General features: G+C 44.8%; 7 protein-coding genes across 12 annotated transcripts in view; 3 read left to right on the top strand and 4 right to left on the bottom strand.

Moving 5' to 3' along the window:
* Positions 1-9,934, top strand: part of map7d2b (MAP7 domain containing 2b) — a 29,800-nt gene extending 19,866 nt beyond the window's left edge. For 2 of the 4 annotated variants that reach the window (XM_036943773.1, XM_036943772.1), the window contains 11 exons: positions 1,657-1,746; positions 1,864-1,958; positions 2,045-2,166; positions 2,278-2,474; positions 2,770-2,908; positions 5,458-5,659; positions 6,483-6,587; positions 6,694-6,751; positions 6,931-7,075; positions 7,163-7,452; positions 7,553-9,934. In XM_036943773.1, coding sequence (XP_036799668.1) covers positions 1,657-1,746; positions 1,864-1,958; positions 2,045-2,166; positions 2,278-2,474; positions 2,770-2,908; positions 5,458-5,659; positions 6,483-6,587; positions 6,694-6,751; positions 6,931-7,075; positions 7,163-7,445 — 1,436 coding nt within the window. In that variant the 3' untranslated portion in view covers positions 7,446-7,452; positions 7,553-9,934. The remainder of the gene's footprint in view (positions 1-1,656; positions 1,747-1,863; positions 1,959-2,044; positions 2,167-2,277; positions 2,475-2,769; positions 2,909-5,457; positions 5,660-6,482; positions 6,588-6,693; positions 6,752-6,930; positions 7,076-7,162; positions 7,453-7,552) is intronic. The other 2 variants (XR_005036047.1, XR_005036048.1) reach the window with 2 other exon arrangements.
* Positions 9,935-12,266: 2,332 nt separating this feature from the next.
* Positions 12,267-21,810, top strand: LOC110490922 (pre-mRNA 3' end processing protein WDR33). Its single transcript, XM_036945609.1, has 11 exons — positions 12,267-12,307; positions 12,452-13,090; positions 13,623-13,974; positions 14,347-15,014; positions 18,952-19,121; positions 19,309-19,420; positions 19,527-19,593; positions 19,699-19,832; positions 20,025-20,127; positions 20,268-20,391; positions 20,893-21,810. Exons 1-11 carry the CDS (start codon positions 12,267-12,269, stop codon positions 20,904-20,906), a joined length of 2,424 nt encoding a protein of 807 aa, XP_036801504.1. The 3' UTR covers positions 20,907-21,810.
* A 2,401-nt stretch (positions 21,811-24,211) lies between these two features.
* Positions 24,212-35,620, bottom strand: LOC110490921 (lipase member H). The gene is made up of 11 exons (XM_036945573.1): positions 35,488-35,620; positions 27,903-28,008; positions 27,522-27,804; positions 27,229-27,337; positions 27,043-27,144; positions 26,871-26,960; positions 26,637-26,804; positions 26,402-26,491; positions 25,319-25,427; positions 25,060-25,233; positions 24,212-24,953 (listed from the first exon to the last, which is right to left on the bottom strand). The coding sequence occupies exons 1-11, from the start codon at positions 35,537-35,539 to the stop codon at positions 24,869-24,871; spliced, it is 1,368 nt and encodes a 455-aa protein (XP_036801468.1). The 5' UTR covers positions 35,540-35,620; the 3' UTR covers positions 24,212-24,868.
* Positions 35,621-38,174: 2,554 nt separating this feature from the next.
* Positions 38,175-61,152, top strand: cip2a (cellular inhibitor of PP2A). 2 transcript variants are annotated; one of them, XM_036943770.1, is made up of 23 exons: positions 38,175-38,514; positions 49,206-49,308; positions 49,677-49,779; positions 50,764-50,911; positions 51,043-51,155; positions 52,795-52,889; positions 52,988-53,084; positions 53,786-53,908; positions 55,447-55,592; positions 55,696-56,011; positions 56,150-56,312; positions 56,388-56,535; positions 56,609-56,708; positions 56,781-56,899; positions 57,405-57,588; positions 58,208-58,282; positions 59,397-59,507; positions 59,591-59,647; positions 59,743-59,882; positions 59,976-60,089; positions 60,165-60,247; positions 60,395-60,534; positions 60,775-61,152. In XM_036943770.1, the coding sequence occupies exons 3-23, from the start codon at positions 49,678-49,680 to the stop codon at positions 60,919-60,921; spliced, it is 2,721 nt and encodes a 906-aa protein (XP_036799665.1). In that variant the 5' UTR covers positions 38,175-38,514; positions 49,206-49,308; position 49,677; the 3' UTR covers positions 60,922-61,152. The 2 variants fall into 2 exon arrangements, with proteins under 2 accessions (XP_036799665.1, XP_036799666.1); XM_036943771.1 differs by lacking the exon at positions 38,175-38,514 and having other exon boundaries at positions 49,154-49,308; positions 58,214-58,282.
* A 2,272-nt stretch (positions 61,153-63,424) lies between these two features.
* On the bottom strand, positions 63,425-64,934 carry LOC118938945 (V-set domain-containing T-cell activation inhibitor 1-like). Its single transcript, XM_036945608.1, has 5 exons — positions 64,917-64,934; positions 64,423-64,765; positions 64,133-64,348; positions 63,613-63,927; positions 63,425-63,522 (listed from the first exon to the last, which is right to left on the bottom strand). The coding sequence occupies exons 1-5, from the start codon at positions 64,932-64,934 to the stop codon at positions 63,425-63,427; spliced, it is 990 nt and encodes a 329-aa protein (XP_036801503.1).
* A 10,712-nt stretch (positions 64,935-75,646) lies between these two features.
* LOC110489622 (V-set domain-containing T-cell activation inhibitor 1-like) lies at positions 75,647-92,312 on the bottom strand. Its single transcript, XM_036943769.1, has 7 exons — positions 92,082-92,312; positions 77,682-77,999; positions 77,335-77,607; positions 76,870-77,190; positions 76,693-76,779; positions 76,485-76,548; positions 75,647-76,372 (listed from the first exon to the last, which is right to left on the bottom strand). The coding sequence occupies exons 1-6, from the start codon at positions 92,167-92,169 to the stop codon at positions 76,511-76,513; spliced, it is 1,125 nt and encodes a 374-aa protein (XP_036799664.1). The 5' UTR covers positions 92,170-92,312; the 3' UTR covers positions 75,647-76,372; positions 76,485-76,510.
* An 18,460-nt stretch (positions 92,313-110,772) lies between these two features.
* LOC110489621 (HERV-H LTR-associating protein 2) lies at positions 110,773-142,315 on the bottom strand. 2 transcript variants are annotated; one of them, XM_036943768.1, is made up of 8 exons: positions 141,902-142,315; positions 140,633-140,923; positions 140,471-140,558; positions 113,671-113,855; positions 113,204-113,524; positions 113,027-113,113; positions 111,216-111,299; positions 110,853-111,103 (listed from the first exon to the last, which is right to left on the bottom strand). In XM_036943768.1, the coding sequence occupies exons 1-8, from the start codon at positions 141,993-141,995 to the stop codon at positions 110,964-110,966; spliced, it is 1,290 nt and encodes a 429-aa protein (XP_036799663.1). In that variant the 5' UTR covers positions 141,996-142,315; the 3' UTR covers positions 110,853-110,963. The 2 variants fall into 2 exon arrangements, with proteins under 2 accessions (XP_021418031.2, XP_036799663.1); XM_021562356.2 differs by lacking the exons at positions 140,471-140,558; positions 140,633-140,923; positions 141,902-142,315 and adding exons at positions 114,018-114,335; positions 115,282-115,556 and having other exon boundaries at positions 110,773-111,103; positions 113,671-113,943.
* Positions 142,316-143,235: the final 920 nt, after the last annotated feature.

Below are 143,235 nucleotides of genomic sequence, written 5' to 3'. Positions count from 1 at the left end.
TGTGTCGAGGCAAAGATCTGGGGAAGGGTACCAAAATATTTCTACAGCATTGAAGGTCCCCAAAATCACAGTGGCCTCCATCATTCTTAAATGGAAGACATTTAGAACCACCAAGACTCTTCCTACAGCTGGCCGCCAGGCCAAACTGAGCAATCAGGGGAGAAGGGCCTTGGTCAGGGAGGTGACCAAGAACCCGATGGTCAATCTGACAGAGCTCCAGAGTTCCCGTGATTGGAGATAGAAGAACCTTCCAGAAGGATAACCATCTCTGCAGCACTCCACCAATCAGGCCATTATGGTAGAGTGGCCAGATGGAAGCCACTCCTCAGTAAAAGGCCAAAAGGCACCTAAAGGACTCTCAGACCATGAGAAACAAGATTCACTAGTCTTATGAAACCAATATTGAACTCTTTGGCCTGAATACCAAGCATCACGTTTGGAGGAAACCTGGCACCATCCCTACGGTAAAGCATGGTGGTGGCAGCATCATGCTGTGGGGATGTTTTTCAGCAGTATGGACTGGGAGACTAGTCAGGATCGAGGGAAAGATGAAAGGAGCAAAGTACAGAGAGATCCTTGATGAAAACCTCCTCCAGAGCACTCAGAACCTCAGACTGGGGCAAGGGTTCACCTTACAACAGGACAACAACCCTAAGCACGCATCCAAGACAATGTAGGAGTGGCTTCAGGACAAGTCTCTGAATGTCCTTGAGTGGACCAGCCAGAGCCCGTACTTGAACCCGATCGAACATCTCTGGAGAGACCTGAAAATAGCTGTGCAGCAACGCTTCCCATCCAACCTGACAGAGCTTGAGAGGATCTGCAGAGAACTATGGGCTATTGAGTATAGATTGATGAGGGGGAAAAAACTATTGAATCCATTTTAGAATAAGGCTGTAACGTAACAAAATGTGGAAAAAGTCAAGGACTCTGAAAACTTTCCAAATGCACTGTAGATGGAACATACATTAGTCTCTTACTATACAACACGGAAGTCAAACTGAAGCACAATCAGTGTGTCAGATGTTTTGGTGAATTTGTGGCATAGTTGTTCACTAACTATGGTAGGCCGTTATTGTTGGTAGGCCGTCAATTGCAAATAAGAATGTGTTCATAACTGACTTGACTTGTTAAATAAATAAATAAATAAATATATTTAAAAAAGAATAACTACAGAGTAATGTTCTAGTATTGTGTCTCCTACATGTGTGTATTGTGATTTGTGTATAATGTAATTTGTGTGTATTGTAATTTGTGTGTATTGTAATTTGTGTGTAATGTGATTTGTGTGTATTGTAATTTGTGTGTAATGTGATTTGTGTGTAATGTGATGTGTCTCTGTTGCTCCAGGTACAAGTTGCCCCTAACCACAGACAGACATATCTGACCTTACCTGTTTTCTTTACCCTCCTCCCTAAAGTGTGCACTCATCCCTCTCTCTCTCATTGATGTGAAGATTGTTATAAGCATATGCATATATGAGTTCCCACCATATTTCAGTCCATTCCAAACCCTCCCCATTAGGGGAAGTGAACGAGTGTACACTTCAGGGAAGGTAGAGAAAATATGAATGTAGTATTAGTATTCGTGGGTTAAGAAGACTCCTACCTCTTCCTGTCCCTCTGGGGTGACTCTTTCTCATGCATCTCTCTGCAGTGTGTGACTTCCTGACACCACCCTCCCCGGACCAGCCAATCACTAAACGCCTCTCCAACTCTTCAGCCTCCCTGCATTCACCAGAAAGAGGTGTGTGTGTTGCCAAGCAACAGTATCTAATATGACTCTCTCTTGTGTGTTTCTCTGTATTGTCTGTCACTCTGCCCTATTATGACAATGCAGTGTGTGGTGTGTCCCCTCGTTTAGCATCCCCCAGCCCCCAGCGACCGGCCTACAAATGTTCCCCCTCCAGGAAGGCAAGCAATGGACCCCCGGAAGACAAGACCCCCAGAACACCCACAGTCAGTACAATAGATGTGTGTACATGCATTTATATTACTACATTATTATTCTGAGCACACGTTCACTCCTTCTTTTGTGTTTTTAGACAGAGAGAGGCCCCGCCTCCTGTCTGACTGACTCTTCAATGAGACGCCTAGAATCTCCGACCACTCCCACCCGAAGCTCCTCCCCCAGAGCCCATAGCAAAGCAATGGGCACGCCCAAAAGGTTTCTTGGTTTTCCTGTTTTTTATTTTGTATTATAATATATACTTATTGTAAAGAAGCTTTACCTACTACGTAGTATAAAAGATACAAGTAAGGTGAATTGTTATTACAGGGTGAGGTCGACTAAGAGTCGTGCCCAATCCCCCTGCTCCCCGGGACAGTACCCTCCCTCCCCCCTCCGCCAGCGACCCCCAGTAACCGAGGGCAACCATGAGGCCAGGGGTCATGGAACCCTGGAGAGGAAGTCCTCCAAGCCGGACCCAGCAGAGAAGAAGATCCCCAAGTCCTGCAGCAGAGACCTGGCGACAGGTAGGGATGTGTGTGTGCGCGTGTGTTCAGAACTCACCACTAATATATGCTTTACCCTTGAGAGGAGAGAGAGGGGTGGAGGGAAAGAGAGAGAGATATATCGATAGACAGAAAGAGAGAGAGAGATAGAGAGTCTGCAACCTGAGCCACCCTAGAGAAGACAACAGAACACTTCAGAGAAAACTGCTTTCATCAGTGTCTGCTGTACACCAGAGTCCTCTGTCTCTATGTCTCTGCCCCACTCCCCCTCTACTCTACTGCTCCCCACCTTGTCCCCTTTCCTCCCTCCTCACAGATTCTCCAGGTACGCCCACAGGCAGGAACGTTGCCGGGACAACGGATGCAGAGGAGGCGTCTAGACTGTTGGCTGAGAGGCGGCGTCTGGCCAGAGTACAGAAAGAGCAGGAGGACAAACTACGACAGGAGGGGGAGAGGTGTGTGTGTATTTGTCGGGTCAGAAGGATGTGCAGAGAGTTGTGTGTGTTTTTTAAATACTTTAATTATTTAACCTTTATTTAACAAGGCAAGTCATTTATGAACAAATTCTTATTTACAGTGACGGCCTACCAAAAGGCAAAACGCCTCCTGCGGGGACAGGGGGTTGAGATTTTTTTATTTAAAGATATAGGACAAAACACACATCATGACAAGAGAGACACCACAACACTACATAAGAGACCTAAGACAACAACATAGCATGGCAGCAACACATGACAACCCAGCATGGTAGCAACACAACATGACAACAACATGGCAGCAGCACAACATGGCAGCAGCACAACATGGCAGCAACACAACATGGCAGCAACACAACATGGCAGCAGCACAACATGGCAGCATCACAAAACATAGTACATACATTTTTGGACACAGACAACAGCACAAATGGCAGGAAGGTCGAGACAACAATGCATCACGCGAAGCAGCCACAACTGTCAGTAAGAGTGTCCATGATTGAGTCTTTGAATGAAGAGATGGAGATAAAGCTGTCCGGCCTGAGTGTTTGTTGCAGCTTGTTCCAGTCGCTAGGTGCAGCAAACTGAAAGAGGAGCGACCCAGGGATGTGTGATCTTTGGGGACCTTTAACAGAATGTGACTGGTAGAACGGGTGTTGTACGTGGAGGATGAGGGCTGCCATGGGTATCTCAGATAGGGGGGAGTGAGATTATATAAATAAGCATCAACCAGTGGTATTGTGCTGGGTATACAGAGATGACCAGTTTACAGAAGAGTATAGAGTGCAGTGATGTGCCCTATAAGGAGCAATGGTGGCAAATCTGATGGCCGAATGGTAAAGAACATCTAGCCACTCCAGAGCACCCTTACCTGCCGATCTATAAACGATGTCTCCGTAATTTAGCATGGGTGGGATGGTCATCTGAATCAGGGTTAGTTTGGCAGCTGGGGTGAAAGAGGAGCGATTAAAATAGAGGAAACCAAGTCTAGATTTAACTTTAGCCTGCAGCTTTGATATGTGCTGAGAGAAGGACAGTGCACCATCTAGCCATACTCCCAAGTAGTTGTATGAGGTGACTACCTCAAGCTCTAAACTCTCAGAGGTAGTAATCACACAGGTGGGGAGAGGGGCATTCTTCTTACCAAACCACATTACCTTTGTTTTGGAGGTGTTCAAAACAAGGTTAAGGACAGAGAAAGCTTGTTGGACACTAAGAAAGCTTTGTTGTAGAGCGTTTAACACAAAATCCGGGGAGGGTCCAGCTGAGAATAAGACTGTATCATCTGAATATAAATGGATGAGAGAGCTTCCTACTGCCTGAGCTATGTTGTTGATGTAAATTGAGAAGAGCGTGGGGCCTAGGATCGAGCCTTGGGGTACTCCCTTGGTGACAGGCAGTGGCTGAGAGCAGATGTTCTGACTTTATACACTGCACTCTTTGAGAGAGGTAGTTAGCAAATCAGGCCAAAGATCCCTCAGAGACACCAATACTCCTTAGCCGGTCCACAAGAATGGAATGGTCTACCGTATCAAAAGCTTTGGCCAAGTCAATAAGAATAGCAGCATAACATTGCTTAGAATCATCATTTAGGATCTTTAAGGTTGTAGTGACACATCGGAATCCAGATTGCATACCAGAGAGAATAATCAACAAAGCCAGTCAGTTGATTATTGAAAAGTTTTTCCAACACTTTTGATAAACAGGGCAAAATAAAAAATGTGCCTATAACAGTTAGGATCAGCTTGATCTCCCACTTTAAATAAAGGACGAACCTTGGCTGCCTTCCAAGCAATGGGAACCTCCCCAGAGAGGAGAGACAGGTTAAAAAGGTCAGAGATGGGCTTGACGATGATAGGGGCAGCAACCTTAAAGAAGAAAGGGTTTAAGGAGCTCCTTTAGCACTTCGGACTCAGTGACCGCATGCAGGGAGAAACTTTGTAGCGGGGCAGGGGAAAAAGAGGGAGGAGCATCGGGGCTAGTCGCATTAGAAGGGGTGGGAGATGAGGAAATGTTGGCCAGTCAAAGAGGCATGGCTGAGGTAAATAGGAATCCTGACTTCATGAAGTGGTGATTAAAAAGCTCAGCCATGTGCTTCTTGTCAGTAACAACCACATCATCAACATTAAGGGACATGGTCAGCTGTGAGGAGGAGGATTTATTCTCCAGGTCTGTAACCGTTTTCCAGAACTTCTTGGGGTTGGACCCACAGAGAGAGAACTGTTCCATAAAGTAACTAACTTTGGCCTTCCGGATAGCCTGAGTGCACTTATTTCTCATTTACCTTGAACGAGAGCCAGTCAGCCTGAGTATGTGTTATCAAATGGAATTCTTGAGGTGGAGTAACTCTGCCAGATCATGGTCGAACCAGGGGCTGAACCTGTTTTTAATTCAAATTTTATTTATGGGGGCGTGTTGGTTAACATTACCACTGAAAATGTCAAAAAATAAGGTCTAAGCGTCTTTGAACAAGGGGATCAAGCTAAGTATTGTGCATTTACTGTGTGTGTTTGTGTGTGTGTATGCAGGCTGAGAGCTGAGGAGGAGCTGAGGAGAGAGCAGGAGGCGCGGGAGCGGCAGGCGAGAGAGGCACAACGGGCAGAGGAGGAGAGAGAGAGACGGGAGGGGGAGAGAGAGAGACGGGAGGAGGAGAGAAAGAGCAGAGAAGAGGAGGAGAGAAGGACCAAGGAGAGACGATGGAAAGACATGCAGGATCAGCTGGACCGAGAGGTCAGGGGTCAGGGCTCAGGGCTTAAACTTCACACCATGAGGCCTCACCAGGGGAGAATGACTGCCCCCTCTCCTTGAAGCCACGGAAGTTCAAGGCCAACCGCGGTACAGCAGGCATTGCAAACATGAACATCCATTCTAGCGAATGGGAAAATGGCAATCCTTGTGGTGAATCTTTGTGTAAATAAAAACTACATTTGGTACCAATGATTGCTTCTAATACACCATATGTGTGTCCTTGAGCGGATGATTTTAAATTCACACACAAGAAGTTACAACGATAATTTCATTGCTCATGGCAGCCTGCAGTACCCCGGTCGGCCTTCAACTTGAGTTATTCAATGAGAGGGGGCAGCACTGAGCTAGCCTGCAACGTCACTTCCTGGAGTAGCTTAATCTGCTCATGTTGTGTCTCCATGAGACGCCATCTTAACTATTTGGCTTCAATGCGCTATTGAGTCTTTACATAGAAATGAATGGTGTCACATAATGCCATGGATTTGCCCATTCATATATACAGTCATTGGGCATCACCGCTGCATGTGACAAAGATGTTTAGTCACAGATAGTCAATATGTGACCTCTCCAAGGCCATGTTGCCATGTTTCTAGCAGTTTCAGATCTATGTGGTTTATATACATGGCTCTATCTGCCACATTGTGCTTTTATGCCTGAAAATGAAACTGGAACCAGGTGAGTTCACTCCCTACTTTAGCTCTCTGATCCTACATATTATATCTGACCCACAGCTTCCGAAATTCTAATCAGTTCAGGGAATTAATGAAGTGTGTGTGTGTGTATGTTGGTGTGTGTGTGTGTGTAGAGAGAGGAGGCGTGTCTGCGTGCTCACAGGGAGGCGGAGAGGAAGAGGCAGGAGAGAGAACTGCTGCAAGTACAGGAGGAGCAGGAGAGACTGCAGAGAAAGAAGGTTAACACACAGACACACACACACCTTACCCCTGAATATGCTGCCCTTTAAGCTGTTTCCCTAAACTTGTGTGTGTGTGTGTGTGTGTGCGTGCGTGTGTCCATAGCGGATTGAGGAGATCATGAAGAGGACGCGTAAGAGTGAAACGGACTCCTCATCCTCAGGTATAAACAAACACACACGCACAGTATATACTGCAGGGTGACTCAGCTGCGGGGACAGTTAGAGCTCCCCCGTGTGGTGGACAGGGTTGTATTGTTACTTTGTGTTACTCTTGACTATCAATGCATGCAGGTTTTTAGTTACTTACTAGGTGTGTCCAACCCCCTCCCCTCTTTCTCAGGTGTATGTGATGTGATCAGGGGCCAGGCAGGGCAGGGCAGGGAGCTGGATCAGGATGAGTCCCCTCTCATCACGCTGGGCCCCCTGGAGAGAAAGAGCTGTGGAGGGGACGAGCTGTCTGACGGGGTACAGTCTATGGACGTCAGGTGAGCTGCACACACACACATACATGCACATGCACACACAATCCCATGTGTTAACAGGCATATTTCATACTGTATCTGTATCCCCAGCCCTGTGTCCAGGGATGACTTGGGTATCGTTCAGGACTTCTCTCCCGTCAGCGAGGCGTTAAACAGCATGAGTAACGCCCGAACCCTGGAGCACCTCCTGGACCTCACCGCCCTGCCAGACACACCCCCCTACCCCAGGCTGCAGCCAGGCAGTGCTGCAGCCCTGGGAGACCTCAACAAGAACCTGCTGATCCAGGGTTATAACCCCGCCTCCTTAACTAGCTCCTCCCCCAGGTCCGCCCAGCTTCTCCACAGCCTCAGCCCTGGCAAACTGGACGTCTAGTAACCAGGTAACACACATACACACACACACACACACACACACACACATACTGCATATCCCACACACTGTGCAGTTCTGATCTAATATTAATTATCCTCTTTCGCCAGGGTATTGTATAGGACTATTGGCTGTTGGGTGAAAAGAGAAGCTAGCAGCAGCAGGGGAGTCTCTGCTCTCCTCCTTCCTCACCAAAACTAGAGAGTGGGACCAGCTCCCTGCACCTCCACCCCTCCTTCCTCATCAAAACTAGAGAGTGGGACCAGCTCCCTGGACCTCCACCCCTCCTTCCTCATCAAAACTAGAGAGTGGGACCAGCTCCCTGCACCTCCACCCCTCCTTCCTCATCAAAACTAGAGAGTGGGACCAGCTCCCTGCACCTCCACCCCTCCTTCCTCATCAAAACTAGAGAGTGGGACCAGCTCCCTGCACCTCCATCCCTCCTTCCTCATCAAAACTAGAGAGTGGGACCAGCTCCCTGCACCTCCACCCCTCCCCCCTCTCTTCAGGGGAGAGGCCCTCCCCATTTACCCCTGGACTCCACAGAGAGCAACTGCTCAATGTCTATAACTCAACACATCTACAGCTGAATTCACCTATGTAAACACACACTGACATGTACACACACACACACACACACACACGGTTAATACTCTCCCAGTAAAGTGAAGCTTTTTCTCTGTGCCCTGGCTGTATGATATTGTGTATAAAGGTGTGTCAGTGTTTGGAGGCTGATGTAATATGGTTGTGTTATCCTCCTGTAGCATTAATTATGTGGTTAACACTGACCCTGTAGCACCTTCACTGGAGAACACCTCCTCCTGTATATACTGTATACTGTTACACAGCTGTAACTCTAGGTAGAAGTTGCACCTAACCACAGATCTAGAATCAGATTATTCTAACCCTCAATAACCTTAACCTTTGGGCAGATGAACAATTAATCTGACCCTGTATCAGTGGTTAGGGGCAGCCTACTTGTTGTAACGGCTACGTTAGGAGTTTCTTTCTGTCAGTGTTTCTAGTGGTGGTCGGTTATGATCATCACAGCACCACTGACACGCTGTACTACTGTTCACCAGGAGTCTACAATCGCTATGTAGAACTCAGCTAGCCAGTCTAAATGTTTGCATCCTGCAACTGGCGAAACCTACTCATCTACAGATGTGGATGATTTAGTATAGTAAGACAAAAGTCTGGCCTCAGTTGATATGCTTCTGTCCACCATAGCTTTAGTGGTGCGTAAAAAAATATGTGGAACACTGGAGCATTTCTTATTATAATCTGAGCAAAAAGAAAACTGTGAACAGTCTTGTATTTTTTGCTATTTGTAGGGCTGGGGGATATTGAAAATATGTGGCATGTGTTTTTGGCTTGCTGTGTGTGCGCTAGCTGTGGTTTAGTAACTGTTGTGTAACAGCTCTGAAAACACTCATCCCTACTCTGTTCTGGAAATACTGCTCTCTCTATCTTGCCTCTGCTCTGAACTGGACTGTATATGCCGCAACTCACAGTCCTAGCAACTAGCAGTCAACCTACAGCAGGGGTCTCCAACTTTGGAGCTACTGGGTGGTCCTGGAGCTATTGGGTGTGCAGGCTTTCGTTCCAGCCCTACAGTAACACACCTGAGTCCATTAATCATGGACCAGACTGAAGACGGTGATTAGGGCAGGAACAAAAGCCTGCACATTCAGTTAGTGAACCCTGTCCTACAGTATCTCATCAGTCTGTGTAATCGCTCAGTCAGTCAACAGCTATATTCACTATGACTGTGGATTTACCTCATGGAGATCTATCTCACTACAGAGGACACTTCACAGTCTGCTGTCCACTACTGCTGGGAATTCTACCAATCATACATGTTTCCTGTACTGTAACGGTCTTGTACCAATCTTACTGTAACACTTGCCTTGATTTGCTCTCAGGGCGGGTGTAGGTCAGCATGTGTGCTCCCTCCCCTCACGGTTTCAATCTCTGTTTCAGTTCCCCCTGAAGGGCACTGTGAGGTGCCAACCACTCCTCACGACCCAGCTAACCCTGTGAAGGGACACTGACTAGTGTCTATAATGGCTCTAATGTTGATGCTGTATCTCAATTACTGGACTAGAGTAGGTAAAGGAGTAGGTAAAGGAGTAGGTAAAGGAGTAGGTAAAGGAGTAGGTAAAGGAGTAGGTAAAGGAGTAGGTAAAGGCCTGGAAAGTCTGTTTATCTTTGCTGTCTTCAGGGCGCTTGACTCTTGATTTAGTTGCCATGTCTGTTCGTCCATCAGTCAGTCCATCTCTCTTCCTCTCTCTTTCTGTGCTTGTTCATAATCTAATGCTTTCTTTGTATGCCAAGGGTAAATTAAGTAAACTTAAGACTTAAGGTCAGAATGTTATTCACTAAAAATCACTTAACACAGATGTCACTGCAGCTTGGTGGAATATATAACTGTAGACGTGGTGCATGGATCTAACTGCTGAAAACAACAATAAAACGAGCCATATCATCAAGCCATATCTGTGACTTTGTTTATAAACACCCAGCACAAACAGCATACCCCTCCCCCCCCCCCCCCCCCCCCCCCCCCCCCCCTTGCCCTCAGAGCAGCCTCAATTTGTTGGGTCTGGACTCTACAAGGTGTTCGAAGGGCGTTCCACAAGGATGCTGGCTATGTTGCCTCCAATGCTTCCCACAATCAATCAATCAAATGTATTTATAAAGCCCTTTTTTTTACATCAGCTGATGTCACACAGTGCTATACAGAAACCCAGCCTAAACCCCAAACAGCAAGCAATGCAGATGTAGAAGCACGTGGCTAGGGAAAACTCCCTAGAAAGGCTGGAACCCAGAAAGAAATCTAGAGAGGAACCAGGCTCTGAGAGGTGGCCAGTCCTCTTCTGGCTGTGTCAGGTGGAGATTATAACAGAACATGGCCAAGATGTTCAAATGTTCATAGAAGACCAGCAAGCTCAAATAAAAATAATCACAGTGTTTGTCGAGGGTGCAACAGGTCAGCACCTCAGGAGTAAATGTCAGTTGGCTTTTCATAGCCAATCATTGAGTTAGAAACAGCAGGTGCGGTAGAGAGAGAGAGTTGAAAACAGCAGGTCCGGGACAATGTAGCACTTCCGGTGAACAGGTCAGGGTTCCATAGCTGCAGGCAGAACAGTTGAAACTGGAGCAGCAACATGACCAGAACGAGTTGGCTGGATGTCCTTTGGGTGGTGGACCATTCTTGACACACAGGAAACTGTTGAGTATGAAAAACCCAGCAGCTTTGCAGTTCTTGACAAACCGGTGCGCCTGGCGCCTACTACCATTCCCCGTTCAAAGGCACATCGTTTGTCTTGCCCATTCACCCTCTGAATGGCATTCATACACAATCCATGTCTCAATTGTCTCAAGGCTTATACATTTTTCTTTGACCTGTCCCCCCCCCCCCCCCTCTACACTGAATGAAGTGGATTTAATAAATGACATCAATAAGCTATGGATAATAGCTTTCACCTGGATTCACCTGGTCATGGAAAGAGCAGCTGTTCTTAATGTTTTATATCCTCAGTCTTGTGAAAAAATACTTTTGTATTCTACAGTGAGTTTTGATTAAAAAATGAATTGTAGGGGACACATCTAGTTCAGAGGAAACAACTCAAGCAAAGATGATATAACTAACCCCCTTCGTCTGTGACTCAAACGTCCTAACAGTGGCGCTATCCTTATTGTGTGTGTTTCCGGGTCAAAGGCAGTTTATTCTGTTTTGAAGTCGCGAGGCAAAGACGGTTAACTGTACAACTTCCTGAATGCAGACAATACGAACGTCCTTCATATGAGATATATTTGATCGTCATTACTTACTAGCTAGTAGTTGTGTAATAAAATCGTGTGTGCGAGACTGGTGTTTTGGTTTACGTATCCTCTAGTTTTGGTAGGAACGTGCGCTGGGGTAAGTGCCATGCAGCTAGATAGCTGGCTACGACATAGGCGATTAAACTCACCGATACACGATGTGGTGCAGCAGCGACTATTGTGGGCGGACTGGAGCTCCGACGTCACATAAAATGAAGTTTTTATTAAAAACGACTGATTCCCACACCCAAATAATACCACACGACAGTGTTAATGTTATGTGACCTGTGAGCTCCAGTTAGGCGACAATAAAACGAGTCAAAATTCACCCAACGCTGATAAACGGCCAGTCGCCGCTCAATTCACATCGTAAATCGTGGAGTTGAAGTGTCGGCTAGCAACGACAATTAAACACACAAATGTTAAGATATGGCGGTTAATCTGGTGTAAATCACTGCTATTTATTAGACTTAGCTACGTTAGCTGGTATTGTTTGGTAGTAACTAGTTAAATATTTCGTCGTTTGAGCTGATCATAGTCCCAAGTCTGGTTTTCTTCCTGACTAGTGGTTTTAGCATGGCCTAGCTAGCATACACAACGTTTAGTTCTCAATGTTTTCTACTACTGTACATTTCAATCCCTTTAGTTTCCAAGTTAAACGACATAGTAATGCTGGTTACAGTCCTAGCATTTTGCTGAATAATCTGAAATGTATATTGCTATATATTCAGGACAGACATTTCTTGTTCTGATATTTTTTTACATTTCTTTACGTTTTGGGGATTTGTGTGTATTGTTTTGCATTGTTAGGTATACTGCGCTGTTGGAGCTAGAAACAAGCATTTGGCTGCACCTGTGAAAATGTGTAGACATAAATATAAAAATAAATCTTATTGATGCTTATTGTATGGCGTCACAGCAAGGGAACTGTGTATTGTGGTATTTTACCCATGCATACTCTTTCTCTCTGTCCACTGATCTCTCAAAGTAAAGAGAATGTTGAGGCCACGGTCACGATCGCCCCACTATTCTCACAGGTAAATATCTTCCACACTTCATTTGACATGCTAGTCCAGTGTGTGGGTCAGTAAGATTACTTTAGAATGTTGTCTCATCTCAGCACGCTGTATGAAAGGTGCTTTACAATTAAAATGTTTTATACTTTTTGTGTGTTATTGCAGAGTTAGTCCGCGCAGGCAGGATGGTCGGCGGTTCCCCTGGGACGACCCAGACTTCAACCCCCAGCAGGTGCTGGCTGACCTGGGCAGGCTGCCTGGGGAGGATCAGTGGGTTCGCTTCATGGACGAGATCCACCCAGATGGCCCAGAGGGCCACAGAAGACCTGTTTCCCCAGGCCTCCACAGGCTTGACCACCACCTCCCCCCAGAGGAATTCCACCATCGCAGAATCCCACCGGCACCTCACGAGCTGGGCTACGCCGAGCGCAGAAGGCTCTCCCCCCATGATGGCAGAGGGGGTGGCAGGGGAAAAGGAAGTGGGAGCGAAGGGCTGCCCCACTCCCCTCAGAGGCTACCCAGAGAGAAGCTGCCATCACTGGCCCCGCAGCACCCTCACTACAGTCCTGACCACCACCAGATAGTGTCCTCTGCAGGCTGGAGAAGAGAAGAGCAGGACCAGAGCCAGGGAAGGTCCAGGGACCGCAGCCCCAGGGAGAGGGTTCAGGGTGGGGGGAAGGGGGAGAGGAGGGGTGGAGATTTTCCAGGTCCCTATGGAGACCGAAGCAGAGATGACATGCATAGAGAGAAGAGCACCATATCTGACCGGAACCGGAGGGAAGCTGATGAAGCGGTGCATCCTGGGTAAATTTGAGCAGTGTTCCGTTGGAATTTTATGGCCAAAAGCGAGAGAAGAAGATTGAAGAGGAGAACCCAGCTTCCTGTTTTTTCTAAGCGCAAACTTCACCCTGCTACTGTGTCCCCTGTGTAATCATGTAACCGTAGAGTAGTAGTAGTAGATTGAATTGCATGGCTTAACATGGATGACATGCTCTTGTCTCTGTGATCCTTGGAACCAGGTGCTTGTCATGACGTACACTGTGATATAGTTGAATACTTTACTATTGTTACCCGCTGTAATCTAGAGGCTTTGTGCGCCTGTGATGTCATATGGCTTTGTTTATTGCTAATCAGCTTGCATGAATGACTGTTGTCATTAACCGATATGTAAGGTACTATCTATTAGCCCATAAATTCTATTCATATGCTACGTGTTTTCCTAAATAAATTGAAAGCTAGCTATTACAAAATCTGTATATTTGTTAGGTATAGTCAGCTTGATCGTATGTCCTCGGTCAGTGCTGAACCATGTCACCTGCTCTTTATGTCGACACAGGTACGGGAAGGAGACAGAGTTTAGGGTGCGCCGCCCCTCGTTGGAGAGGCCCCGGGAAGAGTACGGAGGAGGAGGGCCACGGGGGCGCAGGGGCCCCTCAGGGAGCCACGATGGCCGGGGGCCTGGAACCCTCATCGTGGAGCATGACCATGGTATTATAAACAGTAGAGGGCCAGAACTCTACGACAACCAGAGGGGCCGTGGCCCCGACCAGAGCCCAAGCCACGACCGATTCAGTCACCGTCACCACCGGGCCAGAGCCACTGAGGAGCGGTTCAGGAAGTCGGATAGCAGGTCCAATACCAGAGAAGAGGCCAGGGGTCGGCTTGACCATGAGGAGAGGAGAGGGCCTGTCCATGAGGAGAGGAGAGGGCCTGTCCATGAGGAGAGGAGAGGGCCTGTCCAGGAGGAGAGGAGAGGCCCTGTCCATGAGGCGAGGAGAGGCCCTGTCCATGAGGCGAGGAGAGGCCCTGTCCATGAGGCGAAAAGAGGCCCTGTCCACGAGGCGAGGAGAGGCCCTGTCCACGAGGAGAGGAGAGGCCCTGTCCACGAGGAGAGGAGAGGCCCTGTCCACGAGGAGAGGAGAGGCCCTGTCCACGAGGAGAGGAGAGGCCCTGTCCACGAGGAGAGGAGAGGCCCTGTCCACGAGGAGAGGAGAGGCCCTGTCCACGAGGAGAGGAGAGGCCCTGTCCACGAGGAGAGGAGAGGCCCTGTCCACGAGGAGAGGAGAGGCCCTGTCCACGAGGCGAGGAGAGGGCCTGTCCACGAGGAGAGGAGAGGGCCTGTACACGAGGAGAGGAGAGGGCCTGTACACGAGGAGAGGAGAGGGCCTGTACACGAGGAGAGGAGAGGGCCTATACATGAGTCCAGAAGAAGCCCTGATCGTCATGGGAGAGCCAGCCCCATGGGCTTCCAAGATAGAGGTAGTCCCACAGAGCCCAGGGCCAGAAACAGTGCATTCCGAGGGGAGAGGGGGGCCCCAGCCCAGGGTGGCAAGAGACAGATGGGGCCCTCCATGAACCAGCCCCGACCTCTAATTCAGGGAATGCAGGGGTACCGACCCCGGGATGCCTTTCCCCAGCACTCCCCTCCGGAGCACCAGGGGTACCAACCCAGGGGAGGCGTCTGGGACATGGAGCCCAGAGAGGAGGCGCCCGGTTGGGCAGAGGTGAGCGACAAGGAGCCCCGCTGCGAGAAGGACCGGGGACCAGGGCCGCGAGGAGGCCGTCCGCCAGCACAGGGCAGGATGGATCCTAGGAAACCTCAGCATAGTGATCTCACCCCCAACTGGAACCAACAGCAGAACGATATGGGAATGCCTCGCATGGGCGCCGGCGAGAAGGAGACGCTCACCATCAAGGTGGACATGAACCGGCCTGTGGGCCAGAACAGGTAAGGTGTTTCCGACAGCAACGTTTAGGGGTCAAGGGTGAAAGTTCATGCTTCTTTTCAACTCTCACTGTCAACTGCAGGAAGACAAAGTCAGAAGCCCTGAGATCATTGACAGCCAGAGGAGGAAGTTTTCTTCTAACCAATTTTTTTTATTCTACAAGCTGAGAATTTGTGATGGGACGCAATTTATATACATCAAACTAATCCTTCCTGATGTGGGGCATTGCAGTGATGAACATGGCGAATCGCCAAACGCCTCCTTTTAGTAGTGGCCATTTTACAGCATTGTCCTTCACATTCTCATGATTAGAAAGGTGGAATCAATTCATAGAGGAGGCAAGTCGGGATCTCCCAAATAACTTTTATTGTTCATCAAGAGGGGCAGAACGTCTCAGACCAGCTTTGCAACATTCTAGAGAACAGAGATGCCACAGTAGAAGACTATCAACCATATTAATAACCTAATGGCTCACGGCAGAGGTTTTGCTCATCAGTTGTTCAGAAATCTCTCTCTCATCCAATGAACACCCCAACAGAATGTGGCAACTCACAAAGGGAGTGGTTGCGGCTTCCCACAGCGAAAGCATCCCTGACAGCCAAGAGACCAACCAGCCAAGAGACCAACCAGATGCCAGCAGTGTGTTTGCAGCTCATCCTTCACAGCTGAAATGAATAAAGAGCAAGCAGCCTGCATGGTGGAACGTGCTGAAGGAGCTGTGGAAAGTAAAGAGTGGATGGAGAGGAGTGGAGGAGGCACAGTTCTGCCACTCACTACAGCTGATTGACCTGAGTTTTGGAGGAAAATGCAGAACCCATGAAGACAAGGGGAAAAGTATTGGTACTAACCAAACTGAGCACCAAACAACTGCAGAAGAGTCTCGTTGGTATATAGGAGGATTTCCTGTATACATGATACCCAATACATTCTAATATGGAGTTGATGAGCCTGATAAATGTCAGTCACTGAGCCACTGCATGGTGCCTTGGTCTTCGGTTGACTGAAGACGATTTGGGCTGGAATATGTCCTGAACTGCACTTCAGGAACATCTGTTTGAAACCACCATGTTTTTTTCAATGTCTTGCGAAACACCTGGAATTATCAGCTCTTGATCAGCTAATCAGAGAAAGACTATTGTGAGAGGACTTATTTCAGAAGCAGTGTTGTTCTGAGCCAGGCAATGACCATTCACCCTTACCCCACTCAGCCTGAGAGGATACATATGCCAAAACACCAGCTCTAGTCACAAGACTTTCAAATAGCTTAAACTAGCTCAAACGTTTGTATTTTATTCAGACCAATGTCCAAAGGTAAGTCAACATGTTCTTTCCATCATTGCCTATATTATTCTGCAGACTTCTAGAGGATTTTCATACTTATCTGTCAAGCAAGCAGAAGAATTTTAAGTCTTCATCCAATGTGTTTAATCTGAGGTGGACTCATTCCCACTGAAACTTGCCAAAGACTTTAACGACTTCAGTCACCGTCTTGACCACCCTCAAGGCCACACATTATCATGTTCCTGGTTGTTCTTCATGTCTAAACTCATGATGCTAAAAAGTCTCAAGGCCTAAAGGAGATTCTGCCACGGTCTCACAATACCTACGCTTCTGAGGCAAATTTGGATCCAAATTCTCTCAACACTCACCACATATTTTCAGAAACCTGGGGGATCTGTTCTGCATGGGTCTTCCGACCAAACTGGGTTTGGAGTGGCCCTGCATACCTTTCTACAAACAGGTTCACTCAAAGAAATGGACTATAAAGCGCAGCACTGAGCAGACCTGACTATCTGAACAACAACTCAAGGCAATGATGTTGTCCTTAAAGCAACCAAAGGCTACAGGTTCTTAGTATAACTCACTTTGAGCTGTACCAGAACAAAGGACAACACTGGATGACTACAAGTAAAGACCGGATGCTATGGCCTAAGTCAGAGGGACGTGAACAGACCAGTGAGAATCCAATCATTGGATGGAGGAGCACAGTCATTAAACACACTGAGAGATCCACCTTCTGGATGAACTGAAGAAGGCCTGAGTGACCAGCTAGTAGACACAAGCAAGAGTGGAGAAGAGCAGAAGGCAATGTGAAGGTCTGGAGATGACCAGGATGATGTCCAGTCAGAAAAGCAGTGGATGATGAATATCTGGAGATGAACTTCCACATTGGAAAGAGTGAAAAATACTTTTGGACTCAACACATGAAAATAAAGCTTTCGGCTTGACTTCTTCAAGCTAACGTTCAGCTGTCTTTTCCACCCGTATTGACACTGATACTCATGGACCAATCAGGGAGTAATAATGCTCAAACTCAATCCCACTAATAGTGTCTCTTCTCCAGGAGGCTCTCAGAACCATATGACTGTTGATGAACTCCATCTTGCACCAGGAAAACAGCTCTGTCAAAGCATTACAACAGCAAGGGGAAACCCAACTCGGTGAGGACTAAGGTATTCCTGACAGTGAATCTGGACTCGGCCTAGTTAAAAGGCCCCAGAATGAACACTTTGGGAAGAAGAGGAATTGAAACCTCAAACACAGCCGATGTATCAGCCAATAGTTCAGCATGGATGAATCCTCATGAAAACACTTGAGTATTGCTCTGAAAAAGGACATCTCAGAAACATTCCTGTACAGATGGGTTCTGTCAGTCTACACTTCATCTTGGCACAACTTGCTCACGAAAACCACACCTGCAAGAGAACATACTGTCTACCTTGGGTCAATCAAAGACGAGATCTATCCTGTCCACTCTGGACCGTTCAAGGACAAGCAACTACACTGTGAACATTTCTCCAACCAAGGACAATAACTACACTCTCAGCATTTCACCAACCAAGGACAAGAACTACACTGTCAACATTTCACCAACCAAGGACAAGCATCTACACTGTCAACATTTCACCAACCAAGGACAAGAACTACACTGTCGATTGACAAATGCAGACAGCGAAACATTTAAAGAAGCATGTATTTTCACCTTTGACCCATGCCAGTGATACACTGGCACAGTGATACACTGGCACAGGAAGTGGGCAGGGATGTAGTGGAGGATAATCACTGTTCACACACCTTTTTTATTTTATTTCATCAAGAGCGTTGATGCACCTTTTACACCACATACACTTGGTTAGCATTAGCGTTACCCCCCCCCCCCACCCGTTATCTCGACTGGCGTTCAGCGTTTCACAACTACATCCCTGGAGACGAGTAATGTCTCACTCTCTTCCTGGAGATGAGTAATGTCTCACTCTCTTCCTGGAGACGAGTAATGTATCACTCTCTTCCTGTTGCGTTTCAAACTCATTTTAAACAATTTGACCTAATTTGGACTTTAAGTGCATTTTTGCAAATATGTCCAAACCAACAGCTCTTGATGATGTACTTAATCAGTCATTTTTCCTAAAGCTTTAAAATGTGAAGGTAAGTGTAGTGTGTTTACAGATGCCTCGGTCAAGGTAAGGTTGTTCAGTACACAATGTTTAGTTATATTTGATTTACATAAGAGATCCACTTAACTCCCCTTAACAGTATTATTGAATTCAGAATATAAATATACCATTTATCAGATGCTTTTATCCAAAATGACTTATTCATGCATGCATACATTTTGTTGTTCAGAACAAATGACTTAGTTCCACCCCCAAACTACAGTCTTTACTTAAATCAAACCCTTTCCACAAATTTCCCATCAGCTAGCTACCACTGTAAACTACTAGTACTATAATTTCATAGTTAAACCCTTGTATTCAGGCCTGATCTCAGATTGTAATGCCTCCACCACTTCCTTCCTCTCCTCCATTGCTCATCTCTCCTCCGTTGCTCATCCCTCCTCCGTTGCTCATCCCTCCTCCGTTTCTCATCCCTCCTCTGTTTCTCATCCCTCCTCCGTCTCTCATCCCTCCTCCGTTTCTCATCCCTCCTCCGTTCCTCCAGCCAGCTGTGCTACTCCTCAGACCGCCAGCTGTCACTGGATCTGGTCAACGTGGGCCGCCAGCGCCTAGACTTCCTGCCCATGCTAGAGCATTCTGGGACGTACCAGGAGTCCGCAATGCACTCTGGGACTTTCGCCCAGGAGATCATCACCCTGGTGCACCAGGTCAAAGGTTAGGAAACGAAACAAATACAACCTGAATATGCGCTGCGCACAGCCACTTGTGTACACACACACACACACAGCACACACACCGCTCATTGACACTAATGTGCCCACCTCAGACAGAACCTATAGATACTTATCACAGCCTTCAAGGCAATCAATCTCTTAGTCTTTCTTTCTCTGATATTCTCCAGAGCATTACTTTAGGGGCGATGGTGTGACACTGAACGAGCGTTTCTCTGGCCCCCAAGATGGAGGTCTGCCTGAGGAGGAGGAGCAGGAGGAAGAAGGACCAACTCTGAACAGGTACATGAACACCTGGTTACCACGGTAATTTGAATATCTTTAGAGCTTTTGTTTAAGCCTTTAATGTGCTGTTTACAAACAATATATTTGTATTCCTCTCGTCCAGGCTGTTCAACATGAGTATGTCAGAACCTGATATGGAACCTGTCTTCTCTAAAGTTGGCCGCATGCAGGTACAATAATGTGTAGAGGTTTATGATTGATATGTCAATGGACTGATTGGTTCCTGAATGTATTGGTTGATTGAGTGATGTATTATTGATGTGTTGTGTGATCAGAGGCAGCAGCAGGCAGTGAGAGATCCCGGAGACCTGAGACATGACCTGGAGAGAAGGAGACAGGAGAGGCTGGAGGGAGTGAAGGTCACCATACCTGGAGGCAGGCTCTCACAGCACCCCCTGGCTGCCGGGAGGTACTACAACACAGTGAAGACATGATGGGGCTTCTTTTGAATATTACAATGATTCCTTCCTCCCTTTCTTGGAGTCATCACTGATCTACAGATCCTTGTGTTCACCCAATCTGTCAGATCAGTGATTACCTTAAGAAGTGGAGGAAGGGTGCATTTTTATACCATCTCTCCCTCTCACACACTCTGTCTCAGTGACCATCAGGGGGGGTATGGTAGAGAGGAAGACGAGGAACAGGAGGGCTTTTCAGGCTGGTCAGGCCCACCACGGAGAGGGAGGAGGTGGCCTGCAGACATGGTGAGACTGTGTGAGGGTGTGCGTGTGTCTGTTTACATTTGGTAGGGAAGTGAATAAAATGGATATTATCTGTATCTTTCTTTAAATATATCTTGGATGTTTCTCTCTTGCTCTCTCGCTTTCTCTCTCTCTCTCTCTAGGGGGGTCAGAGGAGAGGTGGCATGATTAGACAAGACATGGGAGACCAGCAAAGGAACAACTGGCCTCCTAAAAGCCCTTGCAACCTGTCTGGATCAACGAGACAACAGAACCACAATATTAACGGTCAGTTGGTACCCCAAAACATAAGTATGTACAGTCAATGTAAACCAGGAAACAGAAGTTAAAAAGTACAGTGTGTTGTCATTCACAGACCTGTTCAGAGAACCACAACTTCCCAGCCATGTTCAGTGACCTCAGTCATTCACTGATTGGTTGGTTGATTGACAGTGTAATTCCTATGACTGGCCTCTGTTTACCTTCCTGTCTGGTTACGTACATTAGTCAGTCAGTCCATCTGTTCCCTAGATCTCATTTATGTCTGACCCTGAGCCAATCAAGTCCTCTCCTTTCCTCTAGACAATCATCTTGCCCACTAATAGGACCATTACAACCCTAGCTGCCCTACTTCTTAACCCACTCTCTGTCTCGCTCTCTCTCTCTCTCTCTCACACTCTCTCTCTCTCTCTCTCGCACTCTCTGTCTCGCTCTCTCTCGCTCTCTCTCTCTCTCGCTCTCTCGCTCTCTCTCTCTCTCTCGCTCTCTCTCTCTCTCGCTCTCTCACAGGTGCCAACTGGTGAATGGAAGCTTGGAGCAATCCAAATGGAGTCAGTGGTTAACTGTTGATAGGCTGTATATATTATAGATCACACTGCTGCAGACTGACCACAGCCTGAACCACGACCACCTGACCACCTGACATTCTGTACCACGCTGTCAATGTAAAGCCCATGCAATGTAGCTGCTCTCCTGACAGAGAGAGTAATGTGGTGGGGAAGTAAGATGGCCAACTGATATTTAAAGATGCACTATGCATAAATCGTTCCACCATTTCCTGGTTGCAAAATGTTTGCCTAATTTCAGTTTGTTACAAAACGAGCAAGTATAGTGTAGAGCAGGTGTAGGTAACCGTGCTCCTGGAGTCCCGCTGGTACTGCAGGATTTTGTTCTGTCTAGGCACCACACCTGACCAATTGACAGAGCCGGGGGCAGAACTAATCAGTTGGACCGGCCTTTGACATCCATAGGCGGGGCATGTTTTTTCCCAGGACCACCTTATGTGTGCATCCTCTTGCATGTTCAGATTGTAATAGTAAAGACCATAGGCAGCTGGTGAGTTTCAAGTTTGTGGATGTTTCCAGTTTACCCTAGCATTTCTACCGTTCTTAGTGTCAGTTATGATAATTGTTTTATATGCACATTTTTGTGCAACAGTTTAATTTCAAAAATAACATTTTATTTTCTCAGTCATTGTCACGTGGTTAATCATAAAAATCTGAAATAAAATGATACAAATGTCAGTTAAAATTGAACTGAGGTGAGAGCAGCAGCCTCTGCCACATGAACACATTGATACACTGTGATCCATTGGCTAAAGAAATGAGCTCATAGAACTCCGAGACAGCCTATAGGCCAATGCAGCAGTAGGCCTGTAACTTCCATCTCAACTAAGTAAAGCTGACAAATAAAAACAGTAGAAAATAACCTGATGAAAATTCTGCTTCTTTCAAACACAATCATCTCTCTTCTCCACCTGTCTGCCTCCCTTTCTATCTGTCTTGAGCTATTGTTAGTGAACTGCAACATTGTATCAACTAGCCTATTCTGGGCCCTCAGAGTTTCCCACCCAGTGAGCTCTAGACAGACTACTGTTTTTTAAAATAGCATTTCCACTGACTATATGGGGTCATCAGATCATGATATTTTGCTCTTTCACGCCGAGGCTTGGTGATTATCGAGGCCGGGAGTGTTGGAAAGGTTGTTCTAATACTTAGGAACTATCATTCGCAATGGATGTTAAAAAACAGACTTCGTTGGCTTGTGCGAGGCAAAGAAAAAATGACTGAGAAACTCTGTTTATTGGTGGTGGACGTGGTGAGTTAAGACAATCGGTAATCCAACATTGCCAAATGAGCACGTTCCTACATATGCATGTATTCTGGAGAGATCCACACAACCCCTCCCCATCTTGATGCAACATTTTAAATGATACTCAAAACACATAAACTTCATACATATTTTAGAGGCTTTTCACTGGCCACGCAACTCAATCAGCTAGACATATTCCCGTGTGCCCAAATTGTGGGCATCCCAAATAGGCATAGGCCTACACACAAAAAAACAATAAACTAATGATCGTCTGTGGATAAGTCATGTCCCTGGTGAAGTATTTTGAATGTTTTTATTTGGACAGGAATAATTGTTTATTTTAGGATGCAGTCCAGCATCCTAGCTGTGCGATGTGCACTCCCCTACTTTATTTTCCAATTCGCAAGAAGCTGAAACCAGAGATCTGTATGTAATGACGAGATGCTAATTTTTCTGCCCTAACAATGGGAGTCTGTGTCCCAAAGGCGTGAAGGCAGGCGACAAGCTTAGGTCTGCATATTATTCCCATAGAAACGCGTTGGTCTTGTACTGGACATATTCTGGCGAGAGTGAGCCCTCTTGCTTTGCCTCGCCTCTTCCTCTACTGAAACTACATCACGGAGAAAGCATCTGATCGAGCGAAACATGGCCCTCTATATTTATCTGACAGAAATATTATGACATGCCATACTCTTGGTCCAGACAGCATCAGACACATGGTCTACACATACGGAGACGGGGGGCGCTGTTTTGCCCCCGCCGATGCTTTAACTGAGATCGATGAGTCTTTGTCGACACATTTTCGCGGTCAAATAAATGCTCAGTTTTTCAATATTTCATTTGGACGCCGGCCCTGCCAACTGAGCTAATTGATCAGTTCAATAATTGCCTAAATTCAATACACCAGATGTTCTAGTTTGGTTAAATCAAAAACATGAAGAGCATGCAGTGAAATAACTTTTACATAACCAAAAATATTGTATTTTCAGTAGTTTGAAGCGTGTGTTTAAAGCCGAAAGTAAAAGACGCAAAAATGAAACGTAAGAACGGGAAGCATAGAAATAGTGCACATATAACATTCAGTTTAAGTCGGAAGTTTGCATACACCTTAGACAAATACATTTAATATCAGTTTTTTACAATTCCTGACATTTAATCCTAATAAAAATGACCTGTCTTAGGTCAGTTAGGATCACCACTTTATTTTAAGAATGTGAAATGTCAGAATAATAGCAGAGAGTGATTTATTTCAGCTTTTATTTCTTTCATCACATTCCCAGTGGGTCCGAAGTTTACATACACTCAATTAGTATTTGGTAGCATTGCCTTTAAATTGTTTAACTTGGGTCAAACCTTCCACAAGCTTTCCACAATAAGTTGGGTGAATTGTGGCCCATTCCTCCTGTCAGAGCTGATGTAACTGAGTCAGGTTTGTAGGCCTCTTTGCAAATGTTCTATAGGATTGAGGTCAGGGCTTTGTGATGGCCACTCCAATACCTTGACTTTGTTGTTCCTAAGCCATTTTGCCACAACTTTGGAAGTATGCTTGATGTCATTGTCCATTTGGAAGACCCATTTGCGACCAAGCTTTAACTTCCTGACTGATGTCTTGAGATGAGGCAGGATTGTCCACATCTCTCACCTGTACACACCTGTCAGGTACAGAAGTGATCCTTGCAGATATTTAACAGGTCAATCTTGCCTTCTTCCACCCAGGCCTGCTTTAGGTAAACCGGGCTGGCCAGGACTATTCAAGGAACAGAGTTAATGCCCCTGCCAGACAGATAGGTCAAAGGTCAGACTTTTCTAGAGTCAGCAGAACCATGGAATAATTCCCCGCTGGACTAAACAGAGCTGACTGGTCATGAGGATATCCAGCTGTACAGGTGGATAGTGCTTAGCAGCAGAGGCAGGCCTTAACCTTTAACCCCACAGTTACAAACAGAGGCAGTCAGGCCTTAACCTTTAACCCCACAAGAGCAGAGGCGATGTGGGAGAAAATCCAGTCAGATCACAGTGAAACACATGGTGTATTTATTTCAAACAATGTAGGTAGAAACACAAAGTCTTTACAAAAATAAGATTACATCACTGTTCCATGATTTTTTTAAATATAATTTATAAAAACATTTCCACTTTTAATACAACTTCATTGTTTCAAGTTGTTTTTTTAGCTTCTCAGTTAAGTCAGTGCTGCAATACACATGGACAAGACACTGACACAAACCAGGAGCTACAATGAGGAGTTACAACATCATATGACTGGTTATAGCAGGTTATGAATGCCCTCTGACTGCATTAAAATACAGAATTGTCATAGCAACACCATCAACCTTCATTATGGCACAGAAATAGAGAGCAGTGAAAGAGAGGAAAACTCCCAACAACCCCCCTGATCAGCCACATCATTATTCAGCTCTTCAGTTATCTCTGTATGGTCCACCAGTGTTCTGTTGTGTTTTCCAACCAAGATGACCCCTAATCCACACTGTAATCAGATGTCATAGAACTGGAGAGCTGCAAGAAACACGGTGTCTTCACCGTCTATACCAAAGCATGTGATCCTGCAGCCTGGCTAGACTATACAACGGCAGAAGCAGAGTGGGTCGATGTCAAGTGTTTGCCCCTTGTGGTTCATCTGGGTGTGTGGCTGGGGAGGCCCTCTGGTGGTGGCTCAGAGACGAGGGTCACAGGGCAGAGGGCGGAACGCCACCTCAATATTCTCCTCCATGATGATGTCATAGCGACACATCAGCGGCCTGGAGGGAGGAGAGAAAGGGAGAGTTAGAGAAAGGAGGAGGGAGTATATGGGGAATGCAGAAAAGAGGGGGCAAAGTGTGTAACTCAGGTGTGTGGTGGTCTCACCTGTCGGGTTGCTCAAGGGGGGCGAGGCGGATGCGGATTAGTCGGATTTTGTAGCGAGGGCCTATCATGTTTCTGGTAGCAATGCTGAGGGATATCTTCTGGATGGGCTGAAGGTCCTCATCAAACTGGACCAACAGACGGGTGGAGGTGTACTGCTCAAACCTGAACAGCTTACTTTGGAGGAGAGAGAGGGTGAGAGGGATCGATAGAGGTCTTACTGCAACAAATGTGTGTGTGCGTGTAAGCGTGCGAGACTGACTGGTCAATGCGTGCCTCAGTGAAGTTCCTGCCACTGTGGAGTCTGAGGATGAGGACTCCCCAGCGAGGGTACCGGTTCCATGTCACCATGTCCACCATGTAGCTGACCTCTATATATATATATACACACACACACACACTGTGTTATATATACACACACACATGCACAACGTGTCACACACAATCTTTAAGAACTCATTGCTTCAGAAGCATTATGTTCACTACAGATACAAAAGTATGTGGACACCCCTTCAAATTAGTTGATTCGACTATTTCAGCCACACCCGCTGCTGACAGGTGTATAACATCGAGCAAACAGCCATGCGATCAATCTCTATTGACAAACATTGGCAGTAGAATGACCTTACTGAAGAGCTCAGTGACTTTCAACGTGGCACCGTCATAGGATGACACCTTTCCAACAAATCAGTTCATCAAATTTCTGCCCTGCTAGAGCTGCCCTAGTCAACTGTAGGTGATGTTATTGTGAAATGGAAACGTCTAGGAGCAACAACGGCTCAGTCGTGAAGTGGTAGACCACACAAGCTCACAGAAAGGGAAGCGCATAGTGTGTAAAAATCATCTGTCCTCGACTGCAACACTCACTACCAAGTTCCAAACTGCCTCTGGAAGCAACGTCAGCACAATAACTGTTTGTCAGGAGATTCATGAAATGGGTGTCCATGGCCGAGCAGTCGCACACAAGCCTAAGATCACCATGCGCAAGGCCAAGCGTTGGACGGAGTGGTGTAAAGCTCGCCGCCATTGGGATTCTGGAGCAGTGGAAACGCGTTCTCTGGAATGATGAATCACGTTCACCATCTGGCAGTCCGACGGACGAATCTGGGTTTGGCCAATGCCAGGAGAATGCTACCTGCCCGAATGCATAGTGCCAACTGTAAAGTTTGGTGGAGGAGGAATAATGGTCTGGGGTTGTTTTTCATGATTATAGCAGTAAAGGGGCAACCAACTATGTTAATGCCCATGATTTTGGAATGAGATATTCAACAAGCAGTTGTCCACACACTTTTGGTAATGTAGTGTATGTTAATCACTAATAGATAGTCAGGGGTGTTGAACTTACTTTTATAGGGCAACGTGGCAGTGGTGGTGAAGTATACCTTGGTCTGACCCAATCGCAGCAGAATATCCCTCCACCTGCTGACGTCATAACCTGGGACGGTAACCATGGATACAACTTTAGGACTGTTGGTATGGCAACCAAAACCACTTGATCAATGATTTGTTGACAAGCATCTCTTTCCTTGTTTACGGATTCAGTGAGATTCTGGGTTGACCAGTGGGAAGGCGGTCCTCACCTAGCATAGGGCAGGGTGCGGGCTTAAAAGCCTCACACTGCAGGCACCGGCCATCCAGGAAGTCGCTGTAGGAGGAGCAGGGGTAGGCTGTGAGACTGCAGGTTCGGTTGAGAGCACACAGGTACAGGAACACAGAGCGCTGGTGGTCACACATGAAATATGACCTCCCTTCAAAAGACAGAAGCGGTGAGTTATTACAGTGTTATTACATGTGTGTGTGTGTGTTAGACTTACCTGAGAAGATGGTCTTGGGGCAGCCTGGCTGGTCAGATCCTCCGTTGGCGTAGTAGTCAATATGACCATGTTGACCTCTGAGACCAAACGCTGCATGAACAAATAGGAAGACAAAAATACACATCTAGAGAATCCCTCGCCACACACACACGCACAGCATGTCAGTACTTACAGTTTATGTCAGTGTGTAGTACATCTACAAATATGGCGTCTGAAGGGTCAAGTCTCTCCTCAGGTGTCGCTCCAGTGAACATGGGCCCTGCTGGGTCCAGACCTGGACAACAATGAATCAATTAATGATCCAATTAATGAATTAATCAAATAATAGCTTCAAAGGGCACAGACTCTCTTATCCTACCTGTGATGCGGCCGATCTTGCCCTTCAGGTTTGCTCCTACGAACCCAGCCAGGTGAGCTCCCAGACTCGACCCAATCAGGTGGACCGAACTCAGAGGCGCTCCCTCTGCCTACACACACAAACACACACACACACACACACACACACACACACACACACACACACACACACACAGTGAACATTAAGCAACATTGACCAAAGACTCATAGAACAACTGAAGATTCTCAGAAAATGAGCAACACTCCACAATCCCCCCCCACCCCCACCATCCCCCCGTCCCTCAAGCCACACACCTGCATGTTGAGTATGAAGCCGGTGAGGTTGTTGGCAGCCTGTCGTGTGTTGGTCACAGCAGTGAAGTAGTTGAGGTTAGCAGCTCCTCTGTTCCAGTCCACTACCAGGATGTTCATGTCCTCCTGCTCAGACAGCAGCTGGACGACGTGGTCCACCCAGAACGGAGGGGCCCTGGTGGGCCGGTAGCCGTGGATGACGAAAGCCGTGGGCAGGGAGAGGTTGAAGAGTGGCTGGGAGGACAGCTGGTGGTGGTTCAACTCTCTGCCGCAGCGTAGGTTATACCTGAAGGAGGGAGAAAGGAGAAGACTTTATTCAGAAAATGTCATTACTTTTTATCCAATAGCTTACACACACACACACACTCTCTCTTTCTAACCTACTTGGTGTAGAGCAGCAGCTTAATGTTCAGGGTGGTCCCGAGGAAGCTCTCATGGAAGTCCAGCTCTGTAAAGTCATCACACAGTGCACCTACACCACTATCCTGGCCTGGGGAGAGAAGGGGGAGGAGGGGTGTGTGTGTCGGAGGAGGCTGGTTGGAGGAGCTATAGGAGGACAGGCTCATTGTAATGGCTGGAATGTAATTCATGGAAAGGAGTCAAACGTGATTTCTATATGTTTGATGTGTTTGATACCGTTCCATTTATTCCATCCCAGCCATTACTATGAGCCTGTGCTCTCCTCCTATGGCTCCTCCCACCAGCCTCCTCTGCTGTGTGTGTGTGTTCATTGATACGCTGCTAGCCCTAGGTCAGGGTCAGGTCATTCTCTGCTCTTACTGTGAACCCCAACTTCTTTCATTTTGCATTTAAACATGATCAGGCAGCTGGTGAATACTCCAACCTCTTCAACCTCAGGAGGCTGAAGGAATGTGGCTTGTCATCGAAAACACTAAACTTTTACAGATGCACAATCGAGAGCATTGTCATGACCTGGTCCTTTCTGGGTATAGATCGTGGCTTCTCACCCTCTCCTACACCCAGGTTCTGTTATCTCAGGTTGTAAATTCCTGGTGGAGACTCTCTTCCCCTGGCCATGCAGAGAGAGAGACCACAGAGTGAACAAAGAATTTCACATGGCCGAACTCCTAAATCCCCAAAATGTAAAAATGAAACTATATGTCCACTTGTGAGAATTTGGGAAGGGTTCGTGGACACTTAAGGGACAGTTATGTTGAGTGTGTTTCATTTGGTGACCTCACGAAGGACAGGAAACACACATAACTATGTCTCTGAATGTGTACATTTCTCAGTTATGGTGTTTGCATCTAATTCTTGTATAAAATGAATGAGTAAAGATGAAACTATGTGAAATGATGGAATGTGATGTTAAACCTTTAATGTGAGATAATTGTATTCCCTTTAAAGTTTAACTAAGTCATTGGCCTGCCCCCGTGAGCACAGACATGATCTGGTGTCATGGAACAGCCCTTTCCTATTGTTACGAATAAAAACACCTGCTGAGGAAATCCTCTTAAGACTGAGCAAACTCACAGCATGAACTGTGATTGCGAATAGTTTAGCGCACACATACCTCGGTGTATGCTGAAGTGGCACAGGTTTGAGTACCAAGATTAGAAAACCATAACACGTGGAGCATTGGCTACACGGCTGGAAATGGTTCAACTCTGAAACTGTCGATCCCTACAGAGTAAGAGCAAATCTTAGATACTAATTACTAGTCTGTAGCTAGAAATTATGTAAACCTGGGAAGCGAATACCGACAACCGCCAAAACATCTATCTATGAGAATATTTCTGAATGGTACTCTAAAGTATCCATTCTAACCTCAAAATACTTTGATCTTCAGGGAAACAGAAAGAGAGAGAGCGACTCGGATTAACTCTCCAGCAGACGGACATTCAAACACCATCATTGAGAAATGTACCCATTCAGAGATATAGCTGTGTGTTTTCTGTCCTTCTTGAGGTCACAAACATAAAACAAAACGGACCGGGTCGTGGCTGGCTTCTCCACTGACCGTTTACACACTCAGTTCTCAAATTCTGTGATGTAGTAGAAGTTCCTTTGTTCTACTGTGAAACTCTCCATACTGCATGGACAAGGGAGAGTCTCTTTACAGAATTTATGACGTGGGGGTTAAGTTGTAAAACTGTCCCCCCCCCCAACAGAAGAGGGGGTTGTTCACATCTCTGCTAGCCAAATCACTGAAAGGGCTAGCGTCATGACAACATCCTGCCGGCCTGTATCACCGGCTGGTACGGCAATTGCACCGCCCTCAACCACAAGGCTCTCCAGAGGGTAGTGCGGTCTGCACAACTCATCCCTGGAGGAAAACTACCTGCCCTCGAGGACACCTACACCACCCGATGTCGCAGGGAAGCCAAAAAGATCATCAAGGAAAACAACCACCTGAACCACTGCCTGTTCACCCCGCTATCATCCAGAAGGTGAGGTCAATACAGGTGCATCAAAGCTGGGACCGAGAGACTGAAAAACAGCTTCTATCTCAAGGCCATCAGACAGTTAAACAGCCATCACTAACATTGAGTCGCTGCTGCCAACACACTGACTCAAATCTCTGGCCACTTTAATACAGTACATTTAATAAATGAACTTAATAAAGGTATCACTAGTCACTTTAAATAACGCCACTTTAATAATGTTTACATATCCTACATTACTCATCTCATATGTGTGTATTGTATTCTATACCATCTACTGCATCTTGCCTATGCCGCACAGCCATCACTCATCCATATATTTATATGTATATATTCATATTCATCCCTTTATACAGTGCCTTGCGAAAGTATTCGGCCCCCTTGAACTTTGCGACCTTTTGCCACATTTCAGGCTTCAAACATAAAGATATAAAACTGTATTTTTTTTGTGAAGAATCAACAACAAGTGGGACACAATCGTGAAGTGGAACGACATTTATTGGAAATTTCAAACTTTTTTACAAATCAAAAACTGAAAAATTGGGCGTGCAAGATTATTCAGCCCCTTTACTTTCAGTGCAGCAAACTCTCTCCAGAAGTTCAGTGAAGATCTCTGAATGATCCAATGTTGACCTAAATGACTAATGATGATAAATACAATCCACCTGTGTGTAATCAAGTCTCCGTATAAATGCACCTGCACTGTGATAGTCTCAGAGGTCCGTTAAAAGTGCAGAGAGCATCATGAAGAACAAGGAACACACCAGGCAGGTCCGAGATACTGTTGTGAAGAAGTTTAAAGCCGGATTTGGATACAAAAATATTTCCCAAGCTTTAAACATCCCAATGACAACTGTGCAAGCGATAATATTGAAATGGAAGGAGTATCAGACCACTGCAAATCTACCAAGACCTGGCCGTCCCTCTAAACTTTCAGCTCATACAAGGAGAAGACTGATCAGAGATGCAGCCAAGAGGCCCATGATCACTCTGGATGAACTGGAGAGATCTACAGCTGAGGTGGGAGACTCTGTCCATAGGACAACAATCAGTCGTATATTGCACAAATCTGGCCTTTATGGAAGAGTGGCAAGAAGAAAGCCATTTCTTAAAGATATCCATAAAAAGTGTCGGTTAAAGTTTGCCATAAGCCACCTGGGAGACACACCAAACATGTGGAAGAAGGTGCTCTGGTCAGATGAAACCAAAATTGAACTTTTTGGCAACAATGCAAAACGTTATGTTTGGCGTAAAAGCAACACAGCTCACACCATCCCCACTGTCAAACATGGTGGTGGCAGCATCATGGTTTGGGCCTGCTTTTCTTCAGCAGGGACAGGGAAGATGGTTAAAATTGATGGGAAGATGGATGGAGCCAAATACAGGACCATTCTGGAAGAAAACCTGATGGAGTCTGCAAAAGACCTGAGACTGGGACGGAGATTTGTCTTCCAACAAGACAATGATCCAAAACATAAAGCAAAATCTACAATGGAATGGTTCAAAAATAAACATATCCAGGTGTTAGAATGGCCAAGTCAAAGTCCAGACCTGAATCCAATCGAGAATCTGTGGAAAGAACTGAAAACTGCTGTTCACAAATGCTCTCCATCCAACCTCACTGAGCTCGAGCTATTTTGCAAGGAGGAATGGGAAAAAATGTCAGTCTCTCGATGTGCAAAACTGATAGAGACATACCCCAAGCGACTCACAGCTGTAATCGCAGCAAAAGGTGGCGGTACAAAGTATTAACTTAAGGAGGCTGAATAATTTTGCACGCCCAATTTTTCCGTTTTTGATTTGTTAAAAAAGTTTGAATTATCCAATAAATGTCGTTCCACTTCATGATTGTGTCCCACTTGTTGTTGATTCTCCACAAAAAAATACAGTTTTATATCTTTATGTTTGAAGCCTGAAATGTGGCAAAAGGTCGCAAAGTTCAAAGGGTCCGAATACTTTCGCAAGGCACTGTATTTGTGTGTATTAGGTAGTTGTTGTGAATGTGTTAGATTACTTGTTAGATATTACTGCATAGTCGGAACTAGAAGCACAAGCATTTTTCTACACTCGCATTAACATCTGCTAACCATGTGTATGTGACCAATAAAATGTGATTAGATTTTTACATTGTTCTTGACCCCTACCAGTGTTTTCAAAAAGAAAAACTAAACTAAATGCAATTGTAATAAAGGTTATGTTTCAAGAGTTTCATTCCAAAACACTATATTATATATTATATCAGAAATGTTGGTAAATTAACCTCAAAGTCTAAGTCGTTGGGGGAGGGGGGGGGGGGGGGGGTACTAAGCTAACATGTGGAATTGTTTTAAGACGGTCATACGATGGATCTTTTAGCTATTTGATTAAGAATTATTTTTAGCTATTTGATTAAGACCCTTTAGGTATCCCCCCAAAATTGAAAAAAAATATATTTTAAGAAAATTTTGAATTTCCCCAGGTGGTGAGGGCAGATAGGAACACATCTGCCACGCTGATCCGCAACACTGGAGCTCCCCAGGGGTGCGTGCTCAGTCCCCTCCTGTACTCCCTGTTCACCCACTACTGCATGGCCAGGCACGACTCCAACACCATCATTAAGTTTGCAGACTACACAATGGTGGTAGGCCTGATCACCGACAACGACGAGACAGCCTATAGGGAGGAGGTCAGAGACCTGGCCGGGTGGTGCCAGAATAACAACCTACCCCTCAATGTCACCAAGACTATGGAGATGATTGTGGACTACAGGAAAAGGGGGGCTGAGTACGCCCCCATTCTCATTCTCATTAGAGGGTAGTGCGTATGGCCCAGTACATCCCTGGGGCAAAGCTGCCTACCATCCAGGGCCTCTACAACAGGTGGTGTCAGAGGAAGGCCCTACAAATTGTCAAAGACCCCAGCCACTCCAGTCATAGACTGTTCTCTCTACTACCGCATGGCAAGCGGTACAAGAGTGCCAAGTGTAGGACAAAAAGGCTTCTCAACAGTTTTTACCCCCAAAACATAAGACTCCTGAACAGGTAATCAAATGACTATTTGCATTGTGTGCCCCCCCCAACCAACCCCTCTTTTACGCTGCTGCTACTCTCTGTTTATCATATATGTATAGTCACTTTAACTTTAACTACCTCAATTGGCCCTACCAACCAGTGCTCCCGCACATTGGCTAACCGGGCTGTCTGCATTGTGTCCCACCACCCGCCAACCCCTCTTTTTACGCTACTGCTACTCTCTGTTCAACATATATGCATAGTCACTTTAACCATATCTACATGTACATACTACCTCAATCAGCCTGACTAACGGTGTCTGTATATACAGTGCCTTGCGAAAGTATTCGGCCCCGTTGAACTTTGCGACCTTTTGCCACATTTCAGGCTTCAAACATAAAGATATAAAACTGTATTTTTTTGTGAAGAATCAACAACAAGTGGGACACAATCATGAAGTGGAATGACATTTATTGGATATTTCAAACTTTTTTAACAAATCAAAAACTGAAAAATTGGGCGTGCAAAATTATTCAGCCCCTTTAAGTTAATACTTTGTAGCGCCACCTTTTGCTGCGATTACAGCTGTAAGTCGCTTGGGGTATGTCTCTATCAGTTTTGCACATTTTGTCCCATTCCTCCTTGCAAAACAGCTCGAGCTCAGTGAGGTTGGATGGAGAGCATTTGTGAACAGCTGTTTTCAGTTCTTTCCACAGATTCTCGATTGGATTCAGGTCTGGACTTTGACTTGGCCATTCTAACACCTGGATATGTTTATTTTTGAACCATTCCATTGTAGATTTTGCTTTATGTTTTGGATCATTGTCTTGTTGGAAGACAAATCTCCATCCCAGTCTCAGGTCTTTTGCAGACTCCATCAGGTTTTCTTCCAGAATGGTCCTGTATTTGGCTCCATCCATCTTCCCTTCAATTTTAACCATCTTCCCTGTCCCTGCTGAAGAAAAGCAGGCCCAAACCATGATGCTGCCACCACCATGTTTGACAGTGGGTATGGTGTGTTCAGGGTGATGAGCTGTAATGCTTTTACGCCAAACATAACGTTTTGCATTGTTGCCAAAAAGTTCAATTTTGGTTTCATCTGACCAGAGCACCTTCTTCCACATGTTTGGTGTGTCTCCCAGGTGGCTTGTGGCAAACTTTAAACAACACTTTTTATGGATATCTTTAAGAAATGGCTTTCTTCTTGCCACTCTTCCATAAAGGCCAGATTTGTGCAATATACGACTGATTGTTGTCCTATGGACAGAGTCTCCCACCTCAGCTGTAGATTTTTGCAGTTCATCCAGAGTGATCATGGGCCTCTTGGCTGCATCTCTGATCAGTCTTCTCCTTGTATGAGCTGAAAGTTTAGAGGGACGGCCAGGTCTTGGTAGATTTGCAGTGGTCTGATACTCCTTCCATTTCAATATTATCGCTTGCACAGTGCTCCTTGGGATGTTTAAAGCTTGGGAAATCTTTTTGTATCCAAATCCGGCTTTAAACTTCTTCACAACAGTATCTCGGACCTGCCTGGTGTGTCCCTTGTTCTTCATGATACTCTCTGCACTTTTAACGGACCTCTGAGACTATCACAGTGCAGGTGCATTTATACGGAGACTTGATTACACACAGGTGGATTGTATTTATCATCATTAGTCATTTAGGTCAACATTGTATCATTCAGAGATCCTCACTGAACTTCTGGAGAGAGTTTGCTGCACTGAAAGTAAAGGGGCTGAATAATTTTGCACGCCCAATTTTTCAGTTTTTGATTTGTTAAAAAAGTTTGAAATATCCAATAAATGTCGTTCCACTTCATGATTGTGTCCCACTTGTTGTTGATTCTTCACAAAAAAATACACTTTTATATCTTTATGTTTGAAGCCTGAAATGTGGCAAAAGGTCGCAAAGTTCAAGGGGGCCGAATACTTTCGCAAGGCACTGTATCCTTGCTACTGTTATTTTCAAATGTCTTTTTACTGTTGATTTATTTATTTACTTACACACACACACACACACACACACACACACACACACACACACACACACACACACACACACACACACACACACACCTTTTTTTCACACTATTGGTTAGAGGCTGTAAGTAAGCATTTCACTGTAAATCTGTTGTGTTCGGCGCACGTGACAAATAAACTTTGATTTGATTTGAATTACAGAATCACTGGTTGGTGAAGTCTATGGTGATTTTCAGTCCAGTGTTTAGACACTTAGGGCAAATCAAATAATGTACAAGTTAGTTTATTTTAGACGTGGAATAAAAGCCACTGTTGGCTGGCTGCTTTCTGGTTGATCGCTGCTAGTTGTTTTCTTCAAAAAGTGATCTACATGGAACCAAAAAGGGGTTCTACCTGAAACCAAAAAGGGGTATCCTATGGGGATAGCTGAAGAACCATTTTGGAACCCTTTTTTCTAAGAGTGTGTCCTGGGTTAGACCTGGGTTAGACCTGGGTTAGACCTGGGTTAGACCTGGGTTAGGGGGATAGAGAGGAGACCTCACACAGCTAGTTCAACATACACACACCACTGAGGTTACAGAAAAAGGAGTCTTACCTTTGCAAAGCGTTAGGAAGCCTATCAGACCAAAGAGTTGCCAGAGTAACATCCTACAACCAAAGAAAGAGGGAAAGAAGGAGGGAGAGAAGACCGGACAATACTAGAGCGAGCCTTGTCTTAGAGAGGAAAGACTGGGAGCTCGTAGTAAAACAGAGATTGAGGCGAGGGAGGGAGGGAGGGAGGGAGGGAGGGAGGGAGGGAGAGAGAGAGAGAGAGAGAGAGAGAGAGAGAGAGAGAGAGCGAGAGAGAGAGAGAGAGGGGGAGGGAGGGAGAGAGAGAGAGAGAGCAGACAAGAGCTCACTGACAGTGACAAGAGCAGAAAGAGAGAGATAGAGTGAGTGAGATGTAGTCGTTGAGGTGACTAGGTGGGTTGGTCTCTGGGTTACCCAATGAAACACACACTGCCAACACTGAACACACCACTGACCTACACTGAACACACCACAGACGTACACACCCCACTGACCTACACACCTCAATGACCTACACACCCCAACTGACCTACACACCTCACTTCAGACAGAGGAGAATGATAGATGAAAGAAGAGAGACAGAAAGTATTACTAACTTATTTCTTTATTCCTACTTGATCCTATACTTTTGTGTCTTTGATAAGATTTAGTGCCAATTAACACATTATTGTACTGCAAGGGGGAGAAGAAAGACACAAGACATGCCACTGATTATAATTACCCTCCCTTTCCTCTGTTTACAATGAGTCACAATGGCTGTGTTTAGACAGGAAGCCCAATTGTGATCTTTTTTCCACTAATTGGTCTTTTGACCAATCACATCAGATCTTTTCACATCCAATCTTTTTCAGAGCTGATCTGTTTGGTCAAAAGACCAATTAGTTAAACAAATATCAGAATTAGACTACCTGTATAAAAGCATTCCTATGCGCCTCAGTCTTTCTCTATCTCTCGTTCCTTCCTTGCCTCTCCTTTACTCTCTATTTCCTCCATCCCTCTCTCCTCTGCTTCCCCCTCTATACTCGGTCCTCTCCATCCTACTCTCTGCCACTATGTACTCAATACCATCAGTCCCTACTCTCCCAAACATGTGAGGACCAGGGGGCTTAGCTGGCCAGGCCAGCCCAGGCAGGAGTGCTCTCTGTGGGGCAGCTGTGTTCTGATGGGAGCCTCTCCTTCTGGAGCGCTATATCTGCAAGGATATTAATAGCATCAGAGATGTGGACACAGTAACCAGCCCTGCCCTGCCTATACCCAGCGCTGACACTAGTCACTGACTAAGTGTAGAGTATGGATTTAAATACATGTCATTTACAGGCAGAGTACAGGGCAGGAGCTTCAAAGGCATCAAAAGTAACTAATCATTAAGCTGCCCAACCCTAGTAGGGGTGTGTGCCCATTTCCCTGGTTACCTCCTAATGTGCCATGCAGTAGGGCAAGTATACTTCTACATTTATAATGTACAGTGCATTCGGAAAGTATTCAGACCCCTTCCCCTTTTCCACATTTTGATATGTGTGGATCTTGTGGAACATCAAGTGATATGTATTTTCTCAGAGTTATGTTCACCAAGGGTGACAATAAACTCACAACTAACTTAGTTTAATAGGTTCTAAACCAATTCAGAACTGGACTGGAGTCCAGTCTTTCCAGAAGGACATCATAGTCAACAGTGTTTTCGAATGTAACAGTGCAGCACTTAAATCCAAGAGTACAAGGACAGAGAGCTGTTTTGGCATCTATGGTGGCTCTAAATTAATTTGCCACTTTAACTAAGGCTGTCTATGTGCTGTGGTGGGCAAGGAAACCAAATTGTAATTTTTCAAAAGTGCAGTTGGCACTTAAAAAGTATTTTCTGACTGTATAAAATAGTTATTTTCTGTAGCTACTACATACCGTATACTGTAAACTATCTCCTGCTGTTTCCTATTTATAGTTGATAAAAAGATGAAAAGGTGAAATATGAAACACACAAACAGGCTACCTGACGATTGTGCTTTAATTTTGACGTTATCAGCATCAGCTGCATCACATTCATAGACCTCGTCAACCCCGACATTGTTGCATTCTGACTCTGGTTGAATATGAGTTATCACTCCATAAACGTTGTATAACGAAGTGTGAGCAACGGTTCAGTAGAAACGTAGTTCTATGCAGTGTTGCCAACTCCTCAGTAAGGAAAGTATCTATTGGCTGTCCTAAAAGTTGCTAGAAGTCGCTAAATGAGGTCATCACCGAATTTGCATAATTGGCCATGTGCATGTAATTGTGATGGACGCTGTAGGAGAGAGGAATAACGTTGTGGGAGAGACAAAAAGGGAGTAAAAACACCCTAAATATGTTAAGAACTGCAAATTAACTTTCTTCTGTCGATTCTTGTATTGTTTTATGTCACAATTCCACCCCTCCTCCTTTATCTGGTCTTGGGACCGGCAAAAATGACCCAAAAGAGATACTCTGGCGGAGTTACTTAGTTTTTTATTACAATTTTGATTTAATTAAATGTTTAGTTTTTGGGTTTATTTTTGTGCAGTGAATTTATTTTAGACAAAGAACATTTTACATTTACATCACGCCAGGGTGGGATCAGCCAGCGGCGGCTTCCCGGATGCGCGATTCATTTACAGTCTGGACGCGAAGGGGTGAACATCTCCTGCTCTGACAGCAGCTGAGAGGGACGAGGACAGGGCCTCCTGGGAGTGCTTTGGGACAGGGGTGGGGCCCACGGCAGCACACGCTACTCGTTGAGAAGAGTAAGAACGATATGTGCTTTCACGTCAGTCTCCAAAAGTCTCCGATAACACCAGAAAAAGTCGCTAGATTTGTTGCTAGTTGCTTTTTTGAAAATTTGTCGCTAGAGAATTCTGAATGCTCCCTAAATATAGCGACAGTTAGTTGGCAACACTGGTTCTATGGAGAGGCACTAACCCACCTTTTCTACAAAGCGTCAAGAGTTGCCTAGTAACTAACAGAAGGGTATAGTTTGACACATCTGGCTCCAGACAGTTTTTCCAGGTTTTCCGTGACTCCTTTGTCCATTTGTTACCCATAGGTAAGCAGTTCATAGATTGCACGACATAAAACACAGTCTTGACTTTTTTAGCATATCCCATATTGAAAAAAACATGCTTATTTTATTTTATAATATACATAATTTAACATGGCCAAGTTCTATTCACAATGGTATTCAGTTTAGTAAGAGACAGACATTCCGTAAATACTAGGAATAGATTGTCCACCATCTATGCGTTATCCAGACAGAAAAGAGAAATAGGCAAAAGAACATTTCGATTTAGAGCAATAAAGAAATTGAATAAATTTACTGAGCAAACTAGAAACCTTTCAATATATAAATTTAAACAATATTTTAAAACAATTTAAATATAGTATATAGAAATGTTGTGGGACTATAGTAGATGAAGAATCAATATTTTTTAGATTGAGTATTTATTGGGTCATTATGCTAGTATATTATGTATGTTTGTAATAGTGTGTTATATGTGAAAGTGTGTTTGTATTATAAATTGTATTTTAATGTTAAGGACTCTTGGAAGATTAGTCCAAATGGGGACTAAAAGAGATCAAATGGGGACTAAATCAAATCAGTGCTCATAATGTCCACTTCAAAAATAAAACCTTGCCTGCTTGGACCAGAGCAAGAAATGGAACTGCGAGCATGTCACGAAGCTCAGATAATGTGGGCCAGCCCAGGGAAGCTTCTCGACAGACTGGGAAAACAGGCTTACACATACAGTGCCTTCAGAAAGTATTCATACCGACTTATTCCACATTGTGTTGTGTTACAGTCTGAATTCAAAATGGATTAAATATATTTTTCCTCTCACCCATCTACACAATACCCAAAATGACTCATTTTCGAAAATGTATTGAAAATGAAGTACATAAATATCTAACTTACATAAGTATTCACAACCCTGAGTCAATACTTTGTAGAAGCGCCTTTCATAGCAATTACAGCTGTGAGTCTTTCTGGGTAAATCATAAGTGAATCATAAATCTGTGCCACCAGAGATTCTGGGTTTGAGCCCAGGCTCTGCAGCAGCCGGCTGCGACCTGGAGGCCCATGGAGCGGCGCACAATTAGCTTAGACGTGTGGCTTTGGTAGCCATCTAGCTAACGTTACTAGCTATCCAGCCATCTAGCTAAGCAGACCCTTGTATAGGAGCTTGTGTGTAGATTCAGGACAGGTGTGTAGATGGAGCAGTCAGAACGCAATTGAGTGAGTGAAACAAGAAGGGGAAGGGGAATTTAGGGAGAAGAACTCCTTGATACTTGGCTTATAGCTCCATATAGCTCCGCGTTGACATGACTGGTTGACGGTAGGTGGGGTCGGTACATCCTGTATAAAGACAAACTTACTTCCTTGACATCTTCCTTGCCGGCTCATATGGGAGTTAATGGAAATAATATAGACATAATAGCAAAAAAAGCTTTGTAAAATAATATGGTGGCTAAACAGGTAGAGGGAAAATTAAAACATGGGTTAGGAAAAATGGGTTATATATCTGGCAGAGACAATGGGATGAAAGTAGTAAGGGCAGACATTGTTATAGTAGTATGTAATGGGAACAGAAGGGAGGAAGTTATGTTGTGTAGTATGAGATTAGGGCATACAGGATTGATTTCCTCTTTGAAATTGATACGAGAACATGGTACTGGGATGTGTAATGCTGTATGGTAGAGGAAACAGTGGAACATGTATTGAAAGGGAGAGGTTGTTTGACAGGGTCAGAGAGGTTGGACGGGAATGGGGATTGGGTGGTATTTTGGGTGGAGGTGATGGGTTTGTAGGGAATTGTTGTATTTTGTTCGAAATTCTGCAGGTGTAGAAGCACGGTGGCTAGGAAAAACTCCCTAGAAAGGCCAAAACCTAGGAAGAAACCTAGAGAGGAACCAGGCTATGTGGGGTGGCCAGTCCTCTTCTGGCTGTGCCGGGTGGAGATTATAACAGAACATGGCCAAGATGTTCAAATGTTCATAAATGACCAGCATGGTCCAATAATAATAAGGCAGAACAGTTGAAACTGGAGCAGCAGCACGGCCAGGTGGACTGGGGACAGCAAGGAGTCATCATGTCAGGTAGTCCTGAGGCATGGTCCTAGGGCTCAGGTCCTCCGAGAGAGAAAGAAAGAGAGAAAGAGAGAATTAGAGAGAGCACACTTAAATTCACACAGGACACCGAATAGGACAGGAGAAGTACTCCAGATATAACAAACTAACCCTAGCCCCCCGACACATTAACTACTGCAGCATAAATAATGGAGGCTGAGACAGGAGGGGTCAGGTAACACTGTGGCCCCATCCGAGGACACCCCCAGACAGTGCCAAACAGGAAGGATATAACCCCACCCACTTTGCCAAAGCACAGCCCCCACACCACTAGAGGGATATCTTCAACCACCAACTTACCATCCTGAGACAAGGCTGAGTATAGCCCACAAAGATCTCCGCCACGGCACAACCCAAGAGGGGGGGGGGGGGGGGGGCAACCCAGACAGGATGATCACATCAGTGACTCAACCCACTCAGGTGACGCACCCCTCCCAGGGACGGTATGAGAGAGCCCCAGTAAGCCAGTGACTCAGTGTCATGTACTGTCATGTTGTGTCTTGTCTCTGTCCTTTCCCTTCACCCTGTCTCCCTCTGCTGGTCGTTGTTAGGTTACCTTTTCTCCCCCAATTTCCACCAGCTGTGCCTTGTCTCCTCCTAACCACCTCGTCACCCCGTTTCCCACCTGTTCCCTTTTTCCCTCTGATTAGGTCCCTATATCTCTCTCTGTTTTTGTTCCTGTCCTTGTCGGATTCTTGTTTGTTGTGTTTCATGCCTGAACCAGACTGTCGTCATGTTTGCTGTAACCTTGTCTTGTCCTGTCGGAATCTGCCGGTCCGTCTGAGCCTACCTATGTTTGGTAATTAAAGAAGCTCTGTTTAAGTTAATTCGCTTTTGGGTCCTCATTCACGCACCGTAACAGAAGAATCCGACCAAGAATGGACCCAGCGACTTCGGATCCTCTCCACTCAGCCGTCGGGATCCAGGGAGCGATGCTAGGCAGACACGAGCAGGAAGTGTCTGCTGCTCGACATGCCGTTGAGACCCTGGCCACCCAAGTCTCCAACCTCACAGAACAGGTTCACCATCTCCGCCTCGATCCACCGGCCACTTCCAGGGCTTTCGAATCTCCGGAGCCCAGAATCAATAACCCGCCGTGTTACTCTGGGGAGCCCACTGAATGCCGCTCGTTCCTCACCCAGTGTGATATTGTGTTTTCTCTCCAGCCCAACACTTACTCCAGGAGCACTGCTCGTGTCGCCTACGTCATATCTCTCCTTATTGGACGGGCTCGTGAGTGGGGCACGGCAATCTGGGAGGCAAGGGCTGAGTGTACTAACCAGTATCAGGACTTTAAGGAGGAGATGATACGGGTTTTTGATCGATCTGTTTTTGGGGAGGAGGCTTCCAGGGCCCTGTCTTCCCTATGTCAAGGCAATCGATCCATAACAGACTACTCTATTGAGTTTCGCACTCTTGCTGTCTCCAGTGGCTGGAACGAGCCGGCCTTGCTCGCTCGTCTTCTGGAGGGTCTCCGCGCAGAGGTAAAGGATGAGATTCTCTCCCGGGAGGTTCCTTCCAGCGTGGATTCCTTGATTGAACTCGCTATTCGCATTGAGCGACGGGTTGATCTTCGTCACCGAGCTCGTGGAGAGGAGCTCGCGCTCTCCGTCGCCCCCCTCTCCGCATCACTACCATCTTCCTCTGCCGGCTCGGGTGCTGAGCCCATGCAGCTGGGAGGTATCCGCATCTCGACTAAGGAGAGGGAACGGAGAATCACCAACCGCCTCTGTCTCTATTGCGGTTCCGCTGGTCATTTTGTCACTTCATGTCCAGTAAAAGGCCAGAGCTCGTCAGTAAGCGGAGGGCTACTGGTGAGCGCTACTACTCCTGTCTCTCCTTCAAGATCCTGCACTACCTTGTCGGTCCATCTACGCTGGACTGGTTCGTCAGCTTCCTGCAGTGCCTTAATAGACTCTGGGGCGGAGGGCTGTTTTATGGACGAGACCTGGGCTCGGGAACATGACATTCCTCTCAGACAGTTAAAGGAGCCCACGGCCTTGTTCGCCCTGGATGGTAGTCCTCTCCCCAGGATTCAGCGTGAGACGCTACCTTTAACCCTCACTGTTTCTGGTAATCATAGTGAAACCATTTCTTTTTTAATTTTTCGTTCACCTTTTACACCTGTTGTTTTGGGCCATCCCTGGCTAGTTTGTCATAATCCTTCCATTAATTGGTCTAGTAATTATATCCTCTCCTGGAACGTCTCTTGTCATGTGAAATGTTTAATGTCTGCTATCCCTCCTGTTTCCTCTGTCTCTTCTTCACAGGAGGAGCCTGGTGATTTGACAGGGGTGCCGGAGGAATATCACGATCTGCGCACGGTGTTCAGTCGGTCCAGGGCCACCTCTCTTCCTCCACACCGGTCGTATGATTGTAGTATTGATCTCCTTCCGGGAACCACCCCCCCCCGGGGTAGACTATACTCTCTGTCGGCTCCCGAACGTAAGGCTCTCGAAGATTATTTGTCTGTAGCTCTTGACGCCGGTACCATAGTCCCCTCCTCCTCTCCCGCCGGAGCGGGGTTTTTTTTTGTCAAGAAGAAGGACGGGTCTCTGCGTCCCTGCATAGATTATCGAGGGCTGAATGACATAACAGTGAAGAATCGTTATCCGCTTCCTCTTATGTCTTCAGCCTTCGAGATCCTGCAGGGAGCCAGGTTTTTCACTAAGTTGGACCTTCGTAACGCTTACCATCTCGTGCGCATCAGGGAGGGGGACGAGTGGAAGACGGCGTTTAACACTCCGTTAGGGCACTTTGAATACCGGGTTCTTCCTTTCGGCCTCGCTAACGCTCCAGCTGTCTTTCAGGCATTAGTCAATGATGTCCTGAGAGACATGCTGAACATCTTTGTTTTCGTTTACCTTGACGATATCCTGATTTTTTCACCGTCACTCCAGATTCATGTTCAGCACGTTCGACGTGTCCTCCAGCGCCTTTTAGAGAATTGTCTTTTTGTGAAGGCTGAGAAGTGCACTTTTCATGCCTCCTCCGTCACATTTCTCGGTTCTGTTATTTCCGCTGAAGGCATTAAGATGGATCCCGCTAAAGTCCAAGCTGTCATTGATTGGCCCGTCCCTAAGTCACGCGTCGAGCTGCAGCGCTTTCTCGGCTTCGCGAACTTCTATCGTCGTTTCATCCGTAATTTCGGTCAGGTGGCAGCTCCTCTCACAGCCCTTGCTTCTGTCAAGACGTGCTTTGAGTGGTCCGTTTCCGCCCAGGGAGCTTTTGATCTTCTCAAGAATCGTTTTACATCCGCTCCTATCCTTGTTACACCTGACGTCTCTAGACAGTTCGTTGTCGAGGTTGACGCGTCAGAGGTGGGCGTGGGAGCCATTCTTTCTCAGCGCTCCCTCTCTGACGACAAGGTCCACCCATGCGCGTATTTTTCTCATCGCCTGTCGCCGTCGGAACGTAACTATGATGTGGGTAACCGCGAACTGCTCGCCATCCGGTTAGCCCTAGGCGAATGGCGACAGTGGTTGGAGGGGGCGACCGTTCCTTTTGTCGTTTGGACTGACCATAGGAACCTTGAGTACATCCGTTCTGCCAAACGACTTAATGCGCGTCAGGCGCGTTGGGCGCTGTTTTTCGCTCGTTTCGAGTTCGTGATTTCTTATCGTCCGGGCTCTAAGAACACCAAGCCTGATGCTTTGTCTCGTCTCTTCAGTTCTTCAGTAGCCTCCACTGACCCCGAGGGGATTCTCCCTGAGGGGCGTGTTGTCGGGTTGACTGTCTGGGGAATTGAGAGGCAGGTAAAACAAGCGCTCACTCACACTCCGTCGCCGCGCGCTTGTCCTAGGAACCTTCTTTTCGTTCCCGTTCCTACTCGTCTGGCCGTTCTTCAGTGGGCTCACTCTGCCAAGTTAGCCGGCCACCCTGGCGTTCGGGGTACGCTTGCTTCCATTCGCCAGCGTTTTTGGTGGCCCACCCGGGAGCATGACACGCGTCGTTTCGTGGCTGCTTGTTCGGTCTGCGCGCAGACTAAGTCCGGTAACTCTCCTCCTGCCGGCCGTCTCAGGCCACTTCCTATTCCCTCTCGACCGTGGTCTCACATCGCCTTAGATTTTGTCACCGGACTGCCTTCGTCAGCGGGGAAGACTGTTATTCTTACGGTTGTCGATAGGTTCTCTAAGGCGGCTCATTTCATTCCCCTTGCTAAGCTTCCTTCTGCTAAAGAGACGGCACAAATCATCATCGAGAATGTTTTCAGAATTCATGGCCTTCCGTCAGACGTCGTTTCGGACAGAGGTCCGCAATTCACGTCTCAATTTTGGAGGGAGTTTTGCCGTTTGATTGGGGCTTCCGTCAGTCTCTCTTCCGGCTTTCACCCCCAGTCTAACGGTCAAGCAGAACGGGCCAATCAGACTATTGGTCGCATCTTACGCAGTCTTTCTTTTCGCAACCCTGCGTCTTGGTCAGAACAGCTCCCCTGGGCAGAATACGCCCACAACTCGCTTCCTTCGTCTGCGACCGGGCTATCTCCTTTTCAGAGTAGCCTCGGGTACCAGCCTCCGCTGTTCTCATCTCAGTTCGCCGAGTCCAGCGTCCCCTCCGCTCAGGCTTTTGTCCAACGTTGCGAGCGCACCTGGAAGAGGGTCAGGTCTGCACTTTGCCGTTATAGGACGCAGACTGTGAGGGCTGCTAATAAGCGTAGAACTAAGAGTCCTAGATATTGTCGCGGTCAGAGAGTTTGGCTCTCCACTCAGAACCTTCCCCTTAAGACGGCTTCTCGCAAGTTGACCCCGCGGTTCATTGGTCCGTTCCGTATTTCTCGGGTCATTAATCCTGTCGCAGTTCGACTTCTTCTTCCGCGACACCTTCGTCGCGTCCACCCGGTCTTCCATGTCTCCTGCATCAAGCCCGTCCTTCGCGCCCCCGCTCGTCTTCTCCCCCCCCCCCCCATCCTTGTCGAGGGCGCACCCATCTACAGGGTCCGTAGAATTTTGGACATGCGTCCTCGGGGCCGTGGTCACCAGTACCTCGTAGATTGGGAGGGGTACGGTCCTGAGGAGAGGAGTTGGGTTCCCTCTCGGGACGTGCTGGACCGTGCGCTGATCGAGGATTTCCTCCGTTGCCGCCAGGTTTCCTCCTCGAGTGCGCCAGGAGGCGCTCGGTGAGTGGGGGGGTACTGTCATGTACTGTCATGTTGTGTCTTGTCTCTGTCCTTTCCCTTCACCCTGTCTCCCTCTGCTGGTCGTTGTTAGGTTACCTTTTCTCCCCCAATTTCCACCAGCTGTGCCTTGTCTCCTCCTAACCACCTCGTCACCCCGTTTCCCACCTGTTCCCTTTTTCCCTCTGATTAGGTCCCTATATCTCTCTCTGTTTTTGTTCCTGTCCTTGTCGGATTCTTGTTTGTTGTGTTTCATGCCTGAACCAGACTGTCGTCATGTTTGCTGTAACCTTGTCTTGTCCTGTCGGAATCTGCCGGTCCGTCTGAGCCTACCTATGTTTGGTAATTAAAGAAGCTCTGTTTAAGTTAATTCGCTTTTGGGTCCTCATTCACGCACCGTAACACTCAGGCCCTGTAATAGGGTTAGAGGCAGAGAATCCCAGTGGAAAGAGGGGAACCAGCCAGGCAGAGACAGCAAGGGCGGTTCGTTGCTCCAGTGCCTTTCCGTTCACCTTCCCACTCCTGGGCCAGACTACACTCAATCATATGACCCACTGAAGAGATGAGTCTTCAGTAAAGACTTAAAGGTTGAGACCGAGTTTGCGTCTCTGACATGGGTAGGTAGACCGTTCCATAAAAATGGAGATCTATAGGAGAAAGCCCTGCCTCCAGCTAATTAAAAATTCTAGGGACAATTAGGAGGCCTGCGTCTTGTGACCGTAGCGTACGTGTAGGGATGTACGGCAGGACCAAATCAGAGAGATAGGTAGGAGCAAGCCCATGTAATGCTTTGTAGGTTAGCAGTAAAACTGTGTAGGGAGGCTAGCACTGGAGTAATATGATCACATTTTTTGGTTCTAGTCAGGATTCTAGCAGCCGTATTTAGCACTAACTGAAGTTTATTTAGTGCTTTATCCAGGTAGCCGGAAAGTAGAGCATTGCAGTAGTCTAACCTAGAAGTGACAAAAGCATGTATTAATTTTTCTGCATCATTTTTGGACAGAAAGTTTCTGATTTTTGCAATGTTACGTAGATGGAAAAAAGCTGTCCTTGAAATGGTCTTGATATGTTCTTCAAAAGAGAGATCAGGGCCCAGAGTAATGCCGAGGTCCTTCACAGTTTTATTTGAGACGACTGTACAACCATTAAGATTAATTGTCAGATTCAACAGAAGATCTCTTTGTTTCTTGGGACCTAGAACAAGCATCTTTGTTTTGTCCGAGTTTAAAAGTAGAAAGTTTGCAGCCACCACTTCCTTATGTCTGAAACACATGCTTCTAGCGAGGGCAATTTTGGGGCTTCACCATGTTTCATTGAAATGTACAGCTGTGTGTCATCCGCATAGCAGTGAAAGTTAACATTTATGTTTTCGAATGACATCCCCAAGAGGTAAAATATATAGTGAAAACAATAGTGGTCCTAAAACGGAACCTCGAGGAACACCGAAATTTACAGTTGATTTGTCAGAGGACAAACCATTCACAGAGACAAACTGATATCTTTCTGACAGATAAGATCTAAACCAGGCCAGAACTTGTCCGTGTAGACCAATTTGGGTTTCCAATCTCTCCAAAAGAATGTGGTGATCGATGGTATCAAAAGCAGCACTAAGGTCTAGGAGCACGAGGACAGATGCAGAGCCTCGGTCTGATGCCATTAAAAGGTCATTTACCACCTTCACAAGTGCAGTCTCAGTGCTATGATGGGGTCTAAAACCAGACTGAAGGATTTTGTATACATTGTTTGTCTTCAGGAAGGCAGTGAGTTGCTGCCCAACAGCCTTTTCTAAAATTTTTGAGAGGAATGGAAGATTCATATAGGCCGATAGTTTTTTATATTTTCTGGGTCAAGGTTTGGCTTTTTCAAGAGAGGCTTTATTACTGTCACTTTTAGTGAGTTTGGTACACATCCGGTGGATAGAGAGCAGTTTATTATGTTCAACATAGGAGGGCCAAGCACAGGAAGCAGCTCTTTCAGTAGTTTAGTTGGAATAGGGTCCAGTATGCAGCTTGAAGGTTTAGAGGCCATGATTATTTTCATCATTGTGTCAAGAGATATAGTACTAAAACACTTGAGCATCTCTCTTGATCCTAGGTCCTGGCAGAGTTGTGCAGACTCAGGACAACTGAGCTTTGAAGGAATACGCAGATTTAAAGAGGAGTCCGTAATTTGCTTTCTAATAATCATGATCTTTTCCTCAAAGAAGTTCATGAATTTATCACTGCTAAAGTGAAAGCCATCCTCTCTTGGGGAATGCTGCTTTTTAGTTAGCTTTGCGACAGTATCAAAAAGGAATTTCGGATTGTTCTTATTTTCCTCAATTAAGGACGCTAGTCTTTCCAAGCTAGTCGGAAGACTTCCAGTTTGGTGTGGCGCCATTTCCGTTCCAATTTTCTGGAAGCTTGCTTCAGAGCTCGGGTATTTTCTGTGTACCAGGGAGCTAGTTTGTTATGAGAAATGTTTTTAGTTTTTAGGGGTGCAACTGCATCTAGGGTATTGCGCAAGGTTAAATTGAGTTCCTCAGTTAGGTGGTTAACCGATTTTTGTCCTCTGGCGTCCATGGGTAGACAGAGGGAATCTGGAAGGACATCAAGGAATCTTTGTGTTGTCTGTGAATTTATAGCATGACTTTTGATGTTCCTTGGTTGGGGTCTGAGCAGATTATTTGTTGCAATTGCAAACGTAATAAAATGGTGGTCCGATAGTCCAGGATTATGAGGAAAAACATTAAGATCCACAACATTTATTTCATGGGACAAAAATAATCACTACACATGGTTGATGATATTACTAGTTTAACTAGCTTGTCCTGCGTTGCATATAATCAAAGAGGTGCCTGTTAATTTACCATCAAATCACAGCCTACTTCGCTAAACGGGTGATGATTTAACAAAAGCACATTCGCGAAAAAAGCACAATCGTTGCACAAATGTACCTAACAAATAAATAAATAATAAATAAATAAATAACAAATATTGATAACCATCTAGATGTCACCTTTATACATAGCCTACTACTCAATGGGAGGGCATGGAAGGCGACACTGTGACAGTGCCCTTAGCTCCTGCTTGACAAGGACTCCTGGCAACAAATGGGAAGTAGCTACCTAGTAGCCAATTTCAGGGCAACAGTCAAAGTAAGCACATGCATACAACGCATGAAGCAACAGTACACGCATAATGAATAATTTTAATAAAAAATAATAAATCATCAGTTTTATAACTGAAATGTACAATTATTTGTGTAAAACTAACTGTGATATGCGACTCAAACTCATCCTCTGGCTTAAAAACGAATTCCAAACTCTCGCGATATGGTAGCTCAAATATGTACGGTAGTTGCGTGGTTAGAAACGGAAGACAAAAAACACCGCTCAATCAAAACCGTCTAACCTATAGCAGAGCGCTTTCGACACACCTACTAATTTCCACACGCCCACTACTTTCCTTTCGACCAACACACCCACTTGCCCATACTCCGGTCGCCATATTGGAATGCAGCTACCCCCTTCAGTATCTCATTGGCTGTTCCGCTGTTCGAAGTGGAAAGCGGGAGGAAGTGGAAGAGGTACGACAACGCTTGACAGAAGAGGACAGAAATAATGTATGTATTTATTTGTTTTTTAAATCAAATTGGTGTTTATGTTATTGATGTATATTTCATAAAGTTACGTGAATAATGATCATCAATGCCGTTATAATTTGCCACATCTAAACATTAGTCGGGGATCATAACAATAGTTAGCCTAGGTAGCAAGCTAGTTAGCATGAACTGTTTTCCTTTGCTAACAAGTTGTCAAAGTCAAACCAAAGCCGTATCAGCTGTAGTTCAGCCATTGCGTTTTTAAAAGTGTAACTATCTATACTGTTTGACTAAGCTTCCCAGCAAACGCTCCAAACAACGCCTGTAGCTGATAAACAGTGTCATACAGATGAACTGCTACTGAGCTCAAAAGGGCTGTTGTGTTGCAGAATGGACGTAACAACGTGTCTGAAGTCTCTCCTGCTGGCCATCCACCAGTACAGAGACAACAGGACGGCCCATAACGCTGCCCAGCTGCAGAAACAAGTGGAGGTCAGTTTCAACATGTCCACAGAGTGCCAAAGCACAAGTCTACTTTGTGAGCTATATCAACTGAGCACGGTTACATGCACACAATACGAGTTGGGAGTGAACGTTATTTCTAATAAGGGTTACAGAAAATTGGACCACTGAAATGAAAATGGATGGGCCTCCCTTCAGAAAAATACATTTGACCTAAACCCTCCCTGAATGCTTGAAAAAAACAAGGGACCCTCCCCTATACCCCAAACAATAATTAAAATATAACGTAGATAACAGAGAACTTGTCCACCATTTACCCTCACTTCTTGGACAGACCAGAGCCTTAGATATGCAGTTTTAGAAACTGTTATTCATCCTGTAAGTATTACATGGCAACGCAGGAATTTTGATAGTGCACAGGTCTTCCTATAGGCCAGAAGGTGTTGGGTTTAAAGCGCTGTTATAGATCACTTTATATAATCAGATCCGTTTTAGTTTTCTTCCAAATCTTAAGCTTACAAGGGGTAGGCCTGTGCTTTTTTGCCATTTAGTTTAATGAAAGGTAGGCATATAGCATATCCCCTCAATTCGAGTCTTGGTTTTAACAGCCCTTCCACTGACACATAGGTAGGTTATTTAAAGAGTGCATGATTGGTGAAGGAATTGACCGTTAAATCTATGCATATAGCAGCCTATAGCCTAATTTTTGTCTGTCGAACAGGTAGGAATGCCTCTTGTTTCTTAAATAGGAAGAAATAGGCTTCAACACAAAGCCCTCTTGTTAGTAAAGTCCAACTAAAATGAAGACGGTTTAAATGAATTATACCTACTGGAATTTGCCTACTTTCAGCACCATGAGCTGTCCACTTCTGATTGATTGCGCCAAAGCTGCTGCTTCAAGTTGCTTCAAATACGCAGCTAAAACGCAAATTAAGCTGTTTACATGTCTTGCCATAATCGGTTTATTATCGAATTATTAGTGTGCATGTAAATGTGTGTGTGTGTTGTGTGTAGGAGCTGTCAGGAATGCAGTGTGTTCGTCTGCTGTCGTCGGGCCAGGTCCTGCCCAGTGAGTGTGTCTGTGGACTTGTGGAGTTGGCAGGAGACCCTAACACTAGCCCCGCACTCACCGGAACCATAATCTCTCTACTGGCCCAACTAGGTACACACACACACAAATTCCCAACACATTTCAGTCATACTATTTTTGTCAACAGCCGACAATGTTTCTCTCACTCAAAAATAATACAAAACCAATTGAACTTGTGTTGGTGTGTGTGTTCTCTCCCCCAGTCTGTGATGATGAGAGCAGAGATGTTCTCCAGAGCAGTTATAACCTGACCAGCACTCTGGCCTCCATCATCCACTGCCACAGCTCCACCCCCAGGGAGCCGCTGGTACTACAAGTAAGGACAGAACTCTCCATATTGCCTGACAATCAGACTGGGATACCTCTGGTTCACAGTCTAACATTAATGTCATACGTTTGTTTGGAAGTGCGTTCAGATTCCTATCTCCTGAAGCATGCGCAGAACCATGTAAACACGCGCATGAGCTCGGCAAGTATGCATGTGTCACGTGCCTGTATTTTCATCTTGTGGGCATGCTTCACGTGATAGAAATCTGAACCCACTTCCAGCACTTTGAAATATTTACGCATTCATACTTTCTTGTGGATATATTGTGAGACATTCCTACCTGAAAAGGGACCAACCACACGGACAACTGGTAAAGTAACATTTTATTCAGCATTCTGGCTTGTAGAGGTCGTGAGAGAACTCTCCTGCTCCAAACACTAATTTCTCCCCGACGTAGAGTTATATGAAATCAACGTCTGGTCTTCAGGCTACTCACCAGAATGACATGATGAGACTTAACCAGGTGTCATGAACCCTGGTCTTGGAGAATTACGGCGCTACACAAAGCCACAGCTATGGTGGGAAACATGGCTGTAGAATGTGATGTACAACTACTACTGTAGTAACTCTGTGTGTCTCAGTGTCTAAAGGTGCTACAGACTCACATATAACTGCTGTAGTAACTCTGTCTCATTGTTTAAAACCTGTTTGGGATAGGGGGCAGCATTTTCACGTTTGGATGAAAAGCGTGCCCAGAGTAAACTGCCTGCTACTCAGTCCCAGTTGCTAATATATGCATATAGATTTGGATAGAAAACACTCTGACGTTTCTAAAAACTGTTTGAATGATGTCTGTGAGTATAACAGAACTCATATGGCAGGCAAAAACCAGGAAGTGGAAAATCTGAGGTTTGTAGTTTTTCAAAGCTTGGCCTATTGAAAACACAGTGCCTATGGGGTCAAATTGCACTTCCTAAGGCTTCCATTAGATGTCAACTGTCTTTAGAAACTTGTTTGAGGCTTCTACTGTAAAGGAGGGGCTCATAAGGGCTCTTTGAGTCAGTAGTCTGGCAGAGTGCCACAAGCTCGTGATGCTTGTTCACGTGAGAAGTAGCTCTCGTTCCATTGCTTTTCTACAGACAAAGGAATTCTCCGGTTGGAACATTATTGAAGATTTATGTTAAAAACATCCTAAAGATTGATTCTATACATCGTTTGACATGTTTCTACCGACTGTAACAGAACTTTGGACAGAACGTTTGGACTTTGTCTGGACCTAGTGCTCGCACCTCATGAAGATGGATTACTGGGCTTAGTGATTAGTGATTAATTTTATCTATATTTCTGCCTTTTGTGACTCCTATCTTTGGTTGGAAAAATGGCTGTGTGTGTTTTTGTGACTTGGCTCTGACCTAACATAATCAATCATATGTTGTGCTTTTGCTGTAAAGCATTTTTGAAATCGGACACGATGGGTAGATCAACTTCTTGTTAATCTTTTATTTGGTGTATTGCACTTGTTAATGTGTGAAAGTTACATATTTCTGAAGAATATTTTGAATTTCGCGCACTGCCTTTTCAGCGGAATGTTGTCGAGGGGTGCCGCTAGCGGAACCCCTAGCCACAAGAAGTTTTAAAGGTGCTACAGACTCACGTATAACTGCTGTAGTAACTCTGTGTGTCTCAGTGTTTAAAGGTGCTACAGAGACTCACCTATAACGGACGGATATTCCACTGTGCCAACTACATCCATGAGCTCATAGACTTTCTGATGAGCAACATGTAAGATACCTCTCCTCTCTCTCTTCTCCCACTCCACAGTATAGCAGAGGTGAATGTTTAATTTTGTCCTCTTTGTATACCCCCCCCTCTCCCTCCAGCCAGTCGCACAATGATGACATCACCATGCCGTGCCTGGGTTTGATGGCTAACCTGGTTCGCTACAACCTGTCAGTCCAGACTCACATTAAAGCTCTGGTGAGGACCACCCTCTCTCTACCACCGTCCATCCAGCTTTTCCATTTAACCCTTACTCACCCTCTTTTCTCTCCCTCGTTCTCTTTGATGGAACGGCTTGTTGTAATGGGAAGGCATTCTACTGAACGTTGGTTAACATCTGGGTGTGTGTGTTCCTACAGAGCAATGTGAAGGTGTTCTACTGAACGTTGGTTAACATCTGGGTGTGTGTGTTCCTACAGAGCAATGTGAAGGTGTTCTACTGAATGTTGGTTAACATCTGGGTGTGTGTGTTCCTACAGAGCAATGTGAAGGTGTTCTACTGAACGTTGGTTAACATCTGGGTGTGTGTGTTCCTACAGAGCAATGTGAAGGTGTTCTACTGAATGTTGGTTAACATCTGGGTGTGTGTGTTCCTACAGAGCAATGTGAAGGTGTTCTACTGAACGTTGGTTAACATCTGGGTGTGTGTGTTCCTACAGAGCAATGTGAAGGTGTTCTACTGAACGTTGGTTAACATCTGGGTGTGTGTGTTCCTACAGAGCAATGTGAAGGTGTTCTACTGAACGTTGGTTAACATCTGGGTGTGTGTGTTCCTACAGAGCAATGTGAAGGTGTTCTACTGAATGTTGGTTAACATCTGGGTGTGTGTGTTCCTACAGAGCAATGTGAAGGTGTTCTACTGAATGTTGGTTAACATCTGGGTGTGTGTGTTCCTACAGAGCAATGTGAAGGTGTTCTACCGAACCCTGATTAACTTCCTGGCCCACAACAGTTTGACGGTGGTGGTGTTTGCTCTCTCCATACTGGCCAGCCTCACTCTCAATGAAGATGTGGGGGAGAAGGTAACACACACACACACAGACACAGACACACAGACACACACACACACACACACACAGAGAGACACACACACACACACACACAGACACACACACACACACAGAGACACACACACACACGCACACACGCACAGACACACACACACACACAGAGACACACACACACACGCACAGACACACACACACGCACAGAGACACAGACACACACACACGCACAGAGACACAGACACACACACACGCACAGAGACACACACACACACACACACACACACGCACAGAGACACACACACACACACACAGAGACACACACACACACACACACACAGAGACACACGCACAGAGACACACACACACACACACACACACACACACACACACACACACAGAGACACACACAGACACACACACACACACGCACAGAGACACACACACACACGCACAGAGACACACACACACACACACAGAGACACACACACACACGCACAGACACACACACACACACACAGAGACACACACACACACACAGAGACACACACACACACACACACAGACACACACACACACACACAGAGACACACACACACAGAGACACACACACAGAGACACACACACACACAGAGACACAGACACACACACACACACAGAGACACACACACACACACACACACACACACACACACACAGAGACACACACACACACACAGAGACACACACACACACACAGAGACACACACACACAGAGACGCACGCACTCACGCACGCACAGAGACGCACGCACAGAGACGCACGCACAGACGCACGCACTCACGCACGCACAGAGACGCACGCACAGAGAGGCACGCACTCACGCACGCACAGAGAGGCACGCACTCACGCACGCACAGAGAGGCACGCACTCACGCACGCACAGAGAGGCACGCACTCACGCACGCACAGAGAGGCACGCACTCACGCACGCACAGAGAGGCACGCACTCACGCACGCACAGAGAGGCACGCACTCACGCACGCACAGAGAGGCACGCACTCACGCACGCACAGAGAGGCACGCACGCACAGAGAGGCACGCACTCACGCACGCACAGAGAGGCACGCACTCACGCACGCACAGAGAGGCACGCACTCACGCACGCACAGAGAGGCACGCACACACGCACGCACAGAGAGGCACGCACACACGCACGCACGCACAGACACACGTAGAAACACACGTAGACACACGTAGACACGCGTAGAAACACACACGTAGACACGCGTAGACACGCGTAGGCAAGCGCAGACACACGCAGACACACGCAGACACACGTAGACTCATGCACACGTAGACACACGTAGACACATGCACAATGACACGCAGAGACACACACAATGACATGCAGAGACACACACACACACAATGACATGCAGAGACACACACACACACAATGACACGCAGAGACACACACACAGACACCAAGGTTTTCTCTATCTTTAGTTCTGGTGGTGACAACTCTCTGTCTGGGCTCTGTGACGTGTGTGTGTGTGTGTGTGTGTGTGTTTCAGCTGTTCCATTCTAAGAACATCCACCAGACATTCCAGCTGATCTTTAACATTATCGTCAACGGCGACGGAACCCTAACCAGGAAGTACTCTGTAGACCTACTGGTGGACCTGCTAAAGAACCCCAAGATGGCTGACTACCTGACTAGGTACACACACACACACACACACACACACACACACACACACACACATATAGTTTTCTAGAAGAATAGAAGTAATGTTGTGTATGTCTCTCCCTCCTCTCTGTAGGTATGAACACTTCTCAGTGTGCGTGTCCCAGGTGTTGGGTCTGCTACATGTTAAAGACCCGGACTCTGCTGCCAAGGTGTTGGAGCTGCTCCTGGCTCTGTGTGGTGTGTCAGGCCTGAGGTCTCTGCTGTGTGAGGTCGTGTTCCGTCCCGCCGCCCCACGGCTCCGAGCTGCCAGCCGCAGACAGGGGGTGGGCCTAGACGCAGGGCAGAAAACCGAGCCGGGCTTAGCTCTCATCCAATGGCTGAGCTCTCCGGCTGAGGGGGAGGAGTTATGCTGTCTACAGGCCCTGCAGCTGCTGACTGAACTACTGGAAGTATGGCAGCCCTACACAGACACACAGAACTAAAAGTGGAAACCTGGATTTCACTAATTCAGTCTAGCACAGTGATGACTCCTGCAGATAAAGGGACTTGCACTGATTGGCTCTTTGTCCTGGTGTTTTTCCCTCCAGGAGGCGTTGGGTTCACAGGTCGTGTCTGTGTGCGTGTTGGGCTTCGTTGAGTTGTTGGTTCCAGTGGTGTTGGATCTACTGCAGGGACTGGACCCAGCCGCACCAGACAGCCAGCTCAGAACACACTGCATACGCACAACACACACCACCAGCCTGCTGCTAAATATCCTTTGTGTGTGTGTGTGTGTGTGTGTGTGTGTGTGTGTGTGTGTGTGTGTATCAGCCTTAACTCTTCCACTGCTGTGTAGTGAGGACTCGGTGTGTAGGGTGGTGTCTCGTCAGATGAGCTCCCAGCTCTGTCTCTCTCAGGTGGAACTACTGCTCTCCTGTTGCCATAACAATGACCCGCTCACCTGCCCCCTCACCGGCCACGACAGTAGCCTCAGGTCAGTGACCAGACACACCCTCAGAACATACACACACACAGAACATGGTTGTTAACACCTGTGTGTGTTCCAGTCAGGTGTGTGGTGAGGCTGTGTTGAAGGCTGTGGAGTTGATGAGTAAACTGAGACAGCAGGTGAAGGACATGGAGACCAGCTTCTACAGAATACTACAGGTACACACACACACACACACACCTGTGGAGCCGAGCTTAAAGATTGCCATAGTTAAATGTCTCTCCCTACAGGACCAGAGGATGGTCACGCCCCTCTCTCTGGCGCTGACGTCCAGTCACAGAGAGCATGTTCAGACCGGGCTTCGTCTACTGTTGGAGGCCACGCCTCTCCCAGACTTCCCTTCGCTGGTGTGAGTGATTGAACACACACCCACATGGTGTGAGTGATTTAACACACACCCACATGGTGTGAGTGATTGAACACACACCCACATGGTGTGAGTGATTGAACACACACCCACATGGTGTGAGTGATTGAACACACACCCACATGGTGTGAGTGATTGAACACACACCCACATGGTGTGAGTGATTGAACACACACCCACATGGTGTGAGTGATTGAACACACACCCACATGGTGTGAGTGATTGAACACACACCCACATGGTGTGAGTGATTGAACACACACCCACATGGTGTGAGTGATTGAACACACACCCACATGGTGTGAGTGATTGAACACACACCCACATGGTGTGAGTGATTGAACACACACCCACATGGTGTGAGTGATTGAACACACACCCACATGGTGTGAGTGATTGAACACACACCCACATGGTGTGAGGGATTGAACACACACCCACATGTTTAGTCAGTCAGTGTTTATTCTGACTGCTGCCTGTGTCTCAGTCTAGGGGAGAGCATCGCTGCCAACAATGCATATCGCCAGAGGGAGGCTGAGCTGTCTGTCAAACGGGTTGCTGTGCAACAGGATGTCCCAGCCCCCATGGGGAAAAGCCTATCAGGGCCTTCTCCCTCCAGCCCCTCCCACAGCATTCACAGCCTCATAGAGAAACTACAGAACGGCATGGAGGTGTGTGTGTCTGTATTCTGACGTGTGTTGTAGATGGTGTGTGTGTGTCTGTATTCTGACGTGTGTTGTAGATGGTGTGTGTGTGTCTGTATTCTGACGTGTGTTGTAGATGGTGTGTGTGTGTCTGTATTCTGACGTGTGTTGTAGATGGTGTGTGTGTGTCTGTATTCTGACGTGTGTTGTAGATGGTGTGTCTGTATTCTGACGTGTGTTGTAGATGGTGTGTGTGAGTCTGTATTCTGACGTGTGTTGTAGATAGTGTGTGTGAGTCTGTATTCTGACGTGTATGTGTTGTAGATGGTGTGTGTGTGTCTGTATTCTGACGTGTGTTGTAGATGGTGTGTCTGTATTCTGACGTGTGTTGTAGATGGTGTGTGTGTGTCTGTATTCTGACGTGTGTTGTAGATGGTGTGTGTGCGTCTGTATTCTGACGTGTGTTGTAGATGGTGTGTGTGTGTCTCTATTCTGACGTGTGTTGTAGATGGTGTGTGTGAGTCTGTATTCTGACGTGTATGTGTTGTAGATGGTGTGTGTGAGTCTGTATTCTGACGTGTGTTGTAGATGGTGTGTGTGACGTGTATGTGTTGTAGATGGTGTGTGTGACGTGTATGTGTTGTAGTTGCAGGATCAGATGAAGGATGTGCGTGTGTCAGAGATCATGGATGTTTATGAACAGAAGATCTCCTCTCTGGCGGTGAGGATCTCTCCCAGACCTTCCAACTCCATACCTGTCAACTGTTGACCACGGTGGGGCTGTCAACTCTGATGGTCACGCTGGTGCTGTCAACTCTGATGGTCACGCTGGTGCTGTCAACTCTGATGGTCACGGTGGTGCTGTCAACTCTGATGGTGACGGTGGGGCTGTCAACTCTGATGGTCGCGCTGGTGCTGTCAACTCTGATGGTCACGCTGGTGCTGTCAACTCTGATGGTCACGGTGGTGCTGTCAACTCTGATGGTCACGCTGGTGCTGTCAACTCTGATGGTCACGCTGGTGCTGTCAACTCTGATGGTCACGCTGGTGCTGTCAACTCTGATGGTCACGGTGGTGCTGTCAACTCTGATGGTCACGCTGGTGCTGTCAACTCTGATGGTCACGCTGGTGCTGTCAACTCTGATGGTCACGGTGGTGCTGTCAACTCTGATGGTCACGGTGGTGCTGTCAACTCTGATGGTCACGCTGATGCTGTCAACTCTGATGGTCACGCTGTTGCTGTCAACTCTGATGGTCACGGTGGTGCTGTCAACTCTGATGGTCACGGTGGTGCTGTCAACTCTGATGGTCACGGTGGTGCTGTCAACTCTGATGGTCACGGTGGTGCTGTCAACTCTGATGGTCACGCTGGTGCTGTCAACTCTGATGGTCACGGTGGTGCTGTCAACTCTGATGGTCACGGTGGTGCTGTCAACTCTGATGGTCACGGTGGTGCTGTCAACTCTGATGGTCACGGTGGTGCTGTCAACTCTGATGGTCACGGTGGTGCTGTCAACTCTGATGGTCACGGTGGTGCTGTCAACTCTGATGGTCACGGTGGTGCTGTCAACTCTGATGGTCACGGTGGTGCTGTCAACTCTGATGGTCACGGTGGTGCTGTCAACTCTGATGGTCACGCTGGTGCTGTCAACTCTGATGGTCACGGTGGTGCTGTCAACTCTGATGGTCACGCTGGTGCTGTCAACTCTGATGGTCACGGTGGTGCTGTCAACTGTCAACTCTTTTCCACCATTTCTTTGCATGTGATGTAACCACCATGAGACATTTAATTGAGTTAGTATTGTAACTGCTTCTCTTTCCCTCTCTCTCTCCAGTCTAAGGAGGGGAGGTTACAGGATCTGTTAGAGGCCAAAGCTCTGGCTCTCTCTCAGGCCGACCGCCTCATCACTCAGTACCGCTGTCAACGAGCTCAGGCAGAGGCCGAGGTAACACACACACACACACACAGACGCGCACACAGAGGCCTTGGCTTCTAACACAGATGGCCTTTGTCTCGGTCTCTCTGTAGGCACGTAAGCTAGCATCTATGCTGAAGGAGGCAGAACAGAGGAGAGAGGCGCTGCAGGTTCGTAACAGAAGAGTTAGCACATGCTAAGAGGTTTAGCATTACTGTTCTGCTAAAGACTAGCTAGCAGATGCTAACCGGTGTGTGTCTGTTAGGTGGAGTTGGGCAGCCAGGTGCTGGAGGCAGAGAGGGCGAAGGGAGACATCAAGGAGTTGTTGCAACACAATGCTAGACTGCAGGCTGACTCTCAGGAACACCAGTCTCTCAAAGGATCCTATAACCAGCTGCTTAACAGGTCACACTCTCACACACTGATCTCTATGGTCTTCTCTATACAAAGACGTTTCATATGCATGTATTTGATGATGCGATTCCTGTTCCTGTGTAGGTTTAATGAGAGTGAGCGTCTGTTGAAGGAGCTGCAGGTGGCTCATATCTCCCTCATTAAACAGATGGACACACTGAGGAAGACCCAGGACACACTACGACTACAGCACGACAAGTAAGACACACACAGTAGCAATAAAAACATTCCCTCGACAACTATTTACAATCATTTTTTCTTTCTCTTTTTCAGGGCATTGTGTGAGCTGAAAGAGAGGCAGGAGCAAATGAAATCCTTTCAATCAGAGCTTCAGCAGAGAGACTGTGACATCACAGGTCAGTTTGAGCTAAACCAGTCACCACTCTCTTACTCTCTCTCCTTCCCTCTCTTACTCCCAACCCCTTCTCTCTCCTACTTTCCCTCACTTTTACTGTCTCTCTCTTTCTCCCTTTCTCTCGCTAACTCTGTCCCTCTTCTCTCAGGTCTGCGTGGTGAGTTGCGGGGTCAGGAGGAGAGGGGGAGAGCAAAAGAGAAAGAGAGGGAAGAACTAGAGGAAACAGTGGATATTCTGAGGAAGGAACTCAACAAGACTGAGCTGGCCAGAAAAGACGCCAGCATCAGGGTAAGAACACACTGGTAAAGTATTGGAGGAGGGAGGGTGTCGCCAGCTAGCTTGTACACAGTACTGAATAAGATAATAACCAACTCCATACACCCACAATAGGAGATCTAAATGATTATAATACAAAGTCCTTTCTGGAAAGGAAGTTGGCTAAGTCTGTGTCCCCTCTCCTTCTCTGTCCCCTCCCCTCTCCTCTCCTGTCCTTTCCTCCTGTCCCCTCTCGTGTCCTCTCCTCTCCAGGCGTCCTCTCTGGAGCTGCAGAAAGCCCAGGTGGAGGCCAAACTGCAGAAGAAAGAGGACGAGCTGAACAAACACTCTTCTATGATCGCCATGATACACAGCCTCAGCTCTGGCAAACAGAAGAGTGACGTCAACCTGTCCCTCTGAGACACAAACACACACACTGCCAATCTGTCTCTGTGACATCTGCACACACACACACAGGATCAGAAGGAATGGATATTTTTAAACTGATTTAGTAACCAATTTCTGTCATTTTAATGTACCGCTATCTGCATTTTTAAACCTATTGTCCATATATCCTGCATTTACCATTATTTTACCATCTGTTTTTCTGTCTGTTGTATTGACGTATAAATAAATATTGACTGGTCTGATGATCCGTGTGTTTGCGATTTTATCTGTAGTGACATAGTGGGAACAGCAGGAGCCGAGTTTGAACCAGCAACCCAGTGTTTTATGGGACGAATGACCTGACCTCTTATCGAAGTCCCGACCTCTTAGCAGAGGCTGTAGTAGACTGGTCTCACAGGTGGGGTACAGGACAGTGAAGGGGAGTTTTAGACATATCCAACTTCCCTACCAAAACCACTGTGTACAGAGACACAGTGGGCATTTTGCTCTTTAAATTATAATCTGTGCCCCGGCCACACACGAACACACAGGCGAACGCACACACGAACACACAGGCGAACACACACACGAACACACAGGCGAACACACACACGAACACACAGGCGAACGCACACACGAACACACAGGCGAACACACACACGAACACACAGGCGAACACACACACGAACACACAGGCGAACACACACACGAACACACAGGCGAACACACACACGAACACACAGGCGAACGCACACATGCCCTATAATGTCCTCGGAATGTCATTCAGACTGTAATGCACCAGACAGCTTTCAAAGACTGGTGCAGTGTTGCCTTGGAGACCAGGCATTTTTGACTAGGCCTACTCACTGATCCAAATGTAAAGAGGTGGAAAACAGGTTGGGGTTGAGCAGGCAACATGAGGTAGAAGTAAAATAAGACTAGTAAAGTCAATGTATTTCATGTTCACAGTATAATGAGGAGTGATCCAGTGCTATTATGGCAGTACGTTTCTCCTCAATATCAAAACATTAGGAAAACAAACATGCACAGATAACTAAATGGACCAATAGAAAATAATCACAGTAACATTTTATTTTATTTTTTAACATTTTTTACCCCTTTTTCTCCCCAATTTCGTGGTATCCAATTGTTGTAGTAGCTACTATCTTGTCTCATTGCTACAACTCCGTACGGGCTCGGGAGAGACGAAGGCTGAATGTCATGCGTCCTCCGATACACAACCCAACCAGCCGTACTGCTTCTTAACACAGCGCGCCTCCAACCCAGAAGCCAGCCGCACCAATGTGTCGGAGGAAACACCGTGCAACCTTGGCTAGCGCGCACTGCGCCCGGCCCGCAACACAGGAGTCGCTGGTGCGCGATGAGACAAGGAGATCCCTACCGACCAATCCCTCCCTAACCCGGACGACGCTAGGCCAATTGTGCGTTGCCCCCAGGACCTCCCGGTCGCGGCCGGTTACGACAGAGCCTGGGCGCGAACCCAGGGACTCTGATGGCACAGCTGGTGCTGCAGTACAGCGCCAGATGACCATGTTACGTATACATTGGGGCAGAAAACCTTGAGACAGTAAAGTAGCAGAAACTGAAAGCTGTTCATCAAAAGCCACCAATGTAACTCTCCTCTCTGTTCATCAGGAGGTGGTTGTGTTAAATGGTTATACAGATTATGATGTCATCATAACTTACCTCTCAGGAGGTAACATATCACTGCTGCTATAAGAAGCACAGTGCCCTTAACCACTGCGCCACCCGGGAGGGCCGTAAACATGTTATTTAACTGGTAACTACAGAGGAGGGGAAGTTTTTAGTCAAAAGGTCTTGCTTAGCATAAGAAGCACTTGAATGTCCACTTTTAATAGGCCCATTTTCACCTCTAGGTCAACCTTGTCTTGATTCTGAAGCACTGCTACAGTATTGTGGTTATGGCTGTTAGCCCAGCTAGCACACTTGGTTCCTTGGAAGTTGTGGAAATGTATGTTTTTTTTGGTTTCCCATTGGTTCTGGTAACAATGCCACACGTTTCCTGACCGTTAAAACTGAACGTTTCTAAACGTTCTGAGAATGGAAGTGAACATTTTGCCTGTTCTGGGAATGTACATTTTTAGGTTGTAGGGAGAATCTGCAAATGTTTTTCTATGGTTCTTATCGTGGAAATATTCGGTCAATCATATTTCACAAATACCGGAGCTTGTGAGTTCAAATAGACTTTTACTACATAACAAAAGCCGAGCTGGTTCATGAATACAAATGCCCTGACCTTGATTCTACCTGCCCTTCGGTAAATGCATGTAACCATAAGGACATGAATATTCCATGGACGTCTACCTGTGGCAGAGAGTGACTCTTCCTCTTCAGATGACCATGTTACGTCTGCATTGGGGCAGAAAACCTTGAGACAGTAAAGTAGCAGAAACTGAAAGCTGTTCATCAAAAGCCACCAATGTAACTCTCCTCTCTGTTCATCAGGAAGTGGTTGTGTTAAATGGTTCAACAGATTATGATGTCATCATCATCATCATAACTTACCTCTCAGCAGGTAACATATCACTGCTGCTATAATCACTGCTACTATTATTATACCAGTGATTGAACCTGGACTCAGTCCATCTGAAACTGAAGGAGAAAATACAGAGTATCAGTTTTATTGTTGAATGTGATCCTGTGACTTACAGTGAGGGGAAACAGTAAGAGTAAACTTTGTACCATCAGATAGTTTATCAGGTGTGATCTGCAGGTAGGTGAGGATCAGGTGTGTGTCTCTGGCAGTAGAGAGTTCACAGCTGTAGGTCCCCTGGTGGACCATGGTTAACTTGTGGAGCTGAAGGCTGCCAGAGTCAGACAAACTCTGAACCTGCTCCTTCCACTTGTCATCAATATACATCTGAGATGCATCCTTGGTGGAGGTGAGAATGGTGACCATCTGGTTGAACCTCCAGGTGAGGTTAAAGGTCAGGAGGTCAGACTGAGAGACACTGCAGGGGATGGACACCTCACTGCTTGGAGAACCCTGGACAGGAGCTGAGATGAGGTCATGAGAAAGAGCCTTTTTAGCTTGATCTTTGCATTCTGTCTCACATCATGTTTTTGTACAGTTTGCAGCCAGAAAAATGCATTGATGAATTCATTCATTGATTTATGAATTGTTTGATTAATAGTTTGATCAATTGATAACCTTGCTGTTTCAGGGTTGCTGTCCTTTCTACTGTCCCAGAGGTCACGGTACAGGTGTTGGTTAGGTCTCTGCTAAACTGTTTTGTTCTGGTGATGTCATAGAGGCCCTGGTCATCCACCTTGATGCTGGTGGAGTTCTGGATGGTTCCAGGGTCAAATGAAAGGTCAGAGTCAGTTGACCAGGTGAGTTTAGGCTCAGGGTAGATACCTGTAGAACTGCAGGTGATGATGTCATCTGATAACTGTATGTCCACCAAGCGGACTGGAGCTGCAACAAAGTAGACATTACACATGGAGCAGCATGAAGTGATCATCATAGACAGACAGATAGACATTCCCTACCTTCCACTGCTATGTTAATGAAGGACTCCATGTTGCCTTTAATAGTGCTGGTGTAACACTTGTATCTGCCCTGGTCCTGGAGTGTGATCCCTCTCAGCAGTAGTGAAGCGTTTCCTTTGGGGATCTGGTCATTGAACAGGGCTGTTCTCCCTCTGTAACGCTGGCTCTGCTGTTTGAGCTGATATGTACTGTAGTAGTAGGAGTGGATGGTCAGGTCCTTGTCTTCTACTTTCAGCCAGTGGATTATATTCTCACTGTCAGGATGGAAGCTGCAGGGCAGGACACAATCCTCTGAGAAGACACAGGTTACGTGGTTTTCTGCAAGAGAATAAAAACACACAAACTGAAGTTAAATGAGCATCTGGACAAGAGAGGATTCAAACACAGACTCCTACACTCCCCAATAGTCAGATACCCTGGGAAAGTGAATAGGCCCTTTGTTTATATCAGAGTGTTATTAACCTGTTATTATTGTTATTATTGTTAATATTAACTTGAGTCTGATCTGTCATTGTGGTCTTCCTCGTTCCTCGTTCCTCCACACCCACAGCACCTAACCTCTAACTAAGATCACAATCTAAAGTAAAGTCAGACCTGAATGACTACACTTCCTTCATGCCTCTAATCATACCACACACCCATTCAGCAATCATTTACATTGATAAACCAGCTTAGCCCTGTCCAATCTGTTGTTGAATCACTGATTCCTCCTATAAAATTGTTAAAAAAATCACAGAGAGACTTTGTTGAGACCTAATAGTCCCTAACATGATCACATTATGATTTATACACACTGAGTTTAGAAAACATTAAAGACACCTTTTTCCATGACAGACTGACCAGGTGAAAATAGGAAAAAGCTTATTTTTTGAGGCTTATTGATCAATTATTGATGTCCATATTAAACCCACTTCAATCGTTGCAGATAAAAGAGAGGAGATAGGCTAAAGAAGGACTGTTTAGGCCTTGAGACAATTGAGACATGGATTGTGTATGTGTGCCATTCGGAAGGTGAATGGGCAAGACAAAAGACGTGTCTTTGAACAGGTTATGGTAATAGGTGCCAGGCGCACCGCTTTGTGTAAAGAACTGCAAAGCTGCTGGATCTTTCATGCTCAACAGTTTCCCGTGTGTATCAAGAATGGTCCACCGCCCAAAGGACATCCAGCCAACTTGACACAACTGTGGGAAGCATTGGAGTCAACATGGACTAGCATCCCTGTGGAATGCTGTCGACACCTTGTAGAGTCCATGCCCCAATGAATTGAAGCTGTCCTGAGGGCAAAATGGGGGTTTACTGCCCAAATTGGTATGATCAGTGTATAACACTTAGCCTTAGGGTGGAAGTGGCCAAAGATCACTACACGCAACAGGAAAACTCTGCTCTTGAATTAATTTGTCAGTCTTCTATAATGACCAACATAAAATATGCCTTTTCAACATCCTGTAAAATATGTATTTTAAAAATATTTAAAATACCTTTTAACATTTTCCATACTTGCAGTATGTGTAGGCGTAGGTAATAATGCAATTTGGATGACGCATTGTAAGTGTATTCTACAATTATTTTATACAATCGTCTTCTTTGGTAACAAATTTCATTCAGAAATGATGGCTTAATAATAATAATAAAAACGGTGCTCTGGTAGAATACCTAAACAAATAGCACTATACCACTGGTTTTAATCAATGTAAAGCAACTGCCATGTGTGGTCAACTGATCATTGGGACAGCCTTATTGTGCTGCTTTGAGACAACTCATCTTGATAAATCAATCAATGTCAGATGTACTGTAACAGTAGGGCTACCTACACAATAACCTTAGATGGGGTTATTGACCAAAATCGATTGAATTATTATTATGAATAATAATAATAACAGCACATGGAATAAATCATAGCGATGCAGGAAGGGGTGCTGGAAGTGCTGCAGATAAATAGAATTGCATTTGCCAAATTGTATAATTACTCCTGTCTCTGTGTAACGGAGGTGAAACGGCTAGCTTAGTTAGCGTGGGCCTAAATAGCGTTTCAATCAGTGACGTCACTTGCTCTGAGACCTTGAAGTAGTAGTTCCCCTTGCTCTGCAAGAGCCGCGGCTTTTGTGGAGCGATGGGTAACGATGCTTCGAGGGTGACTGTTGATGTGTGCAGAAGGTCCCTAGTTCGCGCCCGGCTATGGGCGAGGGGACGGTCTAAATTTGTACTGTTACATTGATGCTGTTGACCCGGATTACTGGTTGCTGCGGAAAAAGGAGGAAGGTCAAAAGGGGGGTGAGTGTAACGGAGGTGAAACGGCTAGCTTAGTTAGCGTGGGCGCTAAATAGCGTTTCAATCAGTGACGTCACTTGCTTGCTCTGAGACCTCTTGCTCTGCAAGAGCCGCGGCTTTTGTGGAGCGATGGGTAACGATGCTTCGAGGGTGACTGTTGATGTGTGCAGACACCTTGTAGAGTCCTAGTTCGCGCCCGGGTATGGGCGAGGGGACGGTTTAAATTTGTTACATCTGTACATATAACTGAAATCATTGAAAATGCTATACCAGCCTAATTTAGCCATAGAGAAATAATAGCTATTTATTTTAAATGCTGTAGATTGTGTTTTGTCACAATATGAGCATATAGGCCTAGTTTCCAGTCGATTGAGCAGCCCGTCCAATCTCTTTGAATGGAGGAGAGCCACTGGAAAGTTGGTGAACTATAATTTCCTACTCACAGTGTAGGCCTAGTTTACAGTCGATTGAGCAGCCCACGCGGCAAATATCAAACAGCTGATTGTTGAGTTGTGGCTGTCAATGAACAGCAGGCAGTGGCTAGAAGGTATTTTGAAAAATGTCTAAATATAATTGTGGGAAAAATGTATTTGAATAGATGAGTGCCACTGGAAAGTTGGTGGACTATAATTTGTTCCTCATAGTGTAGGCCTAAAATATGTGTATCCCCTCTTTTCATTGGCCAATGGTATTTTATTGGTTACATTTAAGACATGGGACATTCGTTTTATTGTATGTCCGTGGACGTTGAAAGCAAAGCCGATCTGGACCTCACCGAATCGGAACCAAACATCTACCATCAAGACGTCTATGATTGGTTCAGAGTGGGTCCGGACCAGAACGAAAAGAAATGTCAGTGGAAATCAAGGTCGGTCCAAAAAAAACTCCCACTTCCAAAAGACGTCAGCTCGTGCTTCCTGGGGAGTAGCCTACCATGTTGGCCCCAATGGGATTTTATGAATTCCCATCCATGTGGTAGGCCCACCATTTGTTAAAACAGGCAATTGCATTGGCTTTAGTATTCCTGATTCCTGTGACTAAAATCAACTTGGTTTTTCAGCTCTAAATATCAACTACCCAACTTTGATGGTTGTAACACTTTTAGCATTTTTAAGCACTTTTAGCATTTAAGATAATTGTTTTCTTAAGTTAACTTATTGTTACGGTTTTCTTCTATCTCCTCCTCTGACGAGGTGTAGCAAGGATCGGACCAAAATGCGGCATAGTTGGTGTTCATGATCTTTAATAAAGGAAAACCTCAAACATGAACATAATACAAAACAACAACCGTGAGAAAACCTAAACAGCCTAGACTGGTGCACAAACAGAGACAGGAACAATCACCCACGAAACACTCAAAGAATATGGCTGCCTAAATATGGTTCCCAATCAGAGACAACGATAAACACCTGCCTCTGATTGAGAGCCACTCCAGACAGCCATAGACTTACCTAGAAAACCCCACTAAGCCACAATCCCGATACGTACGAAAAACCCCCAAGACAAAACACACCACATAAAAAACCCATGTCACACCCTGGCCTGACCAAATTAATAAAGAAAACACAAAATACTAAGACCAGGGCGTGACACTTATGCTCACTCAGTGGCCACAGACTTTGGTTGGAGAGGGATGAAACACTCCCTTCTCTTCTCTAGTACAAAAGCCCCTATGACCCAATTCACATCAGACTAAGCAAACTCCGGCGTGAGCCAGATCACGTGGAGGTGATGATCACCACGCTGGAATGGTGAATTTCAACTAGACCTGTCAGAGCTGAGTCTAGTCACGAGCTGAATATGGCAACTTGGTTTGAACTTTGAACTATTCTTCACTAAAGAAGAAGTGCGACATCCTGATGTTGAGTTATCAGCTGCAACTGTAAACATACGTGGCCTAGGAAAGAACAGACAATCTCCTAAGAACGACGGGGTACTTCGACCACAAAGATTCTTCAAAGGCCAATGGCGATCTCTGCTGGGCAAACCAGTCTTCCATCTTCAACCCATCTTTCGAAATGCAGCTCAGAGTAAATGTTTATCTCGCATTTTATCTCGGACCATCTTCGTAAATATTAACAAAAGAGAAAAACTCCAGTTTTTTGGCTGAAAAAGAGTTTTGAGGCAGCTCTTTGTGAAAATGTTCACTGTTGAATCGTCTGGTTGGAAATGTAACCCATATGGCTGTCACTCGTATCAATCACACCATTAAAACAATCATGTACATCACAAAGAATGGAATCGATGGTTTTGTCATTGTGGCCCAGACATGTAGGACACAAAACACATAGAATTGGTCTAGGAGACATGTTTTCTGTAGTTTTCTATGGTTTATCTGTGTTACACTTTTCAAAAGGACATAAACACAGGACACATGGACAGCTCATCACTTTTTAACACATACCCATGCTATATTCTCTCTGCCTGGGTTCAGTATGTGTGACGTTCAGTTAGCTAGCTAGACTGTTCTTACTTTGAAATTTCCCTAGGTTGTGTGTGCTTGCTAAAGACAATTTTGACTAACTTGATTGTTTCTGACATGTGGACATATTTAATTGTGTGCTTTTATTAAATATGTATAACTGACACACTGTTGAAGAGATGTACTTGTATCTGTGGTCAGTGTGAACTCTAAGTACAAATGGAAATGAATTTGCAAACACATTAATTTTTTATTGTGGCATGGTGTCAGTGTGATTCAAACACATGATCTTCTTGTCACGAACCTCGCCGAGGATGGTGCCTCTTCCTGTTCGGGCGGTGCTCGGCGGTCGTCGTCGCCGGCCTATTAGCTGCCATCGATTCCCTTTCCTTTTGTTTTGGGTTATTGGTTAATTGGGTACACCTGTTTTGTATTAGGGTTTGTTTGTAGGGTATTTAGGGGCACTAGGCCCGCTGGATATTTGTGCGGGCTTGTTTTTGTTACTCTGTGTTTTGATGGTGTGATTTATTCTTGTATTTATTCTCCGGACTGTTTAGTCCTGTTGTTGTTTTGGACTAGCAACTTATTTACGCCCTGTGTGTTGGCGTGACTGTTTTTGTTGCGCTGGGGAATAAATCTGAAGAAACGACTGAACTCTGCTCTCTGCGCCTGATTCCATCCACCACACCTAGTAGATCGTAACAGAAGCCCGCACCTTTGAAATGGAGTCAGCAGGAGTAGCGACCACTCCTCTCCCCACTATGGAGGAGCGCGTTCATCACCACACAGCTGTCCTCCATCGGATTGGTACCGCGATGGACCAGATGATGGAGAGGATGGAACGATGGGAGAGGAGTGGTCTCCCGACGTCTACCCCAGCTCCCCCACTGCCGACACCACCTACTCCACCTACGTCGTCCTCTGGGTCCGGCGCACTACGTCTCTCCCCCCCGAGGGAGTACGATGGAGCGGCTGCTGGGTGCCAGGGATTTTTGCTCCAGCTGGAGCTCTACCTGGCTACCGTGCGTCCGGCTCCCTCGGGTGAGGAGAGTGTGAGCCTCCTCGTCTCCTGTTTAACGGGCAGGGCCCTGGACTGGGCTAACGCAGTCTGGAACAGTCCAGACTCGGCTCGGGACAACTACCTGGAGTTCACCCGCCGTTTCCGAGCAGTGTTCGATCATCCACCAGAGGGTAAAGCGGCGGGTGAGCGACTGTTCCACCTCAGACAGGAGACGAGGAGCGCGCAGGACTTCGCGTTGGAGTTCAGGGCCCTAGCTGCTGGTGCTGGGTGGAATGACAGGGCCCTGATGGACCATTACCGGTGTAGTCTCCAGGAGGACGTCCACCGGGAGCTGGCTTGCAGGGACACAACTCTCTCCCTGGATGAACTAATAGACATGTCTATTCGATTGGACAACCTGCTAGCTGCCCGCGGGCGTTCAGAAGGGGTCCTGTTAATTCCACCTTCCAGCTCTCCCACTCCCACTCCGATGGAGTTGGGAGGAGCTGCATCTAGGGGGATCAGAGGGGGCTCCTCCTGCTCCTATTGTGGACAGAGAGGACACACTTCGGACCGGTGTTGGAGGAGTCCCTCTGGGAGTCGAGATGGTCGGCAGAACGCTCCTCGGCCACCCCAGGTGAGTAAGCACCAAACTCACCCAGAGCTCCCTGTTGGTCACATGTTTTTTAATTTTTTTCCCTGCATTTTTCCCCTCTCTTCAGCATAAGGCGCTAGTCGATTCAGGCGCAGCTGTGAGTTTTATGGATCGTGGACTCGCCCGTAAATTGGGTATTCCGTTAGTGCAGATAGACCCACCTGTCCCCGTGCACTCCTTAGATAGCCGACCGCTAGGGTCAGGGCTGGTCAGGGAGGCCACGATTCCGCTGGACATGGTAACGCAGGGGAATCATAGGGAGAGGATCAGTTTCTACCTTATTGATTCACCTGGGTTTCCGGTGGTGTTGGGGGTTCCCTGGCTGGCTATTCACAATCCCCTTATTTCCTGGAAACAGGGGGCTCTTAAGGGGTGGTCAGACGAGTGTTCAGAGAGGTGTATAGGAGTTTCCATCGGTGCCACGACGGTGGAGAGTCCAGACCAGGTTTCCACCGTGCGCATTCCCCCAGAATATGCCGATTTGGCTATCGCTTTTAGTAAGAGGAAGGCGACCAAATTACCACCCCATCGACGGTGGGATTGCGTGATAAACCTCCTGGAGAACGCTGCACTTCCCCGGAGTCATGTGTACCCACTGTCACAGGAGGAGACGCTGGCTATGGAAACATATGTCACGGAAGCTCTGAGACAGGGGTACATTCGGCCCTCCATGTCACCTGTCTCCTCAAGTTTTTTTTTTGTGAGGAAAAAGGAGGGAGGTCTGCGTCTGTGCATTGATTATCGAGGTCTCAATTCGATCACAGTGGGTTTTAGTTATCCGCTACCTCTCATCGCTACGGCGGTGGAATCATTCCACGGAGCGCGTTTCTTCACAAAACTGGACCTCAGGAGCGCGTATAATCTGGTGCGTATTCGGGGAGGAGACGAGTGGAAAACAGCGTTTAGTACCACATCAGGCCACTATGAGTACCTCGTCATGCCGTATGGGTTGAAAAATGCTCCAGCCGTCTTTCAATCCTTTGTAGATGAGATTCTCAGGGACTTGCACGGGCAGGTTGTGGTAGTCTATATTGATGACATCTTGATTTATTCTGCCACACGCGCCGCGCATGTTTCCCTGGTGCGCAAGGTTCTTGGGCGACTGCTGGAGCATGACCTATACGTCAAGGCTGAGAAATGTGTGTTCTCCAAACCAGCCGTTTCCTTCTTGGGTTATCGCATTTCCAGCTCGGGGATGATGATGGAGTGTGACCGCGTTAACGCCGTGCGTAATTGGCCGACTCCGACCACGGTAAAGGAGGTGCAGCGGTTTTTAGGGTTTGCCAATTACTACCGGAGGTTTATCCGGGGTTTTGGCCAAGTAGCGGCGCCCATTACCTCACTGCTGAAGGGAGGGCCGGTGCATTTGCGGTGGTCAGCAGAGGCTGATGGAACCTTCAACCAGTTGAAGGCACTGTTCACTGGGGCTCCCGTGTTGGCGCATCCGGAACCTTCGTTAGCATTCATAGTGGAGGTGGATGCGTCCGAGGCTGGGGTTGGAGCCGTGCTGTCTCAGCGCTCGGGTACGCCACCGAAGCTCCGTCCCTGCGCTTTCTTTTCTAAGAAGCTGGGTCCGGCAGAGCGGAACTATGATGTGGGGGACTGGGAGTTACTAGCTATGGTAAAGGCCCTGAAGGTGTGGAGACACTGGCTAGAGGGGGCTAAACACCCTTTTCTCATCTGGACTGATCACCGTAATCTGGAGTATATTCGAGCAGCGAGGAGACTGAATCCGCGCCAGGCTAGGTGGGCCATGTTCTTTACACGTTTTAGATTTACGATCTCTTACAGACCAGGTTCCCTCAACACTAAGGCCGACGCACTGTCCCGTCTCTATGACACCGAGGACCGGTCTATCGAACCCACTCCCATCCTTCCAGCTTCTCGGCTGGTGGCCCCAGTGGTATGGGAGGTGGACGCGGACATCGAGCGGGCGTTGAGGGTTGAACCTGCGCCTGCACAGTGTCCGACTGGTAGAAGTTACGTACCGCTTGGTGTCCGTGATAAGTTGATTCGGTGGGCTCACACACTACCGTCTGCGGGTCATCCGGGGATCGATAGGACAGTGCGGGGTCTTAGAGGGAAATACTGGTGGCCCACCTTAGCTAGGGATGTGAGGCTCTATGTCTCTTCCTGTTCGGTATGCGCCCAGAGTAAGGCTCCTAGGCACCTTCCTAGAGGGAAGTTACAACCCCTCCCGGTTCCACAACGGCCATGGTCCCATCTCTCGGTAGATTTCCTTACTGATCTTCCCCCTTCTCAGGGGAACACTACCGTTCTGGTCGTTGTGGATCGGTTCTCTAAGTCCTGCCGTCTCCTCCCATTGCCTGGTCTCCCTACGGCCCTACAGACTGCAGAGGCTCTTTTTACCCACGTCTTCCGGCACTATGGGGTCCCAGAGGATATCGTCTCCGATCGGGGTCCCCAGTTCACATCTCGGGTTTGGAAGGCGTTTATGGAGCGTCTGGGGATCTCGGTCAGCCTTACCTCTGGTTATCACCCTGAAAGTAATGGGCAGGTGGAGAGAGTAAACCAGGAAGTGGGCAGGTTTCTGAGGTCGTATTGCCAGTACCGGCCAGGAGAATGGGCGAGGTACATCCCGTGGGCATAGTTAGCCCAGAATTCTCTTCGACATTCGTCCACGAATATGTCGCCATTCGAATGTGTACTGGGCTACCAGCCGGTCCTGGCTCCGTGGCATCAGAGTCAGACCGAGGCTCCTGCGGTGGAGGAGTGGGTACAGCGCTCTAGAGAGACCTGGCGGGCAGTCCAGGATTCTCTCAGGCAGGCCAGTGAACGGCAGAAGAGAGACGCTGACCGCCACCGCAGTGAGGCCCCGGTGTTCGCACCAGGGGACAGGGTCTGGCTCTCGACCCGAAACCTGCCCCTCCGCCTGCCCTGCCGGAAGCTGGGGCCGCAGTGTGTGGGGCCATTTAAAGTCCTGAGGAGGATAAACGAGGTGTGTTATAGATTGCAACTTCCCTCTTATTATCGTATTAACCCCTCGTTTCATGTGTCTCTCCTCAGGCCGGTGGTAGCTGGTCCCCTACAAGATGGTGAGGTACCGGAGGTCCCTCCACCCCCTCTGGACATCGAGGGGTCCCCGGCGTACACAGTACGAGCTATTCTGGACTCGAGACGCCGGGTGAGGGGCCTGCAGTACCTCGTGGACTGGGAGGGGTACGGTCCGGAGGAGAGGTGCTGGGTACCGGGGAGGGACATTTTAGATCCTTCCCTCTTGAGGGATTTCCATCGCCTCCACCCGGATCGCCCTGCGCCTCGTCCTCCGGGTCGTCCTCGAGGCCGGGTTCGGCGCGCTGCGGGAGCCGCGCGTCGGGGGGGGGGGGGGGGGGGGTACTGTCACGAACCTCGCCGAGGATGGTGCCTCTTCCTGTTCGGGCGGTGCTCGGCGGTCGTCGTCGCCGGCCTATTAGCTGCCATCGATTCCCTTTCCGTTTGTTTTGGGTTATTGGTTAATTGGGTACACCTGTTTTGTATTAGGGTTTGTTTGTAGGGTATTTAGGGGCACTAGGCCCGCTGGGTATTTGTGCGGGCTTGTTTTTGTTACTCTGTGTTTTGATGGTGTGATTTATTCTTGTATTTATTCTCCGGACTGTTTAGTCCTGTTGTTGTTTTGGACTAGCAACTTATTTACGCCCTGTGTGTTGGCGTGACTGTTTTTGTTGCGCTGGGGAATAAATCTGAAGAAGTGACTGAACCCTGCTCTCTGCGCCTGATTCCATCCACCACACCTAGTAGATCGTAACACTTCTGGTCTCTATCTATGGAATTTGTCCACTGAGCCACCAGGATGGAGCTATCTTGCCATGTTTGTTTTTAAACTCATACAAAGCTGTTCATTTTAGTCTATTCAAACAGACCCTATTTCAAAAGAAACAAACACTAATTAAGATCAGGACACTTAACAAGATAGAGGATATACAGAGTTTTGTTGATGCTGAGAACGGAATGTATATGTTTTTAAATAACATTCTTTGAATGCTGTTCAAATCAAATCAAATGTTATTGGTCACATACACATATTTAGCAGATGTAAATTCGGGTGTAGCGAAATGCTTGTGTTCCTAGCTCCAACAGTGCAGTAGTATCTAACAATTCACAACAGTACACACACATTTAAAGTAAAAGAATGGAATCAAAAACGTATTCAGGCTAGGGTTATTTTTTCTCAATTTCCGCCTGATTGACGTGCCCAAAGTAGACTGCCTGTTGCTCAGGCCCTGAAGCCAGGATATGCATAAAATTGGTACCATTGGAAAGAAAACACTTTGAAGTTTGTAGAAATGTTAAAATAATGTAGGAGACTATAACACAATCGATATGGTAGGAGAAAATCCAAAGAAAAACCAACCAGAATTGTTTTTTTTTAGAGCCCATTCTCTTACAATGGCAAGTATAGGGAAATGCTTAAATCTAGCTCCCAGTATGCAATGCCTATGGCTTCCACTGGGTGTCAGCACTCAATGTTCAAGGTTTCAGGCTTGTTTCTTCCAAAACGAGTAAGAATAATGAGTTTTACTACAGGGACACAGTCTTGGAATTTCGTGTATGGGCATGCGATGAAGAGGAGACGCACCTGCTAATATCGTTTTCCTATTGGACATACTTCTTTCCATATGAAATATTAGAGTTTGATTACATTTTAGGGTATCTGAGGAGTCAATAGAAATGTATTTTGACTTGTTTTAACAAAGTTTAGCGGTAGATTTTTGAATTCCTTTCTCTGCTGTTGAACGAGTGGATTGCTCAAATTGATGACGCTCAAACCTGTGCCGGTGGAAAAATATTTTGATGTTGGGCGCCGTCCTCAAACAATCGCATGGCATGCTATCGCTGTAATGGCTACTGTAAATCGGCAAGTGCAGTGAGATTAACAAGAACTTAAACTTTCAACCAATAGAAGACAATTGTATGTACATAAATGTTTAATATCCATCATTTTTATGATCATTTATTTGAATTGCGCTCCCTCCAGTTTCACCAGAAATGTTCCCGCTAGCGGGACGATTAGCCCAAATAGGTTTTAAGAAATATTGAAATATTATATTGAGCAATATCGGAGTGGCATTGGCTGAAATACAGTAGAATATAATACAGTATATACTTATGAGATGAAAGCAGCATGTAAACATTATTTAAACATTATTAAATTGATTACTGTTCCATAATTAAAGTGGCCAGTGATTCCAAGTCTGTGTATATAGGGCAGCACCCTCAACCGAGTGGAAGCCAGCTATTGAATGCTGTTTAACAGTCTGATTGCCTTGAGATAGAAGCTGTTTTTCAATCTCTCAGTCCGAGCTTTGATGACACCCTTGCGGATCTTCTTGGCCTTACTCTGATATCGGGTGCTGTAGGTGTCCTGGAGAGCCCTGCGGTTGTAGTCTTTGAACGTTACTAATGTTTTGTGGTTTTTATGGAAAGTTTTCTACATGTTGATTGAAGGCATAACTATGTCTGCTGTGGATGAACCCTCTTCTCCTTTACCTTATTCTTGTTGTCTTTCTATGTCTTCCTTTCTTTCTTCTTCATTCTGAAGTGGTTTTCCACTCTGACTGTTTTCATTTGGACCATTTGTATTTGCTGGAGGGGGATAGGTGAGTTTAGGGTGAGTTAGCAGGATTCAGACACACAAACAGCTAGTATGAGTAAATGCATTTAACCATAAGGACATGAAAATTCCATGGATGTCTACCTGTAGCAGAGAGTGACTCTCCCTCTTCAGATGCCCATGTTACTTTTGTATTTGGCCAGAAAACCTTGAGTTGGGAGACTTCAAAATATCAGAAGCTGAAAGCTGTTCATCAAAAGCCACCAATGTAACCCTCCTCTCTGTTCATCAGGAAGTGGTTGTGTTAAATGGTTCAACAGATTATGATGTCATCATCATCATCATAACTTACCTCTCAGCAGGTAACATATCACTGCTGCTATAATCACTGCTGCTATTATTATACCAGTGATTGAACCTGGACTCAGTCCATCTGAAACTGAAGGAGAAAATACAGAGTATCAGTTTTATTGTTGAATGTGATCCTGTGACTTACAGTGAGGGGAATCAGTAAGAGTAAACTTTGTACCATCAGATAGTTTATCAGGTGTGATCTGCAGGTAGGTGAGGATCAGGTGTGTGTCTCTGGCAGTAGAGAGTTCACAGCTGTAGGTCCCCTGGTGGACCATGGTTAACTTGTGGAGCTGAAGGCTGCCAGAGTCAGACAAATTCTGAACCTGCTCCTTCCACTTGTCAACAACATACATCTGAGCTGTACCGTTGGTGGAGGTGGAGGTAAGGATGGTGACTATCTGCTTGAACGTCCAGGTGAGGTCAAAGGTCAGGAGGTCAGACTGAGAGACACTGCAGGGGATGGACACCTCACTGCTTAGAGAACCTTGGACCGGATCTAAAATTATGTCACGAGAAAGTGCCTTTTTAGCCTAATCTTTGCATTCTGTCTCACAATGTTGTGTTGTTTTTGTACAGTTTGCAGCCAGATAAATATATTGATGAATTTACTCATTGATTTATGAATTGATTGATTGATTACCTTGCTGTTTCAGGGTTGCTGTCCTTTCTACTGTCCCAGAGGTCACGGTACAGATGTTGGTTAGGTTTCTGCTAAACTGTTTTGTGCTGGTGATGTCATAGAGGCCCTGGTCATCCACCTTGATGCTGGTGGAGTTCTGTATGGTTCCAGGGTCAAATGAAAGGTCAGAGGGGGGGTCAGTGGACCAGGTGAGTTTAGGCTCAGCGTAGATACCTGTAGAACTGCATGTGATGATGTCATCTGATAACTGTATGTCCACCAAGCGGACTGGAGCTGCAACAAAGTAGACATTACACATGGAGCAGCATGAAGTGATCATCATAGACAGACAGATAGACATTCTGTACCTTCCACTGCTATGTTAATGAAGGACTCCATGTTGCCTTTAATAGTGCTGGTGTAACACTTGTATCTGCCCTGGTCCTGGAGTGTGATCCCTCTCAGCAGTAGTGAAGCGTTTCCTTTGGGGATCTGGTCATTGAACAGGGCTGTTCTCCCTCTGTAACGCTGGCTCTGCTCTTTGAACTGATCTGTACTGTAGTAGTAGGAGTGGACGGTCACGTCCTTGTCTTCTAGTTTCATCCAGTGGATGACTTCCTCACTGCCAGGCAGGAAGCTGCAGGGCAGGACACAATCCTCTGAGAACCCACAGGTTACATGGACATCTGCAATTGAATTAACCCACGTTAAGTGGGTATCTGGACAAGAGAGGATTCAAACACAGACTCCTATACTCCCCAATAGTCAGATACCCTGGGAAAGTGAATAGGCCCTTTGTTTATATCAGAGTGTTAATAACCTGTTATTATTGTTAATATTGTTAATATTAACCTGAGTCTATTCTGTCATTGTGGTCTTCCTCGGTCCTCCACCCTCCACACCCACAGCACCTAACCTCTAACTAAGATCACAATCTCAAGTAAAGACTCCAGTCAAACATGAATGACTACATTTCCTTCATGCCTCTAATCATACCACACCCAGTCAGCAATCTTTTACATTGATAAGACAAGTTAGCCTGTCCCGTTTGGTATGTTGAATCACTGATCTTCCATAAGTTGTTCAAACATAACCACAGAGAGACTTCCTTGAGACCTCATTGTCATTCACATGATCACATGATGATGAATCTACACTGAACAAAGATATGAATGCAACATGTAAAGTGTTGGTCCTATGTTTCATAAGCTGAAATAAAAGATCCCAGAAATGTTCCACACACAAACCAAAAAATTGGGGGGCAGAAATTTGTTTAAATCCTTGTTAGTGACCATTTCTCCTTTGTCAAGATATTCCATCCATGTGACAGGTGTGGCATATCAAGAAGCTGATTAAACTGCTTGCTCATTTCACAGTTGCACCTTGAGCTGGGGACAATAAAAGGCCACTCTAAAATGTGCAGATTTGTCACACAACACAATTCCACAGATGTGTCAAGTTTTGAGGGAGCATGCAAATGGCATTGGTATGAGCAGGCATAAGCTACGGACAACGAAAACAATGACATTTTATCAATGTCAATTTTAATGCACAGAAATACCGTGACGAGATGCTGAGGCCCATTGTCATGTCATTCATCCACTACTATCACCTCATGTTTCAGCATGATAATGCACAGCCCCATGTAGCAAGGATCTGTTCATAATTCCTGAAAGCTGAAAATGTCCCAGTTCTTCCATGGCCTGCATACCCACAAGACATGCCACCCAACCGTTACTCTCTCGCAGGAAACTTTCACTCTTGCGCAGACATTTAGAAACGTAACATTAAATTTTGAAAAATAAGCCCCCGATATGGCTTAAAAATGTTTTTTACCTTTATTTAACCAGGTAGGCCAGTTGAGAACAAGTTCTCATTTACAACTGCGACCTGGCCAAGATAAAGCAAAGCAGTGTGACAGAAACAACAACACAGAATTACACAAGGGATAAACGAACATACAGTCAATAACACAATAGAAAAATCTATGTACATTGTGTGCAAATGTAGAAGAGTAGGGAAGTAAGGCAATAAATAGGCCATAGAGGATAAATAATTACAATTTAGCATTAAAACTGGAGTGGTAGATGTGCAGATGATGATGTTCAAGTAGAGATACTGGGATGCAAAAGAGCAAGAGGATAAATAACAATATGGGGATGAGGTAGTAGGGTGTGTTATTTACAGATTGGCTGTGTACAGGTACAGTGATCGGTAAGATGCTCGGACAGCTGATGCTTAAAGTTAGAGAGGGAGATATAAGACTCCAGCTTCAGTGATTTTTGCAATTAGTTCCAGTCATTGGCAGCAGAGAACTGGAAGGAAAGGCGGCCAAAGCAAGTGTTGGCTTTGGGGATGACCAGTGAAATATACCTCCTGGAGCGTGTGCTATGGGTGGGTGTTGCTATGGTGACCAGTGAGCAGAGATAAGACGGGGCTTTATCGAGCAAAGACTTATAGATGACCTGGAGCCAGTGGGTTTGGCGACGAATATGTAGTAAGGGCCAGCCAACGAAAGCATACAGATCGCAGTGGTGGGTTGTATATGAGGCTTTGGTGACAAACCAGATGGCACTGTGATAGACTACATTCATTTTCCTTAGTAGAGTGTTGAAGGCTAGTACAATGCTGGGGAAAAAGGCCCAAAAACTATACAGACAATGACTTCATCAAACAACACTGTTTCACGACGCATCAGTGACACGGCAGGAGATGGTTTGAAACAATTACTGCTTCGCAAACAAGCCAGTGAATTATATGTGTTGCAGTTGGATGAGTCAACAGACGTGGCGGGCCTGGTACAGCTCCTGGTATATGTCCATTACGTTTATGGGGAGGGTCAATTAAGGAAGACATCCTCTCCTGCAAACCACTGGAAACCAGGACATGAGAGGATATTTCCTGTACTGGACAGCTTTGTCACATCAAATGGACTTTGGTGGTCAAGATGTGTTGGTATCTGTACTGATGGTGCAAAAGCCATGACAGGGAGACATAGTGGAGTGGTAACGTGCGTGCAAGCAGTTGTTCCCGACGCCAGTTGGGTACACTGCAGCATCCACCAAAAGGCTGTTGCTGCCAAAGGAATGGCTGACAGCTTGAAAGACATTTTGGACATTACATTGAAAATGGTTATCTTTGTTAAAGCAAGGCCCCTGAACTCTCGTGTATTTTCTGCACTATATGGCCAGCGACCATGTAATGCTTTTACAACATACAGAAGTGCGCTGCTTATCAAGGGGCAAAGCATTGACACTTTTTTTTTCATTGAGAGACGAGCTTAAACTTTTCTTTACTGACCATCATTTAGATTTTCACTAACCACTTGCATTATGACACATTTCTCACACGACTGGACCTATCTGGGTGATCTGGTTTTGATCTGTTTTTTTCTCGCCTGAATGATCTGAATCTAGCATTACAGGGACTCTCCGCAACTACATTCAATGTGCGGGACAAAATTGAGGCTATGATTAAGAAGTTGGAGCTCTTTCTGTCTGCATTAGCAAGGACAACACATTTACACAGAAAAAAATGGTACGATTTTTTGTGTGTAAATGCACTCAAGCTTACGGACAACGTCAAATGTGATATAGCGAAGCACCTGAGTGAGCTGGGGTCGCAACTACGCAGGTACTTTACCGAAACAGTAAACTCAAACAACTGGATTCGTTATCCCTTTAATGCCCAGCCTCCAGTCCACTTCCCGATATCTGAACAAGAGAGCCTCATCGAAATTGCAAAAAGCTGTTCTGTGAAAATTGCATTTAATCAGAAGCCACTGCCAGATTTCTGGAAAGGGCTGCACTCAGAGTTTCTTGTCTTGGCAAATCAACACTGATGCCCTTTGCAACCACGTACCCATATGAGAGTGGATTCTCTGCCCTCACTAGCATGAAAACTAATAAATACAGGCACAGAATGTGTGTGGAAAATGACTTTAAAACTGAGACTCTCTCCAATACAACCCAACACTGCCGAGTTGTGTGCATCCTTTCAAGCACACCCTTCTCATTAACCTGTGGTAAGTTATTCACAATTGTTGATGAACAAATAAGGTTTTATATGTAAGATGGCTAAATAAAGAGCAAAATTATTGATTATTATTATATTATTATTTGTGCCCTGGTCCTATAAGAGCTCTGTCACTTCCCACGAGCTCACTTGACAAAAGCTCACACTCATTCTTATGTTTAATAAATGTATCGTATAGTCTGTGTGTGTGGCAGGTTTACAATGATGGCAAAAAACAACATTTGAGAGTGCACTGACCCTGGTGCAGCTGGAGGTTGAATGTTTGAAGGGGTGAGGGACAATAAAAAGTTTGGGAACCACTGCTCTGGATCAATGTGTTCCAGTTCCCACCAATATCCAGCAACTTCGCACAGCCATCGAAGAGGAGTGGGACAACATTTCACAAGCCACAATCAACACCCTGATCAAGTCTATGTGAAGGAGATTTGTTGTGCTACGTTGGGCAAATGGTGGTCACACCAGATGCTGACTGGTTTTCTGATCCACTCCCTTACCTTTTTTAAAGTATCTGTGACCAACAGATGCATATCTGTATTCCCATTCATGTGAAATCCATAGATTAGAGACCAATGAATGGATTTCAATTGATTGATTTCTTTATATGAACTGTAACTCAGTAAAATCTTTGAAATTGTTGCATGTTGCAATTTGGAAAATATTCAGACCCTTCAACATTTTTCACATTTTGTTACGTTACAGCCTTATTCTAAAATGTATTCAATAGTTTTCCTCTTTCTCAATCTACACACCCCATAATGACAAATCCCCAAAAACATATATTTTTTAATTTGAGCAAATATATAAAAATAAAAAAACAGAAATGCCTTATTAATATTATTATTCAGAACCTTTGCTATGAGACTCGAAATTGAGCTCAGGTGCATCCTGTTTCCATTTATCATCTGTGAGATGTTTCTAGAACTTGATTGGAGTCCACCTGTGGTAAATTCAATTGATTTGGAAAGGCACACACCTGTCTATATAAAGTCCCACAGTTGTGACAGTGTACATCAGAGCAAAAGCAAAGCCATGAGGTCGAAGGAATTGATTTATTACATTGAAATAAAATAGACATCAATGACAGGCACATTAACCCCCAGAGTTCGTGGGCCCCCCTGCCTTTTGGGGGCTCCAGTGCCCCTGCTCCCTCGCCACACTTTCAAAGCTGATTATGCATGATCTGGAAATGTGTCCGGAGGTTTGGTATGGATGGTGTGACGTAATTTTGGGGCCTCCAGAGGTGTGCAGAGGCCAAATCAAGCTACGTACCACATCGCTGTGCGTGCTTCAGTACCAGTTTAGATAGATGCATGTGGACACATGTGCATGTGTAGCATATGACAATAGCAGGATCATATCAAGGATATCATGACAAATGAATACATAAATGACACTTTAAACTTGATGATGAGTTGATCATTTGAATCAGCTGTGCAGCCTTCATCCATAGACAGTCTTTCACAACACTCTGTATCTGAGGACAGAAAACATCACAAGACACAGACTTCATAATACTCAAATTAGACACCACTGAATACTATGTTACTATTATCTTTGTCCTCACTTCTAGTGACTGGAACTACACAAAAGTACCTGCCCTATCCAGAACAGCATACTCTCTCACTTTGACAGTTGGGGCTGCTATCCTTTCACCCTCCTCCATGGATGTTAGCTAGCTACCTACAAACGCATTTAAAAAAAAAATGTTTACATTGATAAATACATCAAGATATCTAGCTAATATGAAGTTAGGTAGCTGGTGATATTTAATTAACTCAGCTAGCTATCTATAGAGTATGTTAAGTTGGTTAGATAGCTAGCTAGCTACATTAGCAGCTCTTTTGATTTAGCCTGCACTGTAGCTAGTTAGCTAATAATAAATGTTTTTTTTTTACATTTTCAAAATGTGTTTACTTACTTGAATATGTTCACCCAGCTATGTGGACAATTGGAAACAGGGCAGCAAGGTTTGTTTGACACCAGAGCGTTTTGGAGCATATTACTATTTAACTATGTACCCATTTGTGTTGTTGTCTGTTCACACTGCTATGCTTTATCTTGGCCAGGTCGCAGTTGTAAATGAGAACTAGCCTACCTGGTTAAATAAAGGTGAGATAAAAATAAAAAAAATAACCAGACCTTCATACAAACTTGCTAAGGTGAATTCTTTATGCACCATCGAATGTGCTGTTATATGCTGCCATATGCTGCCAGCACGCCCACAAGCAAGCCACTCTTGGTGGCATAAGTGGCACGTGCCAATTTACCGCATGCTAGTGAACACAAGCCATAAGGCTTTATATCTTGGGCTTCTGGAAAGTGACTGAAAAAGTGCCACAGCTCGTGAAAAAGAAAAGTATAAGGGAGATATCGGTGAACATATGCCGTGGTCAAGGCTACGACGGTGCAATGAGTGGAGCTTCCTCAGGTGTTCAAAAGCTCATATCAGAGTCAATTTGCACTTGTGTTAATGTTTCTACGACAATCAATGCAAAATGTATAGCGAACAAGAGATTTAAATGCATTTTTATAGGATTTGATTATTTCGATCAACACTAGATTTTTTTAATGCTTTTTAGAACAAATGCTTACCTTATGCCTAACCTTAAAGTAAGACCAAAAGTGACAGTTTTGTTTCCATTCATTTTAACGACAAATTTGACTTTGTGGCTGAGGCAACTTGTGGAAACCCTACCTAGTAGTGGTGATATTACGAAATGCATGTTACTGAATACACTGTACAGGTGTTGCTGTGAGTTTGACAGGAAGAGACTCTTGACAGGAAGGGAATACACTCTGTCCATCAGTACACACTTGAAATATGACCAAATCCTTTAGAAGTCTGACACTGTAATGGTTTGGGGACGAAAGCTCTAACAGCGTATCTTACAGTACATAACCAAGCTTCACATACAGTGGGGGAAAAAAGTATTTAGTCAGCCACCAATTGTGCAAGTTCTCCCACTTAAAAAGATGAGAGAGGCCTGTAATTGTCATCATAGGTACACTTCAACTATGACAGACAAAATGAGAAAATAAAATCCAGAAAATCACATTGTAGGATTTTTACTTAATTTATTTGCAAATTATGGTGGAAAATAAGTACAGTACGTAGGTATTTGCTCTTTATCATAAAACAACAGGACTGACAGACTTTCTTCTTCTTCTCCATTCACCCAGCGGGTCAGATGCCGGGCACCAACCACAATAGGAATTTTCTTCAGGTATTCAACCCGAACATCCGTTGTCCTCCCTGAGATTACTCCTTTGACGGGTGATGAGAGACTTCAAGTGGAACCTTTAATTCAGTGAGTGGTCACAGTTTAGTAAAGTTTAGTCACTTTTGTTTATTGTTTTTGTTGCAAGCCGGAAGGAGAATACCGCTATCATTGGCCAAGGACAAATAGCCTGTAGGAGCATACTGCTATCATTGGCCAAGGACAAATAGCCTGTAGGAGCATACTGCTATCATTGGCCAAGGACAAATAGCCTGTAGGAGCATACTGCTATCATTGGCCAAGGACAAATAGCCTGTAGGAGCATACTGCTATCATTGGCCAAGGACAAATAGCCTGTAGGAGCATACTGCTATCATTGGCCAAGGACAAATAGCCTGTAGGAGCATACTGCTATCATTGGCCAAGGACAAATAGCCTGTAGGAGCATACCGCTATCATTGGCCAAGGACAAATAGCCTGTAGGAGCATACTGCTATCATTGGCCAAGGACAAATAGCCTGTAGGAGCATACTGCTATCATTGGCCAAGGACAAATAGCCTGTAGGAGCATACTGCTATCATTGGCCAAGGACAAATAGCCTGTAGGAGCATACTGCTATCATTGGCCAAGGACAAATAGCCTGTAGGAGCATACTGCTATCATTGGCCAAGGACAAATAGCCTGTAGGAGCATACTGCTATCATTGGCCAAGGACAAATAGCCTGTAGGAGCATACTGCTATCATTGGACAAGGACAAATAGCCTGTAGGAGCATACTGCTATCATTGGCCAAGGACAAATAGCCTGTAGGAGCATACTGCTATCATTGGCCAAGGACAAATAGCCTGTAGGAGCATACTGCTAACATTTGCCAAGGACAAATAGCCTGTAGGAGCATACTGCTATCATTGGCCAAGGACAAATAGCCTGTAGGAGCATACTGCTATCATTGGCCAAGGACAAATAGCCTGTAGGAGCATACTGCTATCATTGGCCAAGGACAAATAGCCTGTAGGAGCATACTGCTATCATTGGCCAAGGACAAATAGCCTGTAGGAGCATACTGCTATCATTGGCCAAGGACAAATAGCCTGTAGGAGCATACTGCTATCATTGGCCAAGGACAAATAGCCTGTAGGAGCATACTGCTATCATTGGCCAAGGACAAATAGCCTGTAGGAGCATACTGCTAACATTTGCCAAGGACAAATAGCCTGTAGGAGCATACTGCTATCATTGGCCAAGGACAAATAGCCTGTAGGAGCATACTGCTAACATTTGCCAAGGGGTAAATAGCCTGTAGGAGCATACCGCTATCATTTGCCAAGGGGTAAATAGCCTGTAGGAGCATACTGCTAACATTTGCCATGGGGTAAATAGCCTGTAGGAGCATACTGCTATCATTGGCCAAGGACAAATAGCCTGTAGGAGCATACTGCTATCATTGGCCAAGGACAAATAGCCTGTAGGAGCATACTGCTAACATTTGCCAAGGGGTAAATAGCCTGTAGGAGCATACTGCTAACATTGGCCAAGGGGTAAATAGCCTGTAGGAGCATACTGCTATCATTTGCCAAGGGGTAAATAGCCTGTAGGAGCATACTGCTATCATTGGCCAAGGACAAATAGCCTGTAGGAGCATACTGCTAACATTTGCCAAGGGGTAAATAGCCTGTAGGAGCATACTGCTAACATTGGCCAAGGACAAATAGCCGGAAGGAGAATACCGCTATCATTTGCCAAGGGGTAAATATCCTGAAGGAGAATACCGCTATCATTTGCCAAGGGGTAAATAGCCTGAAGGAGAATACCGCTATCATTTGCCAAGGGGTAAATAGCCTGAAGGAGAATACTGCTATCATTTGCCAAGGGGTAAATAGCCTGAAGGAGCATACTGCTATCATTTGCCAAGGGGTAAATAGCCTGAAGGAGCATACTGCTAACATTTTCCAAGGGGTAAATAGCCTGTAGGAGCATACTGCTATCATTGGCCAAGGACAAATAGCCGGAAGGAGAATACCGCTATCATTTGCCAAGGGGTAAATAGCCTGAAGGAGCATACTGCTAACATTTGCCAAGGGGTAAATAGCCTGTAGGAGCATACTGCTATCATTGGCCAAGGACAAATAGCCGGAAGGAGAATACCGCTATCATTTGCCAAGGGGTAAATATCCTGAAGGAGAATACCGCTATCATTTGCCAAGGGGTAAATAGCCTGAAGGAGCATACTGCTATCATTTGCCAAGGGGTAAATAGCCTGAAGGAGAATACCGCTATCATTTGCCAAGGGATAAATAGCCTGAAGGAGAATACCGCTATCATTTTCCAAGGGGTAAATAGCCTGAAGGAGAATACCGCTATCATTTGCCAAGGGGTAAATAGCCTGAAGGAGAATACCGCTATCATTTTCCAAGGGGTAAATAGCCTGAAGGAGAATACTGCTATCATTTGCCAAGGGGTAAATAGCCTGAAGGAGCATACTGCTATCATTTGCCAAGGGGTAAATAGCCTGAAGGAGAATACCGCTATCATTTGCCAAGGGGTAAATAGCCTGAAGGAGAATACTGCTATCATTTGCCAAGGGGTAAATAGCCTGAAGGAGAATACTGCTATCATTTGCCAAGGGGTAAATAGCCTGCTGCAGGCTAAGAAGGCTGGCTGGAAAAGGATAAAGAAAGTTGAGGATGAAAAACCACATTCAGATGTGTCATTTATCTTGTCTGATACAAGGGCTCAAGTTCTGTGTGTTTGTCTCTCACTTTACTCTTATCACACAAGCCGTACAAGCATCCCATTCTAGTAATAAAGTAGACAATATGTTTTTTATTTTAAATATGATACTATTTGTAATACAAAGAAGACAAGTCTGTCTGTAATCTGGATCTAGTTGCATGTCATCATCAACAAATCATCAACAAATTGATCCATGATCATACCAGTAGTTTATTGTTAAGAGTCATTATGTTCTTCCTATCTTGACTAATTGATTACACCAGAGAGATTTTAGCCACTCTGGTCACTCTGGCCGAGGAGTAGGGTTGATCCAAGCATTCTGACCTCACAACGGCAATCAAGCACCCAAGCTAACTGGATAAAGTTAGCTAGCTTGCTAGTTACTTCCAGACATAAATGAGGGAACACATCACTCTAACTATTTTATTTGCCCTAGCAGAGCTGGTTAGGCTGTTCTCATGTTATCCAGAGTGTTGGTGACTGTAACTGTGCTGCTGGCAACAATTTATTTACGCTTTTTTTGCTGATGTTTACTGACACAGTGGCTAGTGATCACTATGGATTTAAACAGACAAAGTCAAAGTCAGAGACATACAGAGACAGACAGAAGGTAAAGACTGTTAAAACAACTCAGACTGTAATGATGGTTGTTGCTCACCTCCCCCCTCTGCGTGTGTGGCAGTCCATAGCAGAATCACTACCGACACCAGACCCATTAATGTCATAATAACATGAACACTGGCCATCTTCACGGAAACCACCAGGGTTATCATCGTGGATACAAACTCCTCCCTGTCTTATTGCACTGTGCAGAATCTGGTACGAGCATACAGAACGGAACGCTGCTTGTCGAATCCGCATCCAGTATCCATCTGTGGTTCTGCCCCTGAACAAGGAAGTTAACCCACTGTTCCCCGGAACATCCCTGCCGGCCAAACCCTCCCCTAACCCGGGACGACACTGGGCAAATTGTGTACCCCACCATGGGTCTCTCGGTCGCAGCTGGCTGGAATAGAGCCTTGACTTGAACTAGAATCTCTAGTGGCACAGCTAGCACTGCGATGCAGTGCTTTAAACTACTGTGCCACAGGAGGCACCTGTTCCCAGACACTTCTGCCCAGATGAACAAAGAGTCTGGTGGACCAACATGTCAAACTTGGTCTTCATTAGCATCGGCTTAATCTATCAACCAATCATCTCTCACAACCCCTCACAACCTCTTGCCTCCATTTGCAGCCATGCCTCTCAGTCTTGTGATTCGCTAAAATTAAATGATGACAAATACTTTACTCAGTAGGTCACTCCCATAGAATTCTATGGTCAGCCTGGGGACCAGGTTATGAACAGTGCAGTTTCAGATATACTTTGAGACAAAGTTTAATTAATTCAGTCAGCATACTGCCCCATCGTAAACAGCCCATCTATCTACCTACCTCAGCGCCATACTGTATTTATTTATTTATCTTGCTCCTTTGCACCCCAGTATCTCTACTTGCACATTCATCTTCTGCATATGTACCATTCCAGTGTTTAATTGCTATATTGTAATTACTTCGCCACCATGGCCTATTTATTGCCTTAACTTACCTAATTTGCACTCACTGTATATAGACTTTTTGTTTTCTTTTGTTCTACTGTACTGTATATTGACTGTATGTTTTGTTTATTCCATGTGTTGTTGTATGTGTTGAATTGCTATGCTTTATCTTGGCCAGGTCACAGTTGCAAATGAGAACTTGTTCTCAACTAGCCTACCTGGTTAAATAAAGGTGAAATAAAATGAATTAAAAAATTGTGTTTATCATTGTGCTTGTGTTGCTTCAGCACAACACTGCCATCGATAGACAAATCTATAAGTTGTACATTTTACATTTGAGTAATTTAACAGACACTTGTATCCAAAGCGGCGTACCTAAGAAGGTTAACTAATCAAATGTTTTGCATTTACTTTCCTATTTACAGAGGATTTAGTTGTTTTTTGTGGATGTCATGGAAACCACATAACATTTTCATAAATATTGTCAATTTGAATATTTATGTAATTATTTCTGTGTTATTGATATTGTTTTATTTTCTTGTCTAAGAAATACTAAGGAAAACCACTGTTCTTTAATACAGTGATTCTCAACTGGAGGGTCACAACTTTTATTTAAACATTATTTTGAAGGTCAACCACGCTTATTGTTGCTGACGTTACACGTGCAGCGCGTCTGCAGTGGTGAAAATGTATGGCTAGCTAGGCTCAGTCTCGGAGGGTTTTCGCGCTGCACACACTCACTGACCAATACAATAACGTTCTCGCCCCACCCACACGAACATATCCAATGAAATTACATATTTCTCGACACAAACAAACACTGATCCAATAAAAATACTTGTGACATGTCCAATCAGATAATACAGATCTTCTTCTGGCAGCTATCTTGATTGACAGCTAACTATGATGACATGTTCTGCAGGCATTGCACATGTGGATAGTTAACTGTCATTTAACTCAAATAGGCTAACTGTCAAAGTACAATCATAGAGACGTTTTTAAACCGTGCAGCTCCCTCTTCATCTACTGCTGCTTCCAATGTCAATATCAAGGCAGACAGCTCGGTCCCTGTCAAGAAGAGAAAATACCTATATAAAATGAGAAGGCATCTGGACACCAAGCATCCACGCCACAAAGATAAGACAGCTGACTTAAAACATTTTTTTGAAATTCTCTGGAGGCCTCACAAGATTAATTGAAGAATGTATCAACCCAAGAAAAGGCCCTTTGCGCATCATACCTTGTGACCCTGCGCATTGCTAAGTGCAAAAAAAGCCCACACCAGTGCAGGGGATCTCATACTCCCTGCTGTGATTAATATGTGCAGTGAAATCTTGGGAGTAAGCCACCAATTAACTTAAAACCATTCCCTGATCCAATGACATCACGAGGAGGAGAATCCAGGACATGTCTGAGGACATTACACATCAGGGCAAATAGCCACTACGCACTGCAGATGGATGAATCCACAGATGTGGCTAACCATGCAATTCTAATGGTCTATGTCAGACATGACTGGGAGAATAACTTCAATGAGCATTTCCATACCTTCCTCAACTCAACTTCCATACCTTCCTCAACTCATGTTACTGGATATGTATTATTTCCTTCTTGCACTCACTCACTCACTCCCTCACTCACTCACTCACTCACTCACTCACTCACTCACTCACTCACTCACTCACTCACTCACTCACTCACTCACTCACTCACTCACTCACTCACTCTGAAAGTCATCTTTATTGTACCTCAGCACAACCATAACTGTTGTAGGTTTAGGTAGAAAAGCACTTATTTCAGTAGATGTTTAATGTAAATGTTTGACCATTATCGATCTTTGGTTTCAGGTGAAACTCTGACCAGCGGACCCTGGATGGTCAGTGTGGAAGGCCAAGTCAGACTTTGAATAGTTCTAGTCATGTTTCAACTTTATCACAGGAAGTAAACTAGTCAGAGAACCAATTGATTGCTTTTGCCTAATGCAGGAAATAGAGACGGCTTGTGGATTCAGAGGAGAAAAGTGTGCATTTTAGATGAGATGGTTCAGAGTGAGTGACCCTCAACTCAGTGTGTTTGAGTAAGATGAGGCCACACAGCTTCAAACGTTTCAGCATAGAGGCTTCTTCAGTGAATGATGTTAGCATGTATTAACGTTAGGCAAGAACATTGACAAGTTTAGGGTTATGTTTAGTTCATTAAAAGGCTGGTGCTTACATCCCCTGTTTACCACAATCTACTTCTAAGAGGACATTTACTTGTCACTGTGATAGTGGGGACAGATTGTACTACAGTTTGTTATTGTACATGTAGACCTATATTATTGTACATGTAGAACTATATTAAAATGGAAACCTGCTGTTGCTGTCCACTTAAAGTTCATTTAACTATACTTACGTTTCTTGTCTTCTATTCTATTGCTGAACACAAAGTTGTTTTATTTGAATGGTTACAGCAATTTACATTAATATTATGTTACTCAACGTACAACAGGGCATTGGATTCTCATTTACAACACTGTAATAGCAATTTACAAACATTTACTGGTAATTATGTTGCCAATCAAATGCTGGAACAAAATGTGTATTTACAGTTAGGTTCTGGAATCTGATTTACAGTACTATGATACATATTTACTGTAAGTTACTGGTATCCCATTTACAGTAATTTCCTGGCAATTAAGTTGCCAATAAAGTACTGTAATAATGTTGTATACAGTGAGTTACTGTTCATTTACGGTACTATAATATATTTACTGTAAGTTACTGGTGCCTCATTTACAGTAATTTACTGGCAATAAAGTGCCAATAAAATACTGCAAGTTCACAGTACTTTGTTGGCAACTTAACTGCCAGTAATTTACTGTAAAATGTACAGTACATTTCTATCATTGTAATTACATTATTGCCACTTGAGACACCGTGTAGGCTCTATAGCTTCGTGAAATGTTAGCCTTAACCTGAGAACGTGACGACCAAATAGGCCTATCTATAAACATGTGTTCATTAGCTAAAGCAAAGCCATGCCCTGCACCTTAGAAAGCATATCATCGTTTCGATAGACATGTAGCCTCATAGACATGTTGCAATTTCAGCACTATGGACAGCGACCGGTGGTCTACTTGGTGGGGCCCAGAGAAATTGTGGCTAGCGATCACCATGGAATTTAGTTTTTTGAGACATATAGAGATAGATAGAAGGTAAAGACAGTTACAATAACACCGACTGTAATGATGGTTGTTGCTCACCTCCCCCCTCCATGGGTGTGGCAGTCCATAGCAGAATCACTACTGACACCAGACCCCTTAATGTCATGAGAACCTTAACTCTGGCCATCTCCACGGAAACCGGAAACCAGACACCAGGGTTATTGTCATGAATGAAAAATCCTCCCTGCCTTATTGTCCTGTGTAGAATCTAGTACCATCATGCAGCACTGAACGCTGCCTGATGAATGCGGATAAACAAACCAGTTTAAGATGTTATACACATGAAAACCAATAGATGGGGACCTTGTCCCAGTAACAAGTACTCCTTGTAACAGTCTCTTCTGGACACACATCTTAGTAAAACAATACAAAGCAACAGACCTCTGACGTCACTGTGTCCAGACAGAGTCCAGGCTCAGTAGATGTACTATCTGTACAGAAGACATTACAGATGGAATTTTCCTCCATTCAACATTTTCCATCATGTATTATTATTATTAAAGTTTTGCAAGTTGAAGTAGTGGAAAAGTACCCAATTTTCGTACTTGAGTAAAAGTAAAGAATTTGGCTCAAGTAAAAGTGAAATTCACCTAGTAAAATACTACTTGAGTAAAAGTCTAAAAGTATTTGTTTTTAAATGTACTTAAGTATCAAAAGCAAAAGTATAAATCATTAAACATTTCTTATATTAAGCAAACCAGACAACACGAATGTCTTGTTATTTTTAAATTTAAGGATAGCCAGGGGCACAGTTCAACACAAACAAAGTATTTGTGTTTGGTGGGTCTGCCAGATCAGAGGCAGGAGGGATGACCAGGGATGTTATCCTGATAAGTGCATGAATTAGACAATTTTCCTGTCCTGATAAGCATTCAAAATGTTCTGAGTACTTTTGGGTGTCAGGGGAAACATAGAGTAAAAAGTACATTCCTTTCTTTAGGAATGTAGTAGAGTAAAAGTAAAAGTTGTCATAAATATAATTAGTAAAGTACAGTACAGATACCCCATTTAAAAAAAAACTGAAGTACTTTACACCACTGGCAATGTGTCTGTGCGAGTCCTTGTACACTGACCCTCCCTAACAGAGACCGTAATATATTTCTATAGAACTCTGAGACACTTTCTGTCCAGTGTGTGTTTGCCATGAATACCCTGTCAAGTGTGTGTACCCCCCTCTACAGGCCAATGGAGAATACTGTTCAAAGGCAGACATGCTACAAGGCCTACTGGGAGTGACTGGAATGGTAGCATAGTCTTTTGACCATACCAGACCATGTTCACTTTGCTGTTTGTTTCTTTAGTTTATTGATCTCAATTCGTTTTGGTAGAATTCTATACATTTGTGTATCCAAAAAAACGACAAATAAATGTACTATTATTTTTCAACTTCAAATCAAATAAAATAAAATACAATTTTATTTGTCACATACACATGGTTAGCAGATGTTAATGCGAGTGTAGCGAAATGCTTGTGCTTCTAGTTCCGACAATGCAGTAATAACCAACAAGTAATCTAGCTAACAATTCCAAAACTACTACCTTATAGACACAAGTGTAAGGGGATAAAGAATATGTACATAAAGATATATGAATGAGTGATGGTACAGAGCAGCATAGGCAAAATACAGTAGATGGTATTGAGTACAGTATATACATATGAGATGAGTATGTAAACAAAGTGGCATAGTTAAAGTGGCTAGTCATACATGTATTACATAAAGATGCAGTAGATGCTTCTACACCTGCATTGCTTGCTGTTTGGGGTTTTAGGCTGGGTTTCTGTACAGCACTTTGAGATATCAGCTGACATCGGCTATATAAATAAATTTGATTTGATTTGATTTGAGTAGATGATATAGAGTACAGTATATACGTATACATATGAGATTAATAATGTAGGGTATGTAAACATTATATTAGGTAGCATTGTTTAAAGTGGCTAGTGATATATTTTACATAATTTCCCATCAATTCCCATTATTAAAGTGGCTGGAGTTGAGTCAGTGTGTTGGCAGCAGCCACTCAATGTTAGTGGTGGCTGTTTAACAGTCTGATGGCCTTGAGATAGAAGCTGTTTTTCAGTCTCTCGGTCCCAGCTTTGATGCACCTGTACTGACCTCGCCTTCTGGATGATAGCGGGGTGAACAGGCAGTGGCTCGGGTGGTTGTTGTCCTTGATGATCTTTATGGCCTTCCTGTGACATCGGGTGGTGTAGGTGTCCTGGAGGGCAGGTAGTTTGCCCCCGGTGATGCGTTGTGCAGACCTCACTACCCTCTGGAGAGCCTTACGGTTGTGGGCGGAGCAGTTGCCGTACCAGGCGGTGATACAGCCCGACAGGATGCTCTCGATTGTGCATCTGTAGAAGTTTGTGAGTGCTTTTGGTGACAAGCCGAATTTCTTCAGCCTCCTGAGGTTGAAGAGGCGCTGCTGCGCCTTCTTCACGATGCTGTCTGTGTGGGTGGACCAATTCAGTTTGTCTGTGATGTGTACGCCGAGGAACTTAAAACTTACTACCCTCTCCACTACTGTTCCATCGATGTGGATAGGGGGGTGTTCCCTCTGCTGTTTCCTGAAGTCCACAATCATCTCCTTAGTTTTGTTGACGTTGAGTGTGAGGTTATTTTCCTGACACCACACTCCGAGGGCCCTCACCTCCTCCCTGTAGGCCGTCTCGTCGTTGTTGGTAATCAAGCCTACCACTGTTGTGTCGTCCGCAAACTTGATGATTGAGTTGGAGGCGTGCGTGGCCACACAGTCGTGGGTGAACAGGGAGTACAGGAAAGGGCTCAGAACGCACCCTTGTGGGGCCCCAGTGTTGAGAATCAGCGGGGTGGAGATGTTGTTGCCTACCCTCACCACCTGGGGTCGGCCCGTCAGGAAGTCCAGTACCCAGTTGCACAGGGCGGGGTCGAGACCCAGGGTCTCGAGCTTGATGACGAGCTTGGAGGGCACTATGGTGTTAAATGCCGAGCTGTAGTCGATGAACAGCATTCTCACATAGGTATTCCTCTTGTCCAGGCAGTGTGCAGTGTGGTTGAGATTGCATCGTCTGTGGACCTATTTGGGCGGTAAGCAAATTGGAATGGGTCTAGGGTGTCAGGTAGGGTGGAGGTGATATGGTCCTTGACTAGTCTCTCAAAGCACTTCATGATGACGGAAGTGAGTGCTACAGGGCGATAGTCGTTTAGCTCAGTTACCTTAGCTTTCTTGGGAACAGGAACAATGGTGGCCCTCTTGAAGCATGTGGGAACAGCAGACTGGGATAGGGATTGATTGAATATGTCCGTAAACACACCGGCCAGCTGGTCTGCGCATGCTCTGAGGGAGCGGCTGGGGATGCCGTCTGGGCCTGCAGCCTTGCGAGGGTTAACACGTTTAAATGTTTTACTCACCTCGGCTGCAGTGAAGGAGAGTCTGCATGTTTTCGTTGCAGGCCATGTCAGTGGCACTGTATTGTCCTCAAAGCGGTCAAAAAAGTTATTTAGTCTGCCTGGGAGCAAGACATCCTGGTCCTGTGGGGCTGGTTTTCTTTTTGTAATCCGTGATTGACTGTAGACCCTGCCACATACCTCTTGTGTCTGAGCCGTTGAATTGAGATTCTACTTTGTCTCTATACTGACGCTTAGCTTGTTTGATTGCCTTGCAGAGGGAATAGCTACACTGTTTGTATTCGGTCATGTTTCCGGTCACCTTGCCCTGATCATGGGATTTGTATGCTTCAAGACTAACATTTCAACACTCTCCATTGTGAAAATTTATTGGGAAAATTATATTGGACAATTTAGCCACCACAGTCTTCTTTGGGGACTTTGGTCCAGCGGTGTGTGAATGGCCCCTAACTGTAATTCTCCTCCATTTTCTGTCACTGCATTACCCTCTGCTACTTGTGTCCTTCTGTCTTCCTCTCTTCCCTCCTTTATTGAGGGGCTGGTTGACTTCATTACATTCAATAACCTGAAACATGGTGTTATATATCACCAATTGGTTTAGAGCTGGAGGAAATCACACACATCTGATACACACAGACACTATGTGACATGCACACACATCTGATACACACAGACACTATGTGACATGCACACACATCTGATACACACAGACACTATGTGACATGCACACACATCTGATACACACAGACACTATGTGACATGCACACACATCTGATACACACAGACACTATGTGACATGCACACACATCTGATACACACATACACTATGTGACATGCACACACATCTGATACACACAGACACTATGTGACATGCACACACATCTGATACACACAGACACTATGTGACATGCACACACATCTGATACACACAGACACTATGTGACATGCACACACATCTGATACACACAGACACTATGTGACATGCACACACACTGTGAGAGCAACATTGCAAGATTATGTAATGATACTTGTATTGCATCAAATGGTTGTTTTATGCAACTGAATGTGGGCCTCTGTGAGATAACACTGACAGGAGATTTACAATGTCTTTGGGTGATTACCGCATTCCAGAGCACGAGTTAATGTTTCTGCTCTATAAGGTACAAGGGAGAGATGACACCAGGGCCAGACCCTGGTCCCTCCACAATGACATACTGTCTGCTGTGAATTCTAAGTATCTTTCATACTAATCTTAACCTTGTGACCCATTCCATACATCTGTTTGTCATGAACATCCAGGAGGATGGACTTTGTTCTCTCTCTAACACACACACACACTACACCCAATCCTACTGTATAAAGGTCATTCTACAGCCCATCAAAACCACTTGTTGTCTTTCCAATGAGGCTCAGTCACTCCGAGTTTGATGGCCTTGGTTCAATATGTGTGACGTTCAGTTAGCTACCTAGACTGTTTTTACTTTGACATTTCCCTAGATTGGGTGTTATTGTGTGTACTTGCTGAATAACATTTGGACATGATTGTTTCTGACATATCTACATATTTACTTGTGTGCTTTTATTCAATATTTACAACTGTGTTGTTTTTTTAAAAGAAGAAGAGATGTGCTTGAATCTGTGTGAACTCCAAGCACACATGGAAATTAATTTGCTTAACACATTAATTTCTTATTGTGGCATGGTGTCGGTGAGATTCAAAACTACGATCTTCTGCTCTTAATCCATGGAATTAGTCCACTGAGCCATCAGGATGGAGCTACCATGCCATGTTCTTTTAACTCATACAAAGCTGTTCATTTGTGTCTATTCAAACAAACCCTATTTCAAAGGAAACAGGCACTCATTACGATCAGGAGTGACCAATTTGTGGGCTCAGCCAACACACCTGAACACACTTAAAACCTTTTTAGGATAGGCGTCCCGCTAGCGGCACACCTCGACAACATCCGGTGAAATGGCAGAGCGTGAAATTCAAATGACAAAAATATAAATATTTAACGTTCGTGAAAATACAAGTGTTATACATCAAAATAAAGCTAATCCAGCCGCTGTTAATCCAGCCGCTGTGTCAGATTTCAAAAAGGCTTTACGGCGAAAGTATACCATTTGATTATCTGTGAACAGCGCCCCGCGTACAAAAGCATACAAACATTTTCAAGCCAAGTAGAGGAGTCACAAAAGTCAGAAATAGCGATAAAATTAATCACTTACCTTTGATGATCTTCATCTCGTTGCATTCACAAGAGTCCCTGTTATACAATAAATGTTTATTTTGTTCGATAAAGTTCCTCTTTATGTCCCAAAAACTCAGTTTTCTTGGCGCGTTTTGTTCAGTAATTCACTGGCTCAACGGCTGTCACAACATGCTGACGAATACATCCTAATAGTACCGGTAAAGTTCATTGAAACATGTCAAACAATGTTTATAATTAATCCTCAGGTTGTCTATTGTCTAATTAATCGATAATATTTCAACAATAACGTATTCAATAGAAAGGAAAAAGAATGAAGGGCATGCAATTGGTCACGCGCGCAAAGGAGCTCTGGTCATTCTGCATGCCACTTATAAAATGGTCTCATTCTTCCTCATTTTTCAGAATACAAGCCTGAAACAATGTCTAAAGACTGTTGACATCTAGTAGAAGCCATAGGAACTGCAATCTGGGTCCTAATAGGCATTCAATTGAAAACTACACACATCAAAAATATCCCACTTCCTGGATGGATTTTCATCAGGTTTTCACCTGCCATATCAGTTCTGTTATACTTCGGGGCGGCAGGGTAGCCTAGTGGTTAGAGTGTTGGACAAGTAACAGGAAGGTTGCAAGTTCAACCCCCTGAGCTGACAAGGTACAAATCTGTCATTCTGCCCCTGAACAGGCAGTTAACCCACTATTCCTAGGCTGTCATTGAAAATAAGAATTTGTTCTTAACTGACTTGCCTACTTAAATAAAAATACTCACAGACATTATTTTAACAGTTTTGGAAACTTCAGAGTGTTTTCTGTCCTATTTTCTGGGCCTGAGTAACAGGCAGTTTACTTTGGGCACCTCAGTCATCCTGTCATGACTTCTGCCGAAGTCAGCCCCTCCTTGTTTGGGCGACGTTCGGCAATCGACATCACCGGCTTTCTAGCCATCGCCCCTCCATTTTTCGTATATCCATTTGTCTTGTCTTGTTTCCATACACACCTGGTTTTCATTTCCCCAATTAAGCTACTTGTAACCCTCTTTCCCATCATGTTTTGTGTGTAATTGTTTTCATGTTAGGTGGTGTTAGTTTACGCGCTCTACTTTTATGTTCCGTTTTTTGAGAACATTTTGATTCATGTAGTGCTCTCGTTTTTTGGAACTATAATAAAAGTGCACCTGTTCAATATAATCTGCTCTCCTGCACTTGACTTCGCCTCCAATACACCATCCTGACAGAATTACACACTTTCAATGGAGTCCGCAGGAGCTGGTACCCCGGTTAGAGGAGTCGAGGAGCACGTCCAGGAACATTTGGCCATGTTACAACATCTTGGTGCCATGACGGATCGCGTTGCCCAGACCATGGGTCGCTGGGAGAGACAGGAAGTCTCTCCAGTGCCTCGACCAGTACAACCGGGATTATCTCCATCCGTTCCATCCAGAGAGAGTTCCAGTGGGATGCGTCTCTCCCTTCCTAGAGAGTATGATGGAACAGCAGCACAGTGCCAGGGATTCTTGTTACAACTGGCCTTCTACCTGGCCACTGTGCATCCAGCTCCCTCAGGAGGGGAGGGAGTGGCCGCCCTCGTCTCCTGTCTCACAGGAAGAGCACTGGAGTGGGCAAACGCCATGTGGAGGGAAGGAGACGTGGCGCCAGACCACTTCGAGGAATTCACCCGTCGCTTCAGGACCATCTTCGACCATGCACCTGAGGGCAGAGCAGCAGGGGAGAGGCTCTTCCATCTGAGACAGGGGACGAGGAGCGCCCAGGACTTCGCCCTGGAATTACGGACCTTGGCCGCCGGAGCAGGCTGGAACGACAGGGCCCTAATCGACCATTATCGATGCAGCCTACGAGAGGACGTCCGACGTGAACTGGCCTGCAGGGATGCCACCATTTCCTTCAACCAACTGGTGGATTTGTTCATCCAGTTGGATAACCTGCTGGTCACCCGCAGACGTCCAGAGGGGGCTCTGTCAGTTCCATCATCCAGCATTCCTGCTCCGGTGCCCATGGAGTTAGGAGGGGCTGCTCATAGGGAGACTGGAGGAGGAGCCATCACGTGCGCCATCTGTGGCTGCAGAGGACACACTGCCGGTCGGTGCCGTGTTGGTTCCTCTGGGAGTCGAGGCAACAGGCAGGGCACTCTGGCATCACCTCAGGTGAGTTTGCACCACACTCATCCAGAGTCCTCTGTTGATCAACTGTTTGTGCCTGTTTGTTTCCCTGAGTTTTCCCCACATTCAAAGCATAAGGCGCTCGTCGATTCAGGCGCAGCTGGGAATTTTATCGACAGAGCATTAGCCATTAGGTTAGGGATCCCTATTTTTCCCATAGTTAGACCCTTCCCAGTACACGCTCTAGATAGTCGACCATTAGGGTCCGGGCTAATTAAGGAGGCCACCATCTCCTTGGCCATGGTTATGCAGGGGAGTCATGAGGAGAGAATCAGTCTCTTTCTCATTGACTCTCCTGCGTTTCCTGTGGTACTAGGCCATCCTTGGTTGGCTCTACATAACCCCACTATTTCCTGGCAACAGAGGGCTATCACGGGGTGGTTGCGAGAGTGCTCAGGGAGGTGTGTAGGGGTTTCTGTTGGTGCTACCATGGTGGAAAGTCCAGACCAGGTCTCCACCGTGCACATCCCCCCAGAATATGCCGATTTGGCTCTCTCCTTCTCTCGCAACTAAATTACCACCTCATCGATGGGGGGGATTGTGCCATAAATCTTCTGGTAGACGCTGCACTTCCCAGGAGTCATGTGTATCCCCTGTCGCAAGCGGAGACAGTGGCTATGAATACATATGTCTCTGAATCCCTGCGTCAGGGGTACATTTGGCCCTCTACTTCACCCGCCTCCTCAAGTTTATTTTTTTGTGAAGAAAAAGGATGGAGGTTTACGCCCGTGCATTGACTATAGAGGCCTCAATCAAATCACGGTGAAGTATAGTTACCCACTATCTCTTATCGCCACGGCGATTGAGTCAATGCATGGGGAACGCTTCTTCACAAATCTGGATCTCAGGAGTGTGTATATCCTGGTGCGTATCCGGGAGGGAGATTAGTGGAAGACAGCGTTCAGTACCACCACAGGGCATTATGAGTATCTAGTCATGCCGTACGGGTTGATGAATGCTCCATCAGTTTTCCAATCCTTTGTTGGCGAGATTTTCAGGGATCTGCACGGGCAGGGCGTAGTGGTGTATATCGATGACATTCTGATTTACTCTACACGCACGGAGCATGTGTCCTTGGTGCGCAAGGTACTTGGACGACTGTTGGAGGATGACCTGTACGTCAAAGCTGAGAAATGCCTGTTCTTTCAGCAGGTCGTCTCCTTCCTAGGGTATCGCATTTCCACATCAGGGGTGGAGATGGAGAGTGACCGCATTGCAGCCGTGCCTAATTGGCCGACTTCCACCACGGTAAAGGAGGTGCAGCGATTTTTATGGTTTGCCAATCACTACGAGAGATTTATCCGGGGTTTTGGCCAGGTTGCTGGACGGGGGTCCTGTAAGGTTGCAGTGGTCGGCTGAGACGGACAGGGCTTTTGGGCAACTAAGAGCTCTGTTTACTTCGGCTCCCGTGCTGGCCGATCCGGATCACTCTTTGATGAAGGTGTGTGTCTCTGGCAGTAGAGAGTTCACAGCTGTAGGTCCCCTGGTGGACCAGGGTTAACTTGTGGAGCTGAAGGCTGCCAGAGTCAGACAAATTCTGAACCTGCTCCTTCCACTTGTCATCAATGTACATCTGAGATGCACCCTTGGTGGAGGTGAGAATGGTGTCTATCTGGTTGAACCTCCAGGTGAGGTTAAATGTTAGAAGGTCAGACTGAGAGACACTGCAGGGGATGGACATCTCACTGCTTGGAGAACCCTGGACCGGATCTGAAAGGATGTCATGGGAAAGTGCCTTTTTAGGATGATTTTTGCGTATTTTGTTTCACAATGTTGTCTTGTTCTTGTTTATTTTACAGACAGAAAATTGATTGAGGAATTTATTATTTGATTTATGAATTATTTGATTAAATAGGTTGATCATCTGATTACCTTGTTGTTTCAGGGTTGCTGTCCTTTCTACTGTCCCAGAGAACAAAGTAGACATTACACATGGAGCAGCATGAAGTGATCATCATAGACAGACAGATAGACATTCTGTACCTTCCACTGCTATGTTAATGAAGGACTCCATGTTGCCTTTAATAGTGCTGGTGTAACACTTGTATCTGCCCTGGTCCTGGAGTGTGATCCCTCTCAGCAGTAGTGAAGCGTTTCCTTTGGGGATCTGGTCATTGAACAGGGCTGTTCTCCCTCTGAAACGCTGGCTCTGCTGTTTGAGCTGATCTGTACTGTAGTAGTAGGAGTGGACGGTCAGGTCCTTGTCTTCTAGTTTCATCCAGTGGATGACTTCCTCACTGCCAGGCAGGAAGCTGCAGGGCAGGACACAATCCTCTGAGAACACACATGTTACATGGACGTCTGCAAGTGAATAAACACTCACATTTAATGACCATCTAGACAAGATGGGATTCAAACACAGACTCCTATTCTCCCCAATAGTCAGATACCTTGGTAAAGTGAGTCGGCTCTTTGTTTATATCAGAGTGTTTTTAAATTGTTATTATTTGTAATATTATCCTGAGTCTGTTCTGTCATTGTGGTTCTCCACCCGCCCCCCTCCACGCCCACAGCACCTAAACTCTGACTAAAATCACAATCGAAAGTAAAGACCAGTCAGACCTGAATGACTACACTTCCTTCATGCCTCTAATTATACCACATATCCATTCAGCAATCATTTACAGTGTTAAACCACCTTAACCTGCCCCATATTTTGCTGAATCTCTGATTCCTCCTATAAAGTTGTTCAAACAATCACATAGCAACTTTGTTGAGACCTCATAGTCAATCACATGATCACATGATTATTTATACAAACTGACTATACAAAATACAAAGGACACCTGCTCTTCCCATGTCATAGACTGACCAGGGGAAGACAGGTGGAAGCTTGTTTTATTTTTTTACATTCATTTTATTTCACCTTTATTTAACCAGGTAGGCTAGTTGAGAACAAGTTCTCATTTGCAACTGCGACCTGGCCAAGATAAAGCAAAGCAGTTTGACACATACAACAACACAGAGTTACACATGGAATAAACAAAACATACAGTCAATAATAGAGTAGAACAAAATAAAACAAAAAGTCTATATACAGTGAGTGCAAATGAGGTTAGATAAGGGTGTTAAGGAAATAAATAGGCCATGGTGGCGAAGTAATTACAATATAGCAATTAAACACTGGAATGGTAGATGTATGCAGAAAATGAATGTGCAAGTAGAGATACTGGGGTGCAAAGGAGCAGGTGGCGAAGTAATTACAATATAGCAATTAAACACTGGAATGGTAGATGTGCAGAAGATGAATGTGCAAGTAGAGATACTGGGGTGCAAAGGAGCAAGACAAATAAATAAATACTGTATGGGGATGAGGTAGGTAGATAGATGGGCTGTTTACAGACGGGCTATGTACAGGTGCAGTGATCTGTGAGCTGCTCTGACAGCTGGTGCTTAAAGCTAGTGAGGGAGATATGAGCTTCAGATATTTTTGCAGTTCGTTCCAGTCATTGGCAGCAGAGAACTGAAAGGAAAGACGACCAAAGGAGGAATTGGCTTTGGGGGTGACCAGTGAGATATACCTGCTGGAGCGCGTGCTCTGAGTGGGTGCTGCCATGGTGACCAGTGAGCTGAGATAAGGCGTGGCTTTACCTAGCAGAGACTTGTAGATAACCTGTAGCCAGTGGGTTTGGCGACGCGTATGAAGCGAGGGCCAACCAACGAGAGCGTACAGGTCGCAATGGTGGGCAGTGTATGGGGCTTTGGTGACAAAACAGATGGCACTGTGATAGACTGCATCCAGTTTGTTGAGTAGAGTGTTGGAGGCTATTGTATAGACGACATCACCGAAGTCGAGGATTGGTAGGATGGTCAGTTTTACGAGGGTATGTCACTCAGCATGAGTGAAGGATGCTTTGTTGCGATATAGGAAGCCAATTCTAGATTTAATTTTGGATTGGAGATGCTTAATGTGAGTCTGGAAGGAGAGTTTACAGTCTAACCAGACACCTAGGTATTTGTAGTTGTCCACGTATTCTAAGTCAGAGCCATCCAGAGTAGTGATGCTGGACAGGCGAGCAGGTGCGGGCAGTGATCGGTTGAATAGCATGCATTTAGTTTCCCCTGCGTTTAAGAGCAGTTGGAGGCAACGGAAGGAGAATTCTATGGCATTGAAGCTCGTCTGGAGGTTAGTTAACACAGTGTCCAAAGAGGGGCCAGAAGAATACAGAATGGTGTTGTCTGCGTAGAGGTAGATCAGAGACCCACCAGCAGCAAGAGCGACATCATTGATGTATACAGAGAAGAGAGTCGGCCCGAGGATTGAACCCTGTGGCACCCTCATAGAGACAGCCAGAGGTCCGGACAACAGGCCCTCCGATTTGACACACTGAACTCTATCAGAGAAGTAGTTGGTAAACCATGCGAGGCAATCATTTGAGAAACTAAGGCTGTCGAGTCTGCCAATAAGAATGTGGTGATTGACAGAGTCGAAAGCCTTGGCCAAGTCGATGAATACGGCTGCACAGTAATGTCTCTTATCGATGGCGGTTATGATGTCGTTTAGGACCTTGAGCGTGGCTGAGGTGCACCCATGACCAGCTCTGAAACCAGATTGCATAGCGGAGAAGGTACGGTGGGATTTGAAATGGTCGGTAATCTGTTTGTTAACGTGGCTTTCGAAGACCTTAGAAAGACAGGGTAAGATAGATATAGGTCTGTAGCAGTTTGGGTCTAGAGTGTCACCCCCTTTGAAGAGGGGGATGACCGCGGCAGCTTTCCAATCTTTGGGAATCTCAGACGATACGAAAGAGAGGTTGAACAGGCTAGTAATAGGAGTTTCAACAATTTCGGCAGATAATTTTAGAAAGAGAGGGTCCAGATTGTCTAGCCCAGCTGATTTGTAGGGGTCCAGATTTTGCAGCTCTTTCAGAACATCATCTGGATTTGGGTGAAGGAGAAATGGTGGGGGCTTTGGCGGGTTGCTGTGGAGGGTGCCGGGCAGTTGACCGGGGTAGGGGTAGCCAGGTGGAAAGCATGGCCAGCCGTAGAGAAATGCTTATTGAAATTCTCAATTATAGTGGATTTATCGGTGGTGACAGTGTTTCCTAGCCTCAGAGCAGTGGGCATTGATGAAAGCTTATTGATCCCTTATTGATGTCCCTTGTTAAATAAACTTCAATCAGTGTAGATGAAGGGGAGGAGACTAGTTAAATAAGGATTTTTAAGACTTGAGACAATTGAGACATGGATTGTGTATGTGTGCCATTCATGAGGGTGAATTGGCAAGACAAAAGATGTAAGTGCCTTTGAACAGGGTATGGTAGTATGTGCCAGGCGCACCAGTTTGTGGCAAGAACTACAAAGCTACCTGTTTTTTCACGCCCAACAGTTTCCCATGTGTTTCAAGAATGGTCCACCACCCAAAGGAAATCCAGCCAACTTGACACCACTATGGGATGCATTGGAGTCAACATGGGCCAGCATCCCTGTGGAAAGCTTTCGACACCTTCAGGCTGTTCTGAGAGTAAAATGGGGGGTTACTGTCCAAATAGTTATAATCAATGTTTAACACTTTGCCTTAGGGTGGAAGTGACCAAAGATCACTATGCACAACAGGAAAAGTCAGCTCTTTAATTAAATTGTCAGTCTTCTGTAATGACCAACATGTTTATGATCTACAGTAATTCATGTGTCTGAGAAGCTTGTTTTACAGTTAAACTCATGTGAGGTGATTCTGGTCAGTTTATATCAGTAAAACCCTGACAGTCCTGTGTGATAACAACTCCCCTCCTCCCAGGTGCTGCTAGCTCAGCACTTACTGTCAATCACAAACCCACCCCAAGACCCCGCCTCTAACCCCAAACACATACAGTTATGTCAAAAATACCCTTGATCTTTTTTCAAATAACGCACCATTTCTTCCAGAAAACTGTCGAAATTCAAAAATATTTTGGTGTCCACATAAGTATGTATTTGGTTTGCAATTATATATGAATAATTTACTAAATGTTAGCCAATTCCACAAAGACATTCAAAAATGGCCCTGACAACATTATTGGCCCCTTCTAGAATTAGATTTCAAGGAAGTGATTCTCCTTTACTTTGGAATTGAACTCACCTGTAGTGAGCTGCAGGTGGCTGCAATATAAAAATCATGAATTATACCAGTTTGAATATAGAAAAATACTAATTCTCTTGTTTTGTGTCACGGTGTGAACCACAATGAGCATGGAGAAAATAAAGAAAACCAAAACCAAACCAAGAATTATCTGAGGAGGACAATCTCAAGGCTACAAGTCCATCTCCAGAGACCTTCATGTTACTGTTTCCACATACGTAATGTTATCCAGAAGTATAAGGTCCATGCCACTGTAGCCAACCTCCCTGGTCGTGGCTGCAAGAAAAGTCTTGATGGAAGATTGCAGCGAAAGATCGTTTGAATGGTGGTGAGAGCACCTCGACCAACTGCCACACAGATTCAAGCTAACCTTCAGACACAAGACAGTTTCAAGATGAGACCAAATTAGAGCTTTTTTGGTAAAGAACTAAATGAAGCCTTTAAAGAAAGTAACACCTTTCCTAGAGTCAAACATGGAGGAGGTTCAGTGATGCTTTGCGGTTGCTTTGCTGCCTCAGGCACTGGGTGCCTTGAGCGTGTGCATGGCATCATGAAATCAGAAGAATACCAAGGCATTTTGGAGCGCAATGTTGGACCAAGTGTCAAAAAGCCAGGTCTTCGTTGAAGGTCACAGGTCTTCCAGCAGGACAATGACCCCAAACACACTTCAAAAAGCACCCAGGAATGGTTCAAGATAAACGCTGGACTGTTCTGAAGTGGCCAGCAATGAGTCCAGATGTAAATCAAATTGAAAACTTGTGGATCGGGAGAAGCAGTCGGGAGAAGGCACCCTTCAAATCTGGGAGAACTGGAGCAGTTTGCACAAGAAGAGTGGGCCAAAATGCCAGTACAGAGGTGCAGGAAGCTCATCGATGGCTACAGGAAGCGCTTGATTGCAGTTATTTTGACCAAAGACCAAATAAAGTCTAGGGTGTCAATAATTTTGTCCATGCCATTTCTGTTTATTTTCTGGTTTAAATTGACATATTAAGTTCTGAATCAAAAACAAAGTATCTGTAATATTAACAGTGAAATAAAGAATTGTTGGAGACTAAATACTTTGGTCAATGTCAACTTATTTGTAGGGAAAATTGTGAGTTACTTGGGTGACAATAGGTGAAAGTGCAAGGGTGACAATACTTTTGGGCCATGACTGTATGCACTTAATGTAGATCTGATAGTATTGGATATTTATAACAAAGTTCCTTCTATTTTTTTTCTGCACTGAACAAATTTCAGGTCTGCTGAACACAAACTTGAACTTCGTGAAAATTCAGATTAAAAACTGGTTAAGTTGGCAGGCTACTGTGGCTATTTTATCCTTATGCAGGCCTACCAGAGTGGCCTACCATCAAAAAGAGAAAATGCATCCCATGAAATGTTAACATGGAAATAGCTGTTCTATCATTCAGCCTACAGTAGCAGCCACACCATGTGTGGTGTTCAATGTAGGCCAACATTCCACGGGACCATTGAAAAGAAACATGCAGAACTTGACATTAACCTGTTTATCCACTTGTCCTTCAGACAAGAAAATGTTGTTGTGTTGTTTGATGCAAGTGCAACGTCTGTTTTCGGGAGAAGGAGAAGACCAAGGTGCGGCATGGTAAGTATTCATCATACCTTTTAATCAATACGAATAACGTCTGTTTTCGGGAGAAGGAGAAGACCAAGGTGCAGCATGGTAAGTATTCATAATACCTTTTAATCAATACGAATAATGTCTGTTTTCGGGAGAAGGAGAAGACCAAGGTGCAGCATGGTAAGTATTCATCATACCTTTTAATCAATACGAATAATGTCTGTTTTCGGGAGAAGGAGAAGACCAAGGTGCAGCATGGTAAGTATTCATCATACCTTTTAATCAATACGAATAACGTCTGTTTTCGGGAGAAGGAGAAGACCAAGGTGCAGCATGGTAAGTATTCATCATACCTTTTAATCAATACAAATACTTGAACAAAAAAATGACAAACGAACAGTTCTGCAAGGTGCAATACACAAAACAGAAAACAACTACCCACCACCCATGGTGGGAAAACAGGCTGCCTAAGTATGGTTCTCAATCAGAGACAACGATTGACAAGCCTGTCTCAAAATACAACACTGCCCCTTTAAGACTCTTAAAAGATTTCAAGAAATGGACACGTTTTGTGCTCTTGTAGGAATCTCTTGCATAGTTTGTTTTTGGTATGTTGCATAATTGAAAGTGGATAATATTGCATTGATTTGATCACAATTGCCACAGTAAAGGGAAACGTTGATAAACGTTGAAGAAAAGGAGATTCGCACTCTCTAGGAGCTCAGATGCAATAATTTAATAACCTAATAACCAACGTTTCGACAGACAAGCTGTCTTCATCAGAATAATGTGATTGTGCACAGTCAGTGAAATAACATTTTCAAAATCCTGAATCCCCCCCCCCAAAATAATATATATATATATATATATATATATATATATATATATATATATATATATATATATATATATATATACTGCATATATTAGAATATATTCTTTGTATCTCAAAATTATTGTAAAGTGGTTAACCTTCAAAATCTAAATGAGAATTATTGAAATCTAAACGATAGAATTCAACCAGAGCGCACTTAGATCATGGGAAAAGTTTGCTCTTGACTGTTGCACTTGAATCATTCCCACAGTGAATGTTAAGGCCCGCTACTCTATGAAACCACACACTATTGTAGAGACTTTGTTATTACCGGCAGCAATTGATGTGGTTAAAACAATGTGTGGGGAGACAGAGGCACAGAAACTCACATCAATACCTTTGTCAGATAACACTGTTAAACAAAGAATGAATGGTATAGCTAGCAATCAGTGGTGGAAAAAGTACCCAATTGTCATACTTGAGTGAAAGTAAAGATACCTCAATAGAAAATGACTCAAGTAAAAGTGAAATTCACCCAGTAAAATACTACTTGAGAAAGTCTAAAAGTATTTGGTTTTTAATATACTTAAGTATATTAACACACGATATTAGACCAGTGTCTTCTGGTTACTGGCAGGTTGATGTGGACCTAAGAGATCAGGAGAAGGTTGCATTCACCTGTGGACAGTTCCCATGAATACTATGGATGTAATGCATCAACAACATTTCAGACACTGGTGCAGTGCATTATTCACTATGTCTACTCACTGATCCAAATGTTAAGAGGTAGAAAATTAAGAGGTTTGGGTTGGGGTTGAGCAGGCAACGTGAAGTAGAAGCAAACAAAGGCTAGTAAAGTTAAAATATTTAATAACATTGTTCATAGTATTATGTGGAATGATAAGGCTTGTATATGAGTATTTTCTCATTAGGACATTAGCCTGTCTGGGAATGGGGTTCCGCTGGCGGAAATGTCAAATTTCTCAAACATACAAGTATTAGGCACCATTTTAAAGATAAAATTCTCGTTAATCCCACCACAAATGCTTTACAGCGAAAGCTCCACAAACGATTATGTTAGGTCACCACCAAATCACAGAAAAACCCAGCCATTTTTCCAGCCAAAGAGAGGAGTCACAAAAAGCACAAATAGAGATAAAATTAATCACTAACCTTTGATGATCTTCATCAGATGACACTCATAGGAGTTCATGTTACACAATGCATGTATGTTTTGTTCGATAAAGTGCATATTTATATCCAAAAATGTCATTTTACATTGGCGTGTTATGTTCAGTAGTTCCAAAACATGCAGTGATTTTGTAGAGCCACATCCATTCACAGAAATACTCATTATAAATGTTGATGAAAATTCAAGTGTTATGCATGGACTTTAGATAAACTTCTCCTTAATAATCCGTTTGAGCCAGTCAGTTGTGTTGTGACAGGGTAGGGGTGGCATACAGAAGATTGCTCTATTTGGTAAAAGACCAAGTCCATATTATGGCAAGAATAGCTTAAACAAGCAAAGAGAAACAAAAGTCCATCATTACTTTAAGACATGAAGGTCAGTCAATCCGGAAAATTTCAAGAACTTTTCTTCAAGTGCAGTCGCAAAAACCATAAGGCACTGTGATGAAACTGGCTCTCATGAAGACCCCCACAGGAAAAGAAGACCGAGAGTTACCTCTGTTGCAGAGGATTTGTTCATTAGAGTGTACTGCATCTCAGATTGCAGCCTAAAGAAATGCTTCACAGAGTTCAAGTAACAGACACATCTCAACATCAACTGTTCAGAGGGGACTGTGTGAATCAGGCCTGCATGGTCAAATTGCTGCAAAGAAACCACTACTAAAGGACACCAATAAGAAGAAGAGACTTGCTTGGGCCAAGAAAGACGAGCAATGGACATTAGACCGGTGGAAATCTGTCCTTTGGTCTGATGAGTCTAAATTTGAGATTTTCTGTTCCAACCGCTGTGTCTTTGTGAGACACAGAGTAGGTGAACGGATGATCTCAGTATGTGTGGTTCCCACCGTGAAGCATGGAGGAGGAGGCGTGATGGTGTGTGGGTGCTTTGCTGGTGACACTGTCAGTGATTTATTTAGAATTCAAGGCACACTTAACCAGCATGACTACCACAGCATTTTGCAGCAATACGCCATCTCATCTGATTTACGCTTAGTGGGATTATCATTTGTTTTTCAACAGGACAATGATCCAACACACCTCCAGGCTGTGTAGGGGCTATTTGACCAAGAAGGAGAGTGATGGAGTGCTGCACAGATGACCTGGCATCCCTAATCACCTGACCTACACCCAATTGAGATGGTTTGGTGTTGAGTTGGACTGCAGAGTGAAAGAAAAGCAGCCAACAAGTGCTCAGCATGTGTGAACACCTTCAAGAGTGTCGAAGATGGTTGAGAGAATGCCAAGAGTGTGCAAAGCTGTCATCAAGGCAAGATTTGTATAACACTTTTTTGGTTACTACATGATTCCATATGTGTTATTTCATAGTTTCGATATTCACTATTATTCAACAATGTAGGAAATAGTCACAATAAAGAGAAATCCTTGAATGAGTAGGTGTGTCCAAACTTTTGACTGGTACTGTATGCAATTGGACAATTACCCCAATTTCAACTTTCCTCTTTGTCCTCCCTTGGGTCAATGTTCTCTCCTTGATTCAAGGAATTACCAAAGTTGATATGGCTGACCCCTCTTCTCCTTGACCTTGTTGTTGTCTTTCTCTGTCTTCCTCTCTTCCTTCTTCATTCTGAAGTGGTTTTCCACTCTGATCGTTTTCATTTGGACCATTTGTATTTGCTGGAGGGGGATAGGTGAGTTTAGGGTGAGTTAGCAGGATTCAGACACACAAACAGCTAGTATGAGTAAATGCATGTAACCATAAGGACATGAATATTCCATGAAGGTCTACCTGCGGCAGAGAGTGACTCTTCCTCTTCAGGTGAGATGGTGTTCATCGCTTGAGACCATGTGGGCTTGGATTTGCACAGAAAACCTTGAGACAGGAGACTTCAAAATATCAGAAACTGAAAGCTGTTCATCAAAAGCCACCAATGTAACCCTCCTCTCTGTTCATCAGGAGGTGGTTGTGTTAAATGGTTCAACAGATTATGATGTCATCATCATTGTCATGACGTTGGCCTCTTTGAGTATAGCAAGCCACATCCCCCTCTCCCTGCCGCCCCCTTTTCTCCTTCAACTAGGCTGCTGTGGTCAGAGAGACGTCGTAAATTGACGGATCTCCTGATCGACACAGTATAGAGAGTAAATTTTCATAGAGAACAAAGCAATTCCTTCCACCTCACAGAACTTGAGGTATGAACAAATTTCATGTTCCGGAGAAAGTATAAAAGATCGGTGAAGAATCCAGCTACGAACTGGTCCGTTTGTCACAACTTGGGGAAGCTCATGGGAGACGGTGTGGCCACATTACCATAACGCTGTTTATATAATAGCCTCAGATATGAGGTTTACATCTAATTGTTGTATAAGATGAATGAGTGAGTATGATACTGTTTGTAAAATTGTGTAATATGATTTTGGACTGTTTAATGAAGGAAAACTCAAAAAGGGGATTAGAGTTAACTAAATCAGAGGACCGCCCCTGAGCTCAGTTAGGGTCAGGTGTCCTGGGACAGCCCTTTTCTGCCATTCTGAATAAAACCCAACTTTGAGAAATTATCAGCAGACCATGTTTTTCTCCATTAGGGGAGGACAAAGGTTGTTGACCATTGTTGAATCTTTTAACCATAACACGTGGTTAAACTCTTAGACTATCGATACCGACAGAATAAGAACAAGTCTTTGATATTAATTACTAGTCTGCAGCTAGGAATTCGGTGTCATTGAACGAGAAGAACGACAACCGCCGAAACATCCATTCTATAACAAATTAATGAATGTCACTCTGAACTATCCCCTCTAACCAAGACAGAGAGAGAGAGAGAGAGAGAGAGAGAGAGAGAGAGAGAGAGAGAGAGAGAGAGAGAGAGAGAGAGAGAGAGAGAGAGAGAGAGAGAGAGAGATGGAGGGAGAGAGAGAGAGAGAGAGATAGAGAGAGAGAGAGAGAGAGAGAGGACAAAACTCTCCAACAGAAACAAACTTTTCACCAGCGAACAAGATGACACACCGAGCATAAATATATACATATTGATTGTTCCCGAATGAGTGAGCGTTCATGTGAAAAGGATTAGCATGTCAATTGTTATAATCGTCACTCTGTAGTGATTTCTTAGTCGACCCCCACTTCCCCTTTTGTCAAACAAGCTGCCATGCCGGTTTAGCCCACTAGGGCACATTCTCCTATCATTTCTTGTAACCACATGTACCTTGTTTGTTTGTTTGGTTATGCATTTCTGTGAATTACTTAGTTTGTATTAAATAAATTATTTAAGACAATTGATGTATGGATGACTCATAGTGAAGATTGGGTTTGTGCAGATAACCAACAATTTACGACGTTTGGAATGAGACTAACGTGAGGTAAAGTAAATAATTCATTAATCAGAAGACTATGGATCAGATATGAAAATATCTGAAAGGTTAATTAGGAAATGATAACTTTGTAATTTGAATATTTTTCCTTGGTGCCCCGACTTCCTAGTAACTACGGTTACATGATTAATCAGTTTGATCGTGTAACACTAATTACAGAGAATCTTTGATAAAAACTATAAGTTTTCAGTTAATGACAGTAAAGACACAACATCATCATAATCTTACCTCTCAGCAGGTAACATATCACTGCTGCTATAATCACTGCTGCTATTATTATACCAGTGATTGAACCTGGACTCAGTCCATCTGAAACTGAAGGAGAAAATACAGAGTATCAGTTTTATTGTTGAATGTGATCCTGTGACTTACAGTGAGGGGAAACAGTAAGAGTAAACTTTGTACCATCAGATAGTTTATCAGGTGTGATCTGCAGGTAGGTGAGGATCAGGTGTGTGTCTCTGGCAGTAGAGAGTTCACAGCTGTAGGTCCCCTGGTGGACCATGGTTAACTTGTGGAGCTGAAGGCTGCCAGAGTCAGACAAACTCTGAACCTGATCCTTCCACTGGTCATCAACATACATCTGAGATGTACTGTTGGTGTAGGTGGAGGTAAGGATGGTGTCTATCTGGTTGAACCTCCAGGTGAGGTCAAAGGTCAGGAGGTCAGACTGAGAGACACTGCAGAGGATGGAAACCTCACTGCTTGGAGAACCCTGGACCGGATCTGAAATGATGTCATGAGAAAGAGCCTTTTTAGCTTGATATTTGTGTATTTTATCTCACAGTGATGTCTTGTTTTTGTACAGTTTGCAGCCAGATAAATATATTGATGAATTTATTCATTTATTTATGAATTGATTGATTAATTACCATGCTGTTTCAGGGTTGCTGTCCTTTCTACTGTCCCAGAGGTCACGGTACAGATGTTGGTTCGGTCTCTGCTAAACTGTTTTGTGCTGGTGATGTCATAGAGGCCCCGGTCATCCACCTTGATGCTGGTGGAGTTCTGGATGGTTCCAGGGTCAAATGAAAGGTCAGAGGGGGGGTCACTGGACCAGGTGAGTTTAGGCTCAGGGTAGATACCTGTAGAACTGCAGGTGATGATGTCATCTGATAACTCTATGTCCACCAAGCGGACTGGAGCTGCAACAAAGTAGACATTACACATGGAGCAGCATGAAGTGATCATCATAGACAGACAGATAGACATTCCGTACCTTCCACTGCTATGTTAATGAAGGACTCCATGTTGCCTTTAATAGTGCTGGTGTAACACTTGTATCTGCCCTGGTCCTGGAGTGTGATCCCTCTCAGCAGTAGTGAAGCGTTTCCTTTGGGGATCTGGTCATTGAACAGGGCTGTTCTCCCTCTGAAACGCTGGCTCTGCTGTTTGAGCTGATCTGTACTGTAGTAGTAGGAGTGGATGGTCAGGTCCTTGTCTTCTGGTTTCATCCAGTGGATGACTTCCTCACTGCCAGGCAGGAAGCTGCAGGGCAGGACACAATCCTCTGAGAACACACAGGTTACATGGACATCTGGAAGAGAATAAAAACACACATTTAATGACCATCTGGACAAGATGGGATTCAAACACAGACTCCTATTCTCCCCAATAGTCAGATACCTTGGTAAAGTGAGTAACCTGTTATTATTGTTAATATTCTCTCATTGTGGTCTTCCTCGGTCCTCCACCTGCCCCTTTCCACACCCACAGCACCTAACCTCTAACTAAAATCACAATCTAAAGTAAAGACAGACCTGAATGACTACACTTCCTTCATGCCTCTAATCTTACCACACACCCAAACTGATGTGAGGAGATTCCAGTGAGTTTGTATCAGTAAAACCCTATCTGTCCTGTGTGATAACAACTTCCCTCCTCCCAGGTGCTGCTAGCTCAGCACTTACTGTCAAACAGACCTAGGACTACAGATGTAGGATCTACCTTGAGCCTGTTTGCTACTGCAGGAAAATAATCCTGCAGCAACAGGAAATGTGAATTATTATGTGGATTGTAATTAATGGACATGATACATTAATATATTGATACAGTTTTCGTTAGGGCAAATCATGTCTGCCATTTTAAAGTGGAAATCACAATCTTTAGAAGCCTTTACACTTGAATAGACTATAAGTTTTTTTTCCTACTGTGCAGGATAATTCACAGCAACAAAAGACTGATCAAATTAAGATCTTACATCTGTTGGAGATATTTTGGAATGTAATATTTTGAGTCACACAGAAGGTAAAGAGTGGCTCCTGAGTGGTGCAGTGGTCTAAGACACTGCCTATCACTGCAAGAGGTGTCACTGCAGCACCTGGTTCAAATCCAGCCGTGATTGGGAGTCCCATAGGGCTGCGCACAATTGGTCCGGGTTTAGCCGGGGTAGGCCATCATTGTAAATAAGAATTTGTTCTTAACTGACTTAAATAGAGGTATAATTCAAAGATGGATTAACTAAGACGATGGTTGTCTCTCACCTCTCCCATCTGTGGATGTGGCAGTCGACAGTAGAATCACCACTGATAACAGACCCCTTAATGTCATGGAAACCAGACCCCAGGCCATCTCCACAGAGATCAGACCACAGGGTTATTGTTGTGGAAATGAAGTCCTCTCCCTCTTAATGGATTGTAAAGGATCCTGTGCTTGTCATTCTAGTTTTGTCGCTGATTATTCCATCCAGGTTGTGAAGTGAGGAGTGTGCTGCTCCTTACACAAGTGCTTTCACTATTTACCGAATGAGTGTAGGGCAAAGATTAGTGCACTGTGAAATATTTACAGAGTGGACTTTCCTCCCTAGACAAATGACCCCTCCCCCCATTGTGAAGTTGTGACTGAGCTTGGTATGCAAGACAGGGCAGCGACTGTGTTAAAGCAAAATGTCCGTACTGCTAGACTTGAATTCTTGTGCCGCTCTGCACACAAGCAAGCTAGCATCAACGTTAAGCCAACTCTCTGAAGTTCAAAGACATTAAAAGTTCCTTCATAGATGCCGCTCCTATGTAGGTATAATTATGTGGGTCTAATTCAGAGAATGCATGTCATAACAAGATGTCCAGCGCTTCAATCCAAGCTTCATGTAACTATCGCTTGCCTGCTCCATAGTAAGCTGCTCTTTCCTCACTGAATGGTGAAGTCATTTAATGTTCTGCTAAATGTTTTAAAAAAAAACTGTTTTCAGGGGTTTAATAGTGAACAGAAATAAACTATATAAACCGTTCCTTTTTAGGGTTTGAACCGGTTCAGAACTTTATTTAGCTGGTCGGAATAGTGAAATGGAACAACAACAAAAATAAGGCTACTGTTCGGAGCCAAACGATTAGAAAAGACTAAGTCTTGCCAACTAATTCCTGGATATAATTCATGTTCTTCAACATTTATTAAGGTAAAAACAGAGACAAACTCTAAAAGGCCAATATCAGCAGACTCCAGGTGAAGGAAGTCTCTTGCAGTTATGTGTCCTAAATATTACAGTTTACTGCTGTAACTGTGGATCACTTCCAGGCCAGCTGATGGTGAGTAACTATTGTTGAGGGTCTGTCCTGGATACTACAGTTAGTTGATGGTTTTCCCTGGATACTACAGTTAGTTGAGGGTCTGTCCTGGATACGACAGTTAGTTGATGGTTTTCCCTGGATACGACAGTTAGTTGATGGTTTTCCCTGGATACTACAGTTAGTTGATGGTCTGTCCTGGATATGACAGTTAGTTGATGGTCTGTCCTGGATATGACAGTTAATTGATGGTTTTCCCTGGATACGACAGTTAGTTGATGGTTTTCCCTGGATACTACAGTTAGTTGATGGTCTGTCCTGGATACGACAGTTAGTTGATGGTTTTCCCTGGATACGACAGTTAGTTGATGGTCTGTCCTGGATACGACAGTTAGTTGATGGTTTTCCCTGGATACGACAGTTAGTTGATGGTTTTCCCTGGATACTACAGTTAGTTGATGGTCTGTCCTGGATATGACAGTTAGTTGATGGTTTTCCCTGGATACGACAGTTAGTTGATGGTCTGTCCTGGATACGACAGTTAGTTGATGGTCTGTCCTGGATACGACAGTTAGTTGATGGTCTGTCCTGGATACGACAGTTAGTTGATGGTTTTCCCTGGATACGACAGTTAGTTGATGGTTTTCCCTGGATACTACAGTTAGTTGATGGTCTGTCCTGGATATGACAGTTAGTTGATGGTTTTCCCTGGATACGACAGTTAGTTGATGGTCTGTCCTGGATACGACAGTTAGTTGATGGTCTGTCCTGGATACGACAGTTAGTTGATGGTCTGTCCTGGATACTACAGTTAGTTGATGGTTTTCCCTGGATACGACAGTTAGTTGATGGTTTTCCCTGGATACTACAGTTAGTTGAGGGTCTGTCCTGGATACTACAGTTAGTTGATGGTTTTCCCTGGATACTACAGTTAGTTGATGGTCTGTCCTGGATACGACAGTTAGTTGATGGTCTGTCTGTAACGGTTTTCTTGATGAGAAGGAGAGTCGGACCAAAATGCGGCGTGTCTATTGCAATCCATGTTTAATGAATTAACACACTAAACACAAACACTACCAAAACAATAAACTTAACAAAACCCGAAACAGCCTATACTTGTGTATCCTAACACAGAACAATGACATCAGGACACTAAGGACAATCACCCACGACAAACTCAAAGAATATGGCTGCCTAAATATGGTTCCCAATCAGAGACAACGATAAACACCTGCCTCTGATTGAGAACCACTTCAGACAGCCATAGACTTAGCTAGAACACCCCACTAGCTACAATCCCCATACAAACACACCACATACAAAAACCCATGCCACACCCTGGCCTGACCAAATAAATAAAGATAAACACAAAATACTTTGACCAGGGTGTGACAGAACCCCCCCCCTAAGGTGCGGACTCCCGAACGCACCTCAAAACAATAGGGAGGGTCCGGGTGGGCGTCTGTCCATGGTGGCGGCTCCGGCGCGGGACGTGGACCCCACTCAATCAATGTCTTAGTCCCTTCTCCTCGCGTCCCTGGATAGTCCACCCTCGCCGCCGACCATGGCCTAGTAGTCCTCACCCAGAACCCCACTGGACTGAGGAGCAGATCGGGACTGAGGGGCAGCTCGGGACTGAGGCAGCTCGGGACTGAGGGGAAGCTCAGGAGTGAGAGGAAGCTCAGGAGTGAGAGGAAGCTCAGGAGTGAGAGGAAGCTCAGGAGTGAGAGGAAGCTCAGGCAGGTTGACGAATCTACCAGATCCTGGCTGGCTGGCGGTTTCGGCAGATCCTGGCTGACTGGCAGATCCTGGTCGACTGGCAGATCTGGAAGAGTCTGGTCGACTGGCAGATCTGGAAGAGTCTGGTCGACTGGCAGATCTGGAAGAGTCTGGTCGACTGGCAGATCTGGAAGAGTCTGGTCGACTGGCAGATCTGGAAGAGTCTGGTCGACTGGCAGATCTGGAAGAGTCTGGTCGACTGGCAGATCTGGAAGAGTCTGGTCGACTGGCAGATCTGGAAGAGTCTGGTCGACTGGCAGATCTGGAAGAGTCTGGTCGACTGGCAGATCTGGGAGAGTCTGGTCGACTGGCAGATCTGGGAGAGTCTGGTCGACTGGCAGCTCTGGCTGCTCCATGCTGACTGGCTGCTCCATGATGACTGGCAGCTCTGGCTGCTCCATGCTGACTGGCTGCTCCATGCTGACTGGCAGCTCTGGCTGCTCCATGCTGACTGGCTGCTCCATGCTGACTGGCAGCTCTGGCTGCTCCATGCTGACTGGCTGCTCTGGCTGCTCCATGCTGACTGGCTGCTCCATGCTGACTGGCAGCACTGGCTGCTCCATGCTGACTGGCGGCCCTGGCTGCTCCATGCTGACTGGCGGCCCTGGCTGCTCCATGCTGACTGGCGGCCCTGGCTGCTCCATGCTGACTGGCGGCCCTGGCTGCTCCATGCTGACTGGCGGCCCTGGCTGCTCCATGCTAACTGGCAGCTCTGGCGGCTCCTTGCAGACTGGCAGCTCTGGCGGCTCCTTGCAGACTGGCAGCTCTGGCGGCTCCTTGCAGACTGGCAGCTCTGGCGGCATCCTGCAGACAGGCAGCTCTGGCGGCTCCTTGCAGACTGGCAGCTCCTTGCAGACTGGCAGCTCCTTGCAGACTGGCAGCTCCTTGCAGACTGGCAGCTCCTTGCAGACTGGCAGCTCTATGCTAACTGGCAGCTCTATGCTAACTGGCAGCTCTATGCTAACTGGCAGCTCTATGCTAACTGGCAGTTCTGAACAGGCGGGAGACTCCGGCAGCGCTGTAGAGAAGGAAGGCTCTAACAGCGCTAAACAGGCGGGAGACTCCGACAGCGCTGGAGAGGAGGAGGGCTCCGACAGCGCTGGACAGGCGAGGCGCACTATAGGCCTGATGCGTGGTGCTGGCACTGGTGGTACTGGGCCGAGGACACGCACAGGAAGCCTGGTGCGGGGAGCTGCTACCGGAGGGCTGGGGTGTGGAGGTGGCACAGGATGGGTTAGACCGTGAAGGCGTACTGGAGATCTTGAGAGCGGTGCTGGCACAGGACGTGCAAGGCTAGGGAGGTGCACAGGAGGCCTGGTACGTGAGACTGGCACCATCTTCACCAGCCGACTAACACGCACCTCAGGACGAGTATGGAGCGCTGACCCAGGTGCCATCAAATCCCCGACACGCTCCGTCGGGCGAATTCCATGTTTAAAACACCAACACAGCAACTCCCTCATTTCTCTCTCCTCCAATTTCGCCATTAACTCCTTCACAGTCTCTGTTTCGCTCACCTCCAACACCGGCTCTGGTTCTGGTCTCCTCCTTGGCTCCTCACGATAAACAGGGAGAGTTGGCTCAGGTCTGGCTCCTGACTCTGCCACACTCTCCCTGAGCCCCCCCCCAAGAAATTTTTGGGACTGACTATGGGGCCTCCGTCCGCGCCGCCTTGCTTGCTTCGCAAACTCCATTCTCCTATATCCTTCCGCGCACTGCTCCATCGAATCCCAGGCGGGCTCCGGCACTCTCCCTGGGTCGACCGCCCACCTGTCTATCTCCTCCCAAGAAGTATAGTCCATACTGTACTCCACTTTGGGCTGTTCTTGCCTGTTGACACGCTGCTTGGTCCCTTTGTGGTGGGTGATTCTGTAACGGTTTTCTTGATGAGAAGGAGAGTCGGACCAAAATGCGGCGTGTCTATTGCAATCCATGTTTAATGAATTAACACACTAAACACAAACACTACCAAAACAATAAACTTAACAAAACCCGAAACAGCCTATACTTGTGTATCCTAACACAGAACAATGACATCAGGACACTAAGGACAATCACCCACGACAAACTCAAAGAATATGGCTGCCTAAATATGGTTCCCAATCAGAGACAACGATAAACACCTGCCTCTGATTGAGAACCACTTCAGACAGCCATAGACTTAGCTAGAACACCCCACTAGCTACAATCCCCATACAAACACACCACATACAAAAACCCATGCCACACCCTGGCCTGACCAAATAAATAAAGATAAACACAAAATACTTTGACCAGGGTGTGACACTGTCCTGGATACTACAGTTAGTTGATGGTTTTCCCTGGATACTACAGTTAGTTGATGGTCTGTCCTGGATACGACAGTTAGTTGATTGTCTGCCCTGGATATGACAGTTAGTTGATGGTCTGTCCTGGATACTACAGTTAGTTGAGGGTCTGTCCTGGATACTACAGTTAGTTGAGGGTCTGTCCTGGATACTACAGTTAGTTGAGGGTCTGTCCTGGATACTACAGTTAGTTGATTGTCTGCCCTGGATATGACAGTTAGTTGATGGTCTGTCCTGGATACTACAGTTAGTTGAGGGTCTGTCCTGGATACTACAGTTAGTTGAGGGTCTGTCCTGGATACTACAGTTAGTTGAGGGTCTGTCCTGGATACTACAGTTAGTTGATGGTCTGTCCTGGATACTACAGTTAGTTGATGGTCTGTCCTGGATACTACAGTTAGTTGATGGTCCTGGATACTACAGTTAGTTGAGGGTCTGTCCTGGATATGACAGTTAGTTGATGGTCTGTCCTGGATACTACAGTTAGTTGATGGTCTGTCCTGGATACTACAGTTAGTTGAGGGTCTGTCCTTAATTAACTGGGAACTGGGAACTTGGAAATATCTGACATCCGACTTCAGTGCATCCAAGGCAAATGGGAACTGGGAAAATAAATAGTTTTGACCCGGAATTCCAACTCGGGAACTCAGGCCTGTTTCTAGAGCTCCAACTTTCCAACCTGAAGACCACTGACGTTATGAGTTCCCAGGAGTCTTGAAAGAACCATCAGGGCTCTCGTCTCCATTAAAACCAAATATCGATCCAGGTTTAATGTGACAGCAGAGATGAGGTGCTCAACGTCGACCACGCCCCCTGACTTTGAGAATCTCCTACACAACATGCATCAGGCACACCTAACTCATTAGTGGTGGTGAGATAAGAAACATGTCAGACTACTTTGCAATTGACTGTCATAGTCCCACATTACAATTATGTGAACGTGAGTTGAGAAGACAATTAGAAATACTGTTACAATGTTCCTCAATCGACTGCCATAGCCCCAAATAAAAAAAATAACATTCTGTTAATTAAATTTTTTTTTCTTACATGGTTGGGGTCGTGAGAATTTTCAGTTATCAGAATGGGAATACGTTTGGGAACCACTGGCCTAATGTATCTGTGTTCAATCAGGTGTAGGCATATGGTGCCGAGGCTGTAAGGCCACTAGATGGCGATGTTCGGCTGTCTTTGACCTGATCCATCTCTGGGTAGGAGTTGCCCTGAGGCACAGATCTACAATCAGATTTCCCTTCCTAAAGTCTTATCCTAAACCCTGAATGAGAATACAAAACTGACCTCAGATTCTCTAGAGGGACCTTTATCTTACTCCAACATAAACACAAGTTCAGCACATGATCCTGCAAGGTTGCAAGCCTCCTCCCAGAATCCAGGAGTCACTGACCAGTCTCAAGCAGGACCAATGGTATTAGACCAGTGTCTTCTGGTTACTGGCAGGTTGATGTGGACACGAGATCAGGAAAATGGTTGCATTCACCTGTGGACAGCTCCCATGAATACCATTCAGGCTCTGTAATGCATCAACAACCTTTCAGACACTGGTGCAGTGTTTCCTTGGAGACCAGGCATTATTGACTAGGCCTACTCACTGATCCACTTGTTAAGAGGTGGAAAACAGAGGTTTGGTTTGGGGTTGAGCAGGCAACGTGAACTAGAAGCAAACAAAGTATAGTGAAGTTAACATATTTGATAACATTGTTCATAGTATTACGTGGAATGATAAGGCTTGTATGAATATTTTCTCATTAGGACATTAGGACACTCTTTAAGTAAAGAAACCAATCAGAATGTGTTATTTGACTGGTAACTCCAGCCTAGGTGAATCTTCTGTTGGTTTTTAAAAGTCTCTGTTGGTTAGCATGGGAAACATATATTTGCCTGCTGTGAGATGTTTGAATGTCCACTGTGAATAAGGTCCATTTTCACCTCTAGGTCAACCTCTTCTTAATTCTTGAGACACTGCAACAGTATTGCTGCTATGTTAGCACTTCACCTTGGTGTTCATCAAAATATCTCCCCCTTTTTGTCCCCGATTCAGAAGTTGTTTTCCAAATGGACCGTTTTCATTAGCTGCACAGAGAAAGATAGGTGGATAAGTCGGTTTCATTTCATCCCACGAACAGAGCTTTATATCACTGTATACAGACAACATTCCTACAGTACCTGTGGTGGAGGCAGTCATCTCACATTCAGCTGCTGGTGACATTCTCTGTAGAACCCAATCAGAACCATTAGTCACTATCATTCTAAATTCAGAACATTTTGATTTGTTAAATGGCTCAATAGAGGCTAACTATGGTTGTTACAGTGAGGGAAAAAAGTATTCGTTCCCCTGCTGATTTTGTACATTTGCCCACTGACAAAGACATGATCAGTCTATAATTTTAATGGTAGGTTTATTTGAACAGTGAGAGACAGAATAACAACAAAAAAATCCAGAAAAACGCATGTCTAAAAATGTTATAAATTGATTTGTATTTTAAGGAGGGAAATAAGTATTTGACCCCCTCTCAATCAGAAAGATTTCTGGCTCCCAGGTGTCTTTTATACAGGTAACGAGCTGAGATTAGGAGCACACTCTTAAAGGGAGTCCACATAAGCAATCAATCAATCAGATTCCAAACTCTCCACCATGGCCAAGACCAAAGAGCTCTCCAAGGATGTCAGGGACAAGATTGTAGACCTACACAAGGCTGGAATGGGCTACAAGACCATCGCCAAGCAGCTTGGTGAGAAGGTGACAACAGTTGGTGCGATTTTTCGCAAATGGAAGAAACACAAAAGAACTGTCAATCTCCCTCGGCCTGGGGCTCCATGCAAGATCTCACCTCGTGGAGTTGCAATGATCATGAGAACGGTGAGGAATCAGCCCAGAACTACACGGGAGGATCTTGTCAATGATCTCAAGACAGCTGGGACCATAGTCACCAAGAAAACAATTGGTAACACACTATGCCGTGAAGGACTGAAATCTTGCAGTGCCCGCAAGGTCCCCTGCTCAAGAAAGCACATATACATGCCCGTCTGAAGTTTGCCAATGAACATCTGAATGATTCAGAGGACAACTGGGTGAAAGTGTTGTGGTCAGATGAGACCAAAATGGAGCACTTTGGCATCAACTCAACTCGCCGTGTTTGGAGGAGGAGGAATGCTGCCTATGACCCCAAGAACACCATCCCCCACCGTCAAACATGGAGGTGGAAAAATTATGCTTTGGGGGTGTTTTTCTGCAAAGGGGACAGGACGACCTCACCGCATCAAAGGGATGATGGACGGGGCCATGTACCGTCAAATCTTGGGTGAGAACCTCCTTCCCTCAGCCAGGGCATTGAAAATGGGCCCTGGAAGGGTATTTCAGCATGACAATGACCCAAAACACACGGCCAAGGCAACAAAGGAGTGGCTCAAGAAGAAGCACATTAATAAGGTCCTGGAGTGGCCTAGCCAGTCTCCAGACCTTAATCCCATAGAAAATCTGTGGAGGGAGCTGAAGGTTTGAGCTGCCAAACGTCAGCCTCGAAACCTTAATGACTTGGTGAAGATCTGCAAAGAGGAGTGGGACAAAATCCCTCCTGAGATGTGTGCAAACCTGGTGGCCAACTACAAGAAACGTCTGACCTCTGTGATTGCCAACAAGGGTTTTGCCACCAAAGTACGAAGTCATGTTTTGCAGAGGGGTCAAATACTTATTTCCCTCATTAAAATGTAAATCAATTTATAACATTTTTGACATGTATTTTTCTGGATTTATTTGTTGTTATTCTGTCTCTCACTGTTCAAATAAACCTTTTAAAACCATTACAATTATAGACTGATCATTTCTTTGTCAGTGGGCAAAGGTACAAAATCAGCAGGGGATCAATTACTTTTTTCCCTCACTGTATTATCATCATAATAGCTTCCCTTTCTGTTTCAGGTAACTTATTGTCCCAGCTACTACAGCTCCTCTCTCTTCAGAGAGAGACTGTCTGGGACTTCCAGAGGGACCCTGTTATATACAGGTAAAGAACCTACATTCATCAAGGTGTGGGTGTGATGCTACAGTAAATAACCTAGAGATCACAGTGTAGCTACTTCCTCATCCCATGGCAATATATATGTGCACCACGCACACAATAAAGTAAACCAATACTTTAAAAAATGATGTCCCACAATCAATCAACTACCTCTCCTAATAATGTACAGTAATTGAATGAGACAAAGCAGGGGATAATATACTGTCACTGAATAGTAAGTATTATGAATACAGAAGACAGTCATTGGTAAATGCACATTTTATATTTGCAAAACAAAGTATTTTTGTAGTCAAATATGGTGCTGGTCCAGAAATAACCCCTAGCTCCTACCCTCCTGCTTGCCACTCCATATGGATCCTAAATGATTATGACTTCACCTTGTCTTCTGTAGGTAACATTTTCATAATTGCTTATAGTTACTGAATTCATTCAAGTCTCTACAAGATTCTAGTGTCTAAACCAGTAGTGATTTTGTCATCAACATATTATATAATCAATAATAGCCATTGTCTCTTTCTAAGAGAGACCATGACCACACCCTGTAGAACACCAACACATTTCTTATCATATTCTTCTTGACTTTTGACTCTGCTTACACACCAGAGAGAGTTCTAGAATGTCCTTTTTGTCTTACCCAGGATCAAAATCCTCTCCCTCTGTCTGAGCTACTGGTATGTCTGCTGTGGCTGAACCCTCTTCCCCTTGACCTTGTTGTTGTCTTTCTCTGTCTTCCTCTCTTTCTTCTTCATTCTGAAGTGGTTTTCTGAAGTGGTTTTCATTTGGACCATTTGTATTTGCTGGAGGGGGACAGGTGAGTTTAGGGTGAGTTAGCAGGATTCAGACACACAAACAGCTAGTATGAGTAAATGCATGTAACCATAAGGACATGAATATTCCATGAAGGTCTACCTGCGGCAGAGAGTGACTCTTCCTCTTCAGGTGAGATGGTGTTCATCGCTTGAGACCATGTGGGCTTTTTGGATTTGCACAGAAAACCTTGAGACAGGAGACAGAAAAATATCAGAAACTGAAAGCTGTTCATCAAAAGCCACCAATGTAACCCTCCTCTCTGTTCATCAAAAGCCACCAATGTAACCCTCATCTCTGTTCATCAAAAGCCACCAATGTAACCCTCCTCTCTGTTCATCAAAAGCCACCAATGTAACCCTCCTCTCTGTTCATCAAAAGCCACCAATGTAACCCTCCTCTCTGTTCATCAAAAGCCACCAATGTAACCCTCCTCTCTGTTCATCAAAAGCCACCAATGTAACCCTCATCTCTGTTCATCAAAAGCCACCAATGTAACCCTCATCTCTGTTCATCAGGAGGTGGTTGTGTTAAATGGTTCAACAGATTATGATGTCATCATCATCATAACTTACCTCTCAGGAGGTAACATATCACTGCTGCTATAATCACTGCTACTATTATTATACCAGTGATTGAACCTGGACTCAGTCCATCTGAAACTGAAGGAGAAAATACAAAGTATCAGTTTTATTGTTGAATGTGATCCTGTGACTTACAGTGAGGGGAAACAGTAAGAGTAAACTTTGTACCATCAGATAGTTTATCAGGTGTGATCTGCAGGTAGGTGAGGATCAGGTGTGTGTCTCTGGCAGTAGAGAGTTCACAGCTGTAGGTCCCCTGGTGGACCATGGTTAACTTGTGGAGCTGAAGGCTGCCAGAGTCAGACAAATTCTGAACCTGCTCCTTCCACTTGTCAACAACATACATCTGAGATGTACTGTTGGTGTAGGTGGAGGTAAGGATGGTAACTATCTGGTTGAACGTCCAGGTGAGGTCAAAGGTCAGGAGGTCAGACTGAGAGACACTGCAGGGGATGGACACCTCACTGCTTGGAGATCCTTGGACAGGAGCTGAGATGAGGTCATGAGAAAGAGCCTTTTTAGGATGGTCTTTGCATATTCTGTCTCACATTGATGTGTTGTGTTTGTACAGTTTGCAGCCAGATAAATATATTGATGAATTTATTCATTTATTTATGAATTGATTGATTGATTACCTTGCTGTTTCAGGGTTGCTGTCCTTTCTACTGTCCCAGAGGTCACGGTACAGATGTTGGTTCGGTCTCTGCTAAACTGTTTTGTGCTGGTGATGTCATAGAGGCCCCGGTCATCCACCTTGATGCTGGTGGAGTTCTGGATGGTTCCAGGGTCAAATGAAAGGTCAGAGGGGGGGTCAGTGGACCAGGTGAGTTTAGGCTCAGGGTAGATACCTGTAGAACTGCAGGTGATGATGTCATCTGATAACTGTATGTCCACCAAGCGGACTGGAGCTGCAACAAAGTAGACATTACACATGGAGCAGCATGAAGTGATCATCATAGACAGACAGACAGACATTCTGTACCTTCCACTGCTATGTTAATGAAGGACTCCATGTTGCCTTTAATAGTGCTGGTATAACACTTGTATCTGCCCTGGTCCTGGAGTGTGATCCCTCTCAGCAGTAGTGAAGCGTTTCCTTTGGGGATCTGGTCATTGAACAGGGCTGTTCTCCCTCTGTAACGCTGGCTCTGCTGTTTGAGCTGATCTGTACTGTAGTAGTAGGAGTGGACGGTCAGGTCCTTGTCTTCTGGTTTCATCCAGTGGATGACTTCCTCACTGCCAGGCAGGAAGCTGCAGGGCAGGACACAATCCTCTGAGAACACACAGGTTACATGGACGTCTGGAAGAGAATAAACACAGAACACAGATTCATCAACACTGACTACACAAAACATTAAAGACACTGGCTCTTTCCATGTCATAGACTTACCAGGTGAGTACAGGTGAAAGCTTATTGATGAAAGCTTATTGATCCTTTACTGATGTCACTTGTTAATAAAATGCAAATTAATTACTTAAAAATCATAGAATGTGATTTTCTGGAATTTTGTTTTCGATTCCGTCTCTCACAGTTGAAGTGTACCTATGATAAAAATTACAGACTTACAGACCTCTACATGCTTTGTAAGTAGGAAAACCTGCAAAATCGGCAGTGTATCAAATACTTGTTCTCCCCACTGTATGCAAATGCCTTTGAACAGGATATGAGAGTAGGTGACAAGCGCACCGGTTTGTGTCAAGAATTGCAAAGCTGCTGGGTTTCCACAACCAACAGTTTCCTGTGTGTTTTAAGAATGGTCCACCACCCAAAGGACATCCAGCCAACTTGACAGAATTGTGGGAAGCATTGGATTCAACATGGGCCAGCATCCCTTTGGAATGCTGTCGACACCTTGTAGAGTCCATGCCCCAATGAATTGAGGCTGTCCTGAGGGCAAAATGGGGGTTTACTGCCCAAATTGGTATGATCAGTGCATAACACTTAGCCTTAGGGTGGAAGTTGCCAAAGATCACTACACGCAACAGGAAAACTCAGCTCTTAAATTAATTTGTCAGTCTTCGGCAATGACCAACATGTTTATGATCTACAGTAATTAATGTGTCTGAGAAGCTTGTTTTACGGTATCATATGATATGGAGTCTGGAGTCTGCACTGTAATATTTTGAGACAAACATAAGGTAAAGACAGATGAACTAAGACAGAATGATGATGGTTGTTACTCACCTCCCCCATCTGTGGATGTGACAGTCCACAGCAGAATCACCAGACAACAGACCCCAGACAACAGACCCCTTAATGTCATGGAAACCAGACCCCAGGCCATCTCCACAGAGACCAGACCACAGTGTTATCGTTGTGGATACAAACTCCTCTCTGTCAGAATCTAGTAGCTGTGTTGTCACACTTCGCCAAATCCAGTTAGTCACAGAGTAAAGTGCCCATTCCGGTTTTGTGTTGGTATGCGAATGTCATTCCTTAGCAGTAAGCCTAGTTTCACTCTTCAAGAGCAGTGCCATTGGTAGACCAGGTAAAAGGATAGTTCACTCAAATTACAAAATGACACATTGGTTTCCTTACCCTGTAAGTAGTCTATGGACAAGGTATGACAGCAATTCATGCTTTGGTTTAGTTTCTGGCACTGTTTCCACATGCTAATATTTTCAGGTATCAAGTTTGTATTGTCACGTGCACCAGTTCAGTGCAATGCCTTTCTTGTCAGCTGTAAGGGTGCGTGCTGGTGGCAGGGAAGCCAGGCGCAAGAGATCGAACTTGGTATAAAACAGAGCAGTTTAATAAGTGCTCAAAAACTCCGAAAAACAAAATATACAAAATAATACAAGTGGGAACAAAACCCGTGGCACACCAGAACATATGTGGCACAATGTTTACAAACAAACAATCACCGACAAAGACATGAGGGGGAACAGAGGGTTAAATACATAACATGTAATGAATGGGATTGGAACCAGGTGTGATACAAGACAAGACAAAACCAAAGGAAAATTAAAAGAGGATCAGCGATGGCTAGAAGGTCGGCAACTTCGACCGCCGAACGCCGCCCGAACAAGGAGAGGGACCAACTTCGGCGGAAGTCGTGACACCAGCTCTTTTCCCAGTAACAGTATAAATATCAATATACAGTAAGTAATCAATATCAATATACAGTATAGTACTATAAAGTAAAGTAGAAGAAAAACACATGGGAAATAGAAATAAGAAGAACATGAGAGTGTAAGTAAGCTAAATACAGGGTCCGTTCCAAAACCATATTTACAATGTGCAGGGGTACTGGAGAGGAAGGGCTCAATATGTATAGGGGTAAGGTGACCTCGGCCTCAGGAGTAGCAGCAGCTTATATGATGATTGGATGTGTGTGTGTGTGTGTGTGTGTGTGTGTGTGTGTGTGTGTGTGTGTGTGTGTGCCTGTACCTATACAGTAGTAACATGTTATTTAACTGGTAACTACAGACGAGGGGAATGTTTTGGTCTAAATCTCAAGCAGTGGCAGAGAGCAACGTCTCTGCCCATCAACAACTGGAACAACTTTTGTTCCTTAAGGATTAGCCCTTTTTTTTAAAACATTTTTGCCTACAATGACATACCCAAATGTGACTGCCTGTAGCTCAGGCCCTGAAGCAAGGATATGCATATTCTTGGTACCATTTGAAAGGAAACGTGCAGATATCTAAGGGTTTGCGACATTCAGAATTTGACTGATGAGGTAATATTACATTCATAAGTGACTGTAATCGATAAGATATGAAAATATCTGGAGAGTTAGTTCGGAAATAGAAACTTTTTAAACATTTTCCTGTGGTGCCCCAACTTCTTTGTTAATTCACGTTACATGATTAGTTTAATAGCATAATTAAATTACATAGAGAATTGAGTTGATAAATGAAGTCTTCACATTTAATGATACGACACTTCAAATAACCTGTAATTTCACTTCCGTTCTCAGAACAAGTACTTAAACACACTAAGGAAGACAAACATGGTGATTGACATTGGGATGAAAAATGGAAAAGCTAGTGGAATGGTAGTGGTTCTGAAACAGGAGAAAATGAATACACTGTACATAATACTACCCCCATATAAAATATTACAGAAATAAATAAAAGTCAGCATTACAACAGTAACAACTAACTATTAAGTCTGCACCGAGGAGCAGGGTTTCAGATTCGAGGCTGGTAACATGCACAGGGTGTTCAAGCGATAAGTCCTGGAAGTGTGGTTTCAGCATGTGAGAGGTAGTCTGAGTAAAACCTGGAATGGTAGTGTCGCATCGTTCCACTTTTAACCAACTAAACGTTGGCTTCAAAGCCATTTTGAGATCGTTGAACAATGTTTGAGAGATGACCGATATTTTTGTGCTTGAATTAATCAGCGCATGACAAGTTAAGCAGTTCTCCAGGACTGTTTCCAGGTATGGCCGCTTAGAGTTGCATTTAGTGAACATATTCCCCACAAAGTGGAGTGGTCGTTCGCAACGATGTGATGTGCCATATCTGTTCAAGATGAACTTAAACTTTAAGATAAACTTTTCGGATGTTGAGTGGGCTTGGCTTTAGTGAAGCTTTGGACCTTTTTCTTCGCAACGTTTGTATCAGTATATAGACAAAGCCTGTGGGCTTGTTTCTTGATCGAGCGGGAGAAATTAGACTTTTAACTTCCTTGCTACGGGTGTTAATTCTTGCAGACCTGGTGTCCGGTAATTCCCCGTTTAGTCCTTGTGACTTATCTTTTAACCTTTTCTCACATTTTTATCGCTTTAGTTCTTGACATAGTGGAACTTCTAGAGAACATAGGTCTATGTTTTGATCATCCTTTAACGTTTTGTTACCCTTGTGCTCTGACCCTTTGTGTCGGTTGGGTGCAGGAACGTAGTGAACAGGTCGAGTGTAGCGGTAGTCATGTTGATGGCGACGTACTTTACAGTTATTTCGACCACTGTGGTTATTGGAGTCGTGATTTCGTGGTAGAAACCGCTGTTGTGCGTCATCTCTCAACACTCCAATACCTGATAATGCACCCTCTATAACTGGAGTGAATGCTCCTGGTCAAACTTCAAAACTGAGACGTCAGGGCTCTTAGAGTTGTGTGCTTTTGATGCTTCAAAAGCTGTGCTTGCAAGCTCTCTGAATTGTAAGATAGGCAAGCCATCGTGGGCTGTAGGTCCCAAGTAGGTAATGAAATTGGGATACATGTTCAACAGAAACATTTCTTTAAATGGTAACAGCTCTTCCATTCCTGTTTCAGTGAGTAGGCCACAGTAAGATGAACAAAGCCTATGATAGTAATCTCATGTGTGTTCATTCTGAGGTTATTTGACATTGTTAGCCAGTGAGCTGATGTGTGTGCAAGTCGCAGAACCACTGAATTCTAATTTCAAAGCTGTGGCAAGTTTAGCATTGTTGTCACACCCTGACCTGAGAGAGCCTTTTATTGTCTCTATTTTGGTTTGGTCAGGGTGTGATTTGGGTGGGCATTCTATGTTTTGTTTTCTAGGATTGTGCTTCTATGTTTTGGCCGGGTATGGTTCTCAATCAGGGACAGCTGTCTATCGTTGTCTCTGATTGGGAATCATACTTAGGCAGCCTTCTTTCCCTGTTGTTTTGTGGGCAGTTGACTTTGTTAGAGGCATTATAACCGAAGTTAAGCATCACGGTCGTTTCTTGTTTTGTTGGCTACATTTTCTATAAATAAAAGGAATATGTACGCTCACAACGCTGCACTTTGGTCCGCTACGTACGACGCCTGTGACAGTTGTTGTTTAGCATGTGTTGCTGTTGTAGACCATTAACCTCGTCACCTGTCTATTTGACGTTCGTTTTAACAGGTAACCCTGTCAGAATCCATAGCGTTCAGGTAGCCATCCAATGCGTCCTCTATGTCAGCTAGGAACATCTCAGTATCATTTGGCTGACCTGGAATGGGGTCAAAGGTGGGGACATTTTTGACAAGTTTGTCAAGGCGCTCTGTGTCAACTTGGCGGAGAGGGTTGGCTTCATCATGTGGGAAAATTGAGGTCGAAAGTCCAAGAGGATAAGACTGAGGGACACATGAGGGAGGCAAAGTCTGAAACCTTCTATGTCTTTACTCCTTTGAGTACCGAGCTCCAGTTGTTTGGTTGGGTAGTCACGCTGTAGCGCATGACCGTTCTGAAATTCCTTCAGATGGTACCTAAGGGTGATATTCTGCTGCCTAGCAGAGTCAACTTGAGCGCTTAGAGGCACTTGCTCCGTTCGGTATCATACTTATCTGTCATGGTTTGCAGATAGAGGTCTTCAGTATGGAGCGAGAGATTCAGTGATGAGATTTCCTCCGCTTGCTTAGAAAATCAATACTTCCATCTTCATCACCTGAGTTCTCTCATCATTCATGGGTCAACAACTTCAATGAGTTCTGCTGATTTGTCATCCAACTTCGTCATTGTGTTCATTAACTGATCGTCTTTGGTCTGCAGTAATGTTACTTTGAGAAACGTTCAACAAAACTGCTTGCATGTTATCAAATTGCACGTTTGAAGTGGACTACATCGTATTTAGTTTTGGCTAAATCGAGTTGTTCCTGTAGAAAACTATTTTGTTTTAGAGTTTGTGCTCATTCATCATAAGTATTTGCAATTACTTTTAATTGTTCAGATTTGAAACACAGTTCCTCGGCTAGCAGAATGTTTTCATTTCCTGCTTTTGTCAGTAGTTGCTCAGTTCTCTCCACCTGTCCCTTCATGTCAGCCATGTCTGGCACCTGCTTCTGCTGAGCACTGCGGTACTGGACCGATGCCAATCTTTGATGGCGATACATCAGGGCTAAAGTGGAGAGAACCGTACAAAGCCTGTGTTCGTTGGTTGATTTTGGAGAGCGTTGTTCGCAATTCCTGCTATTGTTCCGCTAATGTCATAATTAGGGTTTGAATTGCTGCTGAGGTCAGTGATCAATCCTTTTAGGGGTGAGGGTCACTAATTAGCGGGGGAGTATGGACCACCCCTTCTGATAGCTTGCACATTATTAGAACATTTGAGAGGAAAAATGTCCCTATGATTTTAAAGTTTGAGTTTGGATTTATTTTTATCTATTTATAGACGTTAATTAACCATCAATACTATCAGCAATGCGGGAGTTGGACGTGAATGAATTTGCAAAATAAAATCGTGATTCACATAAAAATAAAAACAAGATTACTCAGTCCATTTATATTTTCCAACGGGGCTTTACATTTAGGTGAGTTTTAGTAGCCTCGTTTCACTGCCAAAAATACAATTATACCATCTAGAAAAAGTTTTATTAGAGAAATAACAACACGTCACATACAGGTAGCCTAGTCAAATAATTAACATCCAATCACATTAACCATTGCTATCTCATGGGAAATCCAAACGTAGCTGCTGCTCATGTTGGTATCTGTACTGATTGCACAAAAGCCATGACAGGGAGACATAGTGGAGCGGTAACGCGCGTGTAAGCAGTTGCTCCCGATGCCACTTGGGTACACTGCAGCGTCCACCGAGAGGCTCTTGCTGCCAAGGGGATGCCTCATAGTTTGAAAGACATTTTGGACACTACAGTGAAAATGGTTCACTTTGCTAAAGCAAGGCCCCTGAACTCTCATGTATTTTCTGCACTATGCAAAGACATGGGCAGCGACCATGTAATGCTTTCAAAAAATATATATTATTATATATATTTTTTTATGTATATATACATTTTTTTAGCCCTTTTTTCTCCTCAATTTCGTGGTATCTGTTACGTTTCTGTGTTGTTGTGGGTTTGTATGTGTGTATTTCAGGATGGCTTCCTGGATTCCAAAGCAGCTGATTGGTCGGCCCATCACTAATTAGAGCTCTGACCCCGCCCTCTCGTCAGGGGATACAGCTGTCTGCAATTACCGACTCCTTCTGCAGCTTGAAAAGCAAGTGTTCCTTTGTTAGGAAAGGGAGTTTCTTTGTATGTCCTGTGTTGGTTGTTAGTCTGGTATAATTTGTAAAGTATTTTGTAGCTGCTCCTACAAAAGGTATGTGTATACCATAGTGCCTAGTGTTTTTGGTTTATTCAAATTGTTCACTAAGTTTGAATTATTCTGTTTCATTTGTTCCCAGGGGACGGCACCTTGGGAGAGTTTAGGCAAGAGGGCTGCAGGCATACATATACCCGTAGTAATTACTGTCTATGCACACTAGGTAAGACCTGGGCGGACCACCCCTTGTATTTTGGTTAGCACGCCAGGTGGCATTACGAATAGGTAACCACTGGGTAGGCAGGTAATGTAGACGACGGGGAACTTTAACTTTTACTTTCTTTGCTTTGGTTCTGTCCAGCCCAGTCCAGGAAGAATAAATTATCTGTAAACGGTAATATTCTCTGCCTTTGTCATCCTTATTTTTTTTTATATTTGAGAGACCAGTTTAAATTTGTCTTTACTGACCATAATTTTCACTTGTTTGACCGCTTGCATGATGATGAGTTTCTCACACGACTGGCCTATTTGGGTGATGTTTTTTTCTCGCCTGAATGATCTGAATCTAGGATTAGACTCTTCGCAACTATATTTGATGTGTGGGACAACAATTAGGCTATGATTAAGAAGTTGGAGCTCTTCTATGTCTGCATTAACAAGGAAAACACACAGGTCTTTCCATCATTGTATGCTTTTTTGTTGTGCGCAAATGAACTCAAGCTTACGGACAATGTCAAATGTGATATAGCGAAGCACCTGAGTGAGTTGGGTACGCAATTATGCAGGTACTTCTCCAAAACCGATAATACAAACAACTGGATTTGTTGTCCCTTTCATGCCCTGCCTCCAGTCCACTTACAGATATCTGAAAAAGAGAGGCTCATTGAAATTGCAAGAAGTGGTTCTGTGAAAATGTAATTTAATCAGTAGCCACTGCCAGATTTCTGAATTGGGCTGTGCTCCGAGTATCCTGCCTTGGCAAATTGTATTGTTAAGACACTGATGCCCTTTGCAACCCCGTTACCTATGTGAGAATGGATTCTCGGCCCTCGCTAGCAGGAAAACTAAATACAGGCACAGACTGTGTGGAAAATGATTTAAGACGGACTCTCTCCAATACAACCCAACATTACAGCGTTATGTGCATCCTTTCAAGCACACCCTTCTCATTAACATGAGTTATTCACAATTTTCAATGTACAAATAAGGTTTTATATGTAAGATGGTTAAATGAATAGCAAATATATTGATTATTATTTGTGCCCTGGTCCTATAAGAGCTCTGTCACTTCCCACAAGCTGGGTTGTGAAAACTCACACTCGTTATGTATTATAAATGTATCGTATAGTGTGTGGCAGGCTTACAATAATGGGAAAAAATAACATTTGAGAGTGCGCTGACCCTGGTGTTAGAGGGGGGTATGCAGCTGGAGGTTGAATGTTTGAAGGGGTACGGGACTGTAAAAGGGTTGGGAACCACTGATCTAGGTTAATATGGGAATGTTTAAAATATCTCATTTTAATTGGAAGAACCTGAAAGGTATGTTAGACAATTTCTTATTAAATTGATTGAGATGATATCCAATCAATTGAGATTGGCTGGATTATCATAAGTGTAACCAGTAAATCAAATGTGAGGGTACATTCACCACCAGGGTCACTTATCCCAAAGGCTGAAGCTACATGGGATTCCCGTGAAGGCGGGGCTTCCGTCAGTACTGGGGGTTGTACTCAATGAGCTTTGCAAAAGCAAATTTGACTGATAAATCAAACCTGTATAGGCTATTTGGGAATTAAACTTTGATTAACCTGAAAGCATAGCAGTATCAAGGTTAATGTTGAAATTGTCTCATTTATAGAAGCCAATCAATTTGGATATTATTCAAAATGCCTATTTGAAAAAGGTAAGTCTGGTAATTTTACCTCGAGTTAAATTGAATGAGATGATGATATCCAATCAATTGAGATTGGCTGGATTATCATAAATAGCAAACCACTTCAAAATGTAGCGACCTTAGAGAGCCTTTTTATTTCTCTATTTGGTGAGGTCAGGGTGTGATTTGGGTGGGCATACAAGTTTTTCTATTTATTTGTTGGCCTGGTATGGTTCCAAAATCAGAGGCAGCTGTCTATCGTTGCCTCTGATTGGGATCATACTTAGGCAGCCCTTTTTCCAACCTTAGATTGTGGGATCTTGACTTTGTATAGTTGTTGTGTAGGCTGCAGAACTTTACGTTCGTTTTGTATTTTGTTGTTTTTCGGTGTTCATTTTAATAAATGTAAGATGTTCGCCTACCACGCTGCACCTTGGTCCGATCATTCAATCAACGAGCGTAACACAGCTCCATGCTTTCTGGTCTAATGTACATTTTGTCAGCAGTGGTTTGATACACTTATGGGAAAAGGGAGTTCCATGACGCCTGATGTAATGTCTCTGCTCACGTGGGCATGGCCACTGACTTGGTCAAGACCTCAAATTAAAACAATTCTCCTTCAGAAGACTAAGATCACATTATCCTAACCAAAAGTATTCTTATGCTTAATCATTCATTTTATACAACATTCAGATGCAAACCCCATAATTGAGAAGTGTATACAAACAAAGATACAGTAATGTGTGTTTCCTGTTCTTCATGAAGTCACCAAATGAAACAAACCCGACATGACTGTTCCTTAAATGTCCACGGACTGGTTCCACTGTCACGTCCTGACCATAGAGAGCCTTTATTTTCTATGGTAGAGTAGGCCAAGGCTTTCGACTCTGTCAATCACTACATTCTTATCGGCAGACTCAACAGCCTTGGTTTCTCAAATGACTGCCTCGCCTGGTTCACCAACTACTTCTCAGACAGAGTTCAGTGTGTCAAATCGGAAGGCCTGTTGTCCGGACCTTTGGCAGTCTCTATTGGTGTGCCGCAGGGTTCAATTCTCGGGCCGACTCTTTTCTCTGTATACATCAATGATGTTGTCTTGCTGCTGGTGATTCTATGATCCACCTCTATTCAGACACCATTCTGTATACTTCTGGCCCTTTGGACACTGTGTTAACTAACCTCCAGACAAGCTTCAATGCCGTACAACTCTCCTTCCGTGGCCTCCAACTGCTCTTAAATGCAAGTAAAACTTCAACTGATCGCTACCATCACCTGCCCGCCCGTCCAGCATCACTACTCTGGACAGTTCTGACCTAGAATATGTGGACAACTGCAAATACCTAGGTGTCTGGTTAGACTAAACTCTCCTTCCAGACTCATATTAAGCATTTACATTCCAAAATTAAATCTAGAATTGGCTTCCTATTTCGTAATAAAGCATACTTCACTCATGCTGCCAAACATACCCTCGTAACACTACCGATCCTTGACTTTGGCGATGTCATTTAAAAAATAGCCTCCAACACTCTACTCAGCAAATTGGATGCAGTCTATCAGAACTGAGATAAGACGGGGCTTTACCTAGCAAAGACTTATAGATGACCTGGAGCCAGTGGGTTTGGCGACGAATATGAAGCAGGAGCCACCCATTTTGTCACCAAAACCCCATATACTACCCACCACTGGGACCTGTATGCTCTCGTTGGCTGGCCCTCGCTTCATATTTGTTGCCAAACCCACTGGCTCCAGGTCATCTATAAGTCTTTGCTAGGTAAAGCCCCGCCTTATCTCAGCTCACTGGTCACCATAGCAGCACCCACCCGTAGCACGCGCTCCAGCAGGTACATTTCACTGGTCACCCCCAAAGCCAATTCCTACTTTTCCCACCTTTCCTTCCAGTTCTCTGCTGCCAATGACTGGAACGAATTTCAAAATCACAGAAGCTGGAGACTCATATCTCCCTCACTAACTTTAAGCACTAGCTAGCTGTCAGAGCAGCTCACAGATAACTGTACCTGTACATAGCCCATCTGTAAATAGCCCATCAAACTACCTCATCCCCGTACTGTTATTTTTTTGCTCCTTTGCACCCCAGTATCTCTACTTGCACATTCATGTTCTGCTAATCTATCACTCCAGTCTCTATCACTCCAGTGTTTAAGTGCTAAATTGTAATTATTTTATGACTATGGCCTATTTATTGCCTTACCTCCCTTGTTTGCACACACTGAATAATACTTTTTTTCTAGTGTGTTATTGACTGTAGGTTTGTTTATTCCATGTGTAACTCTGTGTTGTTGTTTAGTGTCGCGCTGCTTTGCTTTATCTTGGCCAGGTCGTAGTTGTAAATGAGAACTTGTTCTCAACTAGCCTACCTGGTTAAATAAAGGTTGAATAAAAAAATGTACTAAAAAATATTGATACAACAGTAGCTAAGATGTGAAGAAGTCTGTCCATCATAAAATGCTGCTCTACCTTCTTAACAGCATTATCATCAAGGCAGGTCCTACAGGACCTAGTATTGTTGCACCTGGACTACTGTTAAAACATGTGGTCAGGTGCCACAAAAAAGGAATTAGGAAAATTGCAGTTGGCTCAGAACAGGGCAGCACAGCTGGTCATGTTTAGTTAATTAAATTGAAATGTGTCAATTGTGATCATGGTCACAGCTCTATCGCAAATGTATCATTCTCCACATGTCATGTCAGTTTCCCTGTGGACTTTTCTCTGAAATGAGATGTTGAACTGTCAGAGGCTATGCTAGATGCTATACTAGACGCTAGCTGCATCTAGCTCAGCAGACCATGACAATGTTAAATTGCAATTTATAAACCCAGATTTTAGTCAGTGCCTATTAAAATGAAAGTCAAACTTGCAAATAGGCCATTTATAATGGTTTGTAATCTTAACATCTGGAACATAATAATGGCACAATTGCCAGGAAATAGCCTAACATTCGTTTAAAAAAAAGTTTGTCCCAAGTGTTTCTTGTACAGAAATGTTCAGATCCTCTGCAATAAAAATGTAACATTTTCTGTTAATTACATATTTTTTTCCCACTGTCGTTCTCTACTAAATTCGGGACATTATGGTGTGTTAAATGGCTAAAAAGAAGTTGACTATGGTTATTTTTTTTTTACCTTTATTTAAATAGGCAAGTCAGTTTAGAACACATTTTTATTTACAATGACGGCCTACCCCGGGCCAATTGTGCACTGCCCTATGGGACTCCCAATCACAGCCAGATGTGATGCAGCCTGGATTTGAATCAGGAACTGCAGTGACACATGCTGCACTGAGATGCAGTGTCTTAGACCACTGCGCCACTCGGCAGCCCAAACCATTTTAGGTAACTTATTGTTCCTGCTTCTCTTCAGAGAGAGACTGTCTGGGACTTCCTGCTATATACAGGTAAAGAACATTCCTCAAGGTGTGGGTGTGGGTGTGATGCTATCACAGTGTAGCTACTTCCTCATCCCATAGCAAAATGCATGTGCACATGTAGCATGGTTCATTCTGCATTGTGTACTTTTAAATAGGACACTGCCACAACTATATGTCTGCTGGTTGGATTATTTTTTATTTGCCCTGCACACAAAGAGACAACACACAATATTTTAGCCCTTGGCGCAGTTGGAGCTCTCAGGCACCTTGCTAGCTGAAGGTCAGGAGAGAACCAAAAAGGAATAGCGGATGCTGCGTACACACATTCAGTGCACAACAGCACACCATAAAATACAAGTGAAATGATATAGAACATAATTCAGACAAAATAAAAGACATACCTGCACACGAAGAGACAACACACATTATGTTAACCCTTGGCTCATTCACAGTTCTCAGGCACCTGCGCAAGCACGCTCACTCAAACACTGTCCCAAGTACTCACAAGTTACAATAGATAGCCTAGTTAGCGAGCTCAGTGAAACTTGTTAACATAAATCTTTATATTGTCCACATTGTAACAAACCTATGGTAGCATAACAGTACATTGTGTATCATTGCCACAGTTTTATATTGAACAATTTTGGAGCCAAGGACAACATACCTTGCTAGCCGAAGGTCAGGCAAAACAGAACAATAAGGGAGTACACAGATAACCCGCGATGGGGCCAAACTAAAATATACAACTTTTACAATATTGATATGAAAAAGTGTTTGTACACCAAAAAATAACATTATCTATGCAGCTGTAATAAAAAATATATATACTTTTTATTTATATATATATATTATTATTATTATTATTATCAAATTATAAACATCCCCTCTTGACCTGGCCAATTTGAATTGGTCCTTGTGTGCAACTTGGTGCATAATCAACAACATCACACACACACACACACACACACACACACACACACACACACACACACACACACACACACACACACACACACACACACACAATAAATTTAACTAAAACTTAAACTATGTTCCACAATAAATCAACTACTTCTCCCAATGTATTGTAATAGCCACAAACCCCTGGCTAGGCACTCCATGTAGATCTGAAGGATCCACTGCCTTTTGTAGGTGCCATCATTGCTTATTTGCTTATCTGCAACTTAAAGTATCCAATTGTGACCTTTCCTCTTTGTCCTCCCCTGGGTCTATGTCTCCTCTTCTGTCTGAGGCACTAGTGTGTCTGCAGTGGCTGACCTTGTTGTCTTTCTATGTCTTCCTCTCTTCCTTCTTCATTCTGAAGTGGTTTTCCACTCTGATCGTTTTCATTTGGACCATTTGTATTTGCTGGAGGGGGATAGGTGAGTTTAGGGTGAGTTAGCAGGATTCAGACACACAAACAGCTAGTATGAGTAAATGCAGTGGACCAGGTGAGCCAGTGGACCAGGTGAGTTTAGGCTCAGGGTAGATACCTGTAGAACTGCAGGTGATGATGTCATCTGATAACTGTATGTCCACCAAGCGGACTGGAGCTGCAACAAAGTAGACATTACACATGGAGCAGCATGAAGTGATCATCATAGACAGACAGATAGACATTCTGTACCTTCCACTGCTATGTTAATGAAGGACTCCATGTTGCCTTTAATAGTGCTGGTGTAACACTTGTATCTGCCCTGGTCCTGGAGTGTGATCCCTCTCAGCAGTAGTGAAGCGTTTCCTTTGGGGATCTGGTCATTGAACAGGGCTGTTCTCCCTCTGTAACGCTGGCTCTGCTGTTTGAGCTGATCTGTACTGTTGTAGTGGGAGTGGATGTTCAGGTCCTTGTCTTCTACTTTCAGCCAGTGGCTGAGTTCATCACTGCCACGCTGGAAGCTGCAGGGCAGGACACAATCCTCTGAGAACAAACAATAAACACACGTTAAGTGAGCATCTGGACAAGAGAGGATTCAAACACAGACTCCTACACTCCCCAATAGTCAGATACCCTGGGAAAGTGAGTAGGCTCTTTGTTTATATCAGAGTGTTATTAACCTGTTATTATTGTTAATATTAACCTGAGTCCATTCTGTCATTGTGGTCATCCTCGGTCCTCCACCTGCCCCCCTCCACACCATCAGCACCTAACCTCTAACTAAGATCACAATCTAAAATAAAGACCCCAGTCAGACCTGAATGACTACACTTCCTTCATGCCTCTAATCATACCACACACCCATTCAGCAATCATTTACATTGATAAACCATCTTAGCCTGTCTTGTCTGTTAAGTTGAATCACAGATTCCTACTTTGAAGATGTTCAAACAATCACAGAGAGACGTTGATGAAACCTCATTTTCAGTCACATGATCCTTCATCTGTATAACACTTTGCCTTAGAGTGGAAGTGGCCAAAGATCACTACGCACAACAGGAAAAGTCTGTTCTTGAATTAAGTAATTCATGTTTCAGAGAAGCTTGTTTTACAGTTAAACTGATGTGAGGTGATTCCAGTGAGTTTATATCAGTAAAACCCTGTCTGTCCTGTGTGATAACAACTTCCCTCCTCCCAGGTGCTGCTAGCTCAGCACTTACTGTCAAACAGACCTAGGACTACAGATGTATGATCTACCTTGAGCCTGTTTGCTACAGCAGGAAAATAATCCTGCAGCAACAGGAAATGTGAATTATTATGTGGATTATAGTTACGCCTTTTTTGAAACTTGAGTACACTAAAGCTTTGCATTTCCTATTGTGCAATAAAATTCACAGCAACAAAAGAGTGATCAAATTAAGATCGTACATCTATTGGAGTTATTTTGGAATGCAATTTTTTGAGGCAGACAGAAGGTAAAGACAGATGAACTAAGACAGACTGATGATGGTTGTTACTCACCTCCCCCATCTGTGGGTGTGACAGTCCACAGCAGAATCACCACCAACATCAGACCCCTTAATGTCATGGAAACCAGAACCCAGGCCATCTCCATGGAGACCAGACCCCAGGTTTATCGTTGTGGAAACAAACTCCTCTCCCTCTTAATGGATTGTAAAGAATACAGTACCTGTGCTTGTCATTCCAGTTTTTTTACTATTGGCCAAATAATTGTAGGGCAAAGTGTACTGCATTGTGAAACATTTATAGATTAGATAGGGCCTTTCTGCTCTTAGACAAACACTCCCCCCTTGTGAAGTTGTGACTGAGCTTGGTTTGCACGACAAAGCAGTGACTGTGCTAAAGCAAAATGTCATGGATAGACTGCAAGGTAAGCAGATAATGACTGAACAACTCAGTGAATCTGTCTGACTATGTAGCATTTTACTGGTTGGCCGATTAGATCTTTAAAGTCTGTATGAATGACATGACAATGAATTGGCCTCCCCTCCACATACTCTCCATGGATATCCACCAAGGATATGGTTGCCAATTATTTCCTGGATATAATTAAAGTTCTTCAACATTCATTACTTAGATTTATTTTTTGTCAAACATTTAAAAAAAGTTTTGACATACTGCTCACCACAGGTAGGTAAAAACAGAGACAAACTGTAAAAGGCCAATATCAGCAGACTCCAGGTGAAGGAAGTCCCTTGCAGTTATGTGTCCTAAATATTACAGTTCACTGCTGTAACTGTAGATCACTTCCAGGTGAGTAACATCAGTCCTGCCAGGTCTCATCCCAAGGCTTCAGGTAGACCTACTCATGGTACTGCTGCTCCATCTACCAGCTGTGTAGGTCATGCCGTCTCTGGCATGGCCGCGGGAACATGTTTGGGGGTGAGGATGTTGACATTTGTCGACAAGGTCTCTCCTGTGGTAAGGGGACTGCTCACAGACAAGCCTCTCTCATTGGCTGTGGTTTCTGGGATAAGAGACAATATGGAAGGGAGAGATTACTCACCAAACAGAAGTACACACATCATACACTAGTTAACATGCCGTCAAGGCTAAGTCTAGCAGTACGGATGTTTACGTTTCGGTTGGAAACAAAATTATTTTCTAATCGGTTCACTCTGAACAGAACCATTATTTTTGTTCTTGTTCCGTTCCACTGTTCTGACCAGAAAAATAAAGTTCTGACCCGGTTCAAACCCTAAAACACTAACGGTTTATATTGTTTCTTTGTTGTCACGTTTACTCCTGCTCCTCCCCTAACCCCCGGTCCTGGGATTCATCATTATGCACACCTGGCATCCATCATTACGCACACCTGGCATCCATCATTACCC

Source organism: Oncorhynchus mykiss, chromosome 15 (genome assembly GCF_013265735.2).
Source record: "Oncorhynchus mykiss isolate Arlee chromosome 15, USDA_OmykA_1.1, whole genome shotgun sequence".
NCBI classification, from domain to species: Eukaryota; Metazoa; Chordata; class Actinopteri; order Salmoniformes; family Salmonidae; genus Oncorhynchus; species Oncorhynchus mykiss.
Note: the sequence above shows the minus strand (reverse complement) of the source record. Positions and strands in the feature narration are given on the sequence as shown.

What these genes read in the sequence shown, in the direction of transcription:
- LOC110490922 (XM_036945609.1), top strand. Translation starts at nt 12,267, where the DNA reads ATGTTGAGGCCACGGTCACGATCGCCCCACTATTCTCACAG. An exon ending in TCGCCCCACTATTCTCACAG is followed by an intron (nt 12,308 to 12,451) that starts GTAAATATCTTC and finishes GTGTTATTGCAG; the next exon opens with AGTTAGTCCGCGCAGGCAGG. An exon ending in CCTGGTGCACCAGGTCAAAG is followed by an intron (nt 19,122 to 19,308) that starts GTTAGGAAACGA and finishes GATATTCTCCAG; the next exon opens with AGCATTACTTTAGGGGCGAT.
- LOC118938945 (XM_036945608.1), bottom strand. An exon ending in CATTAACATAGCAGTGGAAG is followed by an intron (nt 64,349 to 64,422) that starts GTAGGGAATGTC and finishes ACTTTGTTGCAG; the next exon opens with CTCCAGTCCGCTTGGTGGAC. An exon ending in CAGAGACCTAACCAACACCT is followed by an intron (nt 63,928 to 64,132) that starts GTACCGTGACCT and finishes ACCTCATCTCAG; the next exon opens with CTCCTGTCCAGGGTTCTCCA.
- LOC110490921 (XM_036945573.1), bottom strand. Translation starts at nt 35,539, where the DNA reads ATGTTACTCTGGCAACTCTTTGGTCTGATAGGCTTCCTAACGCTTTGC. An exon ending in AAGCTGCTGCTCTACACCAA is followed by an intron (nt 27,805 to 27,902) that starts GTAGGTTAGAAA and finishes TCCCTCCTTCAG; the next exon opens with GTATAACCTACGCTGCGGCA. An exon ending in ACTACACACTGACATAAACT is followed by an intron (nt 26,961 to 27,042) that starts GTAAGTACTGAC and finishes TTGTTCATGCAG; the next exon opens with CGTTTGGTCTCAGAGGTCAA.
- cip2a (XM_036943770.1), top strand. Translation starts at nt 49,678, where the DNA reads ATGGACGTAACAACGTGTCTGAAGTCTCTCCTGCTGGCCATCCACCAG. An exon ending in CTCTCTACTGGCCCAACTAG is followed by an intron (nt 50,912 to 51,042) that starts GTACACACACAC and finishes TCTCTCCCCCAG; the next exon opens with TCTGTGATGATGAGAGCAGA. An exon ending in CCAGACTTCCCTTCGCTGGT is followed by an intron (nt 56,900 to 57,404) that starts GTGAGTGATTGA and finishes CCTGTGTCTCAG; the next exon opens with TCTAGGGGAGAGCATCGCTG.
- LOC110489621 (XM_021562356.2), bottom strand. Translation starts at nt 115,369, where the DNA reads ATGGCCTGGGGTCTGGTTTCCATGACATTAAGGGGTCTGTTATCAGTG. An exon ending in CACATCCACAGATGGGAGAG is followed by an intron (nt 114,336 to 115,281) that starts GTGAGAGACAAC and finishes ATTCTCTTCCAG; the next exon opens with ATGTCCATGTAACCTGTGTG. An exon ending in CATTAACATAGCAGTGGAAG is followed by an intron (nt 113,944 to 114,017) that starts GTACGGAATGTC and finishes ACTTTGTTGCAG; the next exon opens with CTCCAGTCCGCTTGGTGGAC.
- LOC110489622 (XM_036943769.1), bottom strand. Translation starts at nt 92,169, where the DNA reads ATGGCCAGAGTTAAGGTTCTCATGACATTAAGGGGTCTGGTGTCAGTA. An exon ending in AGCAACCCTGAAACAGCAAG is followed by an intron (nt 77,191 to 77,334) that starts GTAATCAATCAA and finishes ACATAATTTTAG; the next exon opens with ATCCGGTCCAAGGTTCTCTA. An exon ending in GATATGTTACCTGCTGAGAG is followed by an intron (nt 76,549 to 76,692) that starts GTAAGTTATGAT and finishes TCCCAACTCAAG; the next exon opens with GTTTTCTGGCCAAATACAAA.